This window comes from Tribolium castaneum, chromosome 9, assembly GCF_031307605.1.
Source record: "Tribolium castaneum strain GA2 chromosome 9, icTriCast1.1, whole genome shotgun sequence".
NCBI classification, from domain to species: Eukaryota; Metazoa; Arthropoda; class Insecta; order Coleoptera; family Tenebrionidae; genus Tribolium; species Tribolium castaneum.
In genome coordinates, this window is record NC_087402.1 from 4,564,654 (window position 1) to 4,702,637 (window position 137,984).

Below are 137,984 nucleotides of genomic sequence, written 5' to 3' on the forward strand. Positions count from 1 at the left end.
ATAATTTTTATGTTTCGCACTAAGTAATCGTTCCCTAACTAAACGATGAATAATTATTTTTAAATTTACTAACAGACTTTAGCAGTTTTTTTAATTTAAAAAAATTAAAATTTATCAAAAAAATCACGGTTTGTAAATGTGCTAACACTGGGAATTACTTCCAAGGAAAATTTATCGGAAAATATTCGTATGCGCCTTCGCAGTGATTTTTCAAAGCTTGTTTTTTTTTAAACAAAAAGTTGAATAATTCCGAAACGAAAAGAGATAGACTCATAATAGTTTATATAAAGTTACATTATTTCTCTATGTAGAATCCAACTATGCAAAAAGTGTTTTATTTAAAATTTGGTTTTTTGGCCATTTGGTTTTAATAAAAGCACTTCTTACGTCGTCTCTATATTTAAGACCTGTCATTATTCTCATGATTCGTCTCTGAATTTTGAAAATACTTTCGGTATGACTACTGTGACCTCAAGCCAAGAAATATTTAGAATCAATAAAAAAAATGAGTGGATCCAAGACAGGGTGGCGAATATTTTATTTTGTCTCAAGTTTTGCTGAATTTCTTATTTTTTCGAAGTGGTGACTTGAAGTAGTCCTGCAGTGGGGAGCCCTTGGGTGCCTGGTCAGAGGTTTAATTTTGTGGAAATTGGGATTGTGGCGAGAATTTCTGAAAGTGGTGTAATAAATTGGGCGTAGACGTCCATTCCTGTGTTCAGGTGTCGTGGGCAGCTGTTTTGATTGAACCCGTGTAAAAAGTAATTAAGACGTGTAGTCGCCATTAGGGCTGGAGTTACGGCCCTAAATAGCGTCGCCGCTTATATTTATCCATACAAACTACTAATTAGTTTACCTGTCCCGGTGCGAGTCGGCCCCAAACAGGTCCCATTTGGGCATATAAATATTTTTAATAAATTAATACACCGTGAATTTAAATATTTAACGCGGCATATGTATATTAAACAAGCAACAAATTACCGACGTTAACGTCTCTCGACGTTAATAAAGGTTCGAATTTACTGCCGACACGTTAATATAGTTATCTTTTTTATTGTTTTGATAGAGCGCGGCTCGGATTTTTTTAATCAAAACATCCCGACAAAAATGCCGAAAACATAAATAAGCATTTGGGAAAGGGGCTTCGACCAGGAGTGATCGTGCAATTAACTCACGAGATGGGTAATGATTCGTATGAAACGTCGGCACTTATTAAGACGGGATCTTTTCAAACTGCGACTGCCAGCAAAAAGGAGTATTACGAGATCAAAGGCGCCGATGTGTGCGTGAATGAAACGTAAACAAACATGATAACGGCCCTGTATACAATTTAAATATTTCGAGATTCATGCGCCAAACCGGGTGATTTATCGCCAAAGATCGTCCATTATCACCCATAATGCGTTTGTTGTATCTTTCGGACAATGACGGCACTAAAAACATTATTTCGAATTTTACAGACGGTCGAAACGGTAACTACTCCCAAATCATTGTCCAGGAAATCGCTTCTTGTTTATGGCCGTTTTGTGGAGGCGCTGCTGGACGCCGGTAGCCTCTCAATGTCTCTGTTGGTTTCATGTTATACCGGAAAGCAATTTAACTTGAATTATTTACAACCGGGCAATGCTTCTACGAATTCTTAACTATTTGCCCAATTAGGCACACCTTTTCTTTCAGCAGTAAAGTGCGTAAATCGGAAAGAATTGCTCAAAAGACGAAAAGAAATCGATTATGTGGGAGCACTGACAACCATCAGTAGCAATGATGAATTCATTTTAAAATTAGTTAAGGCATGAAGCAGCTGGGACTATTGGGAAAAGTTTTGCCAATTTTAGACTTTTTCTCATACAAAATGAATGGACAAGACTTGACCAACACCCGGTCATTACTTTTCCCATTAAATAATTACAAGATGCACCTACTTTGGCTACTCATTGATTACCAAAGGCCTTAGTTTGGTTTAATCCATCGGATATGGAGTATCTTAGAGATTGTCATTCATACCTTGGGGGTACAGGCCTAGCCAATAACAGTCCCTTTTTCAGAAAAATTTTATCAAAGTACTTTTTCCTACCTTATATTCACCTAAGTAGAAAATTAGAAATAATAAAGCTCATCGAACTTTGTTTTTTCTTTTTTATTTTCAACCTTGATTTCCTTTCCTTATTACGTATTTTAACTTAGTTCGAAGTAAGATCGTGGGTAAGTGATAAAAAATTTGCCAAGCCGGTCTTTTTACCAAGAAATATTGGTAACAACGTCATTTATTAAAAAAAATTAAAGGTAATTTAAAAAAGTATATAAATAAGAAAGAACAAAAAATCTTTTATTGTACCTATTTTTATTTTATTTCGCTAAAAATGTTTTTGAAGCAGTCGGACTAATTTTTTTATTATACAAATCAAGAATAATCAAATTGTGCTTTTAAATTGATTTTTTGGCGAATTTTAGACAGACTTACCATAAGCTGTACCTGTGCAGTTAGTTCTTAAGGATGTAAATCGTAAATAATTACCCAAGGGACCAAAAAATATTAATTATGTATAAGAGAAAAGAAAAGAATTATCAGAAGAAAACCAATAGCTAATTATTAGATTAAAAAATTATTGAAGTAAATTCTTTACTTCAAAATTATACAAGACATGAAGCAGCTGTGACATCGGGGAAGTGATATTTTTCTCATACAAAATAAATGGAAAAGACATGAGACCAACACCCAATCATTACGCTTCTCATCAAATAATTACAAGAACCATTAAAACTTGCTCACTCATTGATTATCAAAGACTTCAGTTTGGATCTGCTCACCCGACATGGAGTATCTGAAATATTGTCAGTCTTACATCATTGGCAGTGGCCTAGCTAGTAATAGCCCCGTCTTTAGACAATTTCTAGCAAGATACTTGTTTTTCCCACTAAGCTTGATTTTGGTTTCTCTCTCAATTTACATAATTAAGGACGCAAATAACGACATCTATTTCCTAACTGAAGTCATGGAATCTCTAGCATCATACACCCAAGTAAGCTTTGCTAGGTTTTGTCTAATTTCTTGCCTCATTTTTCTAGCTACTAATACGAAAATATATGATTTTTACTCAAAGTAAGCTAATGGTGGAAATAATCAATGACTGTGAGAATCTTTGGTCCCTTGAACTGTTTGGACCAGAACTTGGCAAAAAATTCAAACAGCAAATGAAAAACTGTTGGACTTTTGTTAACGTATTGGTTACTTCAGGTTTTTCAACTGTTCTCCTTATTTGTATAACTACTCTCACCGATAAGGAAAAATCACTACCGTTTGTTTGCTGGATCCCTGGTTTTCCCCACGCTACTGAGCTAATTTTCCTGACACAATTTGTGCTTTTGATGAACGGCCTGTATTACATTAAGCTCACAGACGCGTTCTATCTTTTGGTTTGTATGGATATACAAATACAGTTCAAAATGATGGGGAAAATGTTAAAAACGATTCACTTTGGACTTCTTTCAGAGAAAGAAAGTTGGGAGAAATTGGTCGAGTTGGCAAAACACCACAATAAAATGTTGAAGTTACGATTCCGACCAACTTTGAACAGAATATTAAAAATTATTTTTTAGACTTCACAAAAAATTAAATAAAGTGTATTCGAAATATTACGTCGTGCAGTATGTTATGTCGGTTACTGCAATGACGGCTCAAGCCTACACCTTGAAATACATGTAGTAACAACCTGTGCTAGAAAGATATTTTACAAAAAATTGTTTCAGAGAAGTCAACATTCAACTAGCTCTAAAAAGCATAATGTACACTTGTTCACTGCTGCTCCAAGGCGCTTTGTACTTTTTTCCCGCCAGTAACATCGAAATTGAGGTGGATAATTATTATAAAACAGCCTGTATTTTTTATTTTTTTTTATATCTGACTAGGCTGAGAATTTTTCAACGGAAATTTATTTTCTAAACTGGCAAGACCACGGGGACGTGAAAATTAGAAAGCACATTCTGTTCATGCTTCTAAAATCCCAAGAAAATTTGGAAATGATGGGCGAAGGCATGATGCACATAAATAGAAACGAGTATCTTATGGCGAGTTAAAAACTGCAAAGTACATCAATTCAATATTTTTATTCTAGATGTTTCGCCTCTCATTCACAATTGCTACACTTTTGGGCGGTTTGAATCAGTTATAAATTCAAGACATATTACTTATATTCACTAGTTAGAAAAAAATAAAATAAAACTCAGCAACCAATTTTTTTTGTTTTTTTATTTTTTAATCCTTTCCCCGAAAAGGTACAGAATCACTGTCCTTTCTTTTCAATTTTTATCTAACAATTTTTGGTAAAATTACCAAAAATTCCTGTACTTGTTTTCCATTTGGTCTCAATAATTTATTTTTTTTTGTAAATTTTTGGCTATTGATGGCAACGTGGGTGTGACATACTTTTTTCAAGCCTTTCAATTATGTAGGAGACAAGAATAGAATTGTCAGAAGACCACCAGTAGCTACAATTATTAAATTAAATAATTATTCTAATAAGTTCTTATTCAAAATTACATAAGGTACGAAGCAGCTGTGACAGTGGAAAAGTTGTTCTAATTTTAGTTTTTTCACATAGAAAATCAATGGAGCAGACTAATTGAAACCAGTATCCGGTCATTACTTTTCTATTAAATAATTATAGTACAAGAAGCACCAACTATGACCACTCATTGATTATCAGAGACAGTTTGGTTCGATCCACTAGACATGGAGTATCTGAGATATTGCCAGTCTTTCGTTGTTGGTACTGGTCTTGTCACTAACAGTCCCTCTTTCAGAAAATTTCTAGGATGGTGTTTTTTGCTACCACTCAGTTTAATCGTGTTTGCATTCTCAATTTACAAAATTCGAGATACAGACAATGATATTTTTCTCATGATTGAAGTCATGGAGTCGATATCATCATTCACTCAAGTATAATTTTTGCAATTTGTAAATTTTTGAACTCAATTTTTTGTAGTTAATGATACGAAAGTATATTATTTTTATTCAAGGAGAACTGATGTTGGAAATATTCAATGAGTGTGAAAACCTTTGGTCTTTTGATCTGTTTGGACCACAACTTTCGGAAAAATTCAAACAACAAATGAAAAACTGTTGGACACTGGCTAAAGTGTTAATTACTTCTGGCTTTATAACAATTGTTCTAATGTGCATAAGTGCCCTCACCGACAAGACAAAGTCATTACCGTTCATATGTTGGGTCCCGAATTTTTCCTACGCCCATGAACTAATATTTCTATCACAATTTATACTTTTAATAGAACTTCTCTATTATGTTGTGGCTACAGACGGGTTCTACCTTTTGATTTGCATGGATATACAAATACAGTACAAAATGATGGGAAAAATGTTAAAGTCGGTCCAGTTTGGGGTAATTTCAGAGGAGGAAAGTTGGGAGAAACTGGTAGAGTTGGCAAACCACCACAACAAAATGTTAAAGTCTCTAGTTCAATCAAAATCTTCAAAAATAAAAAAAACAATTCCAGGCTTCACGAAAAATTGAATAAAGTGTTTTCGAAATATTATATAATACAATATGCCATTTCTGTTAGTGCAATGTCAGCTCAAGTGTACACCTTAATGTACAGGTAAAGTGAACCATTTTCGATTTTTGTCTATTTTTTTTGTAGCAAAGTGGTTATTGAAACGGCACTAAAAAGCATTTGCTACACAATTTCGCTCCTACTGCAAGTGGCTTATTATTTTTTTCCAGCCAGTAATATGGAAATTGAGGTATAATATTAGTTATAATGTCAGTTTTAAATTTTTTTGTTTACGTCTAGGCTGAAAAATTTTCAACAAAAATTTACTTCTTGAACTGGCAAGACAACGCGGACGCGAAAATAAGAAAACACATTCTTTTCATGCTTCTAAAGTCGCAGAAAAGTTTGGAAATGTGGGGCGAAGGCATGCTGCATATCAATCGAAACGAGTATCTTTTGGTAGTATCTAGTTTAAAAAAATTGGATATTAATAATTATTTTTACAGATTTTTCGTCTCGGATTTACAATTGCTACACTTTTGAGTGGTTTTAAATAGTATTACTGTAACTTGTTTCATGTATTAGAAGAGATAATAAAACGCACTGAATATTTCTCTTTGTTTTTTTAATCATTACCCAAGCCCAACTTTAAATTTTAAGCACTGGGTTGTTTTTGTCACAATGCAAGACTTTTTTTTGAGTGAGTTGAGTCGGTAATAAATGTTCAAGAGCCGGAATAAAATCGAATATTTAGGAGAGAAAAAAACAAGCATTTGTACGTGTACCTACCTATGCCCTCACTAAATTATTTTAAAATTTGATAAGCCATGAAGCAACTGTAATTATTGGGAAAAAGTCTGTTAATTTTACATTTGGTCTTCATTAAAAATGAATGGAAAAGATTTGAAACCAACACCCAGTTATTATTTTTCTCATCAAATAATTACAAGAAGCACAGTTTGGTTCTATCCACCAGACATGGAGTATCTAAAATACTGTAGCTTCAGAGAGCTCCCTTTTTAGAAAAACACTAGCAAAATATTTTTTTTGCCACCTTGTTGTCTCATAATGGGACACAAATAATAACGACATTTTTCTCGTGATCAGAATCGTGGAATATATATAATCTTATACCTACAGAGTAGGTATACAGAGAGAAGACTCTTAAGAGTGAGAATTGTAAATAATTGCTTAAAGGAAAGAGGAGAAATCAATTTTGTTGGAGAAAAGAAAAGAACTATCAGAAGACAACCAGTAGCTGCTACAATTGCAAAATTAAATAATTATTATACTAAATACTTTACTTCAAAAGTACATAAGAAATGAAGCACCTGCGACATTGAAAAAAGTTGTGCAAATTTTTTCTCATACATAATGAATGAGACCAACTCTTAGACATTACTTTTCTCATCAAATAGTTACAAGAAGCACTCATTGATTAGCAAAGACTTCAGTTTGGTTTTATCAACCAGACATGGAGTATCTAAAATACTGCCAAACTTATATCAAGGGTACTGGCTTAGCTTCTAATAGTTCCCTTTTTAGAAACATTTTAGCAAAATATTTTTTCCTACCACCCTGTTTTCTCATAATTGCTTTCTCAATTCACGAATTATGGGACACAAATAACAACGACGTTTCTCTCGTGACCGAAGTCTTGGAATGTGTCGCGTCTTACACTCAAGTAAGTTTGTTCCAGTCGTTTAAATTTTAGAGTCGATATTTTACAGCTAATAATACGAAAATATATTGTCTTCACTCAAAGCGATCTAATGGTGGAAATTATCAATGACTGCGGGAAGCTATGGCCCTTTGATATGTTTGGCTCAGAACTTGGCAAAAAATTCAAACAACAAATGAAAACTTGTTGGACTTTAGTTAAATTTTTAGTTGTTTGTGGCTTTGCAACTTTTTTTCTTATGTGTATAAGTGCCCGCGCCGCCGAGAGGGACAATTCACTACCGTTCCTTTGCTGGGTTCCGGATTTTCCCTACGCCACTGAGCTGTTATTTTTTTTACAATTTATGCTTCTATTGGAACTTCTTTATTACGTACTGGCCACAGACGCGTTCTATATTCTGATTTGTATGGATATTCAAATACAGTTTGAAATGATGGGAAAAATGTTAAAATCCATCAAGTTTGGAGAAATTTCAGAGAAGGAATGTTGGGACAAATTGGTCGAGTTGGCAAAACAGCACGATAGAATGTTGAAGTCGCTAGTACACTCACATAAAAATAGAAAATTAAAAATTGATTTCAGGCTTCACCAAAAACTGAATCAAGTTTATTCGAAATATTATGTAGTGCAATATTTCATGACGGTTGGTTCCATGACCGTTCAAGCATACAATTTAAAATACAGGTGATGAAAATCTTATCTAATTGTTTCTAAAATATTTTCTAATTTTTTAAAGGATGGTCAACATTCAAACAGCATTAAAAAGCATTGTGTACACTTTTTCGCTTATGTTTCAATGCGGTTATTACTTTTTTCCTGCCAGTAATATAGAAATTGAGGTGAGTTTAAACACTTTAAACATTGAAAGTGAAAAATTAAAATATATGATTTTTATTTGTGCCAAGGCTGAGAACTTTTCAACAGAAATTTATTTTCTAAACTGGCAAAACATCGGAAACATAAAAATTAGAAAACACATTCTCTTTATGCTCATGAAATCTCAAGAAAATTTGGCAATGATGGGCGAAGGCATGGTGCATGTAAATCGAAACGAGTGTCTTATGGTAAGTTACAAATTAGTGAAAAAAAAACTACAGTTTTTATTTTAGATGTTTCGTCTCGCGTTCACAATTGCTACTCTTTTAGATGGTTTAAATCAAGTATAAATTCAAGTTCACTTATGTTCACTTAGAAATAATAAAGCACACCGAACATTTCTCTCTGTCTTCTTTATTATTTCCAACCTTGTTTTGGAATTTTCGTATTATTATAATTTCTAACTTAAAGTTAACTTTCAGTAGTACACATCTATAATTAAAAAAATTGATATTTTTCCATTTTTTTAAATAGATTTTTCGTCTTGAATTTACAGTTGCTGCACTTCTGAGTATATTTTCAAATAGTATAATCTTAACATGTTTCTCGTGTTAGGAAAAATAAAACGCACTGAACATTTCTGTTTCTTTTTTAATTATTCAAGCCCAACCTCAAATTATTTTTTTCTACAACTTTGTTGTCTCATAATTGCTTTCTCAGTTTACATTTTTCTCGTGATGGAAGTCTTGGAATGTATATAATCTTATACTAAAGGAGTATTTAAGACCTTAAGAGTGAGATATTTAAATAATTGTTCAAAGGAAGGAGAAGAAATTAATTTTGTTGGAGAAAAGAAAAGAATTGTCAGAAGACAACTAGTAGCTATAATTTTGAAATTAAATAATTATTATGCTAAATACTTTACTTCAAAAGTGCATAAGAAATGAAGCAGCTGCGATATTGATAAAAGTAGTGCAAATTTTTTCTCATACATAATGAACGAGACCAACTCTTAGTCATTACTTTTCTCATCAAATAATTACGAGAAGCACTCATTAATTACCAAAGACTTCAGTTTGGTTTTATCAACCAGACATGGTGTATCTAAAATACTTCACTCAGAGCGACCTAATGGTGGAAATTATCAATGACTGCGAGAAGCTTTGGCCTTTTGATATGTTTGGATCAAAACTTGGCAAAAAATATAAACAGCGAATGAAAATTTGTTGGACTGTAGGTTTAAATTAAGTATAAATTTAAGTTCACTTGTATTCACTTAGAAATAATAAAGCACACTGAACATTTCTCTTTGCCTTTTTTCTCATTCCTATCCTTAATTTGGAATTTGCTTATTATATAACTTACAGTTATTTTCGTATTATATGACGAAAGTTACATCAAGGCACTGGTTTTGAATCTGTTACAAGTATTCAACCAATGCAATTTTTTTAACAAGTCAAGTCGGAAATAAATGTTTAAGAGCCGGAATGAAATCGAATATTTAGTAGAAAAAAAGACAAGCATTTATACGTGTACTTATGATTATTGTATTACATACCTGCCCTCACCAAATTATTTTAAAATTTGATAAGCCATGAAGCAACTGTAATTATTGGGAAAAGGTCTGTTAATTTTACATTTGGTCCTCATAAAAAATAAATGGAAAAGATTTGAAACCAACACCCAGTCATTACTTTTCTCATCAAATAATTACAAGAAGCACCCACTTTGACCACTCATTGTTTATTAAAGAGTTCAGTTTGGCTCTAACCACCAGACATGGAGTATCTAAAATACTGCCAAACATACATCAGGGGTTGTGGCTTAGCTTCTAATAGCTCCCCTTTTAGAAAAATCCTAGCAATATATTTTTTTCTTCCACCCTGTTTTCTCATAATTGCTTTCTCAGTTTACGAATTGTGGGACGCAAATAATAACGATATTTTCCTCGTAATTGAAGTCCTGGAATGTATATCATCTTATACCCAAGTGAGCTTTTTCAATTTTTTTCAATTTTTTAAAATGGAATTGCAGCTAACAATTCGAAAATATATGATCTTTACTCAGAACGAACTAATGGTAGAAATTATCAATGATTGCGATCAGCTTTGGTCCTTTGATACGTGTGGACCAGAACTTGGCAAAAAATTCAAACAACGAATGAAAAATTGCTGGATTATGGTTAAAGCTTTAGTCACTTGTGGCTTCACAACATTTATTCTTATGTGCATAAGTGCACGTGCTGATAGGGACAATTTACTACCGTTCTTGTGCTGGATCCCGGATTTTCCATACGCCACTGAAGTGTTATTTCTATCACAATTTATGCTTTTAATGGAACTACTGTATTACGTTATGGCCACAGACGGGTTCTACCTTTTGGTTTGTATGGACATACACATACAATTTGAAATGATGCAGGAAATGTTAAAAACTATTCAATTTGACGTTATTTCCGAGAAAGAAAGTTGGGAGAAATTGACTGAGTTGGCAAAGCACCACAACAGAATGTTGAAGTCACTAGTCCAAACATTATAAAAATTATAGAAGATTAAACAAGAACTGATTTCAGGCTTCACCAAAAACTGAATCAAGTGTTTTCGAAATATTATGTGGTGCAATATTTTATGACGGTTGCTGCAATGACGGTTCAAACATACACCTTGAAGTACAGGTAGTGAAAAAAGTATTTGGATTTTTCAAATATTATTTAATTTTTTGTCCAGGATGGTCAACATTCAAACAGCACTAAAAAGCATAATGTACACATTTTCACTCATGTTTCAAAGCGCTTATTACTTATTCCCCGCCAGTAATATAGAAATCGAGGTAAGTTTTATTTAAGATTTAAAAGAACGGTTATTATTTTTGCAAAGGCAGAGAACTTTTCAACAGAAATTTATTTTCTAAACTGGCAAGACCACGAAGATGTGAAAATTAGAAAGCACATTCTTTTCATGCTCATGAAGTCTCAAGAAAATTTGGAGTTGATGGGCGAAGGTATGGTGCACATAAACCGCAATGAGTATCTTCTGGTGAGTTAAAAATTAGTGGAAAAGAATGCATTTGTTGTTCCAGATGTTTCGTCTCGCATTCACAATTGCTACGCTTTTGGACGGTTTAAATCAATTATAACTCGAAGTTGTATCACTTTTTAGAAAAAATTAAACTCACCGAACATTTCTCCTTGTTCTTTCAATTATTCCAACTTTTAATTTCGTAATTATAACTTAGAGTTTTGTTCGAACAAAATCGTGGGTAAGTGATTAAAAATGTAACAAGCCGCGTTCAAAATATTTTCATATGGGGGGAAAAACAAAAGTCATTTTCGTCGAAATTTTATTTATTTTGCTTCCGACTGCTTCATTCTGTTTATTTTTCCTAGCGCTTTCGTTCCAACGTTTCGTGGAAACTCATCTTTGACTAGGAAATAAAAAACGATTTTTCTAATCTCTTAATCAGATACGAGGAAAATTACGATCGGACTTGCACGCACTGGTTTTGACCCTGTTTCAAGTGTGCATCCGATGCAAGCCTTCATAACAAATTCCTGATCGAGTCCAGATGTTTCCTTCCAAAGAAAAAATCGACCCACTTTTTAGCAAAACTTTCAGAACTTTAAACTACACGCACTAATTGCCCCATCAATTAATCAACTCATTTCTGATTAGCTTTAAAAGGTAGGGACCCCAATTAATTCCACACAATGTCGTCGAAAAACTATTTAAGTTTTCCGACTGGTTTCTTACTAGGGACCGGTCTGCTCCCCGAGAGCAAATTTTCACGAAAAATTGTCTCGATCGGGGTTTTCACCCCAATGACACTGTTCCTTGTTTACCTGATTGTGAAAAAGGCCAGGAATGGGGAAAATAAGGATGTGTTACTTTGGGCCGAATTATTCGAATCCCTGACTACTTGTGCCCACGTACTTAGCCACATTTATTCAAACAAAAATTTAAACAATTCTTACAGATTTTGTCACGAAAATACGTTATGTACGTCCATGGCGGTTTAATATCACAAATAATCAAAGAACGTGGTTGTTATTTCTGGAACTACGACATTTTTGGACCGAAATTTGGGCAAACCCTTGAGCGAAAAATGAACATTTGCACCAAAATTGTCAAAATCGTTGTTTCAGGAGGTGTGGTGACTATTGTCCTGTTTTGCCTGACTACAGTTTTCGACAAGTCTAAAGTAGTGCCTTTGGTGTGTTGGACACCAGAGGACAGCCTCCAAACCGGCATAATTTACGCAATGGAAGTGCTAATTATGTTTGAAATAATGTGGGCCCTTCTCTCCATTGATTGTTTCTACCTCCTCATTTGTACCGACCTCAGGATTCAATTTATCCTCCTCCAGAGGATGATTAAATCGATTAAGTTTGGCTCAAACCACGATGAGAAAAGCTTTGCCAAAATGGTACACTGCACCCAACACCACAAATTCCTCCTACAGTCAGTAGCTCCCCTTCAAAGTTAAATAATCCTGAAAAAAATTTCAGCTTTCATGCTAAACTCAACACGATTTTTTCGTCATATTTCATCGTTTTGTATTTGGTAACCGTGGCTTGTGCCTCCATGCACACTTACATAATCCTGTTCAAGCAAGTCGCAAATTTGGATATTTCAGACTGGCTGAAAGTTCGTTTCAGGTCTCCGGGTTTCGGCGATTCGATCAAAAGTGCGTGTTACTTGAGTGGAATGTTGTTTCAAGTCGGTTTATATTTTGTTATTACCAGTAATGTTGAAATTGAGGTTGGTCGGTTATTGAGCGGTTTTTATTGGTTCAAAGGCTGAAAATCTTTCAGTTGAAATATACAACTTGAATTGGGAGAACACCGGAAGTGTGAAAATCCGGAAACACGTTCTTTTCATGTTGATGAAGTCGCAGGAGGAGTTGAGTGTGACGGGGGGAGGGATGTTGCATGTTAAGAGGAACGAATACGTTGGAGTAATTTTGTATTGATTGAAATTTCTGATTTTTCCGATTTGTTTCAGTTGGTACGTCTGGCTTACACAATTGCGACGATTCTTGGAGGCATGACCTAAATCATGCCCATTTTTTTAAATAGATTAGTTGAGCAAAATTAATTTTGGTGTTTTTTCTCGAGTTGGAGTGTAATTTCGTCTGAGCGGAAACGTGTACCATTTGCTTATCTATTTACGTTTTCAAAGGAATTAAAATATTTATTGATAGTAGGAAACATCTTTGATGGTTTCTTGTTCTACACAAGTGTTTATAGTGTGCCAAAATAACCCCGCTTTACGCTTCAAACGCGCACTTGTTTATTTACCAAAGATAAAAGACTTAATCGGTGCTTTTAAGTAATCAAACATGCCATCCTTCATCTTTATATCGAAAAATGTCTCAAGTTCTTCGACTCTGAAGATAAAGTAATTGACAGCAACGGCGGCGGCTGATCCTATCTTCAAACGAGGCTCATCGATGATTCTCCTAATTCATATAAATATTTTCGCTTTTCGGTGATTTTAATTAAGCCCGTTTCAAAGGATTAACATCTGTCTCGGAAAACTATTAATTTGGAGCTTTCGCACTCAAACTTTAGGCTAAGTTATTGCAATCGGACAAATGCTGGATCATTTAAATTTAAATTAGTCTGGTCGCTTGACTCGTTTCATCTTTCGGATGTTGGACCCTCTGGAATTGTCACAGCCACAAGCTGAACCTGTCGAGGTGTTTGGAACTCGTTTGATACAAATTAAAAAACTATACCTGAGTTCTCTTGCGTCTTGTATTTTTTATGTATGTTTAAAAATTAAAAAAATTCAAGTTCCAGGTTAGCTTTAGTCTTGGGTAGGTACTTGAAGAAATAATAATAACTTCTTTGATCAAAATAAAAAAATAAAAAAAGGTCTTTATTTTGAACAAATACTAACAGAAGTTGTTATTTTTTATAAAATGTGAGGTGTAAAAATATAGAGCCAGTTAACAGCTTTGTTAAAATTTAATTTGGAATGGAATGGTCCAATAAAATTTGTTCAGTTTGGTCACGTGATCAGTTAATCACGCATTTAATTGCGGATTAAATTATTGACGCTTCTGTAGACCGGTCCTAGATTTAAAATACCTAATACCTATTTTATTTAATTAAGCAATTCAGAATACAAATCCAATTTAATAATGTGACTGATAAGTAGGTACACCTTGATCCCAATCAGTTTAATTCTCAGTTAAATCATTAATTTGTTTATGTAATTTTTTATGTTCTATTTACTACAATAATAAAAATATTTGTGTTTTTGCAAAAGTTTCTTTTGTGCCCCCAACCGTCCCCGCCTCTCCCGCCGCCCCCTGCCGGTTTGTTCAAAAACAGTAAAATTATTTTGGTAAACATCTGCTGGAGTAACCACACCCAGACCTATTGGCAATACACACCGTAGGCCGGCCAACAGGTCTCTCTCATCTTCCCACCATTGGTCAGGAAACGGCACAAAACACCGAAGAGGCGTAGCCCCAACTTTATATAAGCCCACCCTGAATAAATGAAGAACACAGTTACGAAGGATTATGGCAGTGTCGACACATCTGCACTTTACAATCCTTGTTCAGCACTTAACAACAATGTAAATATAAATATGGTGGTGTTTATTAAACCCGACCCGAAACTTGTTCTTGTTATGGCACAAAAACACAAATCCTTCACAATTAACTCGATTTTGGCCGGAAGTGAAGTGAAGGACGAGGACAGTGAGAGTGATAGCGATTTGGATGTGACTGGGGATGACACCCCACCGCTGGACTGCTCCCAGAAGGCGGCAGAGAGCAAAGAAACCGAAGGGAATGGAGGTGAGTCGAAATTTTCATTATTCACGAGTTTGGACGTAGTTTTAGAACGATGAGTTGAAAATATTTGGACGGAGGGCTTTTAAAAAGAGAATATTTATCTATTATTCAGTGTTTAATTCTTATCCCGTTTCGAGGTTTATTTTTAGACGGAAGTATCGACCATTGAGAAAATCTGAAGCATGAATTAAATAACTTGGAAACTTATTACGAATAATTCATATTTCTTCTTGCCATAAAAAATAGAAAATGTTTACGCTTCTTTATGGTTACGGACAGGTGCTTTTAAAATTCCGTGAATATAAATCAATTTTTTAAATATTTCTTGTCATGAAGAATTCCAAAAATTTCTCAGTCGCTAATCGAGGAAATAACTCAGCCATTCCCATTAAAATTCTCTCGATTCCGTGCCTCCAATAAATTTAATTAAAACCCGTCAACAAGTAGTCTCATGCGTGGGTGTAATGATTAATAACTCTCCTACCTACGGTTTTTTGATTCTAGAAAAAAGCAGCAAACCCACCGAAAAGCCCCCGTACAGTTACAACGCCCTTATCATGATGGCGATTCGGAACAGTCCCGAAAAACGCCTCACTTTGAACGGAATCTACGAATACATAATCCGGAATTTTCCCTACTACAAGGAGAACAAGCAAGGATGGCAGAACTCGATTAGACACAACCTCAGTCTGAACAAATGCTTTGTGAAGGTCCCCCGTCATTACGACGATCCCGGGAAAGGGAATTACTGGATGCTGGACCCTTCAGCCGAGGATGTGTTTATAGGGACCAGCACTGGGAAGCTTCGCCGGCGGTCAAGCGCAGCCTCCAGGACACGACTAGCTGCGTTCAAACGCACGATAGCCCTGGGGGGCTTTTACCCGCCTTTTACCCCCTTCGGGCACTTGTACCCGATGCTCTACCAACGGTACCCATACCCAGGACCCAGTTTTCTGCGACCTGGGATGTTCGAAATGTACGGAAACTTGCGCCTAGCCCCCCAGTGCCCCCTCCAGATCCCGCTCCCAGTGGTCCCGAGGGAGGAAGAAGGACTCCTCAAACCTGTCACTGTGATAACTAAAAATAATTGATTGTACAAACTGTAAATAAAGTTGTAAATGTCGAAAGTTGTCTTATTAATTATGGAAAAAGCTCGATATTGGATGGGCGACTCCGATTAATCGATTTCGGCCTTGGGATGGAAAAAAACCAGTCAATTGAAAATTTAAATCCAATTTTGTTGTATGAAAATATGTCACTAATTAAAAGGTTTAGAGGCGATTAGCGTGATTAATAATTTATTACGAGATAAAAAACTTGTAAGTGGTGTTTGTGTTGAGGATATTGTCTCAATCCGGTTCAACTTTCTAATTTTGTGCGTCACGCTTGCGCTAGATATTTTACGGTTTGGGGACACGAAAAAATTTGCATCTTTGATGGGTGCCGTCAGATAATCGAAGAAACAATTTCGTGTGCCGCTATCTGATGACATTTGTCTCGGAATCCGGGCCCCGTTTGATGGATAGCCCCTCCGACTGTCAGCGGCATTTAATGGCTGATAATGACGGCCGGTAGATGCACAAAAATGCGCAGAGATCGATGAGCTCTCGCTCTCCATTTGAAGTTATCTCATCCATCTTCGGCACCACATTCTCGATCCTATCACAGAACACGCCACTCTACAAAACTGTATCACAACAAACAAAAATTTTGTGATGTCGTATAATTTGCGCCCGTCAATATTTAATAATAGTGGCGGAGAAAAAACCGGGCCGCGCTTGACTCGCTGATAGGTGAAAAGGGTCACAGAGGATTAAAATGAAAAATCATTAATAAAAAATTCAACATGTAAGAAACGTACATCTGGCGGCTTCTTTGACTGTCACTCAATTGTTAAAAGATCCATATAAATAGTTACCTGGTCGACTGGAAAAGATGTGTGTTGGATAGGGACGTCTCGCTCCGACACGTTCCACAATTGGGAGAAACAAAGAGGCAATGAGACGATTTTTGAAACGATTTACATCTACAGATCTCCGATCGAATGATCATTTGACAGCGAGATAAGACGATATGGAAGATACTTTGTACACTTTGGATATTCCCGAGTTGACAAACAATCAAGACGAGCGTTAGTAGTCTTAACGGCAATTAGGGATTATTAGCATGTGACAAGTGAGCTAGTCTGACGAGAAGAGAATTTTATTTTCCATAACCAGTCCATAAACGCATACAAAGTGACTCGACAAAATGTCAAGATGCAATTATTACAAAAAATACTCCTCTCCTTTAATGTGGCCACCTGCTCATTGAAAAAATCATTGATTACAGTCTACAGAAAGTTAAATGATTCGGAGAAATACAAGTTAAAAGCCAAATAACGCTAAAAGCTTCACATGCGGTAGAAAACAGCATCCTGTTAAAAAACTTAAACATTACTAGTAACAACTCATTTCGGCAAGAAGGATATACAGCCACCCAAAATGAAAATGACGCGTCCATAGAAAAGTTCAAAAGCTTTGTTTATCATCTCTTGAAATAATTGAGGATTTTTTTTGGAAATGGTTGGTTGGGACAAATGACAAATAAAATAATTATTTTCAAATTTGGTCCGATGTTTTCTTTGACAAAAGGCCAAAAAAATATATACTCTGTATATATTTGATTAATTCTTAATTTGTCGTGGTATAATAAATAAATAACACAGTAAAAAAGATTCTTGTTTCATTTTATTTATTCTGACAATTCTTAATAATACATAAAAATTGAAAAATGTAATTTTTGAGTTTTGGTTCAATTAATTAATTAATTTTCAGCTTGGTTTTACAAAAAACTAAAAAACGTGATGAAAAATGTTAAAATCACACCTTTTCTGACTAAACTGTCAGAAATTGTCAGTTTCCAGCTTATTCATGACGAAGATTGGCTCAAAAACAAAGATCGAGTGGAATAGGCAAACAAAATGCGTGTTTATAAAGAAAAAAACAAATCACTTCTTTTTTTTTTACACAAAAAAATAATGCCAATTAAACCAAAATACTTTTATTGCATGAAATACTAACAATTTAGTTCTCGAATCCATCTTAAAACCAGCTTGCGATAATCGGCCAATACATTCGCTTTGAAATTTTTTGTCTATGCATTATCTTTGCCTTTTTATTGGTTGAGCGCATTGAAAGGCCATGACTCAGATTGGCTTTCGGGCTGACTCCACCCAATTGAATTCAAGTAATTTAAACACAAACAGAAATATTTTGCAATTTTAGTTTTATTGACTTGAATGTCTCCTTTCCATGAAACCAGGTTTATTTCTTTGTTTCACTGATTACGATCGTTTTTATGAAAAGAATAATATGTAGTTATTAACAGATAAGAAATCTAATGCAATTTATTCTAAAAATAATGGAATTTTTGTCTTATTAACGTGCTAAAAAGTTAGGGAAAAATATTATTTTTGGTCTAATTTCTCTTTTCGGTTTAACGAAAAGGTCAAATAAATATTTTTTAGTTTCTTTCCAAATTTATTTAAGCCATAGTAATAATAAGAAAAGCCTTCATTAGAGACAAAATGTGAGAGGAAGAAATCTAGCTTATTCAATTGATGCAAAATAAATTGTAATGTGAGATTAAAAATTGCGGTATAATAAACAAATACAGCGAAACATTTTATTTTGTTTAGGATACCAGTTGGAATTAATGAACAAAACTAATAATTATGCATCAAAAAAATCAAGAGGAACTGAATAATATTTTTTTGAGAGTTTTAGTTTTTGTAGTTTTTTAGCTTAGTTTATTAAGGTAATAATTTTAAAAACGTGATTAAAATCCTGGAAAAAGTTAAAATAACACATTTTTCGACCAAATTTTGACATTTTTGAGCCTATTTTTGACAAAATTTTGCTCAAAAACAAACAAAATCAAGTGAAATGTGCAAGCGAACTGAATTTAGTAAAACTCGAAAAACTGTACGTAATGTCTTAAGAAGCTAGTCTAAATAAATGTTGTATTAAAAAACAAGTGCTTCTCAAAAGCTAATGGCGTACTCGAAAATAAAGAATAATTATTATTACGTTAAAATCATAATAAAAATATATGCAATTAAGACCTTTAAAGAATCAGAAAGTTGTACCTACTCATGCCTTGATTCTAATAAATGTTTAAGGTGTAGTAAGATAACTTTTTAATCGAAGAAAATCTTGCTGACATTTTCTATTTAGTTGGGTTTCAGTAAACGAGGTGTAATTTTTAATAGACCGAAGTGGCGGCTTCTTTAAATTTACAAAGAAATAAATCTTCCTGTGAGCGTTTTTGAAATGTAAATTTGTAATCATTTGCATTGAGTTTTTTGTTCATCTATCCGTTTAGATGAGTTAAGATTAGACTTACACCGCGTAATTACATGTTGTACAAGTATTAATGTAGCTGTTATTTAGAGATAACATTAATTGCCATAAGCTAATAATAATTAATAAACATGTTCAGCGTCGGGTAAATTAAACTTGTGCGGATTTATGGAATGTTGTCAAGTCATCCTTAAAAATTTCCTGTTTGAATGCTTGAATTTTGGGCCCACGTGAAAGGTGTTGATGTGTCCCGCGATTCCCTATTTCGGTTTCTCCTATCGGCTCTCTTTGTGTCACTAATAAAGTCGTTGTTTAGCTGGGCGGCTGTCTCTCTCTTTGAGTGCCCATTCACTGTAAGCAGATAATTGTAATTTATCGGCCGACCTGACTCCGGTTCTCACCCATACGAGGTGCCCACAACAACTTCATCTCGGCTTTCGGACGGCTTCATCCATCACACGCCGGAAAGCTGTCTTTTTCTCCCCGGCTTTAAAGTCCCCGTTTACTGACTAACGCCGTCCGATTATGATTTAGCGTATAAAAATACGCGGCTACATTAAGCGGCGTGTTTTCTTTTTTCTCGTAAATAAAGTTGTAGTTGCAGCTTTTAACCGATCGCTGATCTCTTTATATATTATCTCTGAATCTGGCCGGGTGTCATGTTTGAGGCGAGCCCTCGCCTCTCCCCCCACGATGATGATGCATGCTCGTTTTCACCCTTCAACTACTAATTAACTTAAACGGAGAGACTCCCACGCGTTTGTTTACGGTTTATTCTCAAATTAATTGCCGTGTTGAGAAGCCAGACATTGGATACTACAAACAATCAGACAGAAGCCTCTACAACTATTCACATCGCCTAATTGAGATTAATGTTTTTCACATTACTTGCACATTTGACCACAAATCACGGCAACCATTTCGGTTGTTGAATTTTTTTCTTACTAAGTCTAACCGATATCAAATTATTTAAACTTTTTTTGAAAATTTTGAAATTCGATAAAAAATGTTGACCACTAGAAAGGTACCTTGGTCTATCACGACTGAGAAAAATACGTAGATAATCAACCCTCAACATTTTAAGTCCCGTTTCTGAAACTTTAAACCCCCAAATCACTTTTTCTATGTAAATAAAGTAAAAAAAAAATAAAATTTTGTATGGACACCTCCGAATAACGAACACCTCTTCAAAACGGACATTTTTGTAGGAACGTAACAAAAGCATTGGAAAATAATATTTAAAAAACTCTCTACAACGGACGCTCTGTATAGCGGACACGAACAAAAAAGTCCCTAATTGTGGTGTAAAGAATAGACATTTGTTTCAAAGACAAAAATGCAGAAATAATGAGATGACATTTATGCCTTTGAAAATTATGACCAGAAAAAATTATTAATTATTTCTTTATTATTTATTATATATTTATCATTTATTAGTTATTTAGGGTAGGAAGTAATTAAAATTTATATTTTTCGCGACGTTTCGATTTTTATTAAATCTTCATCAAACTTCAATAATCATACGTCGTGCTTGAAATTGACATGGCACTTGTAGAAATACCTAAATAAAAAATTTCATTCCAAAAATCGGTCAAAAACTCCGGTAAAAACGGCGATACAAAGATTTTTGAAGATGACTGTGATAAAGAGAAAACTTAGCATATAATTACAGTAAACTCATGCTGTCTGAATATTTTGAAAATTTAAAGAATATTTCGAATATTTTTTAAAAATAGCTAAAACTATGTGTCATATAATTTTTTTTATAAAAAACAAGTTTTCTAAAATTAACTAGAGAAAAATTGAGGATTTGAAGTAAAAATCTGTTTATTTCCTTTCTTAATAACTTCATTTTTATTTTGAACATAAGAATAAAAATTTAATAAAAGTATGCTTACCTATACAGTCACGAATCTTACAGATATCAACATGGTCAAAAAATTGAAGGAATTAAACGCTAAACCTGAAGCTATATAAAACATAGTTAATTCATGTAACATACATATTTACTCCTGATAAAAATTTGAATATTTCGTGAGTAGTTTATAGAATAATGCTTCAAATTATTTAAAATTATCCACCTCTCATTAGCGGACATCTCTACACAACGGACAATTAAAAATTTTTCAGCGGTGCCCGTTGTTAAGAGGTTTTACTGTATTAACATTGTGTTCAACAGTTTTCAAGATATGATGTAATTTTGTAGATATTGATGGAATAAATAAAGGTATACACATCTATATCTGTTTTCACACGAAAATATTTTCCATTGAATTCTTATATTTATGAAAAAATAAAATATTTCATTTGTAAAATATAACTATAGGTACTTATTAAAATTTTCCAAACGTACGATAACTTTAAAATTTAAAAATTAGTTAACCAATAGAGATCCAATCGTTCTCTTTTAATGTCTAACAATAATTTCAAAATATTTAAAAATTGCAGAAGCAGAGATAGATTTTGGCTTAATTTCATTGACTATTTATTGTGAATTCAAATAAATTGCAACCGGAAATGTGTGTTTTTAGTTGAATTATTTTTGTTACATTGTGAATAAAATTTTGAAAGTTTTAATTTGCTTTATCATGTCACCGCCGCTGCGAGCCTCTTTTGCGCTGTATCTGCGAACCTGTCGCGAAATTGCAATAACAATGTGAGGTGTCTTGTTCCTCCATAAAATTTGGTAACGGTTCGAATGCGATATCCTTTCGCTGCTGCGGCGGCGGCACTTCTTTACGTCTTAAATAACATCTGAAGTATAGGCACAATACAAGCCTAATAGCTCGGCCATTGATACAGAATAAAACGGATCAGATAAAAGGCCAACCCGACTCTCTACAATTAATAGAATTTGATATACACGTCGATAAAGTTCATCCGATACATCGACAATAAATCCGCTCGTTTTTTTTCACTCTTTTCACCCTTCAAATATTTCAACAATAAACCACCAAGCAACGAGATTCGCTTCCAATTATGATTCCCTTCGAATTTATTATTTAAACTCGCAATAACATTAATTGAGTGCGAATCGAACTTTGCATTCGGAAAGATTTGCTTTTATTTCCAACATTTGTATAAAACGCTGCGTGGAATTGACACTCCAATCTTGATACCCTACAGTTCTCAAACAATCGCTCCGGCCTTCTGGTCTAGTTGGCTCTGGCTAGTTGGGGGTTTTTTGTGTTGTATGGCTAGAGTTGTTGGTGAAATTTTGACAGGTTTGCCACGACCAGCTGTAAAAATTTAACATGGTTTTGTAATTCCGCGGAAATTTGAACATTTTGATGGTCGTGGGTTTCCAGCAGGGGTCTGTTGGTTCCCAGCAGGCGGGTGCGATGTAGAGACATGTTAACACCATATTAATATGCACCAAACACGATACAATCGTCCTCTGACCGCACCGTCGGAATTCTTCGTTTCTCTTCACGGCTTGAAAATACCCCTCAGAGTTTCGTCCCCGCTACATGTTATTATTCTAATTACACTGCAAATAAACTCTACGGATGATATCGTGTTAATAATTAAACGAAGATGTTTAATTCAAAATGACGATCGTGTTGTAGTATACTTGTTACCGAGTTGTTGCGGTCAGAGGCCAATAATCAGCTGCTGAAATATTTATACGCTGGTCGACGGCAACTAGCCGCTTGGCATCTGCCGGCTCTCACAGCATAAAGCACACAAACACGGAACTTTTACATAATCTACTACAAACAAAGGGCTCGAAACCTATTAGCGATTTATAAGGGTCGACGAGCGGCATCCACGATTACACGAAAATTTGGAGCCTTCAAAGCACAAATCTTACGACAAATTCAGAAAACTCAACTTAAAAAATTATACTGCAAGATAGGCGAGGCTACGGCTGTAGAAATTCTGGCTAGTGAGGGTTTCTCACCTCTATTTGAAAAATTGAAAATATCGAAGCAACTAACAAAAGTTACTGGTAACAAAAAATAGCTCATACATTTCATTTTTTCAGCACTTTTGAAATTATTTCAATCACTGTAAAGATTTAGAATTTTCTGCTTTATTTTGGCAAAATAATATTAAAAATCAACAAAAACGAAGTTATTTCTGAAATAACTCCCAATGGACACCCCTAGGCCGAAACACTATACAGTACAGTCACGAACAAAAAAAATGACACCCCTGTCAACTGGGCTTGATAGAAAAAGCACACATTTACCGTATCATTACGAAAAGATTTGTGGCTGCGGTTCTAGGGGTGTCATTCTTTTTGATCGTGACTGTACCTACACCTATCACGTAGGTACAAGAATTCTCTACTATGTAACCTTTTTACGCATGTAAATACAGATTTACTTTTAAATTCAAATATAAATTTTTTTTCGTTCGATTATTAAAACTGATTAGTTGCCAAGATTCTTTTATTTAATCTTAAGTTTGAAACATAATAATAATATATAATAATAATAATAATAATAATAATAATAATAATAATAATAATAATAATAATAATAATAATAATAATAATAATAATAATAATAATAATAATAATAATAATAATAATAATAATAATAATAATAATAATAATAATAATAATAATAATAATAATAATAATAATAATAATAATAATAATAATAATAATAATAATAATAAATATTTGCATCATAAACGCTGAACAAATTGTTGTTATTTCTGATATTTACTTAGACACTACTAAAAATCTACTATTTACATTTAACACTTGATACTGCGTGTAATTTTTAAATAATTAATTAAACCAAAACAGTTTTTTTTATTCTTTAAATGAAAAAAGTTTATACTAAATTTTAGAAAAATGTTAAAAAAAACTGACAATACTCGTCAATAATTGCAACTGCATTGGACAGCTAGAATTGTTTGTAGGTATCTAAGAAAATTTCAGAAATAACCTCTGTTATAAATTACGAAATTAAGAGCACTCACAACAGATAAAATTTTTGATACGTACCTGATACTTGAAAAAAAAAATACAGAAAAGCTAAGATCGACAGAATTAAATGATGAGTTTTAAACAAAATAGTTTTAAACTTGGGTTTTTCATGAAAAATCCAGAAAAATCAATTCAGAAATGTGTCAATAAAAACACTTTAAAAGAGGCTAACTATACAAAACAACACTGACTTTTAAAACTTTTTTTTAAGATACCTACATAAAAAATACATTAAATTATCCCTTATTTCAAATACAGGATAAAATGCCAATTTATTTTTAATAAATAGATTATTCAGAGTGGGACAAAAGTGTGGGATCAAGCGTTTAGTGTCTAAACTACGTACCTTACAAAAAAACTAATTAGTACAACATCAACTAGTTGTGATAATTTTTCAAGATTCTTTTTTCGAAATTTTTTGAATTATTAATTTTTTTCCAAGTAGCATCCTTTTATTGTATTTTTTTTTGTAAAAGATTATGCTGTAAAATTAACTTTTAACTTAAAAATATTGTTTTTAAACCAGTTTTTTTTAATAAATTATTAAAATTGCGGTTCAAACTCATTACGAAGATTTCTTGAACTTGTCGGAATTGGTTGTATTTAGGGATGTTCATATTTGCGAAAAATTTTATTAATAACATAATAATATTACTCGAATAAAATGTAAAAAAAGACAAATGTCGTTGTGTTCTTTTGAAACCAAGAATTTTAAATCTTTGGAAAATATTTCATAGTAGTATCTCTCAAAAAATAAGTTCGAGTACCCAATGTAGATTTTTGGCAAACCCCGTTATTATGGACTAGAAATCTTCTTTCGTGTAACAATGACATTCTAATTGAACTTGTTATCTTCCTCCTAGACCTAATAATCCCGTCATTCACACCGGTACAAAAGTTTCCCGTCTTTTATGCAGAAATTTAAGTGTCCCGTCACCGTTTAAAAGCTTTGAAAAAATTTCCAAGCGTTAAGTGTGTCGCTTGCGTTTTCCAAGCCAGTGCCCACCTATGGTATTCCCTCATCAAAGTGACACTTGAGGTTCAGTCGTTCGGAATGAAAATTCGAATCGCGGTGACCGTTTTAATCCGATTACACTTGGAAAAATTTTCGCTCGAAGATGTTGCAACATTAGTAAAAACAAACTTGGGCATTGTTGGGGATTTTCGTGTGACAATGGCCGGTTGCGGTGTAAATTACAGGTCTGTGGTAACATGTCGACAGCTGAAAGCCGTCAGCGACCGGAAGGGGATTCATGTTCACGGTTTGCATTATATTAATCGTATTTATATGTCGAGAAGACGTCAAGGCGGCCATCATTGTACCGCACCTCACACCCGCCATTACTTCGCTGTTCTTTAATTAGAGTAAAAGCCATACAAAATTTAGGGACAAAGACTGGCAGGTGGATGTTTATTTTTTCTCGCACAATGGGAGATTTAATCAAATTATCGCGCGCATTATGGGAAATATCTTACAATGCTCGTTCAATCGATCACGACCATTATGCCAAGAAATATTTGTTCAATATTTATGAGCCGCTGACACATGACACATGTTCATTAATACAAAAGATAATTAAACTAATGCTAGTCTATGACCCTTCTAATCGCCTTTTGATGTTGTTAAAGATCGCGGGTATTGATAAAACAATTTGCTGTTTCTTGGTTTAGACATAATAAACTCGCTTTTTATCTGATTGTTTCTAATGGAAAAAACATGAGGAATTTTTCATTATCCCCACACTTGGAGCAAGTGTTGATGTTGTGAAATGGCTGGGCGTAAACAGAGCCGAGCACGCCCAGAGTGCGGTGGCAATGCCACTTTTACTGGCTGCTGCCGTCTTAATTACATCCTCACTGAAACAACTAACCGCAAAAATTCAGACCCCTGATGAGCGAAAATCTATTCATTTTAACAATTTTCCCACTTCTAGAACGAGCTATACGCTAAAGTTATAAACATTTACAAAAAAATAAGAAAACAATACAATGAAAAATAAAAAAATACTGTAAAATAACAAAATTTTTTTGTTCATAAAGTACAGAATATTCTAAATGATTCATGTAATGTCAGCCGATTCTTAAGACCCTAAAATTCAACACAAATCGCACTACTCAATTAATTTTAAACAAATTAAGTTGTAAACATGTTGAAAAAATCACAAAGACAATTCTAATTTGTGGAAAAATACTAAGGGCCGGTTTATAGAAAGCTCTAAAATTTAACAAGGCGAATAGACCAATCAAGTTGTTTCAATTTGGTCACGTGATTAGTTAATCACGCATTTAACTGCGAATTAAATTAATGACGCTTCATTAAATTTTAATTCGTTGTTAAAATTAACAACGCAACTGGACCAATGAAATTGGACCAATTTGGTCACGTGATTTAATCACGCATTTAATTGCAGATTAATTTAATAACCGGTTTTAGTATATTTTTTAATGCCAAATTATAAACAAACCCTAGATTCCCTAGAAGGTCACACTAAAAGGATAAAATAAAGCAAAATATAAGTGCCATTATCATGGCAAAAATGGCAATTAAATTTTTATCGCAATTGACTTGACATTTGTCAATGCATTTTAAATGGCAACTTAATTCGAATTAGTTTAATTTTGAATTAAATCTTAATTTCGCTTTCTGTAAACCGGCCCTAAAGGATTCATGCAATGCCAGCCGATGACGATACTTAAGAAGCATAAAATGCAACACAAATCGCACAATTCAACAAATATTAAACAAATAAAGTTGTAACCATGTTGAAAAAATTACAAAGACAGTTCTATTTTGTGGATAAAATACTAAGGGCCGGTTTATAGAAAGCTCTAAAATTTAACAAGGCGAATAGGCCAATCAAGTTGTTCCAATTTGGTCACGTGATTAGTTAATCACGCATTTAGCTGCGAATTTTAATTTCTTGTTAAAGATTAACAACGCAATTTCATTGGTCCAATTTGGTCACGTGATTGAATCACGCATTTAATTGCAGATTAATTTAGTGACCGGTCTTTAGTATATTTTTTAATGCAAAATTATAAACAAACCCTAGATTCCCTAGAAGGTCACGCTAAAAGAATAAAATAACAAAATATAAGTGCCATTATCATGGCAAAAATTTCGGTCGTTTTCCACTCCCTCGTCGAAATCTCGCCTCGCGGCCGCTGATAATTAAAGAAGAGGGTGTTTGTTAACACACGTGATAGTGTTGCCGTAATGATAGCATAGTCAGCTTACATGTCCATTGTGAGCGATGACTTTGCAGCCTCTTCACAATAGTGGATCACATCTTTGACACATCTTATTATATGGCGCTACCACTTTTACCGCCTCGACCTACTCATTACACCAGCACGCAATTCTCATTATCCCACCTAATGATCGTACTCGGAACTGGAATTCTTTAAAAAACCCAACGCACTAATCAAATATTTATACTCGTACAGGGTGTTGAGTTACGCCAATAATTGTCTCGGCTTACAAACAGTTCCGCTCCTATTCAGGCCACGATTCGTATTTTCAAAACGTTTTAAGCCTTTGAGACGGCACACCGCGTTAATATTGTCATTCGGGCATTAGAAGGAAATTTGAGAGGGGCTGCGGTGCCACAAAGCACTAAGAAGCCTCTAATCACGCGAACCGAACTTTTTTACCTCCATGGACGCAAATCGCGAAAATCGTTACCAATAAATGATTAAAGCACCGAAGTTGTCAAGTTGAAATGCATAATAACAAATAAGAACATCACTAAATGAAGAGCAATGTAATAACTACCATGAATAAATTATCGCACAAAGGGGCATCCATATGCTGCTCTCCCACGATCTCTACGCCTCTTTCATGGGGTTAATTTGTTTGCATGTTATGTTCCCGGTTTAGTAATAATACAACACTAAAATTGCCTTGTTGCTACTATACATAATACGCTACTACAGAAACAATTTCATATTTTATTAAAACCAACGTTTAACAAACTAAAATCACTCGTAATCAAAAAATCGATGTAATTTGATACGGTCACAGTTATTAGAGTCGGTATTTTTAGTATTCGCTTAAACAAACTTTTCAATATTTGAAAATATTTTTAAAACACTTCGCTGGAAAATGCGGCGCCCACTGGTGACGATCGTACTAACAGGAAATATAGCAATCTTCAGTCAAGTATACAAAAGGCACTTAGTAAGTCGTTTCTTTTCAGTCTAATTCAATTCAAATTAATACAAACTGTTAAATTTGTACGCAATATGTTAATAAATGCGATATCTATTCTCAAAAAATTGAAGGACTTTAACCGGACTCAAAAAAACCAAACTCCTGGACGCTTGGAGCCCTCTAGAGACGGAAATAAGAATTAGATGGTTAACTGTGAAGGACTGTTTTCGAGATTCGCATTTCTAACATTTTTTTCAAAAAATTTGCTCTACCATTAGCTAGAATCGAAAATTATACCATTTTTATGGCTTAGGAAGAAAAAGTTATTACTTTTCTAACATTTAGAGGTGACTAATGGACTTTAACAACTCGCTGAGACACCCTGTATATCAAATTTGGCGTAATAATTGCGTTTCTAATTTGTGGCTGAATATCGTGTTAAGCTAAAACGTTCGAAAAAGAGAAGAAATAATGTCCCGTTTGAACGCTTTAAGCTATGAAAAGAGCCAAAAATAACTATGGTGTTTTTGTAATCAGCGCCTTAATTAATTATTTAACCTAGACATAATCAATAAAAATTGTGTTTAATTTTTTCTAAAATCTTGATAAATTATGGAGTTGAGAAATTAAGTTTTATTTACTGACGCGTGTTGGAGGAAAATTTTTATATCGTTAAATGAAGGAAGTGATGGAAATAATACAACCAATATTTTTTTCAATAATTTTTATTTCGTTATAAATTTTATATAAATAAAAACCCCACCATAAACACCATAAAAAATACTGTAAAATAACAAAAAATATTTGTTTATAAGTGAGGTTTGCAAATCGCACTACTCAATTAATTTTAAACAAATTAAGTTGTAAACATATTGAAAAAATTGCAAAGACAATCCTACTTCGTGGAAAAAATACTAAGGGCCGGTTTATAGAAAGCTCTAAAATTTAACACGTTGTTAAAATTAACAAGGCAAATAGACCAATCAAGTTGTTTCAATTTGGTCACGTGATTAGTGAATCACGCATTTAACTGCGAATTAAATTAATGTCGCTTCATTAAATTTTAATTCGTTGTTAAAATTATCAACGCAAATGGACCAATGAAATTGCGCCAATTTGGTCACGTGATTTAATCACGCATTTAATTGCAGATTAATTTAATGACCTGTCTTTAGTATATTTTTTAATATTTTTTAATTTAATAAAAATTGTGTTTAATTTTTTCTAAAATCTTGATAAATTATGGAGTTGAGAAATTAAATTTTATTTACTGACGCGTGTTGGAGGAAAATTTTTATATAATTAAATCAGGGAAGTGATGGAAATAAAACAACCAATATTTTTTCAGTAATTTTTATTTCGTCATAAATTTTATATAAATAAAAACCCCACCATAAACACTTAAATCTCTACCCCTACAACACAATGGAAGAAGTGCCCTCACTTCAACCCGGCTATCGCCTTGGCAATGTGCCTCAGCGTGTGTTGAGGCACCGCCTCAACCAAAACCTTGTGAAACATCCCGTGCCCCACAAGCGCCGACATCAGCGCTTTGGCATGCCGTCGCGTCTCCAAACTCCCCTCCGTCAAGCCATTCGCGCCCACCAACAAAAACTTATCCCTGGTCTCCTTCGGGAACTGAAAAACCTTCTCGGCACCGAGCCTCATCGCCAAATCGCTCATAAGTCTCGTCGCCGCCCCTCTGACAACCCCGTTTTGGTGCGTGGACCCTTTGTTGGCAATCACAGCCACGGCCCTTGGCACCGACATGTTAAGGGCCATGGCGTCCAGGGCCGAGTTCGCGTCACTGCGCAGGAATTTGTTCGTGTCGGCGGTGCGGTGGAGGAGAGGCGTCGCCAATTCCTCCAACTCCTGAAGAAAAATTTAAAAATAGAAATAGAAATTATTTTAATTACCATTTCTAGGCCCTTTTTGCAGGAATTGAAAAGCTCGCTCGAGGCGTGACACGCACACCTGGCGACTTGCGACCGCAAATTTTTGATATTTCGGGCCAGAGTGATGCAAATCTGGTGCATTTGCGGCTCCAGGACGTCGGGGGTTGTGTGTGAGAGGCGGGTGAGGGAGTTTAAGCCCTGGATCACCGTCTCCCAGTCACAGCTCTCCATTTGGGCCAAAGCCTGGTTTAGGATTTCCTTCGGCCGGCTGATTGCCGGGGTTTTGGGCGATTTTCCCGTCCGTTTCAGGCTGGTGTTGCGCCGTGAGAGACGTCTTGGTGATTGACCCTAATGAAAATTTCACGAAATAAATACGGAAAATTCGTTTTAATTGCCTTACCGATAGTTTCTTGGGTGTGGTCTCGGTGGAGGCTACTGAACCCGGGAGTTGGGTTTTAATTGGGGTTTTTTCGGGGGATTTGTAAGGCACTAAGGGGAGTTCAAGTGGGGGTGCGGAGTTGTTCTTGCGTTGCGAAATTTCGGGTAAGCTGGATTTGAGTGAAGGTTCAGCCCGGGATTTGCTCCTAGGTTCGGAAAAGTGACGATTTTCGCTGAAATCGACGTCCTCCAACGAACTGAAACGTTTGATTTCTTGTTTGTCGACTTCGTCGAAAGACACTTCACGGACTTCGGCTGAACTTGCCGAGGATTGTCTCTGAAAAGAGTCAATAAAAAAAACTAGGGTTTAGCCACCAACTCACAATATCTTCAACTTCGTGAACTTCCGAATTTTCAGACTCCACTATCTGGAAGTTAGGTTCTTGCAAATTGTTATTTTCCTCTTCGGCTTCCTCCTCCTTCAAGTGGTGTTCCGCCGGTGGCGTGAAATACCCCGAGGATTCGGACCCTGAGGACGGGGGAGGAATTTGTTGGGTGAAACTTTGAGTAGAGTTCAACCGAATCGGGGTCAATTGGGGAGTTTCCAGCTTCGTTCTACAAGAAATAACAGCATTGGGTGTCAAGCCCTGGCCTTAAATCACTCACTGGGTGCCCTCTTCATACTTTATGGGCGTATCAACCGGTGCGATTTTTCTCTTAAAACAGTTACACCATGTCCATGACCAGCTCTGCTCTTGGAGGCCCCACGGATTGGCTTTTTTGTCACTTTTCCCAGTGAAAAACGCCGCGTTCGTGCACAACATTTCCCACTTGAAAGTGTTTCCCGACTAATTTTCCGGCCGCATTGATTGTCTTGACCACCTCTGCCCCTCCGCGTGGCCTCAAAGCAGACGGTCATAGGTCGATGGCAGAATGCGTCGTGTATCGATATCAAAGGGTGATAAGGGTCTGCAATGGGGTTAATTCCCGGAACTATTCCACGGTATGATTTCGCGGCGGAGTAACCGTTTTAAACGTATGCAGAAAACGATCGATTATTATTGTAATTAATGCGCTCCCACATACACGGGCTAGAAGGAAAATCGATTCAACGGTGCGTCGACAGTTCGATGGGTCCGTAAATGGGTTCAAGATGGGTGTAATTATGACGGGACATGCGAGCGAATCATCGCTGTGACCTTAATAGGTCGAGGTATGAGGGGCTGGATTATTAATTAGGGCAAGATGTTTGGGGAAATGGGGAATCGATAATTTATTAACATAATGCGGCGGGTTCCAGAAAATGGGTTTTGAGAACAAAGAACGCTGGATACGCGGAAAATGCATACGGCAATGAATTTTTCATTTAAGCCATCAATACGTGACAATTTCAAAATAAACTTAGCTAAATTAGGAAACAATAAGTTTAATGAACTTTTCAAAATAAAATTTTGAAAGGTACTTTAAAAATCATTCATCGATTTGTGGTACCTAAAATTTTTCAACTTAGGTAAAGGCTACATGGCAAATAAAAACCTAGTTAGAAATTCAAAATATCTAAATGATTTACTTTTATAAACTTTTATATTAACTTGCTTTGTTGTTTGTTTCATATTTTGCGAGTCAAATTTGAGCTATTTAGTTTATTTAATTAAAAAAATTAACATTTTTTAGACGGTAGGACTAACATAAACTAATATCTAAGTACAGTAAAACTGTAAGTAAAAGAGTTTTGTGAAATAGTGAAATTCTCGCTGTAAATATTTTAAGCTTTATTTTCAAATTTATCACAATTTTTTTATGTAGGTGCAAGGTGTGTTCTTTCCGTGTTCTTTCTCATTAACGAGTATTTAATTTTTTTAAGTTAAAAATTAAATTCTGATTATTAAATTTACATTAAAAATTGTTTACAAAATATTAACTACAACTTCTTATCTACTCTTCTTTCACCCGGTTTCTGACAAACGTATAAAAACTGCTGGACGGCAAATACCATGTATCTAAATATTTAAATTAATTTGATTTTGGTAAGTTCTAAATAAAATTTAAAAAACTGTTTGGCTTTTATTAAAAAAGCAAGACTAGTTACTTTTATATTCGCTTTTCTATAAGTAAAAAACATAAAATCTGTGAAAGACACTTTGCTATCTTCTCAAGAAAAAATGAAAACCTCTCAAGTTTGAGCTATGAAATTTGAACGCCAAGGTTTACCTATAATATGAATTTTGAAAACACACAGTTTATCTATTTTTTAAATTTTTTTAAGAAGTAGCATTGAAAAAGTCATATGAATGTAAAAAAAATTGATAAAAATCATCAAAAGCTCCGTAGAAAAATTCTCCATCTTTAGAACTAATAACGCATATTTAGTCGTAACGTAGTGCTTCAATATTGAAAATATGAAATGTTTGTAAGACCTGTCAGCTGATTTTATTCCTAATGACGCTGAATCGTAAAATATTAATCCCACAATAGTTTAAAATATGTATCTATTAAATTAACACGAATAAAGAAAAAATCAAAAATATGTTGAAACAGGAGGACCTCCTGCTATCAATTATGCAAGCTTTGTTAGCGTGTGATAACGTTGTTTTTGAAAAATACCAAGGGTGTAATAAAATTAAATGTCACGATTGTAATCCAACCTTGAAAAGTGCTCGGGTTTAAATTATGCAACTCATTACTAAATAAATAAAACCAAAGAAGTAAAAAGCATTTATTTCGTAAATCAACTCCCTACCTGTTTTTGATCGGTTCTTGAGCAACCACAGGCCCGCTAAAAGACTCTGAGGAGTGTCTATGCGTCCGAAATTTCAATTTCGTATCAGAGGATATTGGAACAGGAATCCCTGATCGAAAATCCTTCAACCAAAGACCACTTCGGGAAGAACCTACAATTAAACCAAAATTTACACTTTTTCTCAACTCAAGTTATAACTATGTACCGGTGGAAGTAGTTGACGATCTGCTACTTGACGAGTTATAACTTCCATTGTAAATTTGCTCCGAGGAAAAGCTCTTCCGGAACTGGTCACTTTGTCTGATAAATCTCTTCCCTTTATTATTATCACTGAAGCTATCTTGCCGGCTTGGCGGGGAGTTCGACCGCCCCCTGTCATAGTTCCGGTAATGCCGACCATTGACTTGCGAAGTGTCCCGCAGGACGTAGACAGGACACAGGATCCCGTTCTCAGTTTTTGGTACAGAATCGTTCACCTCCTCCTGAAAGCAAAAATTTTTGAGTTGTGGCAAAGTGGGGTCAAAAAACCGACAAAAAAGTCATTCAAAGACACAGCTTTCAACGCATACAGCCGACACAACAACATATTGTCTGCATTTGATCAATATTCCTGTACCCATTCGTGACATTGCATGTTTGACGTCACCAGGCAAAAAACCTACCATTTCGTGTCGTAAATTATGCTTCCAGTAATTCGACACTTTGATCGAATTCAGAGACGAGGTTTTGGTCAGATTTGGAACACCTCCACACAGCCATTCCAACTCCTCTTGCTCCCTCGGACTCGAGTATCTCACATTCCCGTTCAGGTCAACAGTTGGGAGTTGTCTCCGCGACAATCTCGTCCTTACAATAGTCAAAATGTGGTCCGAGTCGTCCAAGCCCTTGGACATATCATTAACAGCATCGAGAATCATCGTGTTCCCAGCCACTTGAGCCAAACTAGCCAAAGCTTCAAGCGCAGCTTGCCTGACTGCTCGCTTTGGATCCTTCATAGCGTCAAAAGCCATTGAAATTCCGCGATTTAAGTCGATTTCCGAGCTTGGGAAAGTCCGAGTTGCGGCAATGAGAGCTTGAAGGGCAGCTTCGCGATCTTTTGGTTCGACTTTTAGAGTCTCAAAGAATTTCCGGGGAGAGGTTCGTTGCATAAGGAGGAGGGAAAGTCGGACGCCTGGAGGTGGCGATATTCTTACTGAGTCGTTGACAAGTTGCGGATAGGTTTCTGTGAGAGTTTGGGGAGGGATTCGGCTAATGGTGAGGATTAGAGTTTCCTGAAAATTGAGTTGGTTTTTGAAAAAAATGGAAATTGGGACTGACCTGAGCGCGTGTTTGGAGGCGTGGTTGTTTTTCACACGAAAATAAACTTTCGAAAAGTTGGGATGTGACTGTGATTGGCGTGTTTTTACGCAGGAGTTGGTTGAGGTCGTCCAAAGCTCGACCCTTAATCCAAACGTCCTGAAAAATAACGTAGGGGAAGATACTTATAAAGCCTGTTCCGTCTTGTATTGAAAGTTCTAATAAAGATATTTATATGAAAGTTGGTACTCAGCCATAAACCGTTAATTTCTGCTCAATGAAAATATTTTTTACTGCGTTTTAGGATTAGTTGAGTTATTTTTAGAAAGTCTACATCAGCATTTCCCATACCTAAGTTCAGCCGTTTTTGAGATATTTAAGATTTTTTGAAAATTTCTGGATTTGCACTTGTCACTTAAAAAATCTGTAAGTCTCTTAGTTTTAGAAAGTTTGAAATTATATTTGGAGAATTTAAAGACAAAGCCTATATCTGTTCTCCAGTGTGTTCAAAATTAATAAGAAAAGTTAATAAATTCAAAAATTTTAAAGTTAAGTTTGGACAACTTCAAGTACCCATAACTTAATTTTTTAAAATGAGATGTCCCACTTTTTATTTTACCAGATGAAGGAGAATTTTTTCTGCATCGATCTATATTAGCATTCCCTACCTATTTGTGATAATTCTCAAGTTATGTTGTTTTTTTTTGACATTGTAGAAAATTTCTCACTAATCACAGCTATTTTTGCAAAATTTGCCATAAAAACATTTCTGATTAAACGAACGACAAACTCTGTTCAAAACTGTGTAGTCTGTCCTGTGAAAACCAAATAAATTCATTGAATGTTGCTTTAAAAAACTTTATTTTTCCACATTTTTTTTCTCGTTTCTGTAGCAGCCTATGAGAAAAGACTTATGCCTAATGAATTCTCAATCTTAACAAAAAGTTATTGTAACTTAAAAACTATTAAACATAAGTCCAGTAAAATCTCTCAACGACGGACACCAATAAGAAACCTATTTAATTGTCCCTTGTAGAGAGGTGTCCGCTAACGGGAGGTAGAAATTTTAAAATAGGTTTTGTTACGTTTCTACAAAAATGTCCGTTGTGAAGAGGTGACCCTTATTCGGAAGGTCCGTTAGGAGAGGTTTTACTGTATAAAAAATGCTAATACAGATTCTTCTGCATCGCAGAATTAAATTTAATGAAATAAAACTTATGGTATTTTATTTAAAAAATGATTTATAGGTGCTTGAAGTTCTGAAAACTTAACTTTAAACACTTGGGGTTTGTTATTTGTTGAAATTTGAAAACCCAAGAGGAAAGATTTAGGCTTCCTCTTTCAAATGAGCTAAAAAATATTTCCAAATTTAAAAAAATGGCAGAGTTATCGATTTCTAAACTGAAAGGTGCAAATCCAAAAAAAAGTTAAAACCCTAAATATTCCGTAAATGGCAAAATTTAGGTATAGAAAAAACTTATAAAACCCTCAAAATAACTCCAGTAATCCAAAAACGCATCAAAAAATATAGCTTTCTCTTTAAAAAAAGAAAGTTGATAGCAATTTCTGATATAACCGGAAGTGTCACCATTTTGAAAATATTTTTATTGTGCAGGAACTAAGAGATTATTATTGTACACAAATTTTCAGATGACTTTCGTAATTAGAACTACCAATACTTCTACTGTAGGGTATAGGTGGAACACCTGTATATTATTCATTGTCTTAAGTTTTTTTTAGTGCAATTAAAACTTCTACTTGTAATCTACTTGTCCTATCACCCTCTTTATTGTATGTCTCGATACGACTCTACGTTACGGTCTTGCACCAAGTCAACGCCCTTTTATCACCCCTTAATCACAGAAAAATGTGGAACAAAACCTAATATAATAATCGATGAACAATGACATTTGTAAAAAATTATTTCCAAATTGGCCTAAAATAGCTGATTAATTCACCAATACGGGGAAAATTCGGCACGCTATTACCCCCGAATGCAAATATTTGGCTAGTCGCTCGAAAATTATGTTAATTTATTCCGTTTCATATTTCTTTTGACCCAGTTATAGGTGTTTATACACGACACGCTGCTTACTTACCTTATGACTAAGATCACGAAGGATAATTTCCCAAGTGGACAAATTACCCGAATCCTGATTTTCTTTGTCGTGACAAATCTGAAAACTGGTAAATGTGTCATTACCCGATTCCGGGTTAGGCCTTTGTGGACTTCGAGTCAAGTTATGGAAAACTTCAATCTCCTCGTGGATGGGAATCGGGCTAAATTCGTCCTCGCCACGACTGTGACGCCTGACCTTTTCCTCGTTTTCCTTCTCTTTATTTTTCTTCGAGGGTAGTGGAATTTTGGAGTTTCGTCCAAGATCAGGCGCGGATTTGTACAATCTCCTCGCTTTGATTTTCTTCCGGGGAGTTGGCGGGTTCGATCCTGTGGTGATCCTCACCGGAATCATGCTTTTATGCCGCGTTTTGATAGCAGCGACGTTATCACTGACGGTGATTTTAATGCTTGTGGGCCGGTCGATGATCACAGAAGTGTGAACATCGTTGTCGTCACTTGACTGCTGGTTGGAGTCGCTCTCAGGAGTCCGCATCTTGACCACTTCGCCCCCGAAGTGCACCTTGCGGGGGCTGCGAGTGACCATCTCCAAGTCGCTTTCTGTGTGTCTATAACATTCGTTAAATTTGTTTACGATTATTTTTTTGTTACCTTCTTATTTCATTGCTTGAAGAATTTTCTTCCTCTTCCTCTTCATGTATCTTCATGGTGATGGCTGGACCCGTCTCGAGCGTAATCTCAGTCTCGAGAATCACATTCGGTTCAACCGCTTCCAAGTGAATGTTCTGTTGGTTACAAAGCTCCAAAAATTCGTTGAGTTTGTCCCCGATTAAGTTATTAAACCGCTCAGTTCCAAGCCTCGATCGTGTCTTAATCAAAGAACAAACTGAGGTTTCTTTAAGAAAATCCTGATTCGTGGCTTCGAATAACTGCCGAATCAGAAAAACCAAAGTGTCTTCATTAACCTGGCTTGAAAAATAGGGAATTGCCATTAGAAGTCCTTGCTTCAAGTGGCTATCGTCAGGCACTGCGGTCATCAATTTTTTTAGAACTTCGTTCGGGTACGGACTGTGTTTGAGATAGATTTTTAAGACGTCGATTGTGCTTTTCCGCACTGCTGGTGCGAGATGTGATAAGTTTACGATTAAATCCGGGAGGAGAAACTCCAAGTGTTTGTCTAGAAGATTCTGGTCGATCACTGGAATCAAATCAGCGAGGACTCTCAAGGCATGTTGGCGGACCTCGCGTTCGAGATTCCTCAGGCGGTCCCGCAGGACAATAAAAAGGACTTTCGGGTCTAAATCATCTAATTACCGGATTAGTTGTGATTTTTTCCAGAAGGGATTTTTACCTGGTAGACGTTTTGTGCGTAGGATTATTTCCCATAACCATGTGAGTGAAATAGAGCCATCGAGATTCGCCGAAGACACTCTTTCAATTAGGGGATCACCGGAAGTGCTTTTGTAGTCTATCATTTCGTTGGAGTCACTGACATGGTGGGTGGAAGATTGTGATACGGTCACGTTTCGCGCGGTTATGCTGAACAACCCCGTTACAAACATTATAACTTGAGGAATATTGATTATTTCACGTCGCTATTAGAGCATTTTTCTGGGGTGTTTTTCGAGTAAAAATAGAAAAATCGCTTTTGGGGTTCATTATAGAGTGTTTCTATTGGTTTTACAAGGTCGTGAAACCACTCAGGTGTTTTCAGGAAGGATCAGTGGTCAAAGGTTCAATCCCATTTTTAATTTTTTATTTTTATTTAGCGCTTGACTTTTTTTCGGATTTTTTTTATGTGCCTTATTGACTTAACTTTTATAATTGTTTCTTACAAACAAATTGACAAAATCTGCTAGAAAAAAATTAATTGCGTGGTTCAAAAACTCTTGAAATAGTTGGAGGCATTTTATAAAAAAACTATACCATTCAGTAATTTTACATTAATCACAACTGAATCTTTTTTTATAATTATTAACTGTTAAAAATGTTGCTAAAGTCCATCCGGTGAGCGTAATATCTCTATAAAATCAGCCTTTTTCTTTTATTTTTATATAAAAATTAATTAAACATTATACTAAGCATTTGTATATTTAATCGAGGAACAAAATATCTCTAGATCTATTAAACCAATTTTAAAAAAAATTTATCTATCATCTAAGATCTAGCACAGTTTTTTACACTCTATTTACAAAAAATAGTTTTTATAATAAGGCGAAATTAAAAATATATATTTTTGCTTATCTTACACTCCAAATAACACTATTTTATTACAATATCTATATTTTTTTAAACTCTAATGTAATATTAATATGTAGTATTATTTAAATGTATTAAATTTATTAATTTAAAAACATGAAACCGAGAGCTGTAGATGCATAAATAAAACAGAATTTTTGAACAAAATGATTAGATAAATTAATATATTATTATTATTATTATTATTATTATTATTATTAATTATTATTAAAGCAATAATAATAATAAATGCTCAAATTGTAGCCCTTCACTGTCCTCACAAATTTGCATTTGCGCCCAAAACATTTCTAAATTTGTTGCTTATTATTATTCGGTGCACTAAAGGCTGATTAACGCCAGTTGCTCTTGACTAATATAAATTTTGTATTTTTAGAAACGATTTCAGTGACAAATAATGACTGAAAGCATATACTTATTATTAAAGTATATTTATAAAAAAATTAAACAACCACATTTACGTTATGTTTGCAAATGTATTTTGGGTTGCGTTTTCGATTCCGTCCGGCTTATTACAACTCTTGATACACCCCGTAGTCGTTTAGAGTCACGTCCAAAAAATATGTGCTTCCAATTTTTCCGGATGTTAAGGTGGTGTAAACCCTTAACGCACACTTTTTTAAAGTTTTTTTTGTATTTAAAATGTGACGGGAAGTGGGTAGAAAAACTCAGATTTGGTTAGAGTTTCTATTAATATCAGTATCATACATACAATCTCACAAATGTTAAATTTATTGCAATATAATACAACCTTATGAAATATAAATTTTTCGCGCTAAAATATCTTTCGCTATACATAAATTATTAACAAACATAAAAGTACAAAGATTAAGTTTGTGCCAATTGGTCTATTTTACTTCTTATTTTCCACAACTTGAGCTGCCAGATCAGCGAATTTGGCCGTGTAGTCGACACTCGTTTCAATCAACAGAGTCCGTAACTGGGCATCCACCTACAAAAACACGTATGCAACTCGTGTCACGTGCGATTTTTTACCCACATCTTGGGACAATTGCGTGTCGTCGTGCGAAAGACTGACCATTGATTGGTTCGTTTTCGACGGACAGTCCAAATGGCCCAAAAGACTGCTGAGCGAATAGTCGGCAACGTCGGCATTGATCCATTGGTTCTCATTTTCTTTCAGTATTTTCGACAATCCGGTCGACATGGCCGAATTCGACTGATTATCACCCAAAAAACCTAAAAAAAATAAGTGTTGCAAAAAAGCGACCAATCAATTATCTTAATTACCACTGAAGCTCTTCTCACTCATACGCGTGTCGTTATCACCCATTAACATCGACGGAAGCCCGCTAGAATTGACAAGAGGCATATCGTCAGGCTTGTCCTGAGACACAATATCCATGGACACGATCTCGTGCTTGTTCTCGGATTTATTAGGAACTAGTTTACGTTCGACCACCAAGTGCTTGAAGCGGGTGCGCCCCTTTATCCTGAACTTCTAAAACGCGGCATGAGCGCCATCTACACCACAAACCACAACTTACATCGCGTTGGCTGAACAAGTGAACCACCGAACTGCTCGTATCATGGAAGGGCTCCTCCGGGGGCGCTTTCTTCGGTTCGGGCGCCGGTTTGGGTTCAGACACCTCCACTTTCTCTTGAACGTGATTGGTCTAAAAATTGCGTTATCACAAAACCACACACGCGACACCGTTACCTCATGGCTCACTTGTTTTTGTTTCACGACTTTGGGGGCCACCGGCTTTTTGAACTGTTGCGTGCTGGGCTTGCCGCAAACGTGGCCGCAGGTGCACTTCATCACAGGCTTTTCGCTTTGTATTTTTGCCAAAGATAGAAGTTTTTTGAGCGAATTTGTTAAGTCGTTTTCTTGTTTCGTTTCGTCGTTTGATTTGATCAGACAGTCCCAGCTGTACTCGAGCACCATTTTTGAGTCACACCCGTACTAAAACAAGCCCAAAAATAATAATAAAACTAGCCGTGGTGGAGTTACCATCAAGTAGATCTCGCCAATGGTCAAACTGGCGCAATTCTCCAAAGTCCACCCCTGCTTGATTTGCTCGATCCTTGATATTTTCTCCTCATTGGGGATATCTTTAGGGTTGGTTGTGGTGGCAGTCTTGGTGTCGGTTTTATTCTGGACTTGCAGCGAGAGAATTGTGTTGACTGCCTCGTCCACGACGCTGGTGACCGATTTGGGGATTTCCTCTTCGTCAGGCTTGTTCGGCGATTTTTCAGTCTTGGGGGGCGCTTCAGGCTCCTCCTTTTTAACCCCTTTTCTCAATTCGAATGCATTAAGTGATATGCTTTGACCGTTGAAATATTCGCTGATATCGATTGAAGGCAACTCAATGTGGGCCTCCGGCGGAGGAGACAGCCTTAAGAGCGGATTCAGTAACAACGTACTATCATCAATTGTTTTCGTATCAGGAACGCAATTTTTTGTTACCGGGTTTGTCGAAATCACAGCTTTATCGTACTGGAAATGCAATTAAGGAAAGGTGTTGCAACTCTTGCCATTTTTAAGCCAGAAATGGATTATTACAACTAGTGGGCACAATCTAATATTTTTTTTTAATAATAATTCGATAGTTATCTGTTATGTAGAATCGTTCTTTTATTTTCCGTTTCTTTCCCAAGTATAGCGAATTATACTCGTGGTATGCTATAATAATAATATATTTATTGTTCAACAGAAAAACCAATAACAGGAACAATAATAATAAACACATAATAAATAGAAAAATAAGACAAATAGACAAATGATACGATTACGCACGACAGAAAAAAATTCCAAATATATTTGTTGAATGCTAGTATTATTATAGAATATTCATATACATAAAACTTCTACTTTTAGGATACAAATTAAATTAATGAATGTTAATAAACTGTTCGGTAAATAAAAAAAAATAAAGTAAAATATTGTAAATGCTAGGCAAAATAATCTAATTTTAAGTGGTAAAGTATTTTTAAATACGCTTTGCTAAGAAAAAATAATAGTACTACAGTAGAACTCAGTTATAACGAACACCCAAAAGAATTCAGAATTTGTTCGTTCTAACCGAAGGCTCTCCTTAATGACTAATTTTTAAGTTAAATGAGTCCTAAACTTTGAAATAGATACAGAAAATAAAGATTTAATTTATTTTATTAAGAAAGATAGATAATTACACATTAATGTACATGTGTCACAGATATAAATAAATATATTATTATTATTATTATTATTATTATTACAAAGGTATACAATATATACACATGAAATATTTTTAAATATTTTATTTGTTTACTTATTTTTGTTTGTACTTAATATTTTAGCTATTTCGAGTTATATATCACATTTGGAGTCTTTCTGCAAGATCGGAAATGTTATTACGTTATTATAACCGAGTTCTAAATCACTTTTTTGTCCAAATATTGAACGTAAAAAGCGATGACTTTTAATTTTGTTCGTTATATCCGAGCGTCCGTTAAAAGACGAGTTCGTTATAACCGAGTTCCACTGTACTTATAAAACGCTATACCTACCTAGATATTTAATACCCACTTGCTAAGCTAAATATTTGATATGCGAGATATGGGCTAAAACAATTTTTGATGTAAAAATCCGATTAAATATCATTTTAAACTAAAGTTTTTTTTAAGAGATGGAGTAGTCAAATTCAGTGGCGTATCTAGTAGGAGGAAGTAAAAAATATAGTTGTTTCTCTTATTAGACAAGGAGATTCTCACTGATATTTTTTTTTTTTAAGTATAAATAAACTTTAGTAGTCTTACTGTTTTCACATCGCGTTTTTAATTTTTACTTAGCGATTATTATTTTTACCTAGCGTTTACGAATTTATGATTTATGCTTAGTTTACATTCTCTCTGAGGATGACCACTCTGTGGTAGAAACGCGTCGTGTTAGATAAATAAAAGTTTGGTGTATCGGATCTTTAAATTGTGTTTTTTTGTTAGTAACATCTGAATTTTTAATATCTGAATCCTAGATTATAAACATTATTTTAAAACACGTTTTCCATAGCAGCATGTTTTCACTATTTTACACGCTTCCCATAACAACATGGTCCAACAAAAAAAATTGAAGTTCTCGGGTGTCTAAGTATGTAACTCGCATACGCTCTTTGCATAACGACAGCCCTCGAACCTTAAGCTTATGTTTTGGCACTCGTATTATTAATAATTATTCTTGAATAAAGTTTAATGAAATAACGGAGCGTTTAATTTTTTTCCTGAATTATGCATTCAATTATGCAACAACGTTAAATACGTTGCTGCTTTTTGCATTATGATAGAATATGACTTCAAAAAAGTAAATTCTTGAATAACATAAAAACATAGTTCTCAAGAAAAGGATACAACAACGGCCTCGGAGGTCTTCCAGCGGGTGTTTATGCACGTGATAAGCGAGCTCAACCGCTTTTGTAGCGAGAGTGCGACTTTGATTCGCGGATTTTGAGCAACACTTTGCACTCTGAGAAACGAAGCCATGTTTTTTGGTCTGAGCTCGACCAAAACCCTCGTTGGCAATTTAAGATCATCGTATTTTTCTAAAACCGTTAGTCCAGAGTGGCAATAAACCACCAAATGACTTACCATCTAATTGGTTCAAGCGTCTCAAAGCCCTACACATTGGAGTTTTAACCCTGACGGTTTTCCCCTTAAGCCTCAAAGGAACTGAACCGTTTGCAATCAAATCGTTCAGTTTCGAGCAATTTTTTTTCGAGATACTGCCAAGTTTTCTCCTCATTTCGCCAAAATTGATCAACGTGTACAGCTCTTGCACGTTTTTCGGAATTTCTACAAGCGATAAATGAGCGAAAACCAAACGGTCGCGCGTGTCTTACTCTCGTTAAATTTCAACGGCCCCAACAACATGTGGAAGGTTTTGTAATAAAAGTGCCTGACTTGCAGCTTGTTCTTGATGAGGTCCTCCGGGACCCCTTTCTTCTTCAAGCGGGTGCTGATGTACCCGTGGATGCTTTCAAAATCCTTCCCGTATTCGTTCAACGCTTCGAAGAAAAGATTCTTCTCTTCGCTCGACCAGAACGGATTGGCCGGTTTCTTCACTTCTTGCTTCTCCTCCGGCTTGACTTCCTCCTTCTTTTCGACTTTTTTCTCGACGGAGGAGAGGTCGAATTTCATTTTTTTGAAAACGCGAGCGCTGGTGCGCAATTGCTGGGTTTTGCCATCGACATTGTCGATGTCGTTGTAAGACAGCGAACCCAGAAGGGTCTCGATGGGGCCCATCTGGGCCAGGAAGTCTTTAGGGTTGGGGACCTCATGGTTGTCGGTCATTGTTACAAATTCTGGACACACGAACAAAAATTGGTAAACGCACGAACTGTGGCTTCGCTTGGCTGTTACGAGAGTTTAATGAACCGACCAAGTTGGTGCAAAATTTTCGACTAGCCGGTGGCTAAAATGTGGCAAACACGCGTGGACGCACATACAGAAGACAAATCCACGGTCGTTTATACGGGATTATGCGAAATTTCGAAAAAAATGCAAATTTTTGCTGTCGCGACTAAACGGCTTGAAACAACATAAAAAAGCGTTTTGTCTCGTAGAAGCATTTCTCGATTTTTAATCGCAAGTCTTAGCTCGAGATTTCATGAAAAAATTTTGAAAAAGTAGCAACGAACACCTGTAAATTCGGTCCATAAACAAAAAGGCAACTTAACCTCAATTACCCGAGTGCAGAATTTTGTAACAAAACTTATCTTCAAGTGATTATTTTTCTCGTTTTTAGAGTGCTTTAAAGTCGGTTTATTGTTAGAAGAATAAAGAAATATTTTTACCAAAGTCTGGGAAAAAATAAAGCAAAAAATTGGTCCATTATACACTCAACAAAGTACACATAACTGTTTTCTCTGCTTGGATTGGATATTGTGACGTGATCAAAAGCTAATCTTCAATCTTCAGTTTTGTTGTTCTTTGAGTTGTTTTACTTCTTGTAAACGTGAAAGTTGGTCTGGAAAATGTTGTGGAATTTTTCCGAATTTTTTGCGAACCGCGTTAATGTTGAAAAAATTAAATAAAAGACGAACATCTTTCTTGTAGAGTTACGTTATGAAATTAGTTCTTCTAGCAATGAAATGTGTTTTTTTTTTATTTATTTCGTCAAAAATTTAAAACTTGTGGTAGAAACAAGTCACAAAACTGTTTATTGTGTCTACAAGTTTTGAAAAAAGTGATTCCCCAGCGCGAAATAAACAAATTTTTAAAATGTATATTGGTTCGCATGAACAACTTTTTCAAGACTCTTTAGCTTAATTCTTTATGGTTTTAACAACAACATTTTGTTTTCTAAAATTTTGAATACCAACCCTCCCACTCTGAATGCTTGTATAATTTTATTTTCGTAATGATTTTCATAAAATGAAATTTTTTGTCTCAGAGTCTATTAATTTATTTTTTTTAAATGAAGACTCATAATTTGTTAGAATTTAATTAGATGATTGTCTCGATTTATTTCGAATGATGCTTATTTAGGTTTAACTTTTCAAAATTTTGAATCGAAAACTAATTTTAATTAGTTCTAATTTTAACAGTTCTTAACTGATTTTAATGAGATTTTTTTGAAATGTGCAGATTAGTCTAAGTAATACATGTTCCAAATTTGAGAAGGGTACATCAAAGAGAGCTCCATATTAGAAAAAAGTAAATTTGATTGTTTTTATATATTTTTAAGTCATAAATGATAAGGAATAACTTGGCAGTTTAATTATTTAAGAAACCACTAGACGTATTTTAATAAAATTTATAAAGGAATTTAAAGAGCTTTAATTAACTTATCATTTTAATTTGGACCACTTACCTTATTAGCTGGGTAGGTCTTTCTTGTGTCATTTTTTATACATTTAACAATAAACTTTAAACGAAAAGAAAAATTATCTAATATCTATAACAAATAATCGTGTGTGTATGTCATTAAACTCTCATGAAATTTCAAATATTCCATCAAGTAATTTTTTTAACTGTTCATCCATTTTTTTTTGGTTTCTCGAAACTTATTTTTTTTATATATTAATAAAATGGTTATAAATCAAACGTAGTATCAAGTAGTAGGTGTAATTAATATTTTTGATTGGATCTAGGAAGGAAATTTCAGGAACAAATCACAATTAATTCATAAATAAAACTCACGTGATGTAATAAATCTTTATTAAGTATAATTATACCAAAACTATGAACTTAACTCAAACATATTATTAATGTTTGTTCCACCCCAGTTTCATAATAAAATAAAGAATCATAATATTATAGAAAACAGAAAGCATTCAAATCTTATTATTGTTCTTTTTTGATAAAGCAATAGAAAACATAGACCGCACATTTAAAGCAAAATTGTAAAAACTTAAAAACAAAACTCAAAAATAATAATAATTTTTGAGTTTTGTTCCGGGAGTGCAATTTTTTTTTGAGAATTTCCTAAATGAATTTAAACAGTGCACTGAAAAACTAGAAAGATTTTTTGTGTAAAGAAAGTATTTTTAAACACTAAAAAATTGCAATACAATATCTACTGTACTTTTTGCGGTAATTAACAATAAATTATTATAATTATAAAAAAATTATATGCACGCAACCAATAATTCAGTTCTGCTTTGAACGCTGCCTAGTATCCGATTATTTACCTGTCACTGTCACCTGTCCCAACAAAACGTCAAACGTTCACAGTGTCCGTGTCCGAAGACCGAATTAAATCTGATAAAACGTGTCAACAAACAGTGCACAAGCCACAAAAACAACACTGATAACCGAGTTATGGAATTAATAAAAACACCCAAAGTAAAAATCGCCAAATCAGTGACCCCGAACCCAACTCGTGTTTTTTCAGGTCGAAAATGTACGAATGTTGGATAGATTCTGCAAAACCCCATCGTTGGGCACCCTCTACCTCACGGCGACCCATTTGATTTTCGTCGATCCTGATGCAAAAAAGGAGACTTGGGTAAGAGCGGCCCTAACTGATTCAGCCCACATTTCAAAGCTTGCCTACAGATCTTGCATATGCATATCGCCAACGTCGAAAAACTGACGCTGACCACAACCGGATCACCGCTTTTGATCCGCACTAAAACATTCCTGTCTGTTACTTTCGTGATCCCTAAAGAGAGGGATTGCCACGATATCTACATCACTCTTCAGCAACTGTCCCAGCCCAGCAACGTCGAGGACTTGTATTGCTTTACGTACACGTCGCCCGTTGAGGACATCCCGAAAGCCACAGGCTGGGATTTTTTCAACCTTCAGAAGGAGTACGAACGCATGGGGGTTCCAAATGACCAGTGGTGCGTGACCAAACTCAACACAGATTACGAGGTTTTGCAATTTGTTGCATAACGTGTGTAATTGACTCATTTCCGTGTTTTTAGTTGTGTGAAACTTATCCTAAATATCTCATTGTTCCCGCCTCTGCCAACATCACAACTCTCATGGGGAGTTCCAAGTTTCGTTCAAAAGGGCGCTTGCCTGTTCTCTCCTACTTACATCACAACAAAGCTAGTATTAGTAGGTGTAGTCAGCCGTTGTCGGGTTTCAGCGCGAGGTGTTTGGAAGACGAGAAAATGCTAAATCATGTCTTGAGGACTAATCCTAATTCTAACTTCATGTACGTTGTTGATACGAGACCAAAGGTAAAAATTAACGGAAAAGTCGAGGAAAAAATAATAATTGCATTATTAGATCAACGCCATGGCCAACAGAGCCGCTGGAAAAGGCTACGAAAACGAAGCGTTTTACGAAAATATCAAATTTCAGTTTTTGGGGGTTGAAAATATACACGTCATGAGGAACAGTTTAACCAAAGTTATTGAAAGTAGGTCTTGCCGTTAAATTTAATTGTAATTATGACTTCGGTGCAAGTATGTTCATAAGGAACATACGGAATTTTTTTTACTTGCACCGAGATTTTCCAACAGCCTTGCTTGTATTTGCAGCTTGCGAGCAGAAAAACCCCACAATGAACAGCTTTTTGAGCGGTCTAGAGTCAAGCGGTTGGTTGCGCCACATCAAGTCCATTTTGGACACCTCCTGGTTCATTGCACAAGCCGTTGACGATGGCATAAACGTCGTAGTCCACTGTTCGGACGGCTGGGACCGCACAGCACAAGTTTGCTTCCTAGCGTCCTTGTTACTGGAGCCGTACTACCGTACAATCACCGGATTTCAAGTAAATCAAACAACGTTCTTTAACGTAATTTAAAAAAACAATCATAGGTTTTAATCGAGAAAGATTGGCTGGCCTTCGGCCACAAATTCTCCGAGCGCTGCGGCCACATCCAAGGCGACTCGAAGGAAATTTCGCCGGTTTTCACCCAACTGTTGGACTGCACGTGGCAGTTGATGCAACAGTTTCCATCAGCGTTCGAATTCAACGAAAAGTTTTTACTGACTTTGCACGACCATGTCCACTCTTGCCAGTACGGCACGTTTATCGGTAACAGTGAGAAGGAAAAAAACGAGTTGAGATTAGCCGAACGGACGTACTCGCTATGGGGGTACATGGCCAGTTGTGTGAACGAGTTCGATAATCCGTTGTACGAAGCTCGGGACTTCCCCGGTGTGCTAGTCCCGGTTTTAATACCACAAAACATAACGTAAGACAATTGATTTCTATTTGCAGGTTTTATGACACAATAAATCGTAGGTTTTGGAGAGGGATGTATTGTCGGTTCGAGTCGGGGGTTCACCCGCGTGAGCCCCAAACCGACTTGCTATTGGCCACAGTCAACCACACGCATTCGCTAGACGATCATATTAAGTTTCTGACGAAACGCATTTCGTCAATGAAGAGTTTTATAGCCAAAGCTGTGGAGAATAAATTCAATCGAGTGAATGAGAGTCGGAGTCGGGGAACCCCAACTGACAATCGCTACTATTACGAGAAGACACGCGAGGCTGCAGACCATGACCATCCCTTGAAAGAGGCCGAAAGTAGGGACGAAACGCCCTCTATCACCACACAAAACCTGACAAAAGACCTAGAATCAGTGGCTCTTGACTGGAAATCGCTGCGCAACACACACGAGTGCATTTGCTCGTCTTATTTCGACCAAATGAGCAAAAAGACGCACTGTCGCCGGTGCGGCAACATTTTCTGCACGCGCTGTATAACGAAAAAAACTATACTTCCGGGGCATTTGGAGCAGAGCAATGTTGCAGTCTGCAAGCCTTGTTACGAAATTCTAGTCAATTCGACTGAAACAGAGTGAAGTTGGTTGTGAACTATATTTATTTTTTTATTTTGCAAATATAGCACGCACTGGGTGTAAAGATTGTTAGTTTAATACCATTATGAATAAATTTATTATTTACCGGAATTGTTGTTTTGCACACACAACCAGTACGTTTTATTCGTCACAAATTTGTTCTCCGATTTGCACGGAATGTGCCAGAAGGGTCCGTTCTTTTGGGCTAAATGCGTATAGTTTGGCGGTTTCTGCAATAAAAAAACGAGCGAAAATGCTTAAAATTCTCGGGTGTTTAGGTATGCCACTCGCATGCGCTCGTTGCATAACGACAGCCCTCGTTACCTTAAAAGTACAATCCCCGCCCTCTTTGGCGAAAACCAGCTGGTATTGCCTTTGACTCAACCAGCGGTCGAATAAAATTTTCAATCGGACGTCCTTTAGCAGGAACTTGTGGCCTCTCATCAGATCTTTGGTCACAATTATGGTGTCTTTGCCCGAATGTAAAGCACAGTAGAGGAGGTACGGATCGTCTTGAGACAGATTTTCCGTGAGGAAAATCGTCGCGTTTTCCTTGACGTAGTCCCAGTTGTTGCGCGGCCACCTGTTCATGTGACTGCGCCCCAGAAGGAGCACCTCCTTGCCTTGATCCACAAAATGGGCCACTACTGACTGGACCTAAATAATTTTTAAGTTACAAGTACGCTAAAAAGGGGGAATTACCAGCCCGGACGTGACTTGTGCTGGTTGTTTCAACCCTGCCGAATAAGCGACGTTCAAGCCGTCGATTACGACGTCAAATTTCGGCATTTTCGAGACAAAGTTTTTGAATTTTGATAATTCTTGTGCCGTGGTTCGGGCATAGACGTCTTTGCCGATGATTACGTTATCGATGATTTTTTGCTTGATTTCGTCGAATTCGGACTGGGTCAAGTGGAACTGGGCGAGTTTAGAGTTGCAGCTTTTACACACGCCTTTGTAATTTATGGCAGACGAACGCACGAGCATTTTGTGGGACTTTAGGGCCTCGGCGAATTCCTCGATTTGGTTTGACTCGATTTTTAGGCCTTTGTCGTGCATAAAATTGAACATTTTTTCGATTTGGGCGATTTTATCTGATTTTTTTCCGATTCTTTTGAAGTAAGTTGAATAGACGATTGAGTGAACCGTTTTTTCGCTTTCTTGAATCAGTTACGTGTTTTGGGGGAAATGCAAAAAATTAATACCGACCTATCACCTCGTTGAGTAATTTCCACGCCAAGGCGTCTTCGTTGTGTAAAAAAGCAGCTCTGATTAAGGCACAAGAGGCGTGAGCGTTAATGGTACCAGTTACTTTTATTTCATCTAAAAGACCTAAGCACTGCTTCCACTGACTAGTTAAAGATAACGCTTGGACGATGCTATTTAAAGTACTTTGGTCTAAAACAGGATACTCTTTCCTTATCTTCTCATACCTTGTAAAAAGTTGGATGTTAATAATTATCATTTCCTTACGTTCACACTCACAATAACAAAATTTTCTCTTCATCTTTAGGCGACAATTGTTCCTCAAGTCCTTTCGCATATAACAGTTTCAAATAATTCCCTAACGTTGCTAAATTTAATTCAATATTCTCCGATCTAAGGAACTCCAAGTAACTCAAAGCTAAGTTATATTTTTTGTTTATTGTACACACATTTACGGTAACTGCATCAATGTTTGCTGGAGTTATAGATTTAACAGAGTTCAGAATTTCATTCCTCAGGTCTTTCCATTCCTGAGGTGAACCAATTTTCGTATTCTCGATAGTTTTCCAAAGGAGGGTGTGCGGTGTTTGGCGCTCTTTCACCACTTCAGGACGTCTCTGAATAAACCTTTTTGCCACACACTGAGTTAGATAAAGCCTTCTAAACATCGTAAAAGACACATTTAAGTGAAAAAAAGATTTTTTTGAGTGTCAACTCTGGCAGCTTTAGTCAGGTTAGGTTGCATGTTTCTGACGTAAGATGTTGCGGCACATTGAGTATTTTCTCTACTAATCCAACTTAATTTCAATTAGGCCACTTAAAAATTACAATTTAATAAATAAATAACACGGTATGTCAATTTTAACTTCATTTATTAAAATTGTGCAGTAACTATCACGTAATAAAAATTACATGAGCATTATTTGTGTGGTCTGTCGTAATTTTCGGTCCTCCTCCACCGTCAAATCTCCAACACGTCAATAAAATGACTTAAATGTCAAAATCCCAGGACTTTTCCCAAGTGCGGTCCGGTTGTGTTTTTCTAATTAAATTACTTTATTAATTAATTAACCGTCGAATCCTTCTAGTCATGTAAAAAACACCCAATAATCGTATCCTTGTAGTTGTAGTTGTAGTTATTTAAAATGGTGTCTATCATAAAAAACCAACTGTTGAAACATCTTTCACGGTAAAAACGCAAATAAATTAATAAAATCTCTAATGACGCAATGAAATTCAAGGTTTACGAAAAACCTATCGGCTGACAAAATTAACCTGAGCACCTTTAAAGGTGAAGGGGAACTATCAAACTTGGAATTGAACGAAATCGTTTTGACTGATTTACTGGAATTGCCTTCCTGGTTGCGCCTGACGAAGGCCTGGTGCAACAAAGTCACCTTCCGCATCCCTTGGACGAAGCTGAAAAGCGTCCCAATCCACCTGGTATTAGCAAAACCAGCCCCCGAAACATGTAGTCACGATTGGGTTTCAGAGCCTTGATGAGGTGAACATAACGGTGGAAACGTGCGAGGAGCTGCGCTCGATGTCGGCCCAAGGGGGGCTGTCGTCGTACGCGGTTCCCGGCAAATACAGCTTCATCCATAAAGTCATAGACGGGATTACAGTGACGGTAAACACCGTTAATATTTTATTCAACAGCCCTGCCTTCACGGCTAGTGTTCAGGTAATTTCCTCTGGTGTTGTCCCAAATTTCAAGTGTGCCCCTTAGTTGTCCCGAATCGTCGTGGAGTCAAAGAGCCCCAAATGGGCGAAAAGCGACTTACGATTGACGAGACTCAAGGACGGGGAGAAAGGCCAGTTGTTGATTTTCAAAGAGTTGGAGTGGCAGACGGTTCGAATCGAGGCTAAATCAACGATTGATAAAAACTTGACGCCCTTGAGACTCCTCACAAACCAGGCGCGGTGTCGGATCGTTATCAAGAAACGACTTTCAGGTTTGCCACCGTGAGGTCTCTCCCAAAATCACAAAAAATATTTGCAGACTGCTTCATAATGGGCTCACGCCTTGTCATAATCCTCGATGACTTGCTCTGGGTCTTAACCGACTCCCAGCTGAAAGCGGCGCTTCATTTCCTCGATTCCTTGGCTGGACTTGTCCAGAAAGCGACCCAAATCTCACGCAAGGCCAAAGCCGCGCGAAAACTCGAAGAATTCCCGGAATATCAAGCGCAGTTGGCTCAGGAAGCGCGCTCTAAAGGCTCCGCCAAACCCAACATTTTCACTTATTATGATGTGGTTGAAACGTCTTATCATTTCTTATCAAATCAGATTGTTTTGCACTTGTGTGACGATCCGGGCGCGGGCCGCTCCGCACACCCCAATTTGAAAGATGGGGGCGCTCTCCAAATCGCAGTGAAGAGGTTTCAAATCGACTTCTACCCTTATCATTTAGCCAAGGGCAACCGCAAACACTGGCCCAAATATAACGACACTGCGGTGCCCCACACCATATGGCAGGAGCAAGCGCTCCAAGCCTTCAAAACGAAGTTTTTCGACCTGATTGATCGGAATAAAATGCAGCATACGCCGTTAAGTCGGGCCAGGAAAATGAGAAACGAGAGCGATGTAAGAATTTGTTTTTTTATAATTGGTTCAATAATAAAAATTAGGGTCGTGTGGAGTTTGAGAGTGGGGTCCCGGGCCGAGCGTACGCCCCGGAGTCGCCCGTCGACCTCAGGAAGCCGCCCAGCCCGAGTCAGAAGGAAATGAAGCAAAGGATTGAGTTCCAATTGAATAAGATGATGACGACTTGTGTTATAATGCGGATCGAAGATTTTACGCTGTATAAGGTGACAACCTCTGGGAGAAAACAGGCTTTGAAAGAGTTTATTGCCGGTAAGTTGGTCGGGTTGTGAATGGTTTTTGAAATAAACGAGGTTTCTATTGATAGCTCAGCATAAAAGGAAAGATAAGAATGCGCCGACAGGTATCGATGTGTTTTTACTTTTTATGTGTAGAGCAGTTGTTTGATTTTTTTTATGTAGTGTTTGTTAGTTTTTGGTTGTAATTAACTTTTTTGCAGGTGATCGTGATCATATGACGTTACCTAAAGATGCGAGCATTGTTCATGCCGAGTTTATTTACTATTATTATCCGAGCGATATACCCTTTCCGTGTAAGTATAATAATTTTCGTTTGGCTGCGCTCATTACTTTTTCTAAAAAAATATTTTTGCGCAAGAAAAACATTGCGAATCTGATAAAAATAGAGATTTAAGTTTATTTACTGTAAAATAGGAAATCTGCTGGCTAAACAATTATGTCACTACGGAAAATTTTATAGGAAAAGTTATTTTATTCTAACAAAGTTCAAGTTCAAAATGATAGCTTATTCAAAACACAGCCGAAAATTATAACAGAAACAATTATTATTTAATAACTTAATACAGGTCACACCAATAACTTTTTATGTGTCTCGTTAAAAAGATGGAAAATATAAAAAACACCATTTTTATGCTTTTTTATTTACTGACTACAAAATAAAAAATTAACGTAAAGTACTTAAGTTACGTACAGTTTATATTATTTGTCTAACTTATATTTGCTACACATCTTTATTTCTCCAATGCTTTGAAAAATCAGGGTGTCATTATTTATCGATTTTTAGTAAAACTATAAATTCCGAAGAAGATATCTCGAAGTTTGATTTCCGATTTCATGGAGACCGACTCATTGTGATATAATTTTCCTTTAGAATTGTTTTCTATGCGTTTTTTTTTCGTTTATCTTATTTCTTTCGAGCATGCCTTTGATTGCTTGTAAATATTACTACCTGAATAAAAAGCAACCAAGCATCAGTTTATTGCTTAAACTATTTAATTTTTGAAAAAACTTATTGCAGCCATTTCCTGTTTTTGGACGGGACACAAATGTGCCTGGCAAAATTTGAGTAAAAAAATAAAAACAATAAAATAATAATAATAATAAGTAAAAAAATCTGTGAATACTTTTAAAAGAACAAAAATGTGTTTGAAGTCCTAGATCTATTAAATTTACTCATAATACTTAGAAGAATTATGATTTTTTTCGTATAAAAACAGTTAATACAGAGGAAGTGTATGACAAAAATGGAAAATAGTGAGATTACGGACGGGACACAAAAGTTATGTTAAATAACAGTTTTATTATCTCACGAAAATTTTAACAAAAATAAGAGACAACAATTAATATTTTGTCGTAAGCATTGAAAAAACAATTTTTGGATTGTATTTCAGTTGTAGGCTTAATATTTGTCACTACTTAGAAACATAATTTCCAATTTGAAAGCTCTTGATTTTGCACATTCTTTGGCATTATTAATTATTATTTTCTTTGAACGAACTAAAGTAATATTTTTACTGAACGTAGAAAATTTTCAATTAATTCGCACTTGTTTAGTGCCTCCCCCGAAATTCTACGTTCACTTAAACCCCGTCCAAATCGTCTTCGACGTCGACTCCTGTCTCTGGCTCAACTCTTTCGGTCTAAACCTCTACCAATCTCTCATGTCGTCCAAACAGCCAACTGGCGCTTCTAACTACACTTACGTAGACGTGAAAATTGAAGCAATTCTTCCACGGGTAAAAAAAACCCAAACCGGAAACTTAACCCCGACTGTGAAAAAAATTCTAGCTCAACTTCGAGAGCACCATTGACTACCCCAACCAACGAGACCGCCCCAAAACCCTCAGTTTTCAAGTCACAAGAGTCAACATCACGAACGTGAGAAGTCTCGAGCAGTCATCCAGGGCCGACCTAGCCAAATGCGTCGATTCGTTCCACATGGGGTCCCTATTTTTCGGCACGGATTTTCCCTCACAACCGGCCGATTTCTACGTCGTGACCCAGAAATTTCTAGACCATATTTCGGCCAACGATAACATACGGAGTGTCCCCAACGAGCTTGACGTCTCATCGCTTGAAGCTCTGGTCAGTCTTTCCACTAGTTTACTGAACGTAATAATTTTTATAACAGGTTGAACAATTGAGCCGCGAATTGTTATGGACCGAGGCTAAGGACGTCTGGTGCGTGAACCTTGACCCCGTTTGGGGCGACTTCCTGGGGGCCCGTGCCGTGGGGGCGGCCAAACCTGTCCCATTCCTGGACGCTGTGCCCGTCACTGTCTGGCTACACACCCATATGGACCCCAATTCGACCATCAAAATTGAGAAAAATATGGCAAATGCCGACATACACGCCCTGGCCCACATCTCGAATCTAGTCAGCGTGCAACTCAACCACTACCAATACTTGTTTTTGTTAAGACTGGCCGAAGATGCCTCCGAAATGGTTACTTTCCTATCAATTGACTCGAACCGGATTTTGAAAGTATAGCTATTTTTGGTTGGTGGCAATGCTTGAGTTTTGGTTTGGCAGGTTGAGAGCAGTGGGAGCGTTGCCGTGGGGGCGCTCTTACCCCAGCTGGAGGTGACCTTCGTTATGCCGTCGCAGTGCCCAGGTAAGGAGTCTTCAGGGGGCGACGTGGAGTCTTTCGTTCCTGATTCTTCGAGTATCGCTGATGACGTAAATGTGGGCTCGACTGCGACAGTATGGCAGACTAGCACACTTTCGATACATCAAGACGGCGCGATTCGGAAAAACATGGCGAATGGCTCGGGTCAGATCGAGTTAAATCGCAGTTATTCGATGGAATTTACCCAAAGTAGCCCCGAAATTAAAAAATCGAACCAGTTCGCCAACATTAACATACAAAATAATGTGAATGCGGGGTTGTCTTCAATGAAGAAAGGTTTCGCCAATTTTATGTCATCGCTAGACAGCGCGCTTAAGCCGAGTCCTGATGATGTTAGCGATACGGCGTCGATACGTAGCGACGCGTCTAGTGATAGTGAAAATTACGTCATGATAAGCATGGAAACGTCAGACGCGGCCATTTCCGATTTGATGTTTAATGTGAAAGAATTTTCACTGGAAAATACGGGTCCAGTGGAAATGGCCAGCGAAGTGATGGAAGATGAGAGCACGATCACCACAACTAGTGATCACTCGTTGACTAGCAGTTGTAGGCGAAAAGATTTGGTAAGTTTGCGTTTAACCGGTGAAAAAATCAACACAGGGGTTTAGATTTCAGTTGCCACATTTAAATTAAACAAAGTCGAATTTTTGCAACAATCAATGGGTTATTCGTCTTCCATTAAAGTGCAAGTCGGGAATATCACTTGTGAGGATTGTAGTTCGATTCCTTGGGACGAGTTTCAGGTAATTTCGAGGTCATAATCCATTTTCGAATTTTTTTGAATGTTTTATTAAAATATGACATCAGATATCGAAAAAACACGAATAATTGGATTTAATTCAAGTCACACACTTGTACAGGACATCACATGAAATTTCTCAAATTTTCTTTTTGCATGCATCTGAATGTTGTGTGTGGCACAGGCTAAAATGAAGGTATTGGAACAATTTCAAATCATACGCATCTTGTTAATGCACGAAGGTAGAACGTAGCACTAGTGTAGACATGAAAGCCGAATGTGATCACTTGATCAGGCTACGGTGGACTATAAGTTAGGAGACGAAACCAGAAATCGCTGGATTTTCTGGACCCAAAAAATAGTACGGTTACGTAAAAATGAGACACTTCGAGCGTAAATTAATTTAAATCAATCAATTCACTCATTACTTGAAAAAATGCAAAACTAACGTTTTGAAAAATATGGAGTGCGAATTGTTAAAAGTTTGAATTTTTTTAAATATAGTTTAGGGTAAAAATTTTACATTATGTTTATGTCGTGCTATTGAAAATTTAATCCCCTATCTGTCTGTATTTTTTTCTTTGTCTTGGACTAACCGTAATACAATAATTTTTTTGAAAACTTAGACGTCTATCAGGACGGGAACGTTTTATTTGTAGGTCGTTTCGTATCCTAACCTTTAGATATCCGTAGTTTAAGCACAGACATCCGCTCACAAACTGAAAACAAATTGCTAGGAATTAAATTTTGAAATTACGGAGCGGAGGTCTGTTGTCATACCAAACGGTAAGAACACACTTTTCCAAAAATGAGCAATAGACCTTACTAACTTGTCTCAAAATTGCGTAGCTTTTCGTAATTCCATTAGTTTTCAACCAAAAATTTGATTGATTCCTTCTAAATTAGAGCAAATTCAACTCGCGAGCCCGCGCCTGGACCGACAACCCCACAAGCAACACAACATCACCGAAAGTGAAGCTGCGACTCGACCACACTTTAACTCTCCCCAGCTCCAAATCAATGATGCAGTTAGATTTCCGAGACCGAGACAACTTGAAAAAACTCTTCCGAGATTTGCTAACAATTAAAGTCTCCGATTTGTACTTGGACCTAAACATGAGTACGGTAACCGGGTTGGCGGACTTGGCCGAGGATGAAATAATCCCGATCCCGATCCCTATGCACATCTCACTGGACAACGTCCAAGTGCACCTCAACGAAGACCGCCCCCCGGTTAACATAACGTCCCCAGGCCCCATCCCGATCGATTTAAACGTAACTCAGTTGTATATAATGAGGTCTACGGACGGGGTTTTCAATATTTTGCCCCACAAACCGAACGAACTGTCTTCGAGTTCGTCCCTGGCCTCGGACCAGGAGCAGAAATTGGGTCGCTTGACCTCTGATAACGAGGAATTGAGGCGCCGTTTGGCGGCGTTCGAGCGAGTTTCGGAGGAGAATCGCTCGTTGAGGAAATCTGAGGAGGAAACGTCGGTTTTGAGGTCGTGCTTGGCCTCGGCGCAGGACGAAGTCGCGCGGCTTTTAGACGAGAAAAATAAGTTACTGGAGGAGGTGAAACAGTTGAAAAGTCAGATGGCGAATCGGCAACTGAGTGGCAAGAGATAGCAATGCTGTTTTGACTGCACAAACTGCTGCTCTAACGTTAAAAAAACTTAGGCGTAGTTTAGTCAGTCGTTTTAGTTAGGTGTGCGTAGTTTAGCGCTTTATTGAAGGCTTGATGTTTATTCAAACTTGTTTTTGGCACAGAGAATCGGGGTAAACTTGCAATAATTACGTTGATATTTACTTTATTTTGTGCTGTGACGTAATTTTAAGTGTAAATATATGTCTGGTCATGTAAATAAAGGCGCTTGGATTGATAATGCCAAAGAACGTTTGAATAATTGTTCTTCACTCATGTATTTCTTCCATCCACTTTAATTAGGATCGTGACACTTTTTAGAGACTGGGTTTCATTACTGTTACATAAAGACGTTATATTTAGTGACAAATTTTATTATAGACTGTTTTTAGTATCAATTTTTTTATTATTTAAAAGTACTTAGAATTTTATCTATGTTATAATGATATTGATACAAATTGCAAAACTGTTTCAATAAATTGTTTTCGCATCACTTTGTGTTTGAATCACCACCAAAACGTGGCCCCATTTAAAACACTAAAACACACTTAACTCTTATTTTCCGGTTCAGGCGGCGGCGAGTTTTCGGGCCCTTGCTCGTAGGTCGCCTTGTGTTTGAGTAGATACGCTGCAAGGGCTGAGATCGGTTCCGGGGGCCGCTCTTTGGCCAAATGTGACAAGGCTTGCATCAGAATTGGGACCACAGTCTGGTCCAGATACTGGCGAGTCGGCAACGACCCCAAATCGACTCGAGACTTCTTCGGTTGGGAGTCCGGACCGCCTTCCATTACTGCAAAAAGGTCAAAAGGGCCCCTGACATAACCTACAAACACTCACCGACTTGAAACGGCAAAATCCAGATAAAATCGCACAGCGGGACTCGTCTCTAACTGTTTCGAGCTGATTGCAATAAAACGGCAAGGATATTGACACTTTAAGTGCACAATTAAAAAATTCAATTTATTTACATTTGAAATGAAAGAAATAAAAATTTGTTCGGGAACGTTCGGGTCAGTTTGTGTAGCGCGATTTTCAATTTGCTGGCACACCTACTTTGATGGGTATGCAACCAATAATACAATATTACAGCTTTATTAACAATAACAAATCACACGTTGATCCTTTTCTCGTAAGCGGCCCACAAAACCTCCTTATATTTCCTGGCCTCGTCTCCAGGACTGGCGGCTTGGGTCACCCCACGGCCCACGACGGCCACGTCAGCCCCCCTGTCCATGACCACAACCTCTGGTGTGTTGTACTGCTGGCTCAAATTATCCCCGACTGACTTCAAGTGTACCCCCGGGGTCAGCTGAACCAGCCCCGGCTCGTCCTCAAATAGCACACTCTGGCAAACGACCCCAGTCACCAAATCCCCATACTGTCTCGCCAGTTTAACCGTATTATCAACATAACTCCGGTCAATGAGACTTTCAGCCGCGCTTGTTTGGGCCAAAAGGAAAACTCCCCGGTTTGTCAAACCCGGGGATTGTTTTAACCCATCAAGCACACCTTTGCCCATTAAGCTATGGGCGGTTACCAGACTAGCCCATGAGGAGATCTGGTACAAGCCTTTACTGTACTGCAATTGCACGGTTTGGCCAATATCGGCGAATTTTCGGTCCTCAAAGAGGAGGAAGTTGTGCCGGTCGGCGATTTCTTGGAGGGGTTTGAGGATGTTGGGGTGGAAGTCCTCAAGGACGTCAATGTGGGTTTTGAGGAGGCAAATATGAGGGCCCACCTCTTCGGCCAAATTCAGCAAAACGGTGCAGGAAGTCACGTCTGCGGCCACGCATAATGTTGTTTTTTTGGAAGCCATTATTTTGAACAACTGTTGCGAAACAGCGTTTTTGGCGAGTTTGGCTCGCTCTGAGAAGGGTAATTTGAGCCTATCTGTGAAATAAAAAATTAGTTGCATAATTATTGTTTATTATTAGACTTTACTGTTCGTTTTAATGGCACTGGGGTCCACTTGAGTACTGTTTAAGTACATGCGGACTTTTTCAACCGTACTGTCGTTGACACAATTCGCTTCATTCAGAAAGGCCATCAGTTGAGTCAGGGTGAGCAAAGCGTGCATTTTAATACCGTTTTTTTCTAACAACTGCTCGCCCCCTTGTTCCCTATTCAGTAACACAATAGCATCCGAGCAATTAATTCCTGAGTTTTTTAAATCTCGGACTGTTTCTAAAATACTGCTCCCGGATGTAACGACATCCTCGATAATTAAACATTTATCGCCTTCGTTAAATTGACCTTCAATCAGTTTTTTCGTTCCGTAATCTTTCGCTTCCTTCCTCCTCATTACCATAGGAATATCACTTTTTACCGAAACTACGGTGGCTATCGGTAAAGCGGTGTAAGGGACCCCACAAATAATGTTAAATTTGGGTAACTGTTTCTGGTACTCGAGAATTAAATCGGCAAGGTCGTTCTAAATCAAAATTAAATTAATTATAAACATTTGTACAATTATTAAGGTACTTGCCAGTAATTTAGGGTAACTCACGATTACCCTCAAATCGACATAGACGGGGGTTTGGAGCCCAACTTTAGTTTTAAAATCACCGAACTTAATGGCATTTATTCGGAACAATTCAACAGAAAATAATTTTAATTTCTCGTTAAACGAACTCATCTTAGTAACAACCACGTGTTGCTCAAACTGTGTTGTGCTTAAAGGTTGCGCTAATTCCTGGCCAATAGGAAACCGAGATTCGGGCGCCATTTATAAACAAATGAATACAAAGGCAATCACGTGATGACTCCATATGACCCTCTCTCTTATTCTATGACTACTTCTTAAGACCGACGAGTTAATTTTTTCCAGTGCATTAATTTGCGCAGTTCTGTGAATTTTGTGATAATTATGGGCCATTTAAACTTGATCTTTGTATTATTATGGCTACAACCATTTTTAATAAGGACAGAAACGAGTTATGTACGTATTTATCTGCAGTCATAAATCAATAAATGATTTTTTAGAATTCCATGCTGATAAAAGACTTGAAAATTTCAAAATGTTCAAGTAGAGATTACCCTGTGACCGTAGCTAATGTCACACTTGAAATGGGTTCAAAATCCAAAATTAAGGTCACTGGGAGCCTGAGTTCCACAATTGACCTTGTAGGCCCGATTAAGGTACTTCCCCCAGTTAGGCGTCCATCTTTGACACATTATTTTAGGCGTCCTTATGGATAGAACGTGATATTTGGGGGGTGTGGATACCAATCCCTTGTGAGAATGGTTTAGGGTCCTGTACTTATAACAATTTGTGTGATTACGGATTTCCGGTTGGCCAAACTTGCCCGGAAGTTTTCATAAAGAATAGTGTGCCATGTAGATGCCCGATTGTCAAGGGGAATTACACGATTTTGCCGTCACTTGACGTTTCAGTGCTGCCAACGTCGCTTTTATCAGGGACTTACAAAGGAATTGTGAAAGTAACACAAAACGGACTGTTTCTCTCGTGTTACAACGTTTATTTTGTCTTGTACGATACATTAGATAACGAAGTGTATTCAGTTACACAAGTATAACACATTTTTATTTTTTAATAAAATCAGTTATTTTTCCGCTTCTTGTTTTTATTCTTCTTCTTCTTGATTGGGTCCTCTTTCACTTCGTCGGTATTACTCTCATGTAGCCGTTTCTCGCCACTACAAACTAGTCACTAAACAACACTAATGTAACAATTAAAAAATCGCGAACCTTTTAATTGTGATAATATTTTTTTTGCTTTTTCCCGTCAAGACTTTGCCCCACTCTTCCTCAGACCCCTTAATCGCGAATTGGGTTAAAGACTCATTTTTCAATTTCTCTAACTCCTTTTTTTGCTTTTTTTGTAATTCTTGCGCCGCTTCGTCTAGTTCCTGTTGCATTGATTTCGCGACTGGAGTCAGTTCGACGTCCTTTCGGGGGGCCAAAGACTTTTCAATGTCTTGCTCAAGGACTGAATTTAAATACTGAACGATTCGTCTAATCATTCGGTTAAAAAGGCCCAAAAGCTGAGATGAGGGCAAATCGAGCTCGGCTGCGAGCGTGTCAACTGTCTTGTACTGGAGCCCCACACCCAACAAAATTGCCTAAAATTCATTTGTTATAAAGAAAAAATTAAATATTGAGAGTTGTACTGATTGCACTGCCGACATTTGAACATCGCCCATCTGGTTCAGGAAATACAGTTTTGCCAAAGTCGGCAACAAGTCGATGATTAAATGGTAATCAACTAAATTATTACTGTACATTTCCAGCCGTTTTATGTCGTAACTGGTCAAATGTATTTCCAATTCGGCCCTGGACAAACTTTTAGACGTGATTTTTCGCGTCTTATTTGTCAAAACGCCCAAGGCTAGACTTGGCGAAAATTTGCTAAACTGGTAGCCTAAAAGATTAACGAAACGTCTCCTGAAATCGCTCCAATACGCCATCAACCAATCGTTACTCCCATCCTCATCGTTAAGAACGTTCAACATAATACACGAATGCTCCCCTGTTAAATCGTTCGTCGTTTGTCTCAAATAAACAGGGACGTACCCAGCCCGCTTCCAAAACTTCAGCAACTGTTCGGTTAAACCGTAGGAAACCCCCAGATAATCCAGTTTTTCTGGTTTGCGGTCACTCAATTTGATTAACAGAGGGGGGAGGCTTTTCCTTGGTTCAATTGTTTCCTCCAAAAGGCCGACCTCCTCCTCCCGGACATTACTAATCTCCTCCACCACATCCTCAAATTCGTCGGTACTCGGGATTTTAAACTCGTAGTATTGTTTGAGTAAATTGAGGGCTTTCGCCCCATAACCCATCCCCTGGTAGTCCGGATGCGTGGCGATCCGGACAATCCGGGCGCCGGAAAGGCGCGGAAAGTCCGGGTCTTGGTACTGCTGGCCCACCGTCCACGGGATCAAATCCCCGGAGGCTCTCTTCCCCCGGGAAAAACCCTCAACAACGGAGGATCTTGATATTTCGCCTTCAAGGCACACCTGGATTATGACTAGCACCTCCGGGAGGGTCTTCCGGTTGGGGTCAACGGGGCCCAAGAGACAAAACAAATGATGTGCGGGGGCGTCCGACATCATTTGAAGGTCATTCGGAGTGTTTTTATAATGCGAGGCGACGTATAAGGCGACCAGACGTTGCAAAAACTCCTCTGATGCTTTGTGATAACAAAAAAGGGTGTCGCGGTTTATGTAATACAAATCGCAGGAGTCGGGCGGAGGGCACCCTGACAAGATGGGGGCCACGGAAGTGGCGTCGAGACATAAGAGCTTAGTGAGCCACGCCTCCACATCATCGCCGGGTTTGTACCGAATTGATTCGTCCAAAGTGACCTAAACAATCAAATAAAAAATATACGTGCGACTTTGAAAGCTAATACCTCGTGAAGGGTGCGACCAGTGGCAGCCCCCGAGTCCTTCTTATTTGCGGCATTGGTGTTGGCACCCACTGGAACCGCCTGAATTCGCAACTGTTGCAATAATTTTAAAGATAAGGAGCGACCGGTGCCCTCGTAACCATTGATAGTTGAGGCTAAAAACACTAAATACGGCCCTAGCATTGATTTCACATACGGGAGAGGAATCGCAGCTGCTTCGTCAATTACTAAAAGTTCGGCTTGACTCAATCTTTGACTATCAGTCGGCTGAATGTACTAAAAAACCAAAAATCGGATTTTTCTAACAATTAGGGCTTTATCTCACTTGAATAGTTTGCCTGTGGTCCCTGAAAATATTCACCCGAACTATGGCCTTATTAAACTCGGGGTTCGTGCTTTGCACTAGACTATAGTCTATATGTTCCTGATATTCAAGCGCGTCAAATCCTTTAAAAACAAATTCGAAAAACGTGTTTAAATTCTCCGGACTCGGACTCGTTACGAAAATATTCGAGTATCCGAAGGCCACGGCTGCGGCCACCGACAGCCCCAACGCGGCCGATTTCCCGCGCCCCCTTGCCGCAGTCAGAGACACCGTCGAGCGAAGTGTCTTTTCCGAAATGGCTTCAATGAACTTCAAAAGCGCCTTACCCTGGTCCAGGGTTTTGCAACAGTTGATTAAATTACCGACTGGTTGGGTGTCTCTGAGCTGGTTTTTGAGGTCGGTTAGTTCGCTTTCCGAAGGCAAGGGCTCTTGCGAGGGCTCGACCGGGGTCACGTGGAGGTTGTGTGAGGAGATTGGGAGGACGGAAAGTTGGTCGTCGACCACAAGACAGCGTTTGCAGGAGGCTAGAGACAGGAGGAAACGTTCGTTGAAGCGGCAGACTATGTCTTGGTGGGCTTCCGTCCGGAAGCGCTGGTGGACGTCCATGCTCATGGTGTACAACTGTTTTAAAGACGCCACCGAGCGCAGTAAAATAACAACCAAGCCGCCCCCTTCTACCGTTTCAATAGTCCGGGCTAGGAGGTTGGGGGTCAAGGCTTCGAAGTCCTGCAGGACGCACATGCCGAACGTGTTGCCCAAAATTTTGTGGGTTTCGGAGTAGTAACAGTAGCGGATTTTCGTAGAGGAGAGGAAAAGTTCAAAGGGGTCGTCCTCATTGACGCTAAGTTTGCCCGTTTGTATTTTATGTTGGAGCTGTTTCATGCGCTTTTTTCGGTGGCTACTGAAGCCTAACTCTTTTTTGTAACACCACAGAACAGATGGGCGGGCCTTAACTTCGGCTTTTGCAAGCATGTGGTGGAGAATCACCACCTAAAAAACGCAATGAACCGGGGGAGACATGCAAATTTTAAATACCTGATCCCGGCCTTTATCACCAACTATGGCAAACAAAGTCCGGTGCCCCAGCTTGACACCATTTTCGATCAACACTCGAATCCTATTATCAATTTTTTTACGCACCATTTTTCAAATTAACACGTTTTTTTGAGGTTAAGCAACCACAACAAAAGTGTGGTTAGCAGTTTTTTAGGGAATTTGGGTTTCGTAACTGTAATGTCAAGCAGCTGATTGTCAAGTAGACGTCAGAATATTTTTTTAAACCCTATTTTTTACACAAAAAACAATTAATCAACATGATTTATACTTTCTAATGACCTGGAAAAGTACATTTGATGTAATCAAGTGACTCATTTGAGGTAAATCAATTTTTATTATTGTTGTTTCAACTACGTAATTTTTTATCATATAGCGATTAAAGAATTATCTGAATGGAGTAAAAATGGAAAACACTGCACCAACGAATGCTAATGAAGCCCCCACGATTAACAAAACAACAAACTACAAGAAGATATTTAAGATTATTGTCATTGGGGACTCAAATGTGGGTAAAACCTCACTGACTTATAGATTCTGTGAAGGGGCTTTTTTGGAACAGTCGGAGGCCACAATCGGAGTAGATTTTAGGAGCAGAAACTTAACATTAGATGGGGAAGAGATAACTGTAAGAATCATTCCGGAAAAATATTTTTTAATATTTCAATTATTAGTTGAGTAGAGTATAAAATGTTACTTCTGGGCCAGAACATTTGGCGTCTTAAAAAACAAGTCAGAACCTTACAAATTTAGCTGTTTGCCCAAAAACAAACAAGCGAATAGGGCCTTTAAAGCTGATGCAGTAACACTCGCAGCACACGAGTGTGCCCAATATTTGGGGCGGATGATAGATGGAGACTTTAACTGGTCAACTCCATTCGCAAATGTTGCTGGAAGGCAACAAGACCTTGTATTTCCAAGTGTGAACCTAGAAGCTGGGAGAACACTTGAGCTGATAATTTTTGACAAGATACAACCGGATTGGCTCCATTCATCTGAAAAATCTGCGATAGAGTTTTTAGAGAGACTAAAAACTGCTATAAAGTGTCCAATTCTCAGAACAGAAGAACATAAAAACACTTGGTTTGCGAAGTCGTATTTGTTCGATCGTATCGTTTGGTGTCGATATTAAACATGAATTTATTGATTTTTATTAATACTGTAGAACATATAAAGTAAAAAGCCATTTTGGGGTGTGTAAAAACAAGGTATTTTGTTAGTTTTTTAGAGTGTATTTGTAGGATTTTACCCTGTTTTACGTGTGCCCAATTTTTGGTGGCCTACATATATTTGGGAACTTTTGGAGTGGATAAAAATTAATGATTTTTGAGAGGTTTTAGGCCCTATTCGGTTGTTTGCTTTTGGGCAAACAGCTAAATTTGTAAGGTTCTGACTTGTTTTTTAAGACGCCGAATGTTCTGGCCCAGAAGTAACATTTTATACTCTAAGTAACATTTTATACTCTACTTAGTTGCAATTATGGGACACTGCGGGTCAAGAGAGATTTAGATCGTCAATGGTGAAACACTACTATAGAAATACGCACGCGATAGTTCTAGTTTACGACGTCACGAATGCCGCTAGTTTTGATTCATTGAAAAAATGGGTTGATGAATGTAACAGGAATTGTCTCCACGACATACCGAGAATTTTAGTGGGGAATAAGTGTGATGGCGTGGCTGCCGTTACCACAAACGTAGCGCAGAGGTTTGCAGATCAGTACAACATGCCGGTAATAGACGCAACCTTACCGTTCTAGAGCTAATAAAGAATATTTTTTTTAGTTATTTGAAACGTCTGCAAGACTCGATTCTCAATGTGATAACATAGAAGCGATTTTTTTAACTCTGGCTCACAAACTAAAAAATCAGAAGCCTTTTCTACCTGTTACTAACAATATCGTAATCGATACTGTTGCAGAGCCTAAAAAATCATGGGGGTGCTGTTAAATAATTTTGTAAGAAAAACCTGTGGGTAATATATTTATTTTGAATGAAAATTGTATCTTTTTAATTAATTTGTATTACACATAATATTATACAACTCTTTTTTACTGTCCTATTATAAATATTAAATTTCCTACTAAAATTATACAACAGTGTTTTTCGTGTTGGGTGGGCCTTAAGAGAGCTTGTAATTTTCCATAAGTACTGTAATAAATTCCAACAAAATAAATTAGTAAAATTAGACAAAAGGCAACAAATATTTCATCGTTAGTATTTAAAAAAATCACAATTTCATAATCTCTAAAGATGATGCCACTGCGTCGTGATCACATGACTATTCGACTCGATCGCCCTGGCGATTTCCTCATGTATACTATGGCTCAACCACAGTGTTTGCAGTTTCCTGTACCTCTCCTGACACAACCTCAGGGGATTCCCCCTCCTCAACCCCATATCCGTCTCGCCGTAATCATCCAAATACGGCGGCGAAACGAAGCTTCCTCTATGCGGCGTCGCCAAAAACAAAATCTCACATTCTCTCACTCTCAGAAAAATCCCAACGCCGGCCCCGCACATCTGTGCGTGGTAATTGCACGCCCCCACATGCATGTTGTGCAACTCCATTTGACAACAGTAACTCTGCGAACATAAAATCTCCCCACAGACCAAACACATGCTGGGAGTTCGCGCGTCTTCGTCGCTATTCGGACACGTGAACGTCGAAACGGTATTAATCAAATCGCTATAATCGGTCGGTAGATCGATCAGTTTCGGTACCGACAGAGGTTCGTGGATGACTTGCAGGGGAGTTCCTTGTAAGAACGAAACGACTTCCTCATGTTGGCACCACTTTGACACCAGTCTGAGGACTTTGTCCGAGTTGAATAGAGTTTGGGGGGTTTGGGGGAGGTCCAAATATGTACACATGTTAGCGAAAGTGTCGCCACCTACTTCGAGTAATACTGACGGGGCAGGTACGTCGGTCAAGTAGTGATAGAAAAGGACACAACAACGCAAAAATGGGATTGAAGCTTCCTGGACGTGCTTCCAGACAACGTGGCCACTTATCCGGTCATGCGACTTGCCCATAATTTGCAAGACTTTTAAAATATCATCCTCGTCGCTCGTACCGGTGTCCATACAATCGGCCAACTTTTCTACATCCATCAAAACCAGAATTTTGACGATGTGGGAAATGAAAACAGTTCGAAGAGTGTACAACTCCAAGTTACCACCGGTCGGTATTGGAGTGGGATTTTCCTTACCGGCAAGGCTCGGTAACGCGAACGTTAACGGTACCAAGAACCCGAACGAATCCCACTGGAGGATCGACGGTCCTTCGTTACCGTTCTCGTGCAAAATGGCCAACAAACTCAAAGCGTGATTATTAATAACGACACTGTTGGGCCACGTAGTGCCCAGAACTCCGATAATGCGGACAAGGGTCTCTATGCAGTCCCTTTGCCGACTTGACAAATTCCCTAACAGTGGTTTGTTGGAGTCTCGGAGTAAGACTTCAATTGCGTGAGTGGTGTACGAGAGTGACTTCCAAGCCATTGGGGCCAATCTTTTATCAGAAGGGTGCGGATTAACATTTAAGCCTCTAGTATAAGTGACTTGAGCAAATAATAGAACCATATCTTTCAAATTCGTATCAAGGATTGGACAATTCTCAGGGAACAGCTCCTCGAATTTCGGTTGCAACACCCCGAAGTCTTCAACTCGGTCGAAGATACACGAGTAGAAAACTTGGTAGGGTTGCAGCAAACAATTCGCCTCACAAATTGCAAGAGACTCGGATTCTAAATTCGTGCTATTTGAGCCGTTTAAACAAGCGGTGCAGTGCTCATTGGCGCAGTCGGTAGTGTTACACTTGAACATTCCGTGGCAAACTTTGACCTTCTTCCTCAGTATGACATCAATACACGCCAAATAATCCTCGTAAGTGGTACCGCTCTTCGGATAGCTCGGTTGTAGGACACTCAAAGGGGGAATGAGCGGTAACACAGTATTACTCAAACACTCGCAAAGCGGGCAGAGAAACTCTTGTTTCTCGACATCGAAACTGGCCGGGTGTCTCAACCTATACGGCCTTCGGTGTTCCCTCACCATCACATTATCGAAGTACTTCCGCCAACACTCGCTATGCATCACATGGCCACAAGTACTGGTATGTGGGGCCGGCCCCATGTTCGAATTGAGATACAAAGGGTCTTGCATATTAGTCAGCGCTTCGTTGTTTTTGTATTGGCATAAAACAGTCGACTGTTGCACGAAAGCGGCCAATACGAGCGTCGGACCGTCTTTGGTCACCCTCTCCTCCTCCTGACACAAAATACAAACGAACGTCTTCTCAATACCGAGTCGCGTGGTTTGTTTCGGACCCAACGCAATCGGTTGTTCTTCCCCACTCTCTGTAACCTCCATAGCCGACTCTTCAAACCTCGTACTAGTTTCACTCTCCTCAAACAACTCCTTGTTCTCCTTCATGAAAGTCTTCTGCATGGCGGTGATTTGTGCCATGACTTTGGCACGTCTCTCAGCGGCCAGTTTCGCCCTTCGTTCCTTCTCGCTGTCAATATCGCCCGAAGTTGAGGCTTCGGCGTTGGTTTGGGCCGAGCCTTCGGCTTGTTCCTTCTGATTTGCTACTTCCTTGTATTTGCGCAATACCCACTTAAGGAGATCCTTATGGGCGTCGACTCGCGGGCATTCTAACAAGTCGGTCAGTAGATTGAAAATGTTGAATTTGGCCGAATTGTGGATAAATTTGAAGAAGGGATAATGTTTTGATTCTTCCTCTTGTAAAGCGTAACCGATAAGGTGTAGCACTTTGTGTAATTGTAACTCTGAGAAGCTGCGGGCGCGTAGATTGTTACACCGTTCGAGGACTATCTGCATGATGTGGAGCATGACATCGCACTGGAGGAGGTTCACAAGCATGTGAAACGATTCGTTCAGTTTTAGTAATCTGGGAGGGGGGCAACATTCAAGGTCCGTGGCGGTTTTACGTCTCTTTCGTTGCGCTTCCTCCGATTTCGATAATTCCTCTCGGGTGTAATGGTAGAAGAAGACGTTGTATTCATCGTAGTATTGCTCCTTCAACTCGTAGACACCCTTGCCGGAGGTTTGGGTGGGTTTTTTAAACACAGCCAACTCGTCAATGACATCGTCAAGTGCAGTCTCGTGTGCTATATCATCCGTTATTATCTTATTCAACTCGGAGTGCGGCATCGGTTTGATGCACAAGTGTTGTATAATCTCTTTTTTAATCCTATCTTCGGTACTAACGTTACTAATCCCCGGCATATACCGCTCCCCTATGATTACAATCAACAACTGCAAAAACTCCTCGACTAGACTGATCGTTTGCCTCATACTATCCTCTTCCGGTGCCTTAAGGCTCGTAATTTCGTAATTACTCAAGGCCCAATTAACCAAATTAAATTTGTGCAAAACGTGGATCAGAAACTCGTTGCTTTCAATCAACGATGCGCACATTTGTAAGAGCGCTATATCGCGGTCTAGCATTTCGGTGCGGCATTTAACATTGTGGTAGAAGTACAATTGGTTGACTAAGGCGTAACCGTTGCGACGCCACATGCCGGCATGAACTTGGGCTATCATGACCTGACACCTCAAAACCGGCTCCATTATCTCAACAGGAGTTGGCTTCGGACACTGCATCTCATTGAAATGAATGTCAAACTTCTCCAAGTAGAGATGTAACCCTGCTAGGAACCTCGATAAGGGTAGATGGATGGAGACCGGTCTTGAAGCCACATCATACACGATGCAGGAGGCGCTGTGATCGACCAACTCGATGGCTTCCCAGCGGTCATGTGGGTCGTAGCATGGGTTTTCGTCGAGTTTTTTCAACACAGCTCGGTAGGCCTTGATTAGGACCACTCGATCGGTGCTGCACCACTTGATGGCCAAGGAGATGCAATAAGCTAGTCGGATGTGGAGGTGGAAGGCCGATTCCCACTCGGGTTCGTACTCCATGTGTTGGCCAACTTGACGAGTGACCGCGTCCATGCCTTGCATTTTCGTAAAGAGGTTCATCATGATGAAAAGACCGTGGAGGAAGTTTTTGCGGAGTTCATCGGACCAGTTCTCCGGGATCGAGCTGAGGAGGTACCGCAGGTCGTACAGCATGAAATGGGCGCGTTTGAAGGCATGACTCGAGGGACTCCGCTCGAATTCGAGCTTTCCCGCTTTGTTACACTTGGTCGAACACTCTGACATGAAAGTATTCAGGAGTATGTACAGGACGTCATCACAGGCGATCAAATGGTGGGCTAGGGTCGGCACTGTGAACAACTGAACCGAAAGGGAGGAAATCGAGTAGGAGTGATCATGGTCATCTTTGATGAAGTCCTTCATGACCGGGCCGTAGTTCTTGGTGAAGATTTTCGCCAACTCTTTCTTGTTCTCGTATTCGAGGAGCATTCCCGAGATTAAGAGGCGTTGCCATTGTGACCGTGCGCTCTTCCACAACGAGGAGTCCTTCAGGAGTATCCCTTGGATAATGCAAGTCTCATTTGGCGGTGTTTCCAGGACGACTTCGGCAAAAATCGAGCGAAAACCTTCGCCATGTCCCAGAAAATTCTGTAGCCAAGTCAACAACTTCGAAGCGTAGATCTGGTGCGCTATGACGTAGGCATGGCTCACTAGCACTTTCAGCGGCTTATTGCCATGTCTCGAAGTATATTTCTCGATTTCTTGCTTCAGTTCCGTGCAGTGTTGGAACGAGGAACACTTGACAACAGCCCGCCCCTCTCGGTCTATATTCGTGACGAACTCAATCGCAGTCCTTTGATTGCATTTCAAAACGCGGGTCAAGGTCGAAATGACTTGTTCAAAAGTATGGATTTCGTCGTTGTAGAGGATGGTACAGTAGGCGTCACTGTCGAAGAACGTGTCGGTGATGTCCCCGAAGCGAACGTCGGAGACGAACCCCGTCCTGAGGAGACAATAAGCGTACCACAAGACCGCCTCGAAGACAATGCGCGTCCTCTGTTTCAAATCCTCAGGGAGGCTCCTGTGGGCGTCGTTGCGCGTCCCGGCGATGTGCACATCGCAAAACGGGGCCTTCTTCCAGGCCTCGACGTCCCCGCAGTCGCAACAACCCCCGCCTTGCGACGTCCCCATTTTATACTTGTGGAAGCGGTGCTCCGAGTTTTTGAAACAGTTGACGCAAAGGACACACGTGTTGTCCATCCCGCATTCGCGGCAGCTGTACGTCGGTTCGCCCAGCTTGAACACCCGCCCACACACGGAAGGGGGCTTGTCCATCTCGTTTAAACGAGCCAGGACCAGGCTCGGGTCCCCCTTGCAAATAAACTCCTCTAGGACGTTGAAGAGGAGCTTCTGGGCCAGGTCTTCGTCGAACCGCCAATTGAGGCACGACTCGTTCACCGGGGGGGCGTACAGTTTCGGCACCCATGTCTTCCAGTGCTGCTTGAATTGGTTGGTGGTGAGGCTGTTTGACTCGAAAAGGTTGAGCCACTCTTGCACGAGTTCGGTACCCGAAGCGGACGCGCCGTCCGCGTAGACTTCCTCGTCTATTTCCATGATGTCATGCCAGCTAAAAAAAAGTGTCCTAACCTTAGAAAAAATCGATTTTGTGACTTACGTGCTGGCGATTATGAAAGGCGATTTTCGGAACTCGACCGGAATGGACGACTTTCACGTGAAAGTGAATCGTCGGAACTTTACTATTGAATTTAAAATAGATGATTATTATTAACACAAAGAAACGCAATTACCTGCAGATGGATCAAGGTTAAGCCCTTGAACGGCGGATTTTTCGACAGGATGATTTGGATTTTGAGAACGATACTAGTGGTGGGTTTTTCGGGAATATTTTTGACTTTTAATAAAGAAACTTAAACCGTTCTGACCCGCAAACTTCCGTATCTTCGGTGATCTGGGCAAATGCCAATTTGCAATGACAAACAAAACACAGATTATTAATTGCTTGCTTGAACTGTATAAATTAAATATTAAGGGGCACAGTAACTATTAAACAATAAGAAATTTAGTTTTTGCACTAGTTTGCACATAAATTGACTAACACAATAATAAAATCATTGTTGGATGGACAAAGTGCTGGAAGTGGCGAATTCTACGATGTATGACAGGTGATACAGGTTCCTAGAAAGCACGTGACACATATGGTTTAATTACCCAGCTTTTATCAAATTTCCAACAATTATTCACTACAATTATCGCTTAAAACAGTTCATTGGCTTCAACTGAGTAAACTAATAAAAACTACAACGTCTTATTTAACTTTTTTAACAAAAATCAGATATTTGTGTCTACGCAAACTGGCAGATGGCAGCATCTAGCAGAATTGCGTTGATGGAAGTGGCTAGAAACACACAAGATTTTTATAAATATTTGTTTTGTAATCTAAAACATGACCAAACAATGAAAGATTAAAATAAATCATTTGCGCATTTATTAAGTTGCGATAAATCACTTCATTGCATAACCAAAACCAAGTCATAAACATGTAGCAAATCAGTTTTACTGGTTGTCTAGTCGTCTGCAGAATTCTGTTCCTTATCGATTTTATTTTATTTTCAATTTGGAGAAAGTTTATCTTAACTAACATTAAAAAACGATTAAAAACTTACAGGTCAAGAACATTTAACCAATCAATTAAAGTTCAGAAAAAAAGGCACTAATTTTGTATTACGAGTAATAATAAACAATCATAAACTATATCAATAATTTAAATGAACAAATTTATTCCACAACTGTGCGTTTTATTTACTTTTCGTGATTACTATCAAAAGAGCAAAACGCTATCAGAATATTAAATGCGCTTATTTGTCTGTAAAAAATGCACTACTTTCCTCGTTATAGCTTTTACTTTATCATGTAAACAGCATTCGTAATAGGATGCAGAAAAAATGTTCCGATAAAATTGGCTAACATTTATTTCTGTGTCGTTGAGGATAAAATTTATTCTGCATGACGGCTTGTTTATATCCAAATATAGCTTGTTTTGGCCGATTATTTTGGGTTCAGCTAGGCGTAGCGAAACTTCTTTTATAATGGAGAGGAAACGTGCGATAAAAAAGTGGCCCTTTTTGGCAGTTTAATATAGGATTGAATTATATTTTCTACTCAACAAATTCATTAATTTTAATCCACTTAAAATAAAAACCCGAGGTAAATTTCGGAAGTAAAATCGTTGAGTGGCTTTTAGCAATTATGTTTATGAGTTAATACCGAAACCAAGCCAATTGTTCAAAAGTTCAGGTCTTTTGAATGGCCGGTGTTGAACAAACACGACCGTATGCTAAACTAGACTATTTTCCACTGTCCCCGGAGCTCCGGAGTCGTGTTTGTATTGGTCTCACACCCGCCGAGCGCAATAAATTAAACGAATTTCAAGTTCGTCAACCGGAAGTAGTTGTGCAATATTCATGAATTTAGTTGGTGCGAGTTAGCCGTCCCCAAACGAACTCGTTTTTCAATTTTATTTTATTATACGCTTGACCTCTCCACTGATTCAGACCGTGATCTAATAATCAAACGCGACATGAAAAGGTGCGGAAGAATAACGCAAAGAGAGGCGTTGTCACGGTTCGAGAGGGCGGAAATGATAAGAGCAGTGCCCCAGAACCCCTCTTATTATTTCATTACATTTCTTACATTCGTCACAAATTACAACAATTTGCAACAGTTTTAACGAATGCCCAGTTGTGGTTCATTATGTGTAAATACGGCAAATCTCTATGACATGAATTTCTATTGTATTAATTTATCTAGTGTTAGCTTTGTATTTCGACATTTTCGGAATGGTGACCGTGTTACAGACTCCGGTAATTATTATGATTATAAATTGCAAAAGCAAATCAATGTCACCAAAATCGGTTGGGCACAAACCAAAATCACAGACTTTTGAGTCCAAAAAGGTCTCTAATTTCCTAGTTGTACATTGAACAACAAAAAAACTGGAATCGAATTGAATGAATCGAATGCAGTTCTCCTGTTATTTCCTGATCAACACTTGTATTCCGGATAAGAAATTCGTTGTATAATTACTGACGATTGTTAGGATAAAATTTTCTGCCTAAATTTATCATCAAAACAAGTTTTTTATGTTGTCTGATGACTGTTTCGTTAATTATTGGATGTGGAGTTTGTGTGGGTTTTTGGTAATTTGGTGTAAAACTGCGGCACCCTGTTGATCAATTGTGGCTGGTTATGCAAGGGTGTGTTTGTCTCCCCAATATTTACAATAATTTTTCCTCGCACTCGGCACCAGCTTCTTGCTGCATAGGGTTGGGCGGCGCATCCCGCCGCCGCCGTCGACGCCGACGCAACAACTCCAGCCTTTGCGACCCATAAAGCTCCATCATAGTGCGGTGAACCAGGTTCGAAAGCGGACGCTCGCTAGCAGTCGCGTTTCCAGCACGCACGCTCCACTCTAAATTTATCCCGAAATATTTCCAGTGCTCGTAAAATGCGCGTGCCGTCACGATGAGATGTTATGGCGGCGGTGATCCTTCTCCTGGTGACGGCCATGGCCCTGGCGGCCCCGGACTGGACCGACTGTCCGTCGCCGTGCCGGTGCAAGTGGTCGTCGGGCAAAAAGACGGCGGTATGTAAGGGGGGCGGCTTCTCCGCCGTCCCCGACACGCTCGATGGCGAGATGCAGGTGCTGGACCTGTCGGGGAACTACATCTCTCGGCTGGGGAACGATGCGTTCAAAAGTGTCGGGCTGCTGAACCTGCAGCGGATTTTCCTGGCCACGGCCGGGATCCAGGAGGTCCACAAGGACGCCTTCCGGGATTTGACTATTTTGGTCGAGGTCGACTTGTCGCATAATCAGATCAAGAGTTTGCATCCGGAGACGTTTCACGGGAATGAGCGGCTACGCGTGTTGTATCTCAATGGGAATCCGCTGAGGAGGCTGGTCCAGGAGCAGTTTCCCCAGCTGCCGCATCTCCGGATTTTGGAGCTTGATGGCTGTCAGCTGGAATATGTTCACAAGAACGCTTTCGTGCATTTGAGTGTGTTGGAGACTCTGAGTCTGAGACAGAATTTATTGCGGAATCTTTCGGAGGAGGTTTTTATGAATTTTGCTCATTTGAAGACTTTGGTTTTGGAAGGGAATCCTTGGAAGTGCGATTGTGAGTTGCGCGGGTTTAGGGATTGGTTTCTCTTGAGTAAATTGAATTCGGTTTCTTTGACTTGTACTCAGCCTGAACGGCTTGAAGGCAAGTTGTGGGAAAACGTTCTTTCGGAAGAATTCGCTTGTCCGCCTCGCGTATCAGTTTTCCCCCAAAGTCAAGTCCAGGCTGAAGCTGGCGGAAATGTCAGTTTTGGGTGTCACGTGACTGGGGACCCGGAACCCCAAGTCTCCTGGCTTTATGAAGGTTATCCGATAAATCATACGTGGTTAGTGATTCAAGCCGAAGAAGGACTTTTAGATAAGTGGGCCAATATAAGTGTTTACAACGTCAGTGATACAGACACAGGTGTATACACTTGCACCGCACGAAATATTCTCGATAGTGTCTCCCTGAATGTAACTCTAGTGCTTCCAGAAGTGGTAACAGCCACCACAGTGAGTAAATCCGAGGGTGGTTTCTTATGGTGGGGCCTGTTGGTGGCTTTAGTGACCCTTGGAAGTGTGGGCTTAGGGGCTAGCATTGCTGTTTGCTGCCTCCGGGGCCGCAAGACCCAGAAGCGCATGAAAGCGAGTGTGAGCTTCACCGAGCAGGAGAAGAAGCTCCTGGATGTGAGTATCGCAACGACCACGGACCGCGGAACGGGAAGTTGCGAAGTTCTGGGTCCGGAAATGGAGCTGGATCCTCCGGTGCACATCACCATCGAGAGCGAGCCGCTGCCGCTGGCGGTGTTTCCGCCGCCCCCGGAGTTCGGCAATGTGGTTCCGTCAGCGTACGGCAACATCTTCATTTCAGTGTCAGTGAGTCGTGACCCTTCGGATGCTTCCAGATGTCCTGACTTGTTGGACTTGCCCCACAGGGCCAAGCCGGTGTACCATGGTATGGCGACGCTGCCGCGGCGGCCGTGCGCCGCCCCCCACTACGACAACATGGGCCCCCGCGTCACCGCCGCCGGTAGCTCGACGCTGTCGCTGCCCGGCGTGCCTCCGCCGCCGCCGCCGCCACCGCCCCCCCAGCTCACCCCCGAGTTTGTCTCTCTTTAACCTGACTCCTGGAAATCTTCAATTAGTGCCTTTGCTCACGTCACGGTCTCTTCTGTTTTTATTATTGTATTTCGCGTTCTGTGTGTTCCACTCCACACTCTCTTATTGTCGGTCATGTGTATACCTTTAGACTTACTGGCGCCACAACGGAGATTATGAGACTTTTTACCATCTTTAACGTTTCTTTTGTTATTTGCGTATTGTTGATCTGTTAGATAAATCAAATAAATTAATCTTTGTAATTAAATGATTTGTTTGCTTTATACGGGACGATGTACTGGACGCTGCTTAATTAGAAGCGCGAACAATAAATTGCTTCTGTCCACCAGCGAGCACTTCCTGCGAAATTAACTGATCATAACTTCCCGGCCTGGTGTTGGATGCGAGTTGTTTTGTGACGGCACGATCTCACGCTAATTACAAACATAATTAATCGTTTTTGTCCCGAACATGCATTCTGACACCGCCTGTATACACCGGTTCATAGCAAACTCCATAACAAACAAAAAAGATAAACTATTTTATTAAAAAAAAATAAATCAAGGCATGATTACCAGTGCAATATTCAAAAATACCGTTTGCATGTGACACAGATTTATCTAACATACAAAAGTAACTATGCAGGGTGACTCTAAAAGCATATTTTTGCTGCATTTAAAAAATTATAATAATCACGCAAAAAATAAGTATTAATAAGCGATTAATTTGACTTTTACCAGGCAAAAGACGACTTAATTTAAATTAGTTTACTCAGTAATTAATTAATTCTTAGCGTTCAGTTATCTAAACTTAATTGCTATTTATTGAAGTACTTCGCAAAACTTAAATTACAAAATTTTATTACGATTAAAATAATGTGAGCTGCACAGTGTGAATTAAAGACCATAAACAACCTTAATTTTTAATATTTTTATTTCTTCTTTAACGATACAAAAGCGTCGTTTATCTCAGATAATGATAATAAAAAATGCAATTTTTATTATTAATTAAATACATGCAGAGAGAAAAAATATTGTATTTTAATAGTCAACCCTAATTTCTGTGTGATTATTCGTGTTTGAGATTCCGTTAAAACTTATTTTTAGCAAACCCTGTATGTGACATGCATAATTAAAATATTAAACTTGGATCAATCGAGTCCCGTCATAGTATGAAATTATGCGCCCAACAATATTAATTATTAATACAACTTCATGAATTAAATTGGTCTAATAAACTAACGTGTAGGTATGTAAAAATACTATATTATTATTTTCCAACACCATGTAATTGAAAAAAATGGATTCTGTTGAATGTTATTCAATAATAATTTGTCAAAATAATCTAGGATACCCTTAACTATTTAAGTAGGGCGAAATAAGTTACTAATGACTACGAAAGAATATTTTAACGTAACAAAATTTAAAAACGTCTGACATTAAAAGTAGGGTTTATAAGAAAGAAAGACCAGTATTTTGGAAAATTTTTAATTTATATATCGGAGTACCAGAAAAAAAACAATAATGTCTTTACATCTTTGATTTGTGTTTAGACAGTAAAAATGCTAGATTAAAAATTATTCCTGCCAAATTACAAACAAAAAAATTAAGGAATGAAATTGCTGTTTCAATGCGTTCCAGAGACATTTCTGTATTTTATTCAATATTTTCTCTATGATTAGCTATTTCTCAAGCAGATTTTTAATTGACAGCAAGAACTTGATAAACTGGAAAATGTTGAAAAGCGACTGAAAGATTTCCATTTATTAAAGAACTTTGAATAAAAAATTTCATTTAATAATAACTGAAATGAAAATAAAAATTCCAAACTTTTTTCGATTGTGATTTTTTTGCACAGCGTGGCTCCAATTTCGGCCACCGCGCCCCGAAATGTGAACCCTCCCTTCAAGTGTGTGTAATCTGAAAAGTAGTGAAACCCTGCGACATCTTTTGTCGATCGTGTCTTCCCCTTTGCAGCGACGCTTGGAATTCAAACAACCTTCTTATACAGTGCGTGTTTTCGTCTGGTAATCCGAGGTATCAACAGGGCCACTATCAGCACTAACGGCCGCTCGTAAACTTTAATGTTTCTATTTGAAAAAAAACCTGTCAAAGCTCTGACGGTCATTGTTGAAGCGTCAAAGCTGCGGCTTAATGGCTCGCTTTCCTTATTAATGCCTCGTGTCTAATCCCGATAGGAGCGAAAATTCGTTATCGACTTAGAACACTCGGAGAGGGTAATTATGCTAATCTTGGCGGATCCTTTGCCACGATTACGCCACACAGACGTGTGAAAATAATTACAATAATTTGAAAGAAAGTTTTAATTTTGTTTTGTTCACTGGGCGACGCAGAGGCGGCGAACCGGAAGGGTTCAGTGACCAGTGCCCATCATTATTGATTGAAAGGGTGTGGGACCAGAAGAATGCAATTACCTGTCGAGGGCTGATTTTTGAAAATCGATGTCTACGCAGTGCGTCTCAGCGCCGGAATTAAAACAGAATGCAGCCCAAAGCAAACAAATAAAGATAGATCGGCCGAAGCCACAAATAAATTCGTGTCGACCGCACCGCTAACAGGCCTTCTCCGGCACCGGAGTCGGCGAGAATTCAAGTTCCGGGTCAGCGAACACTCCGGAGCGCCGATCGCCGCAACGCATTCCCACCCGCAATCCTGCAAACCGTACACGCTAATTCCATCAAAAAAGCTGCGAGCGTTTTTTCCTATTGAAAATCACCGGATACTTTAGAGACATTGTTAATTAATTTTTCTGCCAGGTGGAAAAAGGAAGCAAAAGGCTTTTGTGCTTAAACAGGATGAGTTTATTATTTTGGTTTGGCTGTGCCGCCGCGGGATGAAATTACAAAAGGAGGCCAGCAGTCGGCACGGAAAGGTAAAAGCACTCATCAGATCAACATTTCTCGCGTTTCAAAAATTTTAGGCTGTTTACCACAGAATTATGAACAATTTTTTAGTCAAAATTACAACACCTACTTGAAATTTAATCATTCCTCTATTGATAAACACGTAGTTTGTGGACGCAGTCTTTGCACAATTTTAATTTATAATTGGCAATAACTTGTTTACTGCACCTTTTGATAACAATTCCGCGCGTATTTCCGCACCTTCCCCTGCATGATGTTAATTTGATGAAATCCATCCCCGGCTTCAATTAAACGTCCACTTTGCGTCGGTTTATTTTTGTCATAATGCAAAGTCGCGACCGAAATTAAAATAATGTTATGCTTGAAAATTTGGAGCGGAATTAATTTATCCGCAAACACGGCACCGGACGATTATCGTCCTCATAAAACGCAGCGTAAAATTGGACTCAAAAATGACTCAAATTTGATAAATACTCGATCAATATTTATCTTGCTTTGGCGAATTGTTGATAAATGAAACTGCAATAACAACGATTAAATCTAATTCTGACAATTGCAAAATGACAGTTAATCGAATAGTTCATTTGAAATTCACTATAATTTTGTAATTGAATTTTGATCTTCGTTTAATTAGGGTATTAGCGAATTAATTAGGTAATAAATTTCGTTTATTGAAACAGAGGCGACGTATAAAAGAGAAACTTAATGGAATTATAATGTACTTTCACATCTAATTAATAATTTTTTCCGGGAAGTATTTTTATGCCTGGGCACGTAAAGGTGCGCAAAATTAGCTTTCTTTCAAACAACATTAAAGAATTTCGGTGGAGCTTTAGTTCGGAACTTTTTGTGAATAAAGCCCGGAGGAAACTTTAATTAACCTTAATTAAAATTAACGAAAAGTTTAAATATTTGGTTATTGGAAGTTAAAACAAAATGTAAGGTTTTTTGTACATTTTTGTCGGGCTTAAATTGTGCACTGGAATAACAAAAAGTACCAACTCCCATACGAATAATATTATTATAGTTGCACAAAAGTCTGATGGATGTTAGAATAAAACGTTTCCATTTGAAGCCGGTGCTTTTCCCCTGTTTGTCGTCATCCGTGAACCTAAGGTGACAAGAAGTATTTTTCCACAAGGAAGGCTGCGACATTACATGTAGGTTATTTCAGGAATTCTTGCAACGCTGAAAATGCCCTTTAATTGTAACACTTGCTTCCGTAAATACATTTCGCACAATTGCCACCGTGCAAAAATAAATTACTATTAAACTCTGTGGAGGAAAAGAAAATTAAAATCTTCACTCAAAGCAAACATGCACCGACGAAAATAAAGTCTCGTTAGTAGCTGCATTCGCTGCGAAATTTAATTAACAAACTCGCCGAAATAAAACACCCCCACTTATTTTAAAAGCACGAATTTAATTCAAAAATCAAAAGTGACAAAACGATGAATGAACGGATTGTTCCCTCAACCGGTAGAAGATCACGGGTTATTTGCTGCCGGTGTATTTTTAGCCAACAAGAGAGATAATTTTGGTTTAAATATAATGAAAATGTTCAGATCAATTTATTTTTCTTTGTGCCGGGAGCTGTTTTCGCCCGAAATAATTTCATTTAGCTGCGATAAACGGATAAATATGCGCTAACGAGTCTGCTTTACTTACAAATAAGCCGCTTTTTGAGGAGAAAAGGAAGCGGAAAGCGACAATTGCCCGGATTAGCCGAATCTACCTTGCTAAAAATGGCGACTTGGCCGCCATGTTGTCGCAAAATTAATATTCCGCGAGTAAATCATTATTTACAAACTTTCAACGCAATTTTCTTGCGCTACGTGCGAGGTGGTACATATGGGCAAAATTTAAATGAAAAATCAACAGGGGCATTGACAGGACACCGGGAATTGCCACGAGTCGTAAAATTTTGCGATATGTAGGTCTTCCGCGAGCGGAATCTTGAAGCGGGTCTGAATGGATTTTATCTAGCTAATTATGTATTCAAGCCCATAGAGTTCCAATTTTACACATTGCGAATATCAGTGGCGGTATTAATTAAATGTAATTCAAGTTTATTGCAGCATTAAGAATCTTGCGTTGATTTTCTCTGAAATTCAGTGTTTCCCCTAATCACATTAATGGAGAATCCGATGAATGCCGGACATTTCGCTGATTACCTACGTCCATAATGGAATTTGCTTAGGTAAACAATTGGCGGCGGAATTGCATTTCTGCAACTTTATCATAATTAATCCCCCGACACGTTTTAATCAAAGACGAACGTCGGAAACAATTCCGAACGGCTCTAATCATGTCCCGTGTCGAGTTTCGTTGGATGTTTCGTTCTTTTCATTTCAACGCCGCTCGCTGGAGGATTGTGTGAAATATGAGACAATCTTGTGGTTGGCTGACCGCTTATCCGGCGACTAAACGCCACAAAAAGCACTTTCTGCATAATCGCACCAAAGTTTTCCGAAATATCATAAATCACAGAAATCGAAACAAATTCTGACCAACCATGATGAAAGTTTTTTTAAGTGTCGAAAACTGCATAAATTTTATTTTGCGCAAAGCTTTGATGTAGAGTGGTGAAGAGCAGCTCCGAAATAGGAAAACATTTAGGGTGACATGCGGTAATACGATTTCCTTATGGAGCAAGAGGGAAATAAGGCCGATACGTTATATCAGGCAAATATAATTCGAAAAAATGAAATTACTGGAATGTGCGCTCGCAGATATCGGTTTCTTTAGATGTTTGTGTAATACACCAATAATGCAAATGCCACTCTACGGCCGCAACCTAATTACTTCCTAAGCCTATTTCCGAGCTTTCGAAAAATCCACTTTCCTAAGTGACGATGCACACTGGAATATTTCGCCGTATGATGCATTTTCATAAAATTGCAATATCTAGACTCGAACGTAAAACGCACCTCAGATGACTTCTTTATAAATTGCTCAACGTCTTGACTTTGATGGTTGCTTTTTTGCACGAATAAAATTATAAGACTGTCATGAAACTGGAGTTCTCGCGACTTGAGGTCGTAAAAGCAAACAACACGATAAAAATAATCATAATTATTAATGGAAGTGTGGGAATTTACTAAACATGGGGTGGATGCTGACTGTTTGTTCTGGGAGATTATTTGATCACACGGATGTATTGATTGGTGGAGAGGTCAGCATTCGAGAAAGATAAGTCAGCAGAATTATTCGCATCTATTCGTTTTTAATTTTTTTCCGGACCTACATCCTCGAATGCCATAATCAGATACGGCCTTGTTTCAGGAGGGTATCGCCTTCCACCCAAATTGTGGAGTTGTAGACTGTACCCTTGTCAACCTATGTAGCTTTGTGCGAAAAATTTGACGTTTGAATTAGAATTAGAAATTCCTCTTGCCACTGGAGGTTTTTCCGTAATCTTCTGCCAACTCTATGAATAGCTATCACGTAAATAAATTTACGTGCACTTAGAGGAACTTTTCACCGGTTAGTTTAGCGTTAGATATGTAACAAAAAGGATTATTTGAGAAGCGTTGAGCATAAAAATGAGCGCCGTGCAATATTCGCGTGCTTTTTTCGCTCTCTCGTTATATAAAACTTACTCGAACTGTATTATCACCAGCTTTGTGTTCGTTGCTTGTCTAAATGTATTCGTTTTTACATCAGTGAACTTTACAACCGATTTTTTGTGCGGAAAACAGGTGAACGAAGCCCGAGTTGACAATTTTACAACAAATCGAATGCAGAATTTATCGCTCCTAGGTTGTGTTTTTTTCGGTGGTAATTAAAATTTCTAGTCTGTTCACGTTGTTATTCTGGGAAACTCATCACCGAAGTGCGGCCATTAAAGTCTTAATGACGGCCATATTTGGCTTCCTACCCCATCAGTTTTAATACATTGTCAACGGTCTTCGGAAAGTTATCGATTGGAGTTGTGTTCCGTGGAAAATTAGCTTAATATTAAATAATATTAGAAGAGGCTGTCGGCTGGGTTTAATAATGTCAAGCTTCGAGTTATTATAAATTTGTTCAGTCAATTTCTTGAATCTACACAGGCACATATTAAATTCAGTGTGAACCCCATCTCGTATTAATAATATCCTCTTTCCAATTTTGCCCGACGTCTTCTTTGATCTGATTTCGTGTAAGTAATCGAAGTTTAGTGCTTCCGTTCCTAATCCCGAAAAATGCCGCGACAAAACGAGCCGGATTTATGTGGGAGAAATTTTCGTCAAAACGCCTAATTGACTATTGACAACTTTTGTGATAATCGGTAAGTTTTGCGCAGAAACGGCAACTTACCACGTGATTAATTAACCGCCTTTGACGCTAAAACTCGGATGATTTATCGAATTTTGCGGAATAACTTCATTTTAATTTTTCTTGCGAAATGAAGTCATGCGTTATAAAGACGTGCTTTATCTCCAAATGTTTCGCATGCTTTAATACGTTTTTATCAAAGAGCCGGCTTTAATAAAACAACAGAAGCTTTGCTACATTTTTAAACATTGCACGGGGAAGTTGCTCGAATATTCGGGATTTTCGCAAAAATTACAAGGGGTTTCCTATTTAAGTGGCTAATTAAAATTTGACAAGTCGCAGTGTTTGGCTTCTTGTACAAACCTTCAGCTCATTAATATGTTCCGGCCTGCGTTTCAATTAGGGTCACGTGTCGATTACAGGCATTTGCCGAATCAAATCAAGCGCAAAAAGAAGAAAGATATGCCTATTTCCTTTGTGATGAACAAAGTTTTTAATTAGCTCGTTAAAACACATTCCGAGCGTTTCCAATTTGCCTGGAAATCTAAGTTAATATTATTGAAAGTTTAAAACCGAATCTAACTGTTTCGATCGATCCGAATTTCGGCGAAAATAATGAAAATTTAATTGACGAACGCAATCGTCAATAAATGGACGGACGTAGGCTCTGTTTAACGATGATATTACGTGAAAGTCGGGCAATTTCAGAACCGCAGCCATAAAGTGGCCAATATAACAATGGAAAGATTATATTGGCTCTTACATGTATATTTATGGGACCAAAATATGGAATTCCTGCATACTGAATACGAGCGAATATCCCATTATCTGAGTTATGAGATTAGATATTGTACGGAAAAACTAACACTTTTAAATATGACCAATTCGAGCAACGGTGCCCTCGAGGCTCCTTCACTGAAAAAAATATCGGATACCGTCCCTTGATACTTTTAGCTAATTCACCACAATGTGCATTTAAACAGTTAATTAAAGTAAAAAACACAGTCGGGAGAGTTTCAGCTGAAATAATTAGAGAATTTCGCGTTCAATTTGCTAAGATGAGAGGAAATTGTTAAGTCGTAGTGGACCTGTTGGCAGTAAAAAAACACTTTCGGTGCTTTTGGAGGTAAAATGTAATAAAGCTAAGATGTTTCGATGCGGCTTGGCTAATTTATAGTTTTATAAAGTTAATTTACGTGGAGCAAAGGAGAGGATTTAATTAAATTTTGAAATCCCATAATTGAAATTTTCTTTTAGGGCGTCGCTGATAATTAGAGAAAGGACGGAGGAGCTTTGGGGATTTAAGATAATAATTGTTGATAATAAAAAATATTGTGAAGTTGTCAGGTTTGAAATGAAATCTCATGTCAATACTTTTATTTCGAGTTGGAGGTGGATCTAAAAATAAACAGTGGAGCCCCAGTTTGTTTTGTTCTCGTTTGATCGGTTTTAAATTTATTGACGAAACGGCTAGTTGTGTAACGAAAAACTTGCATAACGACATTGTAAATTCCAATCGAGTGTTGTGGACGCCCAAGTCCGCAGAATCCCAAATTTGCGATAGTTTATTTTGGCTTATTAAAACTTGCAAATTACGTCGTTTGAATTCGTCGATGATGGTTGTTCGCCTTGGGGTTAGTCATGTTTGAAGTTTTAACATTTGCTAAACTCCTTCATTATGCGAAGAAGAGTTTAATTAACATTTAGTTTTAGTATAATTCCGACTTGTGTTCGGGTAATTTCTAGGAAAACAATATGTTCTTATTAAATTTGCTGGTGTTCTTTGTCCCCCGGTGCTCCATAATTGATAGTAAGAGCTGCGAGAGGGATGAGCATAAATGACTTGTTGATAGGAGTCGGGGGGTTTGTGCATACTTTTGTGTTTTTGCGTATGTAAGCGGCTTTCATGGCGGCAGCCGAGTGGAATAATAAAGAATTCATATGCGGTTAGAAGGAACAGATCCGAAGGCATTTAGGGCAGCACACCGTGAGCTCAAACAGCTAGACAAATAGCGCCAGGTTTTACTGAAATATGCACGATACAAACCCGCTTACTTTATATTCGTTTGGTCGACTTGCCGGCTGCAAACTCTATGCTTAATTTAATTGCTAATCGTGCAAATTGAAATTCACTTTCAATAACCATAAGTTTACTTGTCACGGGACGCTTTAATGTAATAAGAGGTTCTAACACGCACCGTACTTATGGATTCTCACACCCCGATGAGCTACAATTTCATTTCGTACGTTTCTTTTACCGAGGGAAATATTGCGCCAAATCAGTGGCGTGACGACAATCATCTCGCTTCATACTTCTTCTTTATTTTCACTTTCCATACGTGGAAGCCGTAATAAGTTTGTTCAGACGATTTAAGGGCTGGCAACGCGAGCAACGCAGGATTTATTATAAATGATTCCAATCTATCCCGCACCTTTTTCGCATTATGAACGTGTATATTAAATTTTGAAACCGGCGCATCCACCAAAATTCACAAAACTATCGCGATAATTACTTCACGTCCGCGAGTTTGTTTTGCCAATAAACTAACGTTATATTAACGCAAGAAACGTTTTCCAACTTCTTGTGGCTAAGTAATCATTAACTAATTACTTATTAATATTCTCGCTGCAAAGTTAATTTTGAAAGATTTAACAACACTTGCAAGTTAAACTAATTATTATTTGTTTTCTACCTCAAAACTGTGCACCGTTCTTTGGTTCTGGACTTCGTAGCTCTTTTAATTAGAAATGTAAAAAAGTGTTTGATTTTCGTTTATTAACAAAATACCAACTAATAAAGTCTGTACTTTGTATGTGTATTGACTGGAAAAATTAAAGCAGCGACGCTTTGCACTAGCCCGGCGCATCCACCAAAAGTAAACCTGGTTTTGAGAGTTTATTGATCTAGTGCTGAAAATTAAAAAAATTACACACATTTTTGTCATGATTAGTTTTAAAATGAGCTTTATGGCTAAATACAGTAAAGCCTAAAGAGGCTTAAAGTAAAGAACAACTTCGAATAACGGACACCTCTTCACAACGGACATTTTTGTAGGAACGTAATCAAACTTATATTAAATTTCTACCTCCTATTAGTGTACCCCTCTTTACAACGGACATCGGTGTCCGTTGTTGAGAGGTTTTACCGGATTTGTCTTTTTTTATAAATAAAAGAGATTTTTAGTATTTTAGCAATTTGGACAATGCTTGTTCAATCGCTTTAAAGTGAAATCTAAGTACTTATTTGGCAATTATTTATTAGTATTTTAGCTCATCAGTTAACTAACAAAGGAGCTAAATAAGTTGTTTTTTGTGTCACAACTTATTGTGCGTTATTTATTTATTATAAAATATCAATAAACTTTTTGTAGTTTATTGACTGGGAAAGCAAAGTTACGATACCAGGCGCATCCACCAAAAGTAAACTTGGTTTTGAGAGTTTATTGATCTAGTGCTGAAAATAAAAAATACACACATTTTTGTCATGATTAGTTTTGAAAGGAGCTTTATGGCTAAACTACAGTAAAGCCTTTCTTTAAGAACAGCTCCGAATAACGAACACCTCTTCACAACGGACATTTTTGTAGAAACGTAATAAAACTTATATTAAATTTTTACCTCCTGTTAATGTACACCTCTCTACAACGGACACATCGGTGTCCGTTGTTGAGAGATTTTACCGGACTTTGAATTTTTTTATAAATAAAATGAAATTCTTAGTATTTTAGCAATTTGGACAATGCTTGTTCATTCGCTTTATAGTGAAATGTAAGTATTTATTTGTTAATCATTTATCAGTATTTTAGCTCACAAGTTAACTAACAAAACTCGAGGAGCCAAATAAGTTGTTTTCTGTGGCACAACTGTGTCACAACTCAATGTTCGTTATTTATTTATTACAAAATATTAGGTAATAAATTTTTTGTAGCCTATTGACTGGAAACGCAAAGTTACGATACCCGGCGCATTCACCAAAAGTAATTTAAAATTGTAAATATTGTTTGTAGTACAATAAAGATACAAAATTGAGGATTTTGCGAGTCAACAAGTCACTTTTGTGAGCATTTAAAACGGTTGTGTTTCAATTTTTGAAATTGTTTTTAGAATGATGCGTTTGAATGTTTCATTCGCCGAGTGGTTATGGAAATATTGCCATATACGTTCATGTAAAACTGCCTTAAATAAAAATTTTCCGATGCAAAATTTCGATTTGTAAGTTAAATGTTTGGAAAAATCATCGAATTTAAAACGGTGTTCAATTGATTTGTTTCTATTATTTGGCTGATGGAATTGGTGTAACATGCGTCTGGGCTCGTCTTTATTATGTTGACATATATTGTCCTCGAGTTTTTTATCGGAGTTATTTTGTAGACTCGGGGACGTTTAAAAGCTCACTTCATTACTTCGGCAGCGTCCTAAAGTGGAACAATCTCGATTTAAAAGTTGGAAAATGTTTTCCCATACACACAGCCTTACGTAATCTACGTGACGCAAAACAAAATTGATATCATCTCGAATAATTTACGAGGGTAAACAGTGCACACAGCCGCAATGACCCTCCACCGCCAATACGCCAATTCGCGTCATTTATTACTCCTCAGAGACGCGGCAGCGGCCATCTTTCATCCGATTTGAATTAATTGCAATTTTTCAAGTGGCTAAACCGAGCGAAATGTGCGGATTTAACCATGTTACGCTTGTGTTTGCCTGTAATTGCATCGGGCCACGCCCTCATAATAGGCGCTTTGAGCCAAAGCAAGAAAAACCTAAATTCGTTCCGATGCGATAGCTAGAGGTAGACACCGAGATTGGGTTTCCGTCAAACGCTAGTGTAATTATTAGTGTAAGCATTGTATAACTTGAGCCAAATTGTTGCATTGTTCCCAGCTGTTCGTGTACCGGCTTAGTGCAAGTTACATGAGTATTCATTAGAATTAGAACCTGATCCTCTAATTCGATTTTCTTTCAAACATGCGTCCGAAAAACGCCACCAACGCTGAAACCTTTCAGACATCGCTGTAATGACCGAGCGATTAATTATTGTAAAACATCATTGAAATTACTCCGTGATTTATGCCCCCAATCAATAAAAATGCTCTCAGGGGGTTTTATTAGGTTTTTCGGCGATTGCAGTGGCTTTTTGTTACACCTTCATATTAAAATCGAACGGTTGCTATATTGAAGCATCGATTTTATAGCTGCCGGTTTTAATTCCTTTTTAACGCCGTTTTGTTGTGTGGAAAATGACGGTTTGAATTTTTATTTTTGCGGAAAACATTTGCTTAAAATGTTGACGCACAAAGTTCGGTGTGTAACTAGAACAGCAAACACAATTATTTGAGTTTTGCAAAAAACAAATAGTAAATTATTAGTTGTTTTTTTAAACCAAAATTTCGTCCAGGAGCGTTCTTATCTTGCATGTGTTGCGCCATCAAATAAATTTGGTTTAAAATCTCTGATTCCTTGGCTGTTACATAGTTTCACGAACGCAAAATCAGCGCCATCGCATGTAGCTCTCATTTCGAAGTGCGCCATTAATTTCGGCGCCATCTGTACACTTTATGTGTGTATTACGGTTAGTGGTATTAACCCAGTTAGACTCGAAGCTCGAGTAAAACTGGTTAAAATGGCCGTCTAAGTATGTGATTATTAGAAAGATTTATTACCATATTAAGAGATTAGTTTCGGCCATAAATTCTACCTGAGAGAATAATTAATTAATTTAAAACCAGTAGTACAAGGATCGATTTGATTCAAAGAAACACGCGTGAAAGGGCTCCGCGAATAATTGCGATTGCTTCTTTTGGAATAGTTGAAAAAGGGTTTAATTTTGCATGAGTCGCCATGTATTACATTGGTTCCGCATGACGTGAAGTTTAATTAAATTTTGTTTCATTGTTATCAAGTTTGGTCGAGTTGAAAACAAATTGTGACGCCGAGTATTGTTCCATTGGTCAAGCAAGCAACAATAGTATTGTGCTGTTTGCGTAAAATATGTAGTGTGGGTTCATTAAAGATTCAGAATTTAATCTCTTGTGTACGCTAAGACGTGTATCATCTCGTATTCATGGAGGGTAGTTTTGAAGCAAATAGGGATAATTGCAGGAGGGGTACTTTTTCGTATTAAAGCAAACTTGCCTTGACGAAAGTTGCATATTTATGAAGCGACTCGAAATGTGTTTAGTCTAATTATTCATAAATTAGTTATGGTAATTAATACGAGGAGTTTGGAACGAGTCCGTTTTAAATGAGCAGAAATGGAAATTTAAATACTCTTATAATTTACATCAGACGTTACCTGTCTTCGATGCTTCCTCAAACTCAGACTAACACAATTATTGCCGAATCATGGACAAATTAAATAAGTATGGTTTTAAATATTTTCCCTAAAACATCGCAATTTATTATGCAGATGGCGAAGATGCGAACGCCGTAATTGATAATAATGCGAGACGAAGTTTCCACAAACTTAAAACCAGGTACAGCTTGTGCCAAAAAAGCGGGACTGAAATTATCGACTGACACGCGCCTAAAGCACTATTCGTAGACGATCCGAAAATGCTATTTTACAATTAAAACTTTCAAAAACAATCCGCGGCTGAAACGTAGTTTCCTTTGGTATGTTTTGATGAAGCGAACAAGAGCAAAACCAATTGGATTGTTGGCAAATAAAGGTAATATTCCAGTCCGGGAAATAAGTTTGTTAATTAACAAGAATTTCGAAATAATTCTCGCAAAAATAAAAAATAAATTGAAATCTCTTTTAACCTCGAAAAATAACGCTGAATTCTCGGCCATAAATCTCCCGGTTTGTTTGTTATCTTTTAAACCTCCTGTGACAATTCTAAATTACATTCTACTTACTTTTTATCTCTCGGAATGCCCTTTTTTATTTCTTTCAATGCATCTTTGATAATTTGAGCTGTCCTTCACGGATCTAATTTAAATTTTACGAATATTCATACCATGACAGAAATTAACGATCCCGGGGAAAAACACAAAAGAGAGTTTAAACGAAAATTGCAAATGCGTTCTAAGGCCTCAAGGAAGGATAATTGATATAGACTAAAACTCGATTATGCCGGCAATGTTCGAAATAGAATTAGCGTGTGGGTTGAGATTTAAATTACACACGATGGGAGCGAAAGACTAAATTTTCTAAATTTGTTTAATTTGGATCCATCTCCGGCGCCAATAAAACGCCGATTTCCAGCGTAAAAATAGTTCTATTATTCCCAGCATCTGGAACGGGTCGTATTTTCATTTCGTATACATCCAAAAACACAATGAATTTTACGAGACGACTCTCTCTTTCATGTGATTGAAACGTCGGCGAGATTGCCGTTTTTCTCACGTGTGGAATTTTCGCGACACTGTTTTATCCGATTTAATAAAAGGCAAGTCGAAACGGCTCCAAATCATCAAAAGGGGGCCTACAAAAACGGGCCTTAACAACGGGCGACTGAATATTTATGTTGTCTTGAGGAAAATCCTACAATAAATCAATGTCTCGCAGAATATTACTCGCCGGTTCTGATATTTTGATCTTTATTTGATTGTGCTCGGTGGCATTTCGTTATAATTTGTCTCATGTTTCGCAGATCAGACGTGCTTTTCGTGGATCTCTTCTGGCTTTGCAAAAATTTGGGAAACTCTACTGTCTTTATACATATATTTGTGCATTTGATGGTCGCGGCGCTTTGTGTAATTTTTGTTTATGGAATTTAATTTTCGTGGAGTTACGCTCGGTTGGGTTCGGAGATTGGTTTTCAGTCTCCGATATCCGTTGTCGGGTAATTTTTGCGTGCACGTAATTTGGTGCCGTCTTGTGTATAATTGGAGCGAGTGCGTATCGAGTGGTGTAAGCAAATGTTTAATATCGTTGTCGAAATTCCCTTATGAATCCGAGCGGTGAAGTTAAATTTGAATGTAAAGCACGTCCGTATTGATTTTTGTATCATGGCGATGTCTTCGTAAACTCATTTCAAAGTCGTTTGTATTGATAAAAATCCTTTTCGGAGCTAAACAAGCGCGTAAAATTGGCTTTTACTCAGTAAAATTTCTGTACTTGTGCGAAACCGCGCCGCTCGCGGTCTTATTAAGATTTCCACCGCATGTCGGCGCCGTTGAAGTCATGCTTGTACGTAAGCGTCTTACGTGACGTGAGAACACACAGATGGTTTGGCAATTAGGTGAAGTCGGCGAAAAAATATTTCCGAGGGCGAAAATACGAAATATATCATAATTTCGGATGCGGAGGGCGGTAAGTCAATTTATTGGTTCAGCAGAGCAGTGCATAGGAGGAATCTCGTGAAAGAAGCAGCTGTAAATATCCGATTTGAAGCTCGGATCCTTATTTGAGACGGGTCCGGGAAATTAAACGAACAAAAAAACTGTGACAAAGACGAAGCGAAAAGAAGGGTCTTGCATTTCCGGTCCGGCTTCCCGGAAACCATCGCGAAATGAGCTCTGCTTATTACAAACTAACTTCATTATAACATTATAATTAAGACGACGGAGCCGCTCATTAGAAACGACAGGTTGACGCCGGAATATTACTTAGCCAAAGTCTTTTTACCAACACCTCCGCTGGTTTGTTTGCAGACACCAGAGCTTCATCTCCAGACGCAGGAGAAATTTGCTATTTATTACAAATTGAAACTAAGTGCCTTAGTGGGTAAGGAGGATTTGTTGGGCCATTTTTTGACGTTTTATTTAAAATCGTAAAACATGGTATCTGAAAATATTCAGGAAAACTGGTAACAAGTCTGATTCCAATAATGAGCCTAAAAAGTAAAAGGAGGATTAGAGTACGAGTAAAGAAGCTTAACTCAAGCTGAATTTTTTTAACGGTGAAATACTCAAGATCATGTAAAGACTAAGAGATGGAGACCTATAATTTGTAATAAAATTATACTGTATTTTTAATGAGTTTCAATTAAATTAAATAAAAAAATTAACAAGTAATAGCGCGAAAGCAGAAGTTTTTCAAGAAAACTTCTTGAATTACAAACGATAGACCTCTGTTAAAAGCTATTAAAAATATTTACAACCAACAAGTTAAAGTTGAGAACCTAAAAAACTTCTAGTGACTTTGAGCTTCAACAAGTGAAAAAAAAAACTTAATACCAGCAAAATTCAGATTATAATAAACAATTATTAGTAGATTCAGATTTATAATTTGTTATAAAAGTATACCATATGTTTAATTACTTTAATATAATAAAATAAAAAATAAAAAAAATGAAAAACTAACCGTAAAAGTAGAACCTTTATTAAAAAAAACTTACAGACGATAGTCAGGGTAATTTTTATAGTTCGACTTATGATGAAAGCTGGTAAAAATATTTACAACCAACAAGTTGAAGTTGAAAACTTAAAAAAGCTCTAGTGATGTAGGAAGAGCTTTAACAAGTGAAGAAAACCTTAAACAAGTAAAGATATGAACAATGGGCACAGTCGTGAAAAGGGACTCAAGTCAATGAAAAATTGTACAAAATACTTAGGGGGACGCAATAATAGGCAAATGAATACGGAACAAGTTTGGTGAATGTGATATTTTTGCAAGGCCGTCCAATTGTCGCTAAATATTTCTTTCCGGACTGGTTGCCATAAATCAAAAGCGGCGTTTATTGTGAACTTGTCTCGTTTCGGTGCGGCGTGAAAATTGATTTATCAAATAATGTAAACGAAGTTAATCGATAAATCGCGCCATTTCTATTCGGTTGAGTTTTTGTAGGTTTTAAAAATGTCCGTTGGGGATTCGGGTGTCGTTTTTCGGGCTTAAAATTAAAGAATAAAGCTCGGGTCCCCGGTAATGCATCCATAAAGATAATTTGCAGGGGACCACTGATATCCCACAAGCTTAACAACTCCGAAGTTCAAAGGACCCTCGAGATGACCTTAAAGAGCTAATCACCGTCGAGATCTTGCGGATATATAACGTTGTACACGTGTTGAGAAGACTTGGATTACCCCGCGCTAGAAACGGATTTAGTTACTTGAGGCGTGTTCGAAATAGAAATTGTTTACTGAACAATGCCACTGTTTACCGTTTGTGAGCAAACGAACGTATTTGCGCTCGGTAAATCCTCGGGTATTGTTAATGAGGGGGGTTTTTTCCCGGTGAAAAATTGATCAGAACGGGAGAAAAAGGCGTAAATTCATTAGGATAAACTTTGTTTAATTACGGCAAACTCTCCATTTACGTCGACGCGAAATGTAACGAATTTTTAATAAATCATTAGCACAATTTCCTGGCAAAAATAATCAACTTTAATGTAGTTTATTCCCGAGGCAGGCCGATGTTGCGCATGCATGTAAATATATTTCGGTTCATTTCTTTTTATTACATTTCGCATTTTCTATGTCATCAAATAGTAATGAAGTCTGGATTAAACTTGGAGGCATCACTCACCTTGACCCGAAAAACCCCAACTGTTTCTGTTTCCACCGCCTGTTAACTAAAGGAAATCGCTACTTCCACTAAATACTCATCATTTGTGGCCGATTCTTATCGTGGCGATTTATTTCCACGCTAAATTAGACCGGTCAAATCTGATTACACGTCAAAAATCGAAGTACAAAGTCTTGTCCAACTTGTCCCAACTCCAGCCCAGCTAATTAAGCCTCCATTCGACCCTCCAACTATTGAATAATTTAACGCAAAACCCTAAACGCTCTGTTAAAATTATCAAAACGCGGTTTTTATTCATTCCACTCTCTAATGGCCGATCCTTATCATTCGGCTAATTTTATCCTGCTTGAAAAATTATTACTACGTGATTAAATAATTTGTGCCGACTGGGAATTACAAAAGTACATTATCCGAACACGCACCACATTTCACAAAAATTCTGTTTGTTTTTTCTGTCCTCTAACCACGTCAATGGTGATAATACCTCAATTTCAGGCAATTTCAGCCGATATTTATCACGTCTTAATTTTATGCAAGGAGTTGCGTGTTAAAATATTGCGCCAAACGGGTCCATAAAACGAAAATAAATTCAACTCGTCATGTGGATTGAACACGGTGACAAAAACTAAAAATCCCAAACTTTTAATTAACTGTAAAAAATTGTGCAACCGCAGTGTGATTTTTATTTTTGTTCGTAGTATCGATCTAGACTTTTCGAATTATTTGTAAAGTTGGGAACATTTTATTTACGGAAAAAATCGCATTGTTCGTCCTGACGCTGATTTCGTTTTGGTGTCACCGTTAATAGAGTTAATTGTAGTTAAAACGAAAATTCGATTTTCGGTATGAATACGCCCTTGACTATGATAAATTAGTTGGAAAGAATGCGTATTTTTTGGCGATGACTCGCCATTGTTTCAGGGATTTATGTTTCAAAAATTCAAAGTTGGATTAATTTCTTTCATGAGAGTATTTACAGACAAACTGTTTGTCCAATTTTATGCTCGGCGATTCCAACCATTAGGAAGTTACAAATGGATATGATGCGAAATTCAGGAGTTTAGTGTGAAAGTTTCAGTGGTTTATAACATCCAAATTTGAGCTAAATTATTGAACGTATGTTGGGTAGTTAATAAAATGAATATGGATGTTAATCGTGGTTTAGTATTTAGTTACTTCACAGAACAGTAAATTTGTGGCTAAACCAGACATGATTGTTCCAAATTTTAGCACAATCAAAACACGATGGAATTTTTTTAATTACTCCCCAATGGAACTATTTACAAATTTGAACACCGATTTATTATTAGCCAACAGGCGATTTTAATTTTAAATAAAATGAAAGGCCTCAGTGAATCAAATTAAATGATAATAAGAAGAAATGCGATTATTTGAAATTCGAACCCAGATTTCCGTTTACGTGTGAAATGCGTTTTGTCGCATGAATTTAAAATTGGTCACGCTGCACTACATGCTAGCGTAATGAGCGATCTTATCTTTTCAGGATATATAGCGATAAATAATTTAAAAACATTTAAACTGAAAAATGCTACTTTACTTGTTTGTGGCTTGCATGTGCATGTTTGGCGTCGCTGTAAGTGCTTTCCAATCAATAAAACCTAAATTTAGATTGATTTCCAGTACGAGTATATTGTTGATTACGAGAAACTTGAGCTGGCTTATTATGAAAAGAGTTTGGTACGAGATGCTTACTTTTTGTTCAGGAAATACAACAGGACGAATCATTGTCTGAACGTGTCCTTTGTGTTACTGAAGGATTTGGACGGCCGTAAACTCCAAGTGGGTTTAACAAACGATGAAATTGAGTCAAATTCGGGTTAAAATTTTGTAGTTTACGACAAGCGTCCATCAATTTTTGAGCAACGAATACAAGAAAACCGGCATGGAAGCCACTTATAATGTTTGCGAGTATTGGAGTAGAGATATTTACGGGACTACAAGTTTCATTAAGAAATTTGGGAACTTGGAAGGATGCGATATTAAGAAAGTAAATTTTGTTGTTGAATTTCTTCGGATTCATTCTTTTGTAGGGTTTTTACTACTTGTATAATTTTATGCCCGATGAAAGCCAGTTTCCGAAATTTGTCCCTCTTGGACGCTACATGATTCAGATGAACGTTGTCCGAAAATCGGGGGCTCCGCTTTTGAGATTTCAGTGGTTTGTGACAGCCCGGTTTAAGCTGAATAACCGGGTTTATGGCGTTTAGTTAAACGTTAAAAAATAAATTGCTTGATTCCATTATAAACGCGAGTAGTTTGGTTAGGTGTATTACTGTAATTCCGGTAGGAAACTATCTTTGGAACAATAAAATCTTTCATTGCGAGGAACATCAGTTATCTCTATTGCCGCCTGTTAAATGGCGTCTCGTAAAATTCTTTTATGATTAGGACGTGGTGTATTCCCGCCGAACCTTTTAATTGAAGCGAATTCCTCTAATTGACGCAAATACAGGCGTATTTTATCGCGACAAGGTTAAAGGATCCTCTTATCTCTCAGTCGTGATGAGAGTTTTTCCGAAACATTTACCACTTGACAGCTTCAACATTTAGATAAATGTAGTATGAAACGCGGAAACGTCGTTAGTAAAATTCCGCTTGTTATGCGAGCTTTTGAAATTATGAAAAAATCGATGCTTGTATCGCGTGTTGTGCAAAGTTTTAAAGTGTGATTTGTGGCGGGAAGTCTCGAAGGAGAGGCCCCGGATGATTCCCACGTGATTTATTTCCCGGTTCAGATTCGGAAGCTAATTTACCTTCCATTTTCGTTTGACGTGTCGCTTTTCCGTGATATGACCAAATTTCGGGGGCGCCGAATTGTCTTCAACTCGGATCCATCGGGACCAGATTAGAATATCTCCCTTTCTGTTTGAAGTACTTTCCATTATCATTCATTCGCGAGTAAGAAAAGGATTTATCATGCCGTGAAGAATATTAACATCGTCAGACGAGAATGTCCCTAATTTATTACTTATTGAAAAAGCGACTCCAGCTCCTTTTAAATAAATTAAACAGATGATAATGCCCTCACCCCGCTTAAAAAATTCCTTCAAAAGCGCGAGCATCGTGTAATCAAATTGTACTGTACCACAACAGGCTTCGGTGCGAAAATTTAATCACTGTGCTAATTAATTCTTAATGAAATTTTCTTGGGCTTTGTGCATTTTTTCGGAATTCGCCACTCGCTTTTTTTATTAATAAATTCGACATGATATATGGGTCACACGATTCTTACAAATACTTCTATTTGCATAATGTATTTCAGAATGTATCCGCGCACATGTTGCTGAGGTCCCATTTGACTTGCAAAATGTATTCAACATTGCCCCACATTGTAGTCTAATGAAGTACACATGCATTTCAAACAGCTATGAAAAGAAAAATCAATGATGTATGGAGTCGTTAATGTTTCACTCGCTACACAATATCATCTTCGGCTCTAATGACACAAATGAAACTTTCAACAAGGCAAAGCACATTAGAATAACTTTTTTAACTGAAATGTAGCTGCATGGCTATTGAATAATGGCTTCGTGAGTGTTTAGTGTCACAAGCACTGTAAGTATTTCCGAACATTACAAATTATGAAAATGGTACTGTTTACCCACGATTTAATTTTAAAAATTTCGAATTCTTATTTATTTAATTTTTTTCTTGAAGCGTTTTTGTGTTTTTGACGCTTTGTAATAGTAATTAAAAAGTTTGTTTTTCGATTTGTGCAAAGTTATGAGTTAGCCAGGAGGCATAAATAATTAATTCGGAGCGAGGTGAGTTTGGGTTGGGTAATGTGGAGGCGCCTTAATCAGATTGGTGTTTGTTGGAAGAAATAAAACGTGTGAATCGTGCTGGAAACGCGTGTATTGTAAGAAGCGACAAAAGCACGCCGGTTTTATTGTACATTACAGACATTTGTGCATAAAATCGGCTTTCATGGTAGATTGGAGATAGTCTGTTTGAATAAAATTTTCCTTGGGTTTTTTTCGAAGAGTAGAGTTTCAATTGTTAAGCAGGGATATTCAAAGCAGAGGGCGAAAAGTGCTCCGACGACTATCATTATCGCTAAATCTCCGAAGCAGTAGTACAGCTTAAACGTAAAGCGTTAATAAAGTGTGAATTATTCGCCCGGAGTATTCACCATGTGGAAATTTGAAAAATAGGCCGGCATTTGGCCTGATCCGTCCTTTAAAAACTGAAAGCACATATGAAAAAGGAAAATGCCGTAACCGAGTCGGCCCAGTACGCGGAAAACGTGCAGGGATAAAATGTCGTTTACAAAGCCTTAAAAAAGGTAGCATTAAACAAGTTGATGAAATTTTTTCGGTATTGTTGGGAAGATTTACCGCTGTTTTGTTCAAACATGATTAAACGAGCGCGAAAAAATTATTTCTATTACCTCCTTGGCCGTGAACACACGCCCATATAATCCAGGCGATCCCCAAAACCCAGGCCGATCGCGAGCAGGAAAGGTACAGCGACGATTCTAAACGGTTGTAGTCGTGATTTTCCTCCTGAAAAACGTGCGAACCCAAAACCACACACGACAGAAAAATTATTGCCACTAGCCAGCCGACTAGCTTCCAAAATAAGCCCAGGGATATTTTTTTCCCTTTTGTTTTGAATATCGTATAACCAAAACCTAATCCTATTATGTACGGAGATGCACGGACGTGAGGAGCTACATAATGCCGCTGGAAATACTCGGTATGAAAAAGCTGGTTCCTGAAAAGAACAAGTCAATTAGAAGATTTTATTATTTCACAGCGCGAGATTAAAGTCGAATTAACTCGAAATTCAGACTATTCACTAAAATCGCTCACGTTAACGGCATCCCTCCTTGATATTCCCGCGTCCAAGCCAACGAAAAATTAATCCCGACTGAGGCGATGTAAGTCAGCGCCAGAATTAGACACCCAATCTTGGGCCACTTCCACAAAGGGTAGAGAATCACCGGCGAAAAGTAATAATAAACCATTTCGCAAGTCAGGTACCAGGTTTGAGGGATGCACTAAAAGTAACTTATTTACGCTGTGAAACGGACACCTCCGAACAACGGACAGCTTTTCAGCTCGGTGTCCGTTGTTGGGAGGTTTTGCTGTATATAGTGTTTCGGTCTCTGTAGACATTTTTTAGAGTAGGGTTGTTTAGTTTTCAGGACGTTTGTTTGTGCACTCATGCTAATGCAAGTAGTTTGTTTATTTTCGAACGTAAAAGTTGTGTTTGTTTATTTCGGAGAAAATATTAGACGAGGTGTTTATTCAGACTGGTGGTAGCATCATTGATTTTGCAACTGACCAGAGCTTGTGGATTGACGTAGTTTTGAATGTGCAGAAGTGTGCTCCACCAGAAGTACTGGCAGGGAAGCTGCATGGCTTGGTAGGTCTCGCGCCATAAAGGCCCTTCCCCGAAACGCTGTATAAAAGTGGAATAAAGAATGACCGCAACAGAGAGCGGTAAAGTGATCCTTATGTAGCGATAAACGTAAAAAAACACCACATTAAATCTGTTATTTTTCGTAACATTTTCAAAGAAGCCATAGCTGACGAGCATTCCGCTGACAAAAAGGAAGGAATCCACACAGACTGTCCCTCCAATTATGAGCGTGCTCGTGTATTCGAGCACCCACTGCAAAAAATCCGAATCTCGCTTGAATTTAATTAAATTCGTCGAAATTCTTATCATGACTCACGTCAATCAGCTGCAAGGAGTTAATTGAGGGAAAGAGCATCCCCGTCATGAACCTGTGCCCGAACATGACGTAGCAAGTGCTCAAAAATCTAATTCCGTGCAAGCAATTCAGCTCGTGATTGGTTTTACGCGCGAGCAGTTTCTGACCGTTAGAAATCGCCGAAAATATTTTAACGAAGTGATTACTGTCGCGTTTTACGAGATCGATAATCGTGCAGACCAACACGCCGAAGATTATACAAGCTGCTAAAATCCTGAAAAGTTAAATTGGATTAAACGGTGCCACAAGTGCGCCAATTCTCACAAAAACGAATACTCCTTTGAACTCCATTCGCCGCCGCTCGATAAAGTCATGCAGTTTTCTTCCGCCAACGTTACGGTTATGTCTAATCCCTGAACCAATTCGGATATTGTTTTGTTGAAATGGGGGAATACGTCCGATGATGGACACGAATCCGGGATACACACGGACCACATTAAACGCACACCCTCAATTATGCTCTTTTTCAACAAATCGAAACGCTGCAAGAAGCATTTTAAAGACGTGATTTCGCTAATGGATACGTTGAGTGGGGTTTAATTGGCACAAAGAGGATTTTGCAGCGACCACAATTTTTTCAGCTCGGGCTCAATTCAACATTCGGTGGCAAAGGGAGAATGTCAGTTAAGCGCCAGCAATCGCGCTTCAACTCCGAATTATCATTAAATAGCAAAACAAATATATACAAATATTTGATAATTAAATAAAAACTGATCGGTATTATAAACGGATACGTGTAATTTAAATTTGTTTAGTTTAGTTTAAAACTCATTAATTAACATTGAAACTAACAAAATTGTTAAATTGTTAAACATCAATGAATTCGAAGTTTTTTGCTTTTCTGGTTTGTAATTAGCGAATTTATAAAACCTGTTGTGAAATACACGATCGAAAAAAGTCAGAGATATTGGATAAAATCTGCGAAAGCATAAAATATAATAACAAATGCGTTTTCTTTGAAAAATATTTTTATCTTACAAAGAAATCAAACTTCTCTCACAAGAGAGATAAAACTGTTATTTCTACTCACGAGTGAGTAAATTTGGGGAAAATTGGTGAAAACAATGAGCTTATTCCATAATTATAGCAACACAGGTCACTACGAACACTGATACGTAGAACTATGTTACATGCGGACATTTACTTGAATTTTTTGAATTTTTTTACAATGCACCTGTAAGATAAAACATCATATATCACACGTGATCGAAATGTCATTATAAAGCTCGTGAGAAGTGAAAATTTTCACTCGCATATAATGATGCATTTCTATCACTTATAATATAATATGTTATTATATTAAATATTATATATTATATATTATATGTTATATATTATATAATATATATTATATACAGGGTGCTTAAAAACTGGCGCACCAACTCAGTGGGACGTTATTGAGAAGCAAGTGTTGATTACGGGAAAAATGTTGAAAAAATTCCTAAAGTCATATTTTAAAAAATCTGAAGCTACAAACTTATTGTGTTAACTTCTTTAGTTTTTATTATTTTTTAATGTTTTCATGCTTCACACTAGGTAATCGTTCCATAACAAAACAATGAATAATTATTGTTAATTAATTAATCAAACTTTAGTAGTTTCTTTAATTTAAAAAAATTAAAATTCATCGAAAGAATCACAATGTGTAGATGTGCCAACACTTGGAATTATTTCCTAGGAAACCACTTCAAAAATAGTTTATTTTTATTGTTGATCAAATTCTATTCTGATCATGACTGTTAAACAACGTTGCCACATATCATTTATCTAAAATCGGTTTTTTATCAATAACTTTAATACAATGAATTTTTTTACTATTTTTACCTTTATATGTAACCAATTCTCTACCATCCGCCATTGAGTTGGTGCGTCAGTTTTTAAGCACCCTGTATTATATATTATATATTATATATTATATATTATATATTATATATTATATATTATATATTATATATTATATATTATATATTATATATTATATATTATATATTATATATTATATATTATAATATGCTATTATCTTACAAGTGCAGTTTTTTAGGTACCTTATACCATTGTGTTCGGTGAGAGAAATTTGATTTTTCTCACCGAAAACAATGGTATATTGTACAATAGATAAGATAAGATAAAGTGTGGTATGTCACATGTGAATGAAATGCCACTATAAAGCTCGTGAGAAGTGTTCCACTCGAGCGCAAGCGCATACTCTGACTGCCATATACTGATGCATTTCTATCACTTAAAATATAATATACTTCTATGTTATCGTTAAGAATTATACTTTTGTGTCTTCTAGAAACGAAAAATTTCAAACTGTAGATAATACTTTGGAATAAAACAAAATATTATTATCCCTAGCTTTTTTGAGCAGTTTATTTTGAAACATTATTTAAACACATCAAAAAATTCAGTTAGAATTTCGAAAATCGGTGACTTGGCGTCGCAAATTGTACCTTTCGTGAGACGTTGTGGAATGCCATTACGGTCCTGAGTGTCGCCTCCCCTGGAATGATCCGAAAAGTGCAGTGTTTGCCGCGAATAGGTCCATTTTGCGTCGCCTTATAAATCCTTAAGCATTGCTTGAAGGCGCCGTATTCCACCAAGTTTCCCATTAAGATTCCAGATTGCAATTTCGAAGATGAATCAAACACTAAAATGCACAAAGTCGCTGCTTTATTTCGATACATTACCTCCACGATGCGCTTATTTACATAGAATCAGGGAATGTCTTTGCTAGTGTAACAGTTTTCTTATGAAACGACCTAGAGGAAAACTATTACGTTATCGAGAGAATACACTTTGTATTTGTTTAATAAACAAGGAGAATTTCCAAAGCTCTATTAGGGAAACCTGAAGAGAAGCAAACAGCACGGTGTTTTGTTTTTAAATTGAAACAAAATAAAGCTATTTCGCTATCGACATTTTTATTTAATTTAATTTTTTCTCGACTCACTTTGCAAGGCCCAAGTTTCCATTGCACGCAGGCCAACTCGATACTCCTCACTATGCTTTCTGCACAAGGGATCTCGAGGGTCGTTCAGTGTGTAAGTGCCAATAACCTGATTCATTACCAGCCCTTGTTTCATCGTTAATTTCACAGGTTTTCTTTCGTTCTCCGATTCCCTCGCATTGTTCGGGGATAAACCTATTGTAACGTCTAGCATAGAACAAGTCAGAATACATGCTGCTAATTTAGCAGAGTTCTTCGCTAAATTCATCGTAATAACGCTAAAGTTTCCTTCGTGAGATTATATAGAGGCAGACACTGGCGTTAAAATAAGTACGTGTCAAAACTTTGATATTTCTATTATGGAGTAGTGTACAAAACTTCATGTGTGTGCCAACTTAATGGGACTTGCAACGACAACTTTATAGTTATTAGGACGGAGTTACCGACATACGACTCCACGTCACCGAACACACATTATTTCACACGAAATTAATTTTTACACAAGCACATCAAGCACAAAGTTGCTTCATTGCTATTAAGTTTCGTTGTTTGTTTATAAATTAAAAACTTTTCATGTTGTGGCAATTTTTCTCTTTTTCGTCCGGAGTTTATATTTTCTAATTTGGCACTTCCGCGGTGAGTGTCAGTCTTGTAAGTTTTATACACTAGTCGAATGGTTCAATTTCCCCGCTTTAATAAAGTCTTCGAGTGGAAGTGGTGTTTGTGAGTAAATTAAGAATCCTTTCCGAGGGCATGAAAAATCGCGTGGGGTTTGTCGGTCAAGTGTATAAATTTAAATACGTAGTCGATTTAATAAATTCAGTGTAATAAAATTTGCATGTGGCACATGTCATTGCTGCGTGTGACAGTTCCTAGGGCTTAAAATATTAAAATTCAAGTGGAGGAAGGGCGACATCCTCTTAAAAAAATTCTCATCAGCATTCTTAGTGTGTGGATATTATCGCCATTTTACGAGTGATCCTCGAAAGCGATCGGCGAGCCTTTAGTGCTTTATAATTATGAGTCGAGTGCTGACTTTGCTATTGACTCGAGTTTAAACCTCATCTCATCAACGTCGCTATTCAAACTCGTCCTATTAACGAATCGCATTGTCGGAAAAAGTCTAATTTATCGACAGGTATTAATTTTTCCGCCTTTTTTGAATAATTATACTGTTTTCGGCTACAATTCTTTCGGGTAATTCGGAGCGGGTCGAGCTAACCAAGAGAAAAACAGCTCCATTTATTCTCAGGTTACTTATTACCCAGAGCATTACATTACAAGCAGGTGTCGTTTTTCACGATGGAATTACATAACCCTACTCCGCCTATAATATGACCTGCTCAAGAAACGAATTTTTTCTCTTGAAAACGCCGGTTTTAGCGCTAATTCTCCTATGACATTACACGGGTCCAACCCCTCCTGACATTAACCTTTTCGCTAATCTATGAAACTGAAAGTTTATGTTGGCGGGGTTACGCGAAATTATAACTCATGATTATCGGGGGTTGAGATAACTGAATTAATTAATTTACAGTTATCTTTCGTTGCATCAATAATTACGTGGTTTTAGTATTTTTCCGGGGCGGAAGATTCGAGATATTGAATAAAATAAAGGATGAACCGTGTTAAGCCCATACGGGTCTGTGCATGTATTGTGTTACATGTTTCGGGTCTGGTTGCGGAAAATTCGCTACTTTTCCACTCGTTTCTGCATTATTTAACTTTTATCGATTTCCCGAAGATATCCATATCCAAGATAAATAGTTCGGAAAGTTCGGTCTTTTTACAAAGCGCCATATTCTGGCTACACATCGATTCATTCCGCACCATTGATACCAAGAGAAAGAGCTGAGGATTTTTTAAAAGCTGTTAATATTTCACCGTCTTAATCTTGTTTATTGTGAATTATTCAGCGTGGATGTGCCTCGTAACGATCTATTGCAGAAATTATGAACGACACATTGAGTTTTTGCTGAATCGGTCGGGTTTTTGAGGGTCTTTCGAAGTGCGCACGATTCAATTTATTACAGGAAACTCACTTTGCTGAGCACACACTTAACTAGCTTCCACATAAATTAAGGCAAAAAACCTCCGAACATAATCCGCGAATTAATCAATCAGAAGCGTTTGCACGGGAATAATCCATCTCGGGATTTTTTCGGTTTGTTAGTATCGTATGCTCTATAAATTATTGTTTTTTTCGTCGCGTGGTATCTAGACCACGGAGAGGAAACGTGATATAAATGCTAATAACAATCCCCCGGAGAAAAACTTGCGTCTTATAATACCCCATAGATATTTTCCCAATTTCTGGAGAAATGAGGACTTTTTTGATGCCACGGTTTCCAATATCCTGTTTTCAGCTGTTTACAGAGGTCGATGTAAAGGTTTTGCATGAAATTTTATAAGACGCTTAAGTTGCGGTTTATTACAACTTTTTACTTTTCATAATCCGGGATTAATACCTAAACCCAAATCGGTTCAGGCCTTTCTTTCCGCGAATATCGTTGTGGGCGCGTCCATATTGTCGAATATAATTTTCTTTTGAATAAACTCGATTCAGGGAGCGTCTGCGATATTCAATTTTTCAACAATCAGCCCGAATCGAATCGTGTTTTTATTAGGGAAATTCCATGATTAAAATGGAAATATGAAGCAGGTCGAATAAGCAGATAATAAAATTTCGAGCGCGAGCTTATTGTTGTAAGTAAATTTACATCAGTTTCGTCTGTTGTAGCCCCGGAACCGCGGCGCTTAATAGGCTGCGAAAGCCCCGAATCGCGCTTTTTTAATTAATGAATTTATTTATAGAGTCCCCGGTGTCGTGCACAAAAAAGCTGCGGAATAAATCTCGTTGAGCGTGCGGTTTGCAGACTAAACTGGATGCGGATTGGAAACAAAAATAATCGGAGATGAATCGAGCGGAGATTGCTTGAAATCCGCGATTTGAATGGGGGCTTCATTAGGTCGTGTATCGAACCGCCGCCTCTCGGCTAATTACAGGAGGAAGCCGCCGCCAGATTAGTCGGCGTGCTCGAGCAAAGAAAAGAAAAAATCGCCGCAGCACGTGCAAAATAAACTACAAGTTTTCGGTGGGTCGGTGGTTCGCGATTTGCGCGTTTTGCATTATTTATCGTCGAGCTTAATCTTCATTATGCAGTGAAAATACTTGCTTTGTGACACTTTAGGGGCATCCGGTAGCAAAGTTTTTATGACGGGGAAAATCTGATTTATCGTCCTTGTAGTTTTCAACACCGAATTAAAACGACAACTGTACACGCGGCAAAACTTTCATCTCACTAGCAAAATGACGATTTTATTGTGCGACTTTTGCGCAAATAAATTCGAGCCACTTTGACTCTAATTAACGTTTCGACTAATTGCAGCGTGTTATCGTCAAACGTCTGCTAAAAAATAACATTTCAACGTTTATATCTCGGCGAAATCTCCCGGAATGTAATAAAGAATGAATTAAAACAGACATTGAACTTCCTTTGTACTCTATGGTAATAAAACTTAATAGCGCCAGAATTTTAATTTTACTTTAAATCGCTTCAGTAACTACTCGGGGACACTTGACTAAATAAGGACAATTTTTGTTGCCAATATTACTCATGAGAAATGGCAAAGGTTGAGAGCCATTAATTCGCTGAGACTGGGATTTGAATAAATAATTGTGTGTATAAATCTGAATTTGGGAGGTATTCTCTTTGTTCAAACCAGATTGTTTGCCAAAGTACAGTTTAATAATAAAGCCAAAATAATTCGGGATTTTCTCGAATAATTATGATTTGGATTTGTTATATTCCACACAAAAGCTCGCTATACATTAACAGCTCGTTAAAAATTTAATTAATGCTTTTTATATGCACATTTGCCAGCGCCAGTGTTTTTTCACTAACACATCGACGAATTTGCACACATTTTAGAGAATTTTATTTATTTCGTTTGTAGATTTTAGGTAATGAATTATTTATTAAAATGGAATATTTGCTTTGTGCTTTTTACAGTGCTGGTCCTCTAAAGCAGAATATTTTATTATAAAAGTACACTTTATTTTATTGCCGCGACCTCAAATTTTCTAAAGCGAAGCAACTTTAAAGGTATCGATTCAATGGGGGAAGAAAGGTGGAAAAAATGTTTTCGGCTTGTTAAAACTTTTAAACTTTCCAAATGTGCTAAATTCGGATCAGTGCTTTACAGAATTAACTTGAAGTCAAATTGATTTTTTCATCGGACGCCCACGGCGAGAGAGGGAAAATGCATATTTTGGTCTAAACTAAACAAGGACATTTTAATCGTATCCAATTACATGTTACATTTTGACGGGTTGAAATAGAGTCGTATTGTTGCGCGAAATTAAATAAATTTTTGATTGATTTTATTATTTTAACATTAATATTCATAGGTATTTATAAATTATTGATCATATTTTCGAATTTATACGTGCTAGTGAATTGTTAGTCTAGCAAAATAAATATAAATTTTATAACTGTCATATAACCAATTTTCAAATGCATTGGCAGAGATACATTATATTTGTCAGTTGAGATTACTGCTGACCTAATACGAAGGCTGAATTAATAAAAATGTAAAAATGCGTCAATATTTGGTTAGAAAAATGGTGGAGGCGCCGGGTCAAAACAGTGTGTGAGCGTTAGATTATTAAAAGTTTAAGAAATGTTAATGTTTGTAGGTTATAAATATTTTATGAATGTATTTCAGCCGTCTGTTTCTGTTGGGATTTGGCGAGTAAGGCGCTTATACGAGATATTTTCCTCGCAATAAATAATTTGGTGATAAAATAAATGTTATGTCATATTTCGGTCAGATAATTTTTCTTGGGGCCATATAAAAGCTATTATCCGTCTAGACACAATAGGGGAGTAATTTATCATTTTACTATTGTTTCTACATATTGACGAGGCGAAATCCGGGTCTGATGCCGGGCTTTAAGGTCTTGTTTGCGTTTTCCATTTGGCGTTGTTTCGTTTTAAAGCCTCCGGTGATCAAATGTTAAGTAGAAGAGAGGCGTATAATAGTAATTTGTATAACGAGGCAATCTTGCGTGTGAGGGCTCTAAATCTTGGTCTCGCTGTAAAGCTTCGGCGTCATAAAGCGTTTTTATATTTATCCTCTCGTATAAACTATAGAATTGAGGAGTTGTCATTACGTGCGAGGGTAATAAGGAAGTGAAGTAGCGCTAATAAAAGTAAATTCGTGGAATGACAGAGAGAAGTAATCGCGCGATTTGCCTTGACATGCACGAATTAATTCAACTTGGCCGTGATGAGTGGAAATTGGGAATATTTTTCTTTCCACAAAATGTCCGCTCGCAATTTCCCCCAGGGTTAATATTAACATGGCGCGCCAAGTTTCATCTAATTAAACCCCGAGTATGGCATAGTTCAACTACCTCGTCAATCGCGAAAAAGCCAGATTCGAATTCTCGACTAATTAGTGTTACGAGCGGGATTATCTCCGCGTTTTTCGCTTCTCAGTAAATAAGGAAATTTTATATTCTTATGCAAATACGCTTAGTATTTCAATTTCGCCGGCTTTTTATCAAGTGAAAATATTAAACGGAAATGCGTCCATTTATTTCCAGGTTATCCGAAATGAATTGTCGGTTTAAATTGCCGAGTCCGGCGTCTTAATTTGATCGTTGCAGCGTTTCGGCGGTTACTTTTTCATCATCATTCACCCGGTATCAAGAACCAACGATTTTAATTAACTCTCCGATATTCTTCCGTCTCGCTTTTTTCACCATAACCACTGTCAGCATTTCGGATAATGACTCCATTCGCACTATTAAAAATACACTTTAGCCGCCGCTTCGCCCATCCAATTTAATCTCAGGGACATTGCGATGGCTTTATCTTATTCGCACAGCTTTCGCCGAATGCAAAATTCCGCCATTGTTTAGCGATTCTTCGACCTGACTGACTCCCGCATTATAGTTCCACATATCCTTTGACGTATCATAACATTAATCTATGATTGTAGTGCTCGCCTTGTTACACTTTGATTACGCTGAGTAACGATCTTGTAACATTACATCTGACGTGACTACGTGCCTACATTTTAAACTTTCTTCTGACACACTAAACTCGCAAACAAGTTGACTATTTGTATTGAAATCTACCCGGAAGAGACGAGTTTTAGTTCGCCGCTGAGGAAGTGCTACAAAAGCAACTACACGAGGAAATATGAGCGCAGTTCAACGAACGTTTAGCTTTTTAACTTTAGATGGGTATTGTTCGACGGACGCTTGTTTACCAGGAAATAACACAGAAATTAAACTCAAATATTTGGTTGCAGGTTAAACAGATTGGCGGAATAATACCGAGCGAATAAGCGATTAGCGAGTAACAATAAAGGCAATTTGATCATTTTGTAACCACAGTTTATGTTATATCAGCGCATTTTCAAAGTTTTTCCAATTTCTCGAGTGATTTTAAAAAATAATAAATAAAGTCTGAACGTATCTGTGTTATTAGTTAAATTTGTCACACAAACTTTGAATTTGACTTCCAAGATTGGTTACAGAATAACAGGGGAGTTGGAGAAAACAGAATTGTTTATGTCGGATTTATTTTTACGTCTGTGTTATTTGACACTCGAATTACAGCATTGGTTTTAATCAGAGAGAGTTTTGTTTGACTGAACTATTCTAAACATTCACTGGTTCTTCAAACAAACTTTGTAACTGCTAAACATTAAATCAGTCTATTTCTGGATATTAACTAAACCATAAGACGAATTGGATTTTATTGTGTCTGTTGTTAAGATCGTAATTTTTAGCGCATTAAGTTATTATTGGAAAATTGCTCTTGCCAGAAATGAGAGGCTAAGTGCTTTTCCATCAAGAGCTATTTGTACGTCCGCAGGGCAAAAGAAGTACGAAGTAATCACTGTTCACTTGAGTTCTTGCGCTGAAATTAAATCGAAGTGCTCGTATTTCGCCCTGATTTGAATATGTGCCGGTTTTGAGAAAGTTAAAATTTCATTAGATCCAAACAGAGTCTGCAATTGTGTATTTGTAAGAGGGTTATTTAGCATGACAAAAGGTTAATGAAGAGAAAGGAATTGTTCAAAGATTCAGTCCTGCGAAGGTTTTTCCATTATCTTATCTCGCGTTATTCGTCAAGCGGCCTTTTTCCAAAGGGGGAAAAATTCGTGAAAAGGAATCGTAAAAAAACGGGCCGGCGAAATAAATTTTACTACCAAATGATCGCAGGGGTGAGAAAGTGGTTAGTGCAAAGCGGCCGGTTGTGAACACACCGGAGCTCTACTGGACCGGAACAGCAAGTTAGGGACTGGAATTGACTTTACAGTAACTTCCAAATGACTTCACTACTCACTCTCACGGTGCCGATCAAAAAGTGAAATGGCAACGCGGCTCTGTTTGTTCGCACGACCTTCCACATGTACACACCGAATTTGGGAGGCAAATTTCCCAACTTTTTTCAAGTTTAACAATTAAACATCTCGAAGAGATAAATATTGCCTTTCCACTTCATCCCATAAACGCAAACAAGCACGACCCTGACGTGCCTTGAGGTGTTTGTTACTAAAGCGTGCAATTAAAGGGAAAAATGTTTACTTTACGAATCATCTCTGTGTACTTTTCTTTGCCTAAATAGCGAAATTAATTATTTTACTTCAAACACGACGCGAATTTGACGCCGGGAAACACTATTTTCAACTTTATTATGACAAACTTGAGCGTGGAAGCGCCACAATGGTGTAAAGGGAGAATAGACGGAGAGCGCAGTGCAAGTGCAAGGTTTTAATAACTTACGAGGTAATAAGGCGAATCTCTTTATTCCATACTTACATTGCAAGCGTTTATTTAAATAGGAACGAACAAAACCCTTTTACAAGCACTGCAGTTGTGAATATTTTACTAAACTAAGTGCAATTAAAAACGCAACACCTAGAAAAAGCTACTCGGTTTAATTCGCAGAAATCAGGAGCAAAACCCAAATAATACAAGTGGACTTTTCGTAGTTCCATCATTCACTCTTTTGGCTCGTATTCGAGCTGACAAACCGGCGTCGAATTGCGCACTTTATTTTTGCCGCCGGTGACATTTCAGGTACATATCGGCATGCAGTTTGGCGTAATAACCCAGCGCTGGATTCATACATCATCCCTGTCGGATACTGTACTCCGGCCAATGCATAGGACGTCATGCAAATACTTCTCGTGGCCCTTGGACCATAGATAACAGAGCGTGTTGTATGCATTTCAGTTATTGCCGACACAGACATAGACGAATGCACCACTTCACCTCAACACAAGCGGCAAATTCCAGCAAGGTTTTTACGCGCATGAAAATCGCTCTTTTATAATTACTCCGAATTGAACGCTGGTTCATAATTCCGCAGCGGCGGTATCAAATGACCATAACAGATAAAACCATGTAAATTAAACAATGCGAATGAGCAACAGGCCCATCGGAATAAAAGCCGCGCCGAATCGATATACAAATACAAGAGAGTATTTCCCAGGCGAGGGCAGAGCACGAGACATGGGACGGGCATAAAGGGCCCTGTTCATTCCAATTTGGTTAAGGCGCGAACGAATTACTTCTCCTTTTGAAATGTACAACAGCTCTAAAGATGGGCGCTTTGTATTCAATTCGGGCCCGAGGGTCAAGACGTGAGAATAAATACGAAGGGAGATTTTTTGCCTAAACGGCGCCGATTTTTTTATAATAAGATATGTGGAATTTGCACCGATTTCAAGCAGAATTGGGCGTTTTAACGAAAACAAATTGTTTGGAAATATCGCGAAAACGAAACGTCAGGATGATGCATGAGAAATAGGTGTAACCCAATATAAACCAGATATAAGAGAGATTTATCGATTTGTGCTCTAATTTTCGCTTTTGCATCGAACTCACGCATCAGAATTCAATAAAGTGTCATTTTTACTACAGATCTGATCGGCTTTATGCACACTTTTGATAGATTGCGAATCGATCACCGGATTTTGGGCCAGGAAGGGTTTTAATTCGAAAATTATCAAGAACGCTGTGTGAAATGATAATACGCAAAACGTTGGCTCATTTTTTCACAAGGTTTTGGGAGAAATTAACTGACATTACACAATGAATTTTGCTGCTGTCTGCTTTGTTTGCTTTAATTAAGGAAAGATACACCTATTAGAGCGACGCAGATGCTGAACTAAAACCCTCACCAAAACAGATCTTTCAAATTTCCAAGACTTATTTTGTTTACAATTGCATCAAAAGTTTTGGCCGCATTGAAAAAATTATAGAGACTATCACAGCGGTTATTACATTTTAATTGAAGTAACACTTATTGTCGCTTATGTGACACACTGAATCTCTTTTATGTGGTTTTAAGGTAAGATTTGTTTTGATATATGCACCAGCTTTACTCATCTCGTTAAATAAATACCTACTATTCCAGCTGGCTTACAAATGCGCGACTCTCGTTTTCCCAATGGATGTTTCAGAAAATAATTTCCATTGCGAAATGCAGTCTTTGAGTCGTTGCATGTATGCAACTTTTCGATTTTTGTTCCTTTCAGCCTCCGGTCGCTTTTAAAATTGAAATATTCCGCTTTGTTTGCAACCTCAAGCTGGGCTAATTCTCATTGCACTTCGTGTTAAAAATCATGGGTTATCGGGAAAGATATCTGAAAAAGCGACTTGAAATATCTCTTTCCCGGTCCGTACAAAGTTTCAAGTAGGTCAACTATTTTTAATGCTATTTGTCTTTCATCGGGATTGAAGGGAGTCGAAAATCACTTGTATAAAAAAGCCCTAAATCCATTTTATGGCTGCGATCTTCGCATTCTTCCAACCCGAAAACATGCTTCTGCTCTTATAAACTTCTTTTACATTCGATCGTGGAATTTTTTCCTCAACTTCAAACCGGGTCACTCAATTAATCGCCCAGTTGTACACAGTTAATTACGGCAATTTTCGACTCGGCTCTCTCGAGATGTCGCACATAGTTCATAATTCCGCTATCTTGGTAAATCCACACGGGCGCAATCAAGAAAACGCTACTGATGACCTTCATTATGTATTCCACTTGAGATTAACAAAGTTTAAGAACACGGGGGAGGCTCCAGACGAAAACTTCACTTATGACTGAGATAAAACGCGTCACTTTGTGCTTTCATTGAACACAATAACAACAAAAATTTGCTTCTTGTCCAAAGCACGTTTGCCACAATGGCTAGTAATTTTCTTTGATGGGGTCCGAAATCTTATTTTTATTTTAAACCACCGGCTATGCCAAAATTTACTCGCATTGTAGTTCCGCTTTGTTTATTTTAATTAGAGATAAATGGATTTATTACAAACACAACGTAGGAAACAATAACCCTCATGCTTCCTTTAACCAGTAAAGCAAATTTCTAGAATTTATTAAATTGTTGGGCTTAGAAATTAATTTTATTAAAAGCTTTCATACATTTAGAATGGTAATTCAATTTGCTAAAAAATAAAAATAACCAAGCAACTTCATGTAGATAATTTTGGTGGATGCGCCGGGAGAACTTTCCTTTAGTATTTGAATAACAAACATATTATACATTTAAAAATTGTAACCAAATAACTGTAAGTATTAGAAAAATGAATTTTAACAGTAAATAAAAAAATTAAACGAATAGATACACCGGAAAAATAATTTGTTAATAATTTAATTTCGATCCGCGTGTTTCCGTTTTTATTTTTAGAAATAAAACTGCTTTACAACAGAGATATTTTATTAAAAATTGTGCTGCAAATAAGCGGGAACAAAATTGAAATTTTGTTAGACTTGTTAGTAGGTTTTGTTTAGATTTTAGTTAATATAGAAAAATTTGCGTACTGTGGTACATTTACGTACAACCAAACACGTGTTCGAACTCTGCGGTTGGAGTAATTGGTTTTATTAATTTTTGGTATTAAAATCAGACAAACTAATTGTATGGATTTTTAAACGCTGATAAATCTGTATTAAGCTCGGCATAATTTCTGTGGCTGCGCTGGACAAATAAATTTCACATTTTTCAATTAATGACTGCCATTATTTAATTTAAACCGTCAGACTTACCGGAAAAATGTTACATTTAATCAGTGTAATTTTATTTATGAAGAATTCGTAAAATTTTTTAGGTTACATGAGTTCCGGAATTTTAGTAATGTTCATACGTGACGTTGGAAAAATTACAAGTTTGTCGATTATTTTTTCAATAGAAAGGGTAAAAATTGCTGAAAGCGATGTGCACTTTTTGCGACAAATAATTGATGAAAAAACGCGACCAATGTTTGCAAAAAATTATCATTTAATGGAAACATGTTTAGTTTTATTTGTAATTTTGGTGGATGCGCCGGGTGAGCAGCGAGTTTATTTCGCCCCAGATGTTTTTGTTGTATATGATGCTCAACATGTGTCACTTATAAACAATTTAGCGTTTTTTGGCCGGGTTCCAGCGCTTCTTATCACATTTGCCTACAATGAATATTTTTTGTCATTAGCTCGAGTCGGGTTGATTGCGAGTGTGAGTTCACTTTGATCATTGGCGATAAATCAGTCGCCTGGTGCAAATGACGCTTCCGTCGCTAATTATTCGGTTAAAGTGAAGAAAAGGCTTTGGTTGTTTATGCCGTCCGAAGTCTAGTGTCGGCAAGCATCGGTGCGTTCACAGATAGGGCCTTATTTGAATTTGAGCAGGCGTCGTTCATTAGCTCTCGCCATGGCTGGCGTCTGTTAACGTGTAGCTATTAGACGCCCTGTCACGTTGATGAAAATTGATTCCATCCCCATGATCTGCCATAACGTTATCTTCCTCTCCGACACAATAAACCACGTCTTACAGCTGCAATGCGTCACCGAAAACTTGGATTTCATCAAACTACTAAGTGTGCTAAATTGGCGCATAAACAATCGTGGAGAGACCGCACGCTGATACCCGAAGCCACTAGTGAATTATGACCAAATCTAATTAAGAAAAACTGACAGGTTTTAACTAGCGACAAATTGCTTTTACAACAACGCTAATTCAATCGCTAAAAATGCGAAGAGGTAAACACGAAAACTGATTTTTATACCGCAGGCGAAAACAACTCAAATTGCCTACGCGAACTCTTAATCGAATTTATTTTGGCACGACGGAATTTTCTGCGCACATTAAACGCCGCTTTGGTTTTATTCAAGCAAGTAAAAATTCTTCAAGTTATGTTTATGGTAATAGTCACTAAACCTCTGCTTAAGCGTTTCTATTGTAATTTGAGTGCTAAAATGGTTACTAAATTGTAAGTCATTACAAAAAAAGGCTGTACTCTAGTAGAATTATTTTAAATGTTGAATTGTCCCTAAAAAATTTACTGGATTGTTGCAATGGTCACTAAAGTATTTATTTAAATAAATTAACTAACTAATGAAGATGTTTAATTTATTCGCCAATAGTGCGTTTATTTGTTTTTTAAATGATTGGAGCGACAATTAGCTTTTTTGTTTTCGGTTGGTATAAAAGATAGAATTAAGCAGCTATTAGTGTTTTTTGGAAAAGTGTTTATTTTATCGATTTCCTTGTAGTAGGCGCCTGGGGTTTATAAGTGGCTGCTCCTCCACCCTTTGTATTTTTTACCTTATCTCTGGCTGAAATAAAGACTTCTAAAGTTTTTTCGTTTAATGTGCGAAGTGAGCCCAAAACGTCCTTCGAGAGTGAACACTTGATCCTTTCCTTTCTTAACAGATTAGGTGGCATGAGTCATGTCGTAGTCCCCTTGGATTTGGCGTTGACTCTCGTTCCATAAACCATTGTCTTAATCTTAAACAAATCGTCCGTGTTAACAACGGTTCGACTGACCCAGCCCTTTCAAAATCAACACTCGGCGTCTCTAATGAATGGCTATCAAATCGTGGTTATTGGAGCTTTTGAATTTGCAAACCTCGGGCGTATTTGAACGGGAAGATTCGTGCGTGAAAAGAGCCTCGGCGAAAGTTTTGCGTGACTAGTTGAAAAGCTGAACTTATTGTCTGGCAGAGATAATAGGCAGGAGGGAATATTTCAATTATCAAGTGTTGGCGTGCACCGGAGCCCTAACGTTATATTTGTAATCATGCGAACGTAGGGCGGTGATGCGGTTTTATCTCTTTATTTTATTAGTGTTTTTTGTGCGTTAATGGGCCCTTTTTCGTTGTGAAATCGACCATGTTCACGTCCACTATCATGTGGAAATGTTGTTTAGCGAGGATGCGATAGCGTCGAGTTTACTGTTATTGTTCTGTCGTGGTATTGAATTAAACACGCATGGGTGTACGGTACTTGGCTATATTGTTTCTCGGGGGTCGTTTATGCCCTTATAAAAACACCAAACTCGTAATTAATTGTTATCTCGCTGCTGTTAGCTTAATTAAATTCGACGATTAGGCTGACATACGATGCTGCTATCTGCATGCCTCTCATTTGGGTTCTTACTAAATCAAAAAATCACAGAAATGTAGCGTGATTGCAAAAACACGGAGTTTATTAAACATTGAAAACGGCAGCAAACTCATTCAAACAGGTTGTGTTAGGTACAATAGCTTGATTATCAGTTCTTGTAAATTGGCACGTATTAGCCTCTGGTAACGGCTATGAATACGCTGGAACAATGCTCATACTGCATTATATTGCATTATCCATTCAAGATTATTTCGTTCAGTTAATTAGTGTTATTACATAAACACACAAGATAACATTTAAAACGCGGTTTTGCGCTTGTAGACGTAATAATACAGTGCATTCCGGAAAATTTTATTTCTGCCTAATTTCTATCTCTGAGATATCTGAAAGATGTTGATCCCTTCTTGACGGGTCTGCTCGTCGATCGACTTGACTTCTTTCCGAATGATTGATCAGCATTGTTTTGGTTTTTTCTCTCTTTCGTTTCTACTTTCTCTTATGATTGATTCAAGTGCTGAAATTTGATATTTATTCTGTGCATTTTCTTGCGACCGTATTAAGATGAGCGGCCGATTCGAAACATTGATGGCTCTTAATGGAATATTGATTAGGGATGTGAGTGCTTTTGAAAAGAGTGCAATGTCGCAATTACTCGAATTCGTAAGTAGGTTGGAAGTGTATGTTTCGTTCGTCATTGTCTGAAATAAGCAGCGATCCATCTTTGTCACCGCAAAAGACAAATGAATTATTAAGAAGCTTTGTCTCCACCCTGAAAAATGATTGATTACTGGCTTTGGTAATATTTAAAAAAATAATAATTACGTAATGCGTATTGTCGACTCAAGGGAATGGAGCAATAATCAACGGACCGTTTGGGATTACTCGGGCTTAAAAACACATATAGAAAGTGCGGATGATTTTAATGCTCTTATCCTCTTGATTTTCGAGTATTCGCCATGGTTTTTACTTTTTACGATTATTACGGCAAACTCGCTTAGTGCCGCTTCCAGAGCGATATTTTCCAATCTCTTTGCTTTTGTAGCAAGTGGCGTTTAATTGATTTTGGAATTTGGTATTAGCCTGTCATGTGAAATTTCAACAATTCCGATAAATTGAATCCACCATTTCCAATAAAATATCTATGAGTATTTGAATAATAATCCGTTGCAAACAATTCATAAAGAATATTTATAGGATGCAACATCATAAATGTTGTGCATTATCCTTTCTGAATAATTTATTTATCCCTTTTGTTTGTCATGTTTCAACGGAAATGTAAACTCGCTAGGAATAACTATTTTCCTTTTTCCGTATAAAATAAATCCTCTATTTTCGTCGTTGTTAGTTAAGGAGATTCATTAAAAGTAAATGGCCGACACGAGAAAGACATAATTCGTACTTTTTTCCAACACTTATCTCAACTATTCGGTGCTAAAGTAGCTCCCATTAAAACGAAAATATGCAAGATGCAAAACGACTATTACTTCGTTTCAAGTATTTCTTACACGTCATTAACTTTAATAGAGTTGCAAGTCGATAAATAGTAACGATGTTAAATCTTTATCGGCGGAAATAGAAAAAAATTAAATTTTCGCACGGACAGATGGCGTTGTGCCTCGCTCAAGCATAAAGGGATTCGCAGCCGCTTTGTTTGAAAGTTTCTGTGTAAATTTTATTCAAGCTTATTACTTTGGTTATTCATAAAATAATCCATTCTTTCATTTCCGTGGAGATATTTCAAAATTGTTTTTTTCCTTTCCTAGAGCAAAGTTATTTAAACTTGGTACCGCACTGTTCTGGCCGATGCATTGCGAATTCGAGAACGTTAGTGAAGTGATTCGTAAAGAACTCGAATAAATTGGAAAAGCAGCATTAAGAGTATTTCCCTTTAGTAGAATGCAGAGTGAGATTAAATTCTAAAACGCCACCGCTAGAGTCTGTAATAAACTTTTAAACAATACAACTGCTCCCATTGAGGCAGTTTGTGGCGAAAAATACAGATGTCCGACGAGAAGTTTCCACGATTAACGTATTTATGGCAAAGAAGGATTTTAATTGGCCGGTTAACGAGATTAGGGAGTTTCCGATTTGAATAAGTCAGAATCGGAAAAATGCTCGGGGAGCAAATAAGCGAGCTAATCACGTGCAACGGGTCGGAAAATCGGGAATACCGCGAATTAACAGAATACAATTTAGCTTGTTTTTATCAGCGTTGCGGAATAAAACATGAAACTAAATGAAATAAATTACAGTTAACGGTGTTAAATTCGGTTCTAGTTTAGCGCATTGCGGAAAACTCAAACGAAAGTTCATAGATCGTTCTCCGTTCGTCAGTATTCTGCGGGGTATTCCTCCAGGATCCGCCTAATCTGGACATTAAATAGCCCGGGCTTGGCCCACATAGATAAACCGGCGCGATAAGAGCATTACAATCATTACCGACGCACTTGAATCATTTGTAAAAGCCGGACGGAATATCGAATTTCAGACAAGGAGATTTTACCGTGCTTTGTTATTACGACTCGCAAATCGGCCAATCATCTATCACCACGTGGTGGGGGTGGCCTTGGTGGGGGGTATAAATGGAGCAGTCTCACGCAAAGCGAGTCAGTTCCAGGCGTAATTCCCGTCGAGTAGTGTGTTATATTTCAGTGTAATGTAAAAAGCAGATAAATTGTCGCAGTGGCTTGGCGTTTCGTTAAAGGGGGATTAGTTTTATGGGAGAAAGGGAACGACGATGTGGATAAGTGAAAACATGATATTTCCTCGGTGCAACATGTATCCTCGTAAAGCTGAAGCATTGTTGAGAAGCGAAGTATTTTACTGCGGCAAGATAACGAATTGCTCAAAGACGAATCAGAATTTGTGCGAAAGCGGGCGTCACGGTTAGTTACCGTCAGCTAGATTTTAAATTTGACACAAAAGATGTCATGCAGTGTTTATGCATGAGTTTCTTTCTGCGGAAAGTCGAACGTCAAAGCGGCAAATTTGTCAGTGAAATATGTCGCAGGAGGAAAAGACAGACGAATTATTCGGGAAACGTTACGATTCGAAAGTAATTTATGATGATAAGAGAGCACACACGGCGAATTTTGTTACGTAAAGCCAGTCGCTGCGTCGAGTTATTGACAGAGGATTTCCATATATATGGCAACACCAATAAGGCACGAAATTGACCCCATGCTGGCCCAAAACATAGCCTCTTGGAAATAAAAACAATATACGACTGTCATAAAACGTAGCGAACTCAGTAGGGTGTTGCATGTAATATATCTGATACTAAACCTTGCAATTTGCATACATATTTTATTCATCTTGCACCAAAGAAATCAATTCGACATCATTCCATTTTATGTTTGAATACAAACCATATTTCTTCTGTTAAATCAAATTCGCCTCTCGGCCATCAGCGTGCTACCACATTCTAATAGCCAATTGCGGGCAAATGTGGAACAACCCTCCCGAGATATTTACTTCCCTTATTTACGGTACTTGGGCCACGTAATTCTTGAAACTTTACCAAAAAGAACGTGTAACTCAATTTAAATTATTGCGGTGCGGATAAAGATGACCACTTTATTTAATTAAAACCCTTTCACCATCGGAATTAATCTCATAATTGAATCTCCTTCAAGAAAAGTAACCAAACTATTGTTCGTCTTCCCTAATGCACTATCGATCCGCAAGCCATCACTAATAACTAATACTCTCAGACATTGCTTTGTGCTTCATTACTCCAAAGATTGGAACTGTAAACTTTCAGATAGACTGGAAACTCACGTTTCTTACGTCTGATTTGAAATTCAAAACTAATCCTCTCTACAAATTGGAGGTGAACCGACACCAAACCGGGACTAGTTTCGCTGTCGACCAAATTCGCATTTTTATTGTTACGCGATTTCTCTTGCTGTCACCAACTCTACTTCCTTATTTTCTCTTAATTAAAAGCATAAGAAAAAACTCAAAGCTAGTTTTATTTTCCCTCTACCCTTTCCGTATTTACATGCCGCGTCATCAAAGCAGTTCGGACGCTCTCCCACTGGCTCTTTAATTTCCCGCAGCTGTTTGTAATTTTCTTACAAGCGAATTTCGTTTCAGCGCACGTTTACATTCGAAACATGGCCAGACATAATGGCAAATCGAGCGCAAATTGAATTTTTTGATTGTCTTTTGCAACTAATAATTAATTCCGGTCTTTTGGGTAAATAATCGCGCTCGCCGGAATGAATTCAGACAATTTACTGAAATATTATACAAAATAAGCAGCTTGTCAGTGACAGATTATTCGGGGAACAAGTTCGCATTAAAATAAATTTGAGAGAAGGGACGAAATTTTAATCAGGCCCCTTCTGTGATTAAAATCATCCCGGGGAAAATGCTGCAAAAATAAAGAAAACATCGAGTGCGGGACGTGCCCGAGTTTCGTAATGTGAGGAATCCGAAAAAAGGTACACTTTAGTATATAGCCATTTATTTTCCGCACGAGTCTCAACCGGGATGTCATTTCTGATTTGGTATAAGTGTAAATAAATCGTTTCTGGGGCTTGCGGTTTTTCGTGATGAGAGGGCGAAAAAGTCAGCAATGTTGAATATCAGTTTAGTGGTAATTATCATTAATTCGCGAAGTTTCTGCACTAATAATTCAAATTAATGAAGTAATTCACAATTCGTTATCCAGTTTTCCTTGGAGACCACAAATTAATCTTCGAGACCCGTGAACGAGCTCTAAGACAATCAAGCGAATTCTTGAAAATTTCGCGCCCTAATTTAACACCAAGAAAATTTAATTACATATATATTTCGGAATTAACCGATATTTAACGGCGCGCCTTCACCCTCATAAACTTCGCCGGAGTTACTTCGGGAATTGCGCTCTCACACTTGCAGTCAAGAAATTTCGAAAAATTTAATTAGACTAATTAAAATTGTTTGGACAATTTTTAATTTGAAAAACATCGATATTTTGCAGACACCGACGTTATCTTTCGCATTTTACAAATTTTTCGCGACATCATTACCGCAATTAGGCGAGAATTTAGCAGCCGGCGCCTGAAACGAGCTTTCGATTGCCGTTTTTTTGGAATTTTATAGTGATTGCCGCCGTATCGGCTGGCAATTCCATGTATCGAATTTTCGGCCGGAGGCGTTTTAAATCTGAAATTGAAAACTCTCAAGAGCGAATCTGAATACGAAATGAAGCGTCATTTTGTTTGTAAATATGCGGAAAATATTTTTCACCATTTCGGGCAAATACAGGTGGTCCACGAGTCAATCCAGCGGCTCATTTTCTGTATTAAACCAACTTTTAACGAGATCTAAAAAACTTTTAAAGTTTTTTGCTAAAAATTAGGATATGCAATATCTATAATAGAAAATTTTATTTAACAAAAAAATTCATAACTCAAAAACTAAAAGTCGTAGAGCAATGAGGTTTGTTCCATTAAATTCAGCGGTTCATTTTGCGTATAAAACCATCTTTTAACAAGATGTAAACTTTTAAAGTTTTTTGCTAAAAATTCAGATAGGCAATTTCTATGGTGGAAAATTTTATTCAACAAAAAATTCATAACTCGAAAACTAAAAGCTGTAGAGCAATGCGGTTTATTCCATTGAATTCAGCGGCTCATTTTCTCTATTATATCAACTTTCAACGAGATCTAAGTGTAGAAAAGGTAAGTGAAACAACAAGTAAACCTGAATAAGAGATTGAGAGAACACAAGACGTATAAACATAAAGCGGAGCATAAAAGTGACAGAAATAAGAAAATAATGCGGCAAAAAGTAAAAGTACGTAAAGGCGCCAAATTGTAAACGTAAAAGGTCATCCTAATAAAAGGAAAATACCTTTTCTTTTGAGAGAAAAAGGTGAAATATAACTTCAAACTTTAGCGTTCAATCCTTTGATGATTTACTTATTAAATTATAAAAACAATTAAACGAAAATATTTAATTTAACTCTAAAAATTTTTAGTTAACTGAATTGGTTTAGTCAAGTCTCGAAAAACATTGTTAATAAAAATTAAGACCGCTGCGAATCTAGTAGGATTTGTACGTCCACTATTTTTGACTAGAAAATACACATATTTGGTGATTTTTGGAAAAAATTATGTTCATTTTCGGTTATAAACGTGCTGAAAGTCACAAAAAAGGTAAAAACAATTTTAAAATTGTAGAATCAAGTTATACGCCAGGTATCTTTTGATGGAATGTTGCGAAAAATTAGAGAATTAAATTGGAAAAAGTAGAAAAAATGTTTTCTCGAGCTAATTCGCCGACTTTTTAACTGAATGTATTTGCGTTTTAGAAGAATTATTGCAATTACATAGTTTGTAATGTTGATTTATTTAAAAAGTTTGTGTTAAAATATCTCCAAAACACGGTCAGTACTTGGGGCCTGGTGGCTCAGTGGTATAAGCGCCACTTACGACGGGGGAGGTCGGGTGTTCGAACCCGGATCACAGCAACAATTTTTCTATAAAAAAAAAAATTAGAAAAGGTAAGTGAAACAACAAGTGAACAAAAATAAGAGATTGAGAGATTACATAGACGTATAAACGTAAAGCGGAGCATAAAACTGACAGAAATAAGAAATTAATGCGACAAAAGGTAAAAGTACGTAAAGGCGCCAAATTGTAAACGTAAGAGCACAACCTAATAAAGGAAAATACTTTTTGTTTTGAGAGAAAAAGAGATGAACGTAAAGGTGAAACATAACTTGAAACTTTAGCATTAAATTCTTAGATGACTTACTTCTTAAATTATAAAAATAATTAAACGAAAATATTTAATTTATCTCTAAAACTTTTAAGTTAACTGAGTTTGTTTAGTAAAGTTCCGAAAAACATTGTTAATAAAAATCATAGCCACTGCAAATCCGGTAGAATTTGCGCACGTCCACTATTTTCGACTAGAAAATACACAAATTTGGTGATTTTTGGAGAAATTATGTCCATTGTCGGTCAAAAACGTGCTGAAAGTCACAACAATGTTAAAAACAATTGTAAAAATGTTGAATCAACTTGTACGTCCGGTACCTTTTGATGAAATCTGGTGAAAAATTAGAGAATAAAATTGAAAAAAAGTGAAAGAAAATGTTTTCTCGAGCTAATTCGCCGACTTTTAAACGGAAAGTATTTGCGAATTATTGCAATTATATGTATTTACTAGCCAGATCCAATCGTTTGTTTGACGAAGGGAAGTTGTGACAATTAATTTTGCGTAGTGTGTTCATGAAATATGAACTGTATTAGCTTAATCGAGTCTGGCCGAGACAACTTTTATAATTGATTAATTTTTCTTGACTAATGTTGGGAAAAAATGCGAAAAACTTGAGTCATGGTAATTAACCGAGATTTGTTTATTTGTGAAAAGAATTGTGGATAGTTTGTGGAGTCGTCAGACAAAGCAATGGATTTACTATTGGAATACTTTCACGTTTCGGGTTCGTTGTGGAAAAGGTTTCTGACAAGCGGCTCATTTATTTTGTACGACGTTCGTGGCCGGAGGTAATTTTTACACAAGGAATTGTTTCACTGTTAACACAACATCTGTGTGTCGATGGACGAAATAAGTGTGGGTTGTAGAATTCCAGGATTATCGTGTTTCCAATTTACATAAAGAAAGTTGCAATGCAAAAACAGTTAAAGTGTTGCCTTCATGAATATTTGCGTTGTGTGTCGTTGAATGCAAATGAATCGTTTTTCGGTGAAATTTTTGGCCGAATTGTGCGAATCAGCTAATCTAACGTAAATATTGATTGGCAACAATTTGCCAGTTAAATGTGCCGTTACAAATTCAAGCAAATGTTTGTTGACACGCCGAATGTAATAATTTATTCATAGTTGATGGACTTGTGCAAACAATCGCGCCAATCAGCCATGGTTAAATTTTTCCTCTCAGGATTTGTGTGATCAAACTTTGAAATAGCTTTCGAACTACATCTTTGAGGAATAAAGCAATAAAAATAACGCCGTCTCGGGAGAGGATAATGACGGAAATGCTTAAGGCCATCGTGGACATTTTTCGATTTATGCAAAGGCAGGAAATAAAGGACCGTTCATTTGTGGCGGCGATATTTCACTGTGACGGACCTGAAAAAAGACGACGGGCACAAATTGTAACCGAATTCAGTATATGAAAACTAACGAGGCATTTTATTTTTAACGTTGATTTATAGATTTTACGGCAATTTATTTTGATTAATGATAGATTTAGCCCGAGCTCGCGCCCGATTTTAAAATGAACCTCCGATACTAACAGTTTCGGACGGTTTAGTGGCTTTGCAATTAACTTCGTTCAGTGCGACATAACTACGGGAATTTTCAAGACCCCACCGCGATCGCCGATTATTATTCTTTCATATGCCACCTATCGGCCCAGAATAAAACCTTGCAGCGATCGAATAACCCGGATCTTTTATGGTAGCTGAACGTCGTAAAATTGCTAATAAAGACCGGCTTTTAGGAAGTATTTACGATTAATATGTGTTATACGGGCTTAAGAGCTCCTCCTATAAACGCTGAATGATTAAAATGGTTGTTTCAATGTTGAAAGTTTATTGTCACACTAACGGCATTACGGATTGTTTCAAGATCTAACCGAAACTTCACAATTTTTCTCAATATTAAATTACTTTAAATTGCGTGACGGAGTAGGTAATCATTTTCGGGCGAGTTTGGTTTGTAGTTTCGGACTACTTATAATATTTAAAGTATCAAAACTTAGAGTCTTATAATAACATTAAGCTAAGTTTGCTTTTCAAAGGAAAATTTAGTATGTAAACTTACATGGACAAGAAACCCGACTTGAAAGTTTTAGTGTGTTGTGTTAGAGAAAAGCAAAAATGAATTTTCCAAGGCCAAATAGAGATTGTGTTTGCAATTTATTTTTACAATATAAAAACATGAAAAATATACACCGTCACAAACATGTAGTTATAACTTTTGCATAATTATATCAAATAACAATTAGTACATTTTACACAATATTTGTTAATTATTTCAAGAAAATGTATAAAAATCATAAATTTTAATTAGCCAATTACGGTTAATTGCATTACATTTTGCCCAATCTTTATTGCAGAAACATTTACATAGTTAGATTTTTTTTAGCCCGGCGCATCCACCAAAATTGACTCCAAATTTTTGCTTCTCTCTTAATTCGAATTTTGCTTACTGGAGCAAGTACTTCTCTCACAAAGACAAGACGGATGTATTACCCTCGAACAAAGACGTGCTAATTTGTAAGACAATGTTACGAGCTGCAAACCAGTTCCGGTAGCAAGAAACTAGTGCAGTTGCAGCTCGTAATCAAACCATCGATTTTGCGAGCCTCGAAACTTAATTCATCAGGTGGCTCACAAGGATCTCATTTAAGGAACATTTTTAGTTCGTGATCGATCGCGGCATGCAACCGCTCATAAATTAATATCAACGTTGATAGTCATCAGCAAACTGCTATTTATTTTTCATGCGTGTAATCGGTCCGAATGACCCCGTCGTTAATGATTAACCTGTTGATAATGAGCGAGCTTTATCAACATCAGTTCGAATCACGTGAAACACTTTTCATTGTTTGGCGGATTTTTTCGGAAGTGATATTATCGATCCGCATTTACATCAAAGGATGGCAGAGTTGGACGGCTTTAGTGAACTTCGACCGGAACTAATTCGGTTATGACACATTTAATTTTTATCAGAACGCGGACGAGCTTTACGAATTTTTTGATCAAATAAATGGAGTTCCGGAAGAGGAAGGCTGAATTCTACCATATTTTGCACAGATCAGGTTTTGTTTAATAATTCTGCCCGGCAGATCCATCAAAGTTTTAATATTTTTAGTTTTGGCTATTATTTTATACTAGCTCGGGTTCGTAATTCTGTTATGAGGTTTAATTTTTATCAGAGCGAGTTGCGCGGATTTTTTTAACGTAATGACCGGGTGTTTTTTAATATTTTACGTCTAATTAAAAATTTATAAGTCGGAGTTAGTGCGGAAAGGAGTGGTTTGGTTAATTTCGTTAGCTCTTTCGAGTTCGCTCTGATGCATTTTCTATTACAATTTTAACAAAGTTGTTAGTAAACTTCCCATTTCATTGTTACTTTCAGTACCAAGTTTATTTTAATTAGTAGTCGGGAGAGTTGTGTGGAATTTGCGTTGATTTGTAGTTAGAGTGAGTTTGCATTTGTCCGTTTGAATTTATGCGATTTCTTCGAGTTTTTCCTTTCTCGCTAGAGTTGGGCGTGAGATAAAAAATATAAGTATAAATCAGAATCCGGGGCCAGGCAAAAATGAATAGAGGAGCACAGGTAAACTGGAAAGATGCTTCTAAAACAATTGATTACTTCCATGTTTGTGGATCCGGTTAGCAATAAACGAAAAGTTTATATACGCTTGGGAGGATGTCTTCCGTTCGCGTTTGACTTATACTTTTATTAAATTTCCCTCCAGGGGCGAAGTTCGGTCCGATATATGCACCCTGATTACGGGGACTTTGGGGCGTAGCGAACACCGAAATTAATTGCTTTCAATGAAGCTCTGTATATTTAACCCGATAGTCACAAGTCCTCGCACCGGGGGTGCCAATTTACATAGTTGTATTTGCGGCCCGGAGTGCCACAATGACTCACTCCCCAGCACGAGCAAAATGACCTTTTGTCGCAACTTTTCAATGCGCGAACTTCGACCATAATTTCGGCCCTTTCCTTAGACGTCGGGACACTTTTGTGTCACCGATAATATCCAACTTTGCGCTATTATTTCATGATTTAATTCGGGGGCAAATTAAAAAATAGTCCGTTTGCGGCGTGTAAAACAATATCATTGACACCGAACTCGAGCCGTTTTTGCGGCCCCACTTCGCTGGACGCTCTTTGATGATGGAGAGGTGTCGGTCATCGATTTTCGCTTAGTAGGAAAAAAGCATCACGTTTCATCGGCGATTATTTTCCCTAAGATCATTATCGAGGTTGGGCTTTTTCGCGCCGCTTTCAAGTGCGTTTTTCCTTTAATTAAATTTTGCAATTTGTTCGATTCGAGGCTTTGGAAAATCGTCACTGCTTCTGACAAATTTATAATGCACTGTTGCTGGCGCTATTTTAAATAATGAAGTTTTGAATTAACGGGACGTCTGGCGAGTCTTACAGACGGTATTAATTCATTTAAAACTTTAATTAATTTTTTCTGCACCTACTCCTACCTGGAGTCCCATGCAAATGAACTTGCGAGAAATATACACATTCGTGTATAAAATATGAAGGTATGAAATGTGAATCTGGGACCTTCATTATGTAGGCAATGTAAAATTCGCACACAAAACACCAGAACATATTAACCTAGTTAGCTACAGCGTTTAATTTTAGTTGAATTTATAAACAGCCGAAACAATGTGAAAAGGAAACTAATATTTGCCTTCGAGACGAGGATATTAATTGCCTGACGCACTCGGAATTTTTGCTTTCTCTAATACTGCGTCATGACCCAGTCAATCCGTAACACCTACAGGGTGAGTCAATAGCGGGTTATTTTTGATTATTTTGCTAAATGTTTTTATACCAGTTTAAAAATGAGTGATTAACAATTTCTTGCTTAAAAACTATAAAATGGCTTACATTGTCTAAAAACACAGATCACAGATGATCTCTTGCATAGAAATGAAAAAACCCTTATATAACACAAAATAAGCTTCATTTTTGCTTAGAAAAACTAAGCCTTGATTTAGAAGGAAATTCATTATTAAAAGTATTATTATTATTATTATTTTTATTATTATTATTATTATTGTTGTTATTAATATTATTATTACTATTATTATTATTATTATTAAAACGATTATATCTTTTGTATAATAAATGTTTTTATACCAGTTTTAAAATAACAATTTCTTGCCTAAAAACACAGATCACAGATGATCTCTTGCATAGAAATGAGAAAACGCTCATATAACACAAAATAAGCTTTATTTTTGCTTAGAAAAACTAAGCTTTGATTTAGAAAGAAATTTATTATTAAAAGCATTATTATTATTATTATTATTATTATTATTATTATTATTATTATTATTATTATTATTATTATTATTATTATTATTATTATTATTATTATTATTATTATTATTATTATTTTATTTTGGTTAAAAATGTTTGAGACCAAGACGATAATGCAGCATCTAAAGACAACTCTGAAGACTTTAGCGACTTTCATGTCTCCTCCTTTCTCCTCTAATATAGCGTTGGACCCAGTTAATTTAGTTTATTGTCAGTTTATTGTTAATATTATTATTATTATTATTATTATTATTATTATTATTATTATCATTATTATTATTATTATTATTATTATTATTATTATTATTATTATTATTATTATTATTATTAATAAAACCGATTATAACTTTTGTATAATAAATGTTTTTATACCAGTTTTAAAATGAGTGATTAATTTTAGACAATTTCTTGCCTAAAAACTATAAAATGGCTTACATTGCTTAAAAACACAGATCACAAATGATCTCTTGCAAAGAAATGAGAAAACGCTCATATAACACAAAATAAGCAACCAATAATACCGATTCCAGCTGACCAAACCGGTAATCGTTAAAAAATTAAATTCAATTCAGGATTACATTGTTCCAGGTAGTGTCAAGTTTGTCTTGACAGTTTTGATTAAATTTTAGTATGGGTTATTATTATTTAAAAAATAAAAAATAAAGTTATCAAAAATCAAACGGCGTTCCAAGTGGTAAGTGCAATTAGTATTTTTGGTTGCATCTTATTGACTCACCCTGTGTGCTTTCACAATGAGTAAGACAAAAAAAGTGTTAAATAATTGTAAGTTTTGCAGCTGAGCAAGAAAACCGAATTAAAACTTGCGCCCGAATGCGTTTATATTTACCGCTTGTAACATTTACTTATCGCCACGCACTACAGCCTGTTTAGCAAATGAAATTGTGGTCTGGTTTTAGGGGCGTTTTAGTGCAACAAATGGATCTGTTATCAGAAAATATTATTTCTACCTCCATGAAACGACTCGGGAAGCTCGTCCGCGACTAAAGCTGCATAATAAAGTGATTGATAGTGCCGGAAGCCACAAGCTATCGCACCGTTGATCCTTTTGTGCTTTTTCTAGCCACTCACCGTCGATCGAACTCGTTTTTTGTTCACTCAAACTGCTAAACAAATTTACTTCTATTCATTAACTTCGCATGTCTTTGTACCTTTCTCAGTCCTTCCTCTCATAATTTATTAAGCCGAAACGACTGTTTTATGGTTACGAGAATATGAAATTTTTATTGAGAGTATCGATAGTTTGTACGGAGAGCGTTTTTTTATCGCGGAGTGGTTGCACCAAAAAGGCCGATATCACGCATCGTCCTGGGCGCTTATAACTTAATATTTGGCGTGGGACATCGCCATGACCGCATTCTGGCTGCCTTTACGATTAAACTGCTGGTCGCTTTTACAGTCTCAAACGATAAGGAGGCTATTTGTGAGAGGTATAAAGATAAAACGGCCCTTGCATCAGCCCCGGGGCGACCTTTCGACATGCATCCGCCGTCGTAAAGTGGGCTCCAATTTTTTTAAACGCTTGGCAGGAAAGCTTATCATTTGACCACGTATTTTCGGACAATCGATCGCAAATTAATTAATAAAGGAATTGATTGTTCTATTTTATTCTCCCGTAAGTTGTATTATTGATAAAATGTTAGACACGAAGTTCCGAGCTGATTACCGTTTTTCGTTCGAGAATTATTTATCACGCAAATATGACAAAAGAGTTGATTTGAAGGCAATGAGCAATAAATTATGGTTAAATGAAAAAAATTGAGCCGTACTTGTACATATACGAACCAAAAACCTAATTTAGATTAATCATTAAACCCGAAGAAATAGACAGTTGTAAATGATTCCACAAAAGAAGTATACATTAAAATGTAATTAGAGAAGTTTAGAGTTGTACTCAATAATGAATAGGATAGCCATTTACCTCCTGCATAATTTAAAAGCAGTCAATAAAAGATTGTTAAATTTTTACACACCGTTCAAGGATTCAAATTGCCTTGGACGATGAAGAACAACTCTGTAATAACCAATCGTGAAATTTAATTTAGCATTCGCCCGGCGCATCCACCAATTTTGTAAAAAGTTTTTTTTCGGGCGTTAATGTTTAGTGGCTGTGATGGAGTATGTGCTTTACCTCTACACTCACTTTGTTCGTGCACTAGTGCGATAATGAGGCTTCATTACCTTAGTTAAAGTCGTCTTTGCGTCAAATTTATTCGAGTGCCCTCAGCATGAAAGACTGTATTTTGAAAATCCACGATTGCGTATTAAGTTACATTTTTGCCGCATCTGTATTTGAGCCGAGAAGGCCTTCAATCGATCACTGTCATTTGCAACATTTAATTTCGTCGTCGAAATAGATTTTTTCTGACTTGTTCCATGACGATGACATTCTTAATGAAATCTATTAAGAGGATGAAAGAGATTTAGTTTTACTCCCGCTGAGTAAATATCGAAATCATTGTAAAGTCAGACGAGATCAAAGACGGTGCTGTATTTTCCACCGTCAAAGAGTTCGCTTCGCAGGGCTTGAGGTGAGCAAGTTTGTTTGAGCATTTATTAATTAATTTTTTTCAATACAAGCGGAAAACTCATCAAATATTCAAATAGTTGTGCTCGTCACTGCAGTAAGATTAGTCTCGTTACATCGAAAGCAGACATAAAGACGCCTCATAAAACACGAACTCGGAACACTTGTTGATGTTTCTTTTTCCGGGCAAAAAATCGATCGTTGGTAATTTTGGCTGAAAAAACTGTTCCAAGCGGCTAATTAAATTTTTGCGCGCGATCGTAGATAATTCCAGACGGATTGCATAATTGCGGTTCAAATTTATAAGAGCTTCCAGGGAATAATAAAATTTGTTTGTTGTTCTGGCATGATGCTTCGTTAAAGCTTATCAAGGGTTTTACGGTTTCGCGTTACCGTAAGTAAATAATTTGCCTAAGAAAACATATCTGTGGCGTTTGTAACTCGGACGTCCGGTTGGAATAACAATGTGGTGATGAATTTCGTTTTGATTTTTCGTGGGGGGAAGAGGGTGGATTATTTTTGCAGGCTTTTGAATAATCTTCTCTCAGATTGCTTTGTTTGGAAACAAGATGTACCGCAATTTCAAGACATATTACGACGGTGGTAACAAAAGGGGAACCGTGGGGATTTTAGCTGTTCAACTGGTGCCAGTACTAAACCTTTCGTCGCGGGACTTACAAGATTATCCACAGACTTGCACGAATAACTTTGGATGTTGCGCTTCAAATATTGACGAACAATGAGCGAATTTCACGTAGTTTTTAATATTGCATTAAGACGAAAGTTCAAATTATCTGTCAGGTTACTGGGATAACGAAGTAATTAGAGCAGGGAGCAATTTTCATTAGACGTAAAATTCGGTTCAAACATCTTGCAAATCTGGCACTATTGTGTTAAAGAAAACCGAAAAAGTAATTACATTACAGTAACAGCATTACTTTCAGTGATTATGGACGACGTTTTTGTATGTTGTGTCCTCTTCTTTGGTATATTTTCCCCATAATTAATTTTGTAAACACGGTAAGGAAATGGACTTTTCCAATAAATCATGGCTTGTGTCTGCTCCATATTTTTTCTCGAGGCAAAACCGGGATTTATGTGTAAGCGTATGCACCGTTTCCCTGGCGGTTTGACAGAAAGCATATTTTTTGTGTAAATAATTCGGCGATAATTAAAGTGGCACTCCTAGCAAGGTGGGGTTTGATTTCTCCCCGAAACGATAGCAAGGCGGAGTTGAATACTAATGAAGGGTCGGCGGAGGGTGCGTTCGATTGACACAACAGGTCCATAAGGGCGCCGCTTTTTCACAAATGTGATTTTAATAACGTGGCATTGGCGTTCCTTGCTGAATTTTATCTGAGAGTTGCGGCGCATCCGCCAATTTTCCCGGCGGTGTTTTTTATTTTTGTTGGGGGCAATTGCCAGGGAGGGAACCGAACGGTTCCGGGGGTGAGGCGCGTTAATTATGTGTTTTTGCGGCGGTGGAAGTGACGAGCCTTCTATGAAATCTGGGTGTATCCACAGCTAAGTGTGTTTTACGAGCGCACCAGCTGCTTCCCAGGTAGGCAGCTGCAAAGACATTGTTCCGCCACCACTTACCGCAACCTCCCGTAATGGCGTTATTCTTTATGGTGTGCTCTCCCGGCCGCAACAGACGCCCCGGCGGCCGTTCGATGCCGATATCGACCTGGCCGCCGCCGCACAGGTGAACGACGTACATTTTTAACCGGCGAGATTTATATCGGGCGCAGACTTACACCAACTAAACCTCTGATTAGAACGCGGGGAATGCTTATGTCGACACTTTGTCATTCGACGCCGCTAATGTACACCACGTCCGAGATAACGAGGATCTATAGCGGACCCACGGCGACGACAACGACGCTTGTTACCCACCTGGAGAGGGGGCATTATTTTTCATTTCGGGGGACGGCTACAAAGGTGCAGATTTTTGCACAAATTAACAGGTCCTCGAGGTGGTGTGCGGCAGATTTATATTTTTCTCCAAGTCAAAAGTTTCGCTTCCCCAAGTATTAAATTAAACAAACCAGCATTTGCCTTATTTTTTATTATGTTATACCAAAATTTATATTCCAAAGTTGCTGGAAGGAAACGCCGCTTCTAAATCTCTTTGTTTGTAAATGTATAGATTTCGCCTTTGTGTTTGTCTCAAATCGTCAGATAATCTCATCCCGAAATGTTATTTTATATGTTATTGTTCTTGATCTGTGATTAATGTTGATAAACACCCACTTTTGAGCCATGATATCCTGAAATATGAGACAAAAGTATGAAAAAACTGAGCCGTGGTTCTCGATAAAATGTGAAGTCATTTACTTCTCTTTCTTTTTGCAGCACATTTTTATGACAGTCAGATGATGGCGCAGATCATTTCATTTATCTTGTTAATAAAGAGGGAAATTATCGTTACAAGAACGATTTCTCCTATTATTTTTTCCACTCGTGGAGATGTACGAAAATTATTTTATCCCTTAACAAGTGAAAGGAGAGGCGCGGTTTAATTTCTTAACGTGGGTGGAAATTAGTTTGGCGCGATTTAGTTTAATATCTAATTACGAGATTGTGTTTCAGGACAAATTTGTTTATTAACCCACGTCTTATCGGTGAGTTATCGCAAGAATGTAATGTAGGTCGCAGTAATCAATAGCTCGGAGTTTGATAAATTTTCGGAATTATCCAAAAGCCTCACTGTGTGTGTCGAAAAATTTGCAAGTTTATTTAAGACTAGCGGCAACAAAATTTCCCCGACTTGTTTAAAACTCTAATTTAACTTTTATCGGTTAAGCTTATTATGTTTAATCGGATTGCAAACACTTTGCACATTTTACCTTTCATCCTCTAGACTAGACAAAAGATCGACTCAAAAGTTTGTGTTTTATATCGAGCAGAAAACAAAAACTATTTTCAAATAACCTAAGTCGCTGAAATCTCCCCGAGGGTGGAAATTTATGTACGAAATGTCAATGACATGTAAGCCCCGGCGTTATTTTGTTTCGCCCCTCGAATCTGATGACTTCTTATGCCCGCGGCGACAAACCACTCACACATAAAGAACAGCTCGTAGGCACTCGAAATGTGTGTGTTTTACAAAGATCCGGGCCCTGACTAATAAATCTCCTGAAATGGTATACGGACTTACGAGGGTTTTCTGCTACACTTTGCAGGGCTTCGATATCGCATGCAAATAGCAAGGACTGTAATTAGAACTTGTCCCGAGTTGCATCTTATTAATTTTTGAAACAATCGCTGTGAAAATAAAGCTTGGAAAACAGAGCAGGGAATTGGATGATTGAAAAATAATGTAATATCTGTTTGACGGAATTAGGCCCCGGAACTGTCAACACTCCAAGCTCATTTAATATTGATCTAGTGCTGGTACATGTCCGGACTTTTTTAGCTCTTGAAGGAATTAAACCGGCTTGGATCAATTCGTAATTAGACTAATTGTCGGTTGTGTTTTTCTCCCGATTCTGCAGGAAAAAACATTTTGTTAAATGCTAAAGATTAAGTCGTCCGAAAATAAACCAGACGTAACAATAAATTTGTTTCAAACGATGAAAAAACGATAAAATCGGGTCAACTTCCGCATTTTATGGATTTCCACAACGGTTGTAAACTTTGCCAGGTTTGGCTTATTTTAATTAAATTCTCGTGAACAATGTACCGGTTTATCGACAATTATATAAAATGTCAATAGAGCGGAAAGAAAGATTGTGAACTTTCGGGTAGATTGCGTTTGGTTTGACATTTGCAAAATTGCCGCTTTACCACTTTATCATTCCATAGAAAAGGGGAAAGTCAAATTTAAATTAGAATAACTAAGTTGCGAAATGTTTCTATTAGAAATTATTTTCGTGCATAATAAACTTTCTTTTTCGTCATACCTGGGACGTACAGGCGTATTAAGCCCGAAAAACAAATTGAATTTAAGTCTCTCGAAAACAAGAGTTTTAACGAGTCGAGCTCAGGTTTTATCACCTTATAAAAGAAATTCCTCTTAACTGACAACTTTTTATTACTCCTTGTCGAAACCCGCTCAAAAATCCCCTTTATTTTCATTTGCGGGATCCGAATCTATTTAAACAAGCGTTTCTTTTTGGCGGTCTCGGTCAATATGTCCCGATGAAGTGATTTATTCACGGTCATGCGAGTCTTGTAGACGACAAGCCTTGTAACATCCTGTCGTCCTCGGCCGTATTTACCCAGGATTCAGATAAGCCCGAAGAGAGAAACTGCTTTATCCTTGCCGGAGGCATTTCCAGCAGCGTGGCGATCTAATAGCCTGCATATTCAGAACAGCCATAGAGGCATGAGAGTCCTCGAATAGAGCATGACAAAGGCCGTTCATTGTGCCCTCGCTCCCCTGGCTACTTGAATAGCGCGCTACATCGTCAGCACTTTTAGTGCTATTGCGAAAGATTGATTTGATAAAGGCGTTCTCGAGTTAAGTTGAAAGCATGCCGAGCCACGGACGAAGGATAAAAGATTATTTTCTCACCTAGCATAATGGGAACGGCTGTTTGCCACCGATATCCACGACCTTTGCGCCAATTTACAGCAACAGAAACACAAATTACCCAGTTTGTAACTCTTTCGATCGTCCCATTCAAATTTTTCACAAAATTAATTCGATATAATTTTGGTGGATGCGCCGGGCTAGTTAGCGTAACTCGGTTTTTTATATCTGAGCTTTCAACTTTGTGAATAGACGTGGCGTATATCTGCTGTTTTTGGTTTATGGTCACGGAATGGATGAAAACATTTTCCAAATCTCCAATCAGCGCACTCGAGTCGAATGCGAACGATCGTCGTTTGAGATCAGAAAAGCCACAAATTATAAAGAAATACGAAGTTGTAAGGGCTGTAAAAATAAAACGATCGCCGACATCAATATCTGATAAGAATGTTCCCAAATGATAGGCGCGCAACCTTTCTTAACTTTTCTCTCGTGCGGATAAGTGACAAGAAATCGATTGGCACAGTAAAAGCGAAATCCTTCTCCCGAAACGGAAAAGTCCCTGTAAAAGGCCATGCGACCATTGCCTATTAAACTTTATTATTTTCTGTTTGTACGCTTTAATTGAACTCCGAACAAACTTTAATAGGATATTCCTCCATTTATTTAATTCCCAATTTCGTCCACGTACTGAGATACTATAGTAATTGTCAATTTCGCCTCAACCACATTGTAACTTTCTTAGCCTACATGACACGAAGTAATGATTTACGGCATATAACTTTGCCAGATATTGAACCGAAACTTTAACAAAACACGGGGGTATAAACATTCTTTACAACTATTTGACTTACATTGTATTAGAAATAAATTCCCAGGGATGCTGCACACAAATAAATGGGCGACATTTATAACGTGACGGCTCTATAAGTGGATAGCGTCGGCAATATCGGTCTGATTTTCAAATTTAAGTAGTCGCAGCTAAATAGAGCCACAAGTTTGCGTTTCTGTTGTAAATCCTCCCCTTTTGTCTCTTTTAGTTTACGGCAGGTTCGTGTGTTGTCGCGAAACAATTATTTTAACAAAGCTGTGTTTAGTGAACTCCGTGCACGCTTCATTGAACATTTATTTTGTTTTAATGATATCTATCTCTTTGGAGGTGATATGAATTGCCTGGCAGCATTCTGTTGTCATAGCAAATGTAATTAAGTGACATCTAATATAATTTCTAATCAAGTTTAACGAGTCTGCTGTTGCAAAACACGATTTGAACTTACTTGATGAAATTTATCGAGGGAAGTTTAATACGAAAGATATATCAGCGATAACGTTTGTTGACGTTGGTGCATATTGCACCCTTGAATTTATGGCGAAATTTATTGTAGTTAGGTTTGCTCGCAATCTGATCTTATTTTATGCAAATTGTGTCGTTACCAATACAGTTTGCGCAACCTCTGGTGGGCGATTTGTCTTAAAACTGGCCAATATTTGCGAATTTGAATGGGTTTATGTCATGTTTTGTCGCGCTATCGTCTTGGCCGACATCAATCGAGTCAATATTTTTTCGTTACGAGTGCTCCAATTTCGGATTGCCATATCTAGAGCCATAAAAACGCGATGTCGTAGTAGATATGTTGAAAGTTTGGACATCGAGCGTCGTAAAACGCTCCGGCAGCCATGAGGCTTAAAATTAAATCGAGTAATGGCATAGTTTCCAAGTGTCCGCGATGTCCTCCGGAAAAACACCACAATTACTCTTCATTTGCGGAGGTGAAATAACGAACATTAAAAGTTTATTTCTAATTTACCGCTACACTTCTTCTTACTTCTGCGTTAACCACTGCGCATCCATTTACTCTCTTTTAATTAATTAATTTCGTAACATTACTCCGGGTTTCGTTTTCTTGTCCGTGACAAATAACGCCTGTCTGCTCCCCACGCCTATAGCGCAACTTTTTGCGCCCATTTGTTAAGCGAATTTAAAGAAAACAGTGACTGTTTAATTGCAGCAACGCGTTACGCCTTATGAATGGTTATATGTCACCAAACTTTGACATTGTTTGCTTTAATTGCTCGAGAACTCTCAAAATTTTTATCTCGAATCAAACTTTACTGTAACTTTGTTTACCTCCGTAATGGCGCTTTTATATCTCGAATTTAGAAACGCTCTCAATGCGAAATTAATTTACCTGAAACTTTGCACAAAAAGCCCA

General features: G+C 37.5%; 16 protein-coding genes and 1 non-coding gene across 29 annotated transcripts; 10 read left to right on the top strand and 7 right to left on the bottom strand.

Moving 5' to 3' along the window:
- Positions 1–2,795: 2,795 nt before the first annotated feature.
- Positions 2,796–4,220, top strand: LOC107397737 (uncharacterized). Its single transcript, XM_064358964.1, has 5 exons — positions 2,796–3,017; positions 3,064–3,545; positions 3,595–3,696; positions 3,745–3,847; positions 3,904–4,220. The coding sequence occupies exons 1-5, from the start codon at positions 2,811–2,813 to the stop codon at positions 4,069–4,071; spliced, it is 1,062 nt and encodes a 353-aa protein (XP_064215034.1). The 5' UTR covers positions 2,796–2,810; the 3' UTR covers positions 4,072–4,220.
- Positions 4,221–4,619: 399 nt separating this feature from the next.
- On the top strand, positions 4,620–6,101 carry LOC107397739 (uncharacterized). Its single transcript, XM_064358993.1, has 6 exons — positions 4,620–4,933; positions 4,980–5,461; positions 5,509–5,610; positions 5,653–5,755; positions 5,806–5,964; positions 6,012–6,101. Exons 1-6 carry the CDS (start codon positions 4,727–4,729, stop codon positions 6,060–6,062), a joined length of 1,104 nt encoding a protein of 367 aa, XP_064215063.1. The 5' UTR covers positions 4,620–4,726; the 3' UTR covers positions 6,063–6,101.
- Positions 6,102–6,910: 809 nt separating this feature from the next.
- On the top strand, positions 6,911–8,428 carry LOC107397714 (uncharacterized). 2 transcript variants are annotated; one of them, XM_064358937.1, is made up of 6 exons: positions 6,911–7,189; positions 7,236–7,714; positions 7,769–7,870; positions 7,923–8,025; positions 8,092–8,250; positions 8,296–8,428. In XM_064358937.1, the coding sequence occupies exons 1-6, from the start codon at positions 6,980–6,982 to the stop codon at positions 8,350–8,352; spliced, it is 1,110 nt and encodes a 369-aa protein (XP_064215007.1). In that variant the 5' UTR covers positions 6,911–6,979; the 3' UTR covers positions 8,353–8,428. The 2 variants fall into 2 exon arrangements, with proteins under 2 accessions (XP_064215007.1, XP_064215006.1); XM_064358936.1 differs by having other exon boundaries at positions 6,913–7,189; positions 7,236–7,720; positions 8,296–8,427.
- Positions 8,429–14,500: 6,072 nt separating this feature from the next.
- LOC662507 (fork head domain transcription factor slp2) lies at positions 14,501–15,936 on the top strand. The gene is made up of 2 exons (XM_968598.5): positions 14,501–14,812; positions 15,314–15,936. Exons 1-2 carry the CDS (start codon positions 14,509–14,511, stop codon positions 15,898–15,900), a joined length of 891 nt encoding a protein of 296 aa, XP_973691.3. The 5' UTR covers positions 14,501–14,508; the 3' UTR covers positions 15,901–15,936.
- Positions 15,937–29,587: 13,651 nt separating this feature from the next.
- LOC662572 (uncharacterized) lies at positions 29,588–38,171 on the bottom strand. The gene is made up of 11 exons (XM_015979567.2): positions 37,988–38,171; positions 37,288–37,942; positions 36,659–37,244; positions 34,581–34,718; positions 33,926–34,534; positions 33,469–33,745; positions 33,264–33,414; positions 30,907–31,138; positions 30,546–30,860; positions 30,167–30,493; positions 29,588–30,122 (listed from the first exon to the last, which is right to left on the bottom strand). The coding sequence occupies exons 1-11, from the start codon at positions 38,109–38,111 to the stop codon at positions 29,691–29,693; spliced, it is 3,846 nt and encodes a 1,281-aa protein (XP_015835053.2). The 5' UTR covers positions 38,112–38,171; the 3' UTR covers positions 29,588–29,690.
- Positions 38,172–39,565: 1,394 nt separating this feature from the next.
- On the bottom strand, positions 39,566–44,838 carry crm (cramped). Of its 3 annotated transcripts, none has more exons than XM_968690.5 (10): positions 44,682–44,838; positions 43,728–44,189; positions 43,477–43,680; positions 43,240–43,430; positions 40,868–41,353; positions 40,586–40,819; positions 40,401–40,529; positions 40,144–40,354; positions 39,893–40,092; positions 39,566–39,844 (listed from the first exon to the last, which is right to left on the bottom strand). In XM_968690.5, the coding sequence occupies exons 2-10, from the start codon at positions 44,176–44,178 to the stop codon at positions 39,746–39,748; spliced, it is 2,205 nt and encodes a 734-aa protein (XP_973783.2). In that variant the 5' UTR covers positions 44,179–44,189; positions 44,682–44,838; the 3' UTR covers positions 39,566–39,745. The 3 variants fall into 3 exon arrangements, with proteins under 3 accessions (XP_973783.2, XP_008192098.1, XP_008192097.1); XM_008193876.3 differs by having other exon boundaries at positions 40,147–40,354; positions 40,574–40,819; XM_008193875.3 differs by having other exon boundaries at positions 40,574–40,819.
- A 1,669-nt stretch (positions 44,839–46,507) lies between these two features.
- Mtmr6 (Myotubularin related protein 6) lies at positions 46,508–49,208 on the top strand. Its single transcript, XM_968720.4, has 8 exons — positions 46,508–46,674; positions 46,724–46,837; positions 46,888–47,208; positions 47,262–47,522; positions 47,572–47,704; positions 47,826–48,058; positions 48,106–48,485; positions 48,536–49,208. The coding sequence occupies exons 1-8, from the start codon at positions 46,651–46,653 to the stop codon at positions 49,098–49,100; spliced, it is 2,031 nt and encodes a 676-aa protein (XP_973813.1). The 5' UTR covers positions 46,508–46,650; the 3' UTR covers positions 49,101–49,208.
- mldr (mulder) lies at positions 49,103–51,074 on the bottom strand. Its single transcript, XM_008193878.3, has 5 exons — positions 50,583–51,074; positions 50,307–50,530; positions 49,800–50,257; positions 49,422–49,754; positions 49,103–49,327 (listed from the first exon to the last, which is right to left on the bottom strand). Exons 1-5 carry the CDS (start codon positions 50,969–50,971, stop codon positions 49,196–49,198), a joined length of 1,536 nt encoding a protein of 511 aa, XP_008192100.1. The 5' UTR covers positions 50,972–51,074; the 3' UTR covers positions 49,103–49,195.
- Positions 51,075–51,279: 205 nt separating this feature from the next.
- Positions 51,280–58,653, top strand: LOC662702 (uncharacterized protein). 3 transcript variants are annotated; one of them, XM_015979082.2, is made up of 15 exons: positions 51,280–51,492; positions 51,545–51,746; positions 51,796–51,987; positions 52,033–52,258; positions 52,306–52,889; positions 52,934–53,159; positions 53,215–53,250; positions 53,347–53,439; positions 54,701–54,882; positions 54,935–55,231; positions 55,278–55,631; positions 55,680–56,342; positions 56,388–56,522; positions 56,703–56,714; positions 57,425–58,653. In XM_015979082.2, exons 1-15 carry the CDS (start codon positions 51,449–51,451, stop codon positions 58,142–58,144), a joined length of 3,966 nt encoding a protein of 1,321 aa, XP_015834568.1. In that variant the 5' UTR covers positions 51,280–51,448; the 3' UTR covers positions 58,145–58,653. The 3 variants fall into 3 exon arrangements, with proteins under 3 accessions (XP_015834568.1, XP_008192104.1, XP_015834569.1); XM_008193882.3 differs by lacking the exon at positions 56,703–56,714 and having other exon boundaries at positions 51,281–51,492; XM_015979083.2 differs by lacking the exon at positions 53,215–53,250 and having other exon boundaries at positions 51,281–51,492.
- A 448-nt stretch (positions 58,654–59,101) lies between these two features.
- r-l (rudimentary-like) lies at positions 59,102–60,909 on the bottom strand. Its single transcript, XM_008193879.3, has 3 exons — positions 60,646–60,909; positions 60,102–60,591; positions 59,102–60,050 (listed from the first exon to the last, which is right to left on the bottom strand). Exons 1-3 carry the CDS (start codon positions 60,883–60,885, stop codon positions 59,269–59,271), a joined length of 1,512 nt encoding a protein of 503 aa, XP_008192101.1. The 5' UTR covers positions 60,886–60,909; the 3' UTR covers positions 59,102–59,268.
- Positions 60,910–60,948: 39 nt separating this feature from the next.
- Positions 60,949–61,732, top strand: LOC662794 (uncharacterized). The gene is made up of 3 exons (XR_010335412.1): positions 60,949–61,098; positions 61,143–61,298; positions 61,343–61,732. It is a non-coding gene; the product is annotated as an uncharacterized LOC662794 (transcript).
- Positions 61,619–65,028, bottom strand: l(1)G0020 (lethal (1) G0020). Of its 2 annotated transcripts, none has more exons than XM_008193883.3 (6): positions 64,889–65,028; positions 63,854–64,843; positions 63,532–63,804; positions 62,291–63,484; positions 61,869–62,242; positions 61,619–61,816 (listed from the first exon to the last, which is right to left on the bottom strand). In XM_008193883.3, the coding sequence occupies exons 1-6, from the start codon at positions 64,994–64,996 to the stop codon at positions 61,720–61,722; spliced, it is 3,036 nt and encodes a 1,011-aa protein (XP_008192105.1). In that variant the 5' UTR covers positions 64,997–65,028; the 3' UTR covers positions 61,619–61,719. The 2 variants fall into 2 exon arrangements, with proteins under 2 accessions (XP_008192105.1, XP_008192107.1); XM_008193885.3 differs by having other exon boundaries at positions 61,619–61,830.
- A 61-nt stretch (positions 65,029–65,089) lies between these two features.
- Positions 65,090–66,905, top strand: LOC662844 (ras-related protein Rab-33B). The gene is made up of 4 exons (XM_064358915.1): positions 65,090–65,229; positions 65,283–65,534; positions 66,378–66,638; positions 66,691–66,905. Exons 2-4 carry the CDS (start codon positions 65,313–65,315, stop codon positions 66,853–66,855), a joined length of 648 nt encoding a protein of 215 aa, XP_064214985.1. The 5' UTR covers positions 65,090–65,229; positions 65,283–65,312; the 3' UTR covers positions 66,856–66,905.
- On the bottom strand, positions 66,876–73,618 carry Ubr1 (Ubr1 ubiquitin ligase). Of its 4 annotated transcripts, none has more exons than XM_008193886.3 (3): positions 72,621–73,145; positions 72,488–72,564; positions 66,876–72,439 (listed from the first exon to the last, which is right to left on the bottom strand). In XM_008193886.3, exon 3 carries the CDS (start codon positions 72,424–72,426, stop codon positions 67,153–67,155), a length of 5,274 nt encoding a protein of 1,757 aa, XP_008192108.1. In that variant the 5' UTR covers positions 72,427–72,439; positions 72,488–72,564; positions 72,621–73,145; the 3' UTR covers positions 66,876–67,152. The 4 variants fall into 4 exon arrangements, with proteins under 4 accessions (XP_008192108.1, XP_008192109.1, XP_064214984.1 ...); XM_008193887.3 differs by having other exon boundaries at positions 72,488–72,569; XM_064358914.1 differs by lacking the exons at positions 72,488–72,564; positions 72,621–73,145 and adding an exon at positions 73,497–73,618.
- A 1,587-nt stretch (positions 73,619–75,205) lies between these two features.
- LOC662901 (reticulon-4 receptor-like 2) lies at positions 75,206–77,297 on the top strand. 2 transcript variants are annotated; one of them, XM_015979593.2, is made up of 2 exons: positions 75,206–76,807; positions 76,867–77,297. In XM_015979593.2, exons 1-2 carry the CDS (start codon positions 75,365–75,367, stop codon positions 76,963–76,965), a joined length of 1,542 nt encoding a protein of 513 aa, XP_015835079.1. In that variant the 5' UTR covers positions 75,206–75,364; the 3' UTR covers positions 76,966–77,297. The 2 variants fall into 2 exon arrangements, with proteins under 2 accessions (XP_015835079.1, XP_974068.1); XM_968975.4 differs by having other exon boundaries at positions 75,206–77,297.
- An 18,826-nt stretch (positions 77,298–96,123) lies between these two features.
- Positions 96,124–96,935, top strand: LOC107397715 (uncharacterized). Its single transcript, XM_015978839.2, has 4 exons — positions 96,124–96,184; positions 96,232–96,390; positions 96,443–96,598; positions 96,642–96,935. The coding sequence occupies exons 1-4, from the start codon at positions 96,137–96,139 to the stop codon at positions 96,816–96,818; spliced, it is 540 nt and encodes a 179-aa protein (XP_015834325.1). The 5' UTR covers positions 96,124–96,136; the 3' UTR covers positions 96,819–96,935.
- Positions 96,936–98,448: 1,513 nt separating this feature from the next.
- On the bottom strand, positions 98,449–103,551 carry LOC662959 (nose resistant to fluoxetine protein 6). 3 transcript variants are annotated; one of them, XM_064359026.1, is made up of 10 exons: positions 103,287–103,398; positions 103,045–103,095; positions 102,787–102,983; positions 100,598–100,815; positions 100,295–100,547; positions 99,901–100,230; positions 99,426–99,613; positions 99,002–99,327; positions 98,744–98,886; positions 98,449–98,692 (listed from the first exon to the last, which is right to left on the bottom strand). In XM_064359026.1, the coding sequence occupies exons 3-10, from the start codon at positions 102,943–102,945 to the stop codon at positions 98,537–98,539; spliced, it is 1,773 nt and encodes a 590-aa protein (XP_064215096.1). In that variant the 5' UTR covers positions 102,946–102,983; positions 103,045–103,095; positions 103,287–103,398; the 3' UTR covers positions 98,449–98,536. The 3 variants fall into 3 exon arrangements, with proteins under 3 accessions (XP_064215096.1, XP_015835111.1, XP_015835110.1); XM_015979625.2 differs by lacking the exon at positions 103,045–103,095 and having other exon boundaries at positions 100,604–100,815; positions 103,287–103,551; XM_015979624.2 differs by lacking the exon at positions 103,045–103,095 and having other exon boundaries at positions 103,287–103,551.
- Positions 103,552–137,984: the final 34,433 nt, after the last annotated feature.

What these genes read in the sequence shown, in the direction of transcription:
- LOC662507 (XM_968598.5), top strand. Translation starts at nt 14,509, where the DNA reads ATGAAGAACACAGTTACGAAGGATTATGGCAGTGTCGACACATCTGCA. An exon ending in AGAAACCGAAGGGAATGGAG is followed by an intron (nt 14,813 to 15,313) that starts GTGAGTCGAAAT and finishes TTTTGATTCTAG; the next exon opens with AAAAAAGCAGCAAACCCACC.
- r-l (XM_008193879.3), bottom strand. Translation starts at nt 60,885, where the DNA reads ATGGCGCCCGAATCTCGGTTTCCTATTGGCCAGGAATTAGCGCAACCT. An exon ending in TGAGTTACCCTAAATTACTG is followed by an intron (nt 60,592 to 60,645) that starts GCAAGTACCTTA and finishes ATTTTGATTTAG; the next exon opens with AACGACCTTGCCGATTTAAT. An exon ending in CAGTGCCATTAAAACGAACA is followed by an intron (nt 60,051 to 60,101) that starts GTAAAGTCTAAT and finishes TTTATTTCACAG; the next exon opens with ATAGGCTCAAATTACCCTTC.
- LOC662844 (XM_064358915.1), top strand. Translation starts at nt 65,313, where the DNA reads ATGGAAAACACTGCACCAACGAATGCTAATGAAGCCCCCACGATTAAC. An exon ending in TAGATGGGGAAGAGATAACT is followed by an intron (nt 65,535 to 66,377) that starts GTAAGAATCATT and finishes TACTCTACTTAG; the next exon opens with TTGCAATTATGGGACACTGC. An exon ending in CAGATCAGTACAACATGCCG is followed by an intron (nt 66,639 to 66,690) that starts GTAATAGACGCA and finishes TATTTTTTTTAG; the next exon opens with TTATTTGAAACGTCTGCAAG.
- Mtmr6 (XM_968720.4), top strand. Translation starts at nt 46,651, where the DNA reads ATGGAATTAATAAAAACACCCAAA. An exon ending in AATTAATAAAAACACCCAAA is followed by an intron (nt 46,675 to 46,723) that starts GTAAAAATCGCC and finishes GTGTTTTTTCAG; the next exon opens with GTCGAAAATGTACGAATGTT. An exon ending in GTACAATCACCGGATTTCAA is followed by an intron (nt 48,059 to 48,105) that starts GTAAATCAAACA and finishes AAACAATCATAG; the next exon opens with GTTTTAATCGAGAAAGATTG.
- crm (XM_008193875.3), bottom strand. Translation starts at nt 44,178, where the DNA reads ATGACCGACAACCATGAGGTCCCCAACCCTAAAGACTTCCTGGCCCAG. An exon ending in AAAAACAAGTGAGCCATGAG is followed by an intron (nt 40,530 to 40,573) that starts GTAACGGTGTCG and finishes CGCAATTTTTAG; the next exon opens with ACCAATCACGTTCAAGAGAA. An exon ending in GAGTGAGAAGAGCTTCAGTG is followed by an intron (nt 40,093 to 40,143) that starts GTAATTAAGATA and finishes TATTTTTTTTAG; the next exon opens with GTTTTTTGGGTGATAATCAG.
- LOC107397739 (XM_064358993.1), top strand. Translation starts at nt 4,727, where the DNA reads ATGGAGTATCTGAGATATTGCCAGTCTTTCGTTGTTGGTACTGGTCTT. An exon ending in CACCACAACAAAATGTTAAA is followed by an intron (nt 5,462 to 5,508) that starts GTCTCTAGTTCA and finishes AAACAATTCCAG; the next exon opens with GCTTCACGAAAAATTGAATA. An exon ending in ATCGAAACGAGTATCTTTTG is followed by an intron (nt 5,965 to 6,011) that starts GTAGTATCTAGT and finishes TTATTTTTACAG; the next exon opens with ATTTTTCGTCTCGGATTTAC.
- Ubr1 (XM_064358914.1), bottom strand. Translation starts at nt 72,426, where the DNA reads ATGGAAATAGACGAGGAAGTCTACGCGGACGGCGCGTCCGCTTCGGGT.
- LOC662572 (XM_015979567.2), bottom strand. Translation starts at nt 38,111, where the DNA reads ATGATAGACTACAAAAGCACTTCCGGTGATCCCCTAATTGAAAGAGTG. An exon ending in ATAATTTACGACACGAAATG is followed by an intron (nt 33,746 to 33,925) that starts GTAGGTTTTTTG and finishes TTTTGCTTTCAG; the next exon opens with GAGGAGGTGAACGATTCTGT. An exon ending in GCAAAAAGGGCCTAGAAATG is followed by an intron (nt 30,123 to 30,166) that starts GTAATTAAAATA and finishes ATTTTTCTTCAG; the next exon opens with GAGTTGGAGGAATTGGCGAC.
- LOC107397715 (XM_015978839.2), top strand. Translation starts at nt 96,137, where the DNA reads ATGCTACTTTACTTGTTTGTGGCTTGCATGTGCATGTTTGGCGTCGCT. An exon ending in TGGACGGCCGTAAACTCCAA is followed by an intron (nt 96,391 to 96,442) that starts GTGGGTTTAACA and finishes AAAATTTTGTAG; the next exon opens with TTTACGACAAGCGTCCATCA. An exon ending in AAGGATGCGATATTAAGAAA is followed by an intron (nt 96,599 to 96,641) that starts GTAAATTTTGTT and finishes ATTCTTTTGTAG; the next exon opens with GGTTTTTACTACTTGTATAA.
- LOC107397737 (XM_064358964.1), top strand. Translation starts at nt 2,811, where the DNA reads ATGGAGTATCTGAAATATTGTCAGTCTTACATCATTGGCAGTGGCCTA. An exon ending in CTCTAGCATCATACACCCAA is followed by an intron (nt 3,018 to 3,063) that starts GTAAGCTTTGCT and finishes TCATTTTTCTAG; the next exon opens with CTACTAATACGAAAATATAT. An exon ending in GCCTACACCTTGAAATACAT is followed by an intron (nt 3,697 to 3,744) that starts GTAGTAACAACC and finishes AAATTGTTTCAG; the next exon opens with AGAAGTCAACATTCAACTAG.
- LOC107397714 (XM_064358936.1), top strand. Translation starts at nt 6,980, where the DNA reads ATGGAGTATCTAAAATACTGCCAAACTTATATCAAGGGTACTGGCTTA. An exon ending in CAGCACGATAGAATGTTGAA is followed by an intron (nt 7,721 to 7,768) that starts GTCGCTAGTACA and finishes AATTGATTTCAG; the next exon opens with GCTTCACCAAAAACTGAATC. An exon ending in CCAGTAATATAGAAATTGAG is followed by an intron (nt 8,026 to 8,091) that starts GTGAGTTTAAAC and finishes ATTTGTGCCAAG; the next exon opens with GCTGAGAACTTTTCAACAGA.
- mldr (XM_008193878.3), bottom strand. Translation starts at nt 50,971, where the DNA reads ATGTTTAGAAGGCTTTATCTAACTCAGTGTGTGGCAAAAAGGTTTATT. An exon ending in CACAAGTCACGTCCGGGCTG is followed by an intron (nt 49,755 to 49,799) that starts GTAATTCCCCCT and finishes AAAATTATTTAG; the next exon opens with GTCCAGTCAGTAGTGGCCCA. An exon ending in GCGGGGATTGTACTTTTAAG is followed by an intron (nt 49,328 to 49,421) that starts GTAACGAGGGCT and finishes TTTTTATTGCAG; the next exon opens with AAACCGCCAAACTATACGCA.
- LOC662959 (XM_015979624.2), bottom strand. Translation starts at nt 103,551, where the DNA reads ATGAATTTAGCGAAGAACTCTGCTAAATTAGCAGCATGTATTCTGACT. An exon ending in CAAGGAGGGATGCCGTTAAC is followed by an intron (nt 99,328 to 99,425) that starts GTGAGCGATTTT and finishes TGTTCTTTTCAG; the next exon opens with GAACCAGCTTTTTCATACCG. An exon ending in ATTTTTCAAATTTCCACATG is followed by an intron (nt 98,693 to 98,743) that starts GTGAATACTCCG and finishes TTTACGTTTAAG; the next exon opens with CTGTACTACTGCTTCGGAGA.
- LOC662901 (XM_968975.4), top strand. Translation starts at nt 75,365, where the DNA reads ATGGCGGCGGTGATCCTTCTCCTGGTGACGGCCATGGCCCTGGCGGCC.
- LOC662702 (XM_015979082.2), top strand. Translation starts at nt 51,449, where the DNA reads ATGGTGTCTATCATAAAAAACCAACTGTTGAAACATCTTTCACG. An exon ending in CCTTCACGGCTAGTGTTCAG is followed by an intron (nt 51,988 to 52,032) that starts GTAATTTCCTCT and finishes TGTGCCCCTTAG; the next exon opens with TTGTCCCGAATCGTCGTGGA. An exon ending in GTTGTAGGCGAAAAGATTTG is followed by an intron (nt 56,343 to 56,387) that starts GTAAGTTTGCGT and finishes ACAGGGGTTTAG; the next exon opens with ATTTCAGTTGCCACATTTAA.